The following is a 121,896-nucleotide window of genomic DNA, read 5'->3' on the forward strand; positions in this document are numbered from 1 at the left end:
CCAGGGCCTAACCGATGACTTTATTAATCAAAACAACAATCTTCAGATTAATTAATCGGCTAAGAAATGAATCTCTAGTTGCAGCCCTAGCTAGTAAATAACATGAAGTTTAAACGTAATCTGTTGCAGATTTGAAAATGTTCTACTTTTAAGATGTTTAAAAGTTGAGTGTTCAGTCTGGACCCAGACTTTGGTCTACGTGGACTCAGACCTGTTATTTATTTTGCTGAAGGCTTATAATTTAACATGCACAACATTTGTGGTATTTATTTATGGTATTTATGTTACTTTGGGCAGCTGCTTTTGTCAATTGTTTCTTTTTTTTGTTATTTGACCGCTTTATTTGCAAAAGCATGAAAATGTAACCAAATCACTTCATAAGACGTAGACGTCAGCATGGTCTTACAGCTGTGCCACAAGTGCACACAAAGGTGGATACATCGCAGTACAGCTCACATCTTAACAAAACCTTTGTCAAGCATTTGGCCTCCATTCAAATAGGCGCCTCTGTCAAATAAATGCCTGTTACTCTCTGCAGTTGAGTGAATAATAAATGTTGCCAACAACTCACCAACACCTTCCCTCTTGTGTCCTCAGCATGCAAGCGCAAGGAGCAGGACCACGGTCGCAGCGAGCGGGGCAACGTGACCAAGAAGCCCCGTCTGGTCTTCACAGACGTGCAGCGACGGACTCTGCACGCCATCTTCAAGGAGAACAAGCGTCCATCCAAAGAGCTGCAGCTGACCATTGCGCAGCAGCTGGGCCTGGAGCTGGCCACCGTCAGCAACTTTTTCATGAACGCGCGGCGCCGGAGCTTGGACAAGTGGGTCGACGACGGCTCCGGTCACCCCGGCGGGCCCAACGCCTGCACCAAAGCCTGAAAGACGGGAGCGCTTTGACCTTAACTCATGGACTTGACTCGGTGGAAAAGCTTTAAAACTTTAGAGAAACTTACAAAGACCTTGAATTTTTTTGCCCTTAAATCTGTACTATATTGATATTTATAGTATCCAAAGATGAGAAAAAAACAAACCAAAGACTTCTTGTTCGACCTGCTATGACGTGTTTGTGTAACACACCGCAAAAAGGCTACAGTTTGCCCCCTCCTGCCCTCCCAGTCCCCTTCTCAACACTTTCACTGGTCTCTAGCTTTACAGCCCCCCGCCCAGCATCCGTCTATCACACCCTTATCTTTCATCTCACTCCCAAAAATGGAGCTTCTCAATCAGTTTATCGTCTGCAACCTTGAGAAACAACCAGGAAGGTGGAGCTCTGGTGGGATTTGGCCAATCAACGTTCAAGAAAATTCAATCCCACAGGAGCGATTGTTGCTGGATTGTTGTTGTTCTTTTGGATCCATGGACTGTTCCGGGAGCCCATCAGCGTCGCCTGCTAGCCTAAAAGCAAACAAAACTCCACACACTGGACTGTGATGTAGTGCTTTCCTTCAGACGTGCTGAAACGTTGTTTTAAAACAGACAAACCAAAGCCAAACTCATGCGAGCTAAAAATAAGACAGCAGCAGTGCTTTGACCAAAGATGATGTTTTGTAGTTGATAACGTAGACACCGCTGCTGTATTGTCAATCATGCACACATCACTACATTCTCTTTAGCGCCGATCCCAACTCATTTAGGGGCAAATAGCATGAAAGTTCACGATGTGAACAGCTACACTCCCAGTGGCTCAGCATTTGAAATCATCCATCTATTTTCTTCACCATTCATCCTAGAGCTGGAGCCTATCCCAGCTGACCTATCGGGTGATTGCACAAAAGTCAGCTACACTACCAACGGTTCAACAATCTTAATTATTCACCCATCTGTGCATTTCTTTAGCAGTTATCCTGTTCAGGGGCACAGCATTGGCTGTAGCCTTTCCCACTTGACTTTCATGTGAACCACTACACTGCCAAAGTGGTTTTATTCTATAAATCATCCATTTGTCTTTAGTGTTTAGCTCGTGTTTAGCTCGTTCATCCTACCAAAGCTGGCTTCTAGGGCAGATATACGCCAACTATGTGAACCACTACACTACCAATGGTGAACATTGTTGTTTATCCAACTAGCCATGAAGTTTCCTGAGCATTTATCCTGTTCGGGGGGCACAACAGGAGATGTTGCCTATCCCAGCTCATCTATCTCATTATTGCATGAAAGTCAGCTATGTAAACCACTACACTAACAATGGCTACATATACTTAATCACGCATCCACTTTATTTAACTCTGATCTTCTTCAGGGTCACAGCCTGTCCTAGTGGACGTATAGCATGATTCTATCAAAGTCATCTATGTGAACCGCTATACTATCAAAGGCGCTTTATTCTACGAGCATACTTTATGTGTGGTGGTTATCCTGTCCGATCACAGCTGACCTGTAGGGTGTCACCAAAGTCAACTATGTTAACCACTACACTGCCTCAACCTACTAAATCATTCATCTGTTTTTGTCAGAATGTATCTTGTATCTTCAGGGTCCTATCCCGGTTGGCTTTTAGGGTGATTGCACAAAAGTCTACTATGTGAACCACTACGCACATTCTCAATCATCCATGAATCCATGATTGTTAGCATCCATCCTGTTTGGTGTCACTGCTTATCCCTGCTAACTTGGACAATTGCAACAAAGTCAGCAATCTGCTAAACCACTACACTGCTCAAAGTGTTTTGCCTTACGGATGCCTTGTGGAATGGCTTGTATCTCCCCAGTGAGTGGTGTGAATGTTGTTGGGGCTCACAGCGGAGGCCAATCAAAACACATGGTGTGTGTCGCCACTGTGAGCCAGCGACGCCGTTTGCGTTTATTTATTTTGTCTCATCAAACATGCCAAGCAGAGAGGATCCATAGCAGTGATCCATTCCCCTCCCCCACTAATCCAAAGCCTGGAAAGCTATGCATTTCAGCACAAGGAGGAAAGCACTACACAGGGAAGCGTAGCAGGTTTGATAAATTAGCCGGGCCCCCTTGTCATCCTCCTCCTCGCCCTCCTCTTCCTCAAGGCCACGGTTAGCAGCTCTACATTCATCAGAAGAAGCACCCAAAGAAAAAAAAAAAAACGCTTCTTCGGCCACCGAATCCGACCACAACAACAAATGTGTCACTTGCTGATGTTTTCTAGTGTGAAACCAAAGATGCTACCTCACTCAAGTTCCATACGTGATTTCTATCACTTTGATGATACCAAAGATAACCAAAGATGTTTTTCTTCTTGTTTGTTTATGTCACTGCACGGCCTCTGTGAGTGGAGTTCAGAAACAACGCTGTGTGTCCCCATTTTCACCCCCAATGCACCCCTGCTCTCGCTTCAGCTTAATCGATAGTCACGCTGATGTAGCTCTCATAAATGCAGATGATGATGATGATGATGATGATGATGCAGCCATGGATACACACATGCAGGGGCTGATGGGGTAGCCCGCAGGGGGGTTTGTCTCCAAATTTGGACCACTTTGATGGCACAAAAAATGCAAAACTCGACGGACAAAACAGTATAGATGGCTTCAAAAGTGGTTCTTTACTCATAATTTCTGTGTATAAGGAGTCATGGAAAGAGAAATAATCCGTTCCAGGGTACTTGCTTAGCTGTCAAACAAGTATTGACATCATGCATCGCACTTTTGAACATTCTCAACATGGCATGCAAGTGTAAAAGGAAGCTAACCACTGTTAAATGGCAAAGGCGGGTTCTGTGATGGATGCCCCTTGCACAGTTCATTTTTGTATGTGCTCATTTTATTTCATATTTTTTTAGGGTTGTCAAATGCTTAGAAATTGGAATCAAACCAATCAACTGTGTGGGAAATATGCCCATTTTTTCTGTACTTTATGAACAAAAAGATAAATAATCAAAACAATGAATGACAGGACACATTTGCATGTACACATTTGTAAATATTAACAGCTCCTAATGAACTGGAAATTGAAATCAAAGCTGGATTTGTTGGTTACATGTAAAGCCCTCCTCGTTGTCTGCAGCCACAGCCAAAGACAAAGCAAAACGCACATCCGGAGTTGATGCTTTTGATGCCTGTTGAACTGAGATCTTGCAAGAGATGACATTTTTGTCTCTTTCGAGGCATATTTTTACAGAAATTGTGACTTAACTGTCAATCCTGGCTGACCCCTGCCTCCCGCCCCCCCCGCCTTGTGTGTGCTCTAATGGTTTGCGCCATCATCACGTTTTACTTCCCAGGCAGCCACGTTCCTCGCAGTAGACCGTAGTTGCAATCTCCTCCTCCTGTCCAGTCAACTCCCCAGGACGAGTGCCTTGCTTGAACCAAAGTGTTGAACCGCTCTTGACCTCTGACCTTTTTGACTCTTGTGAATACCTCAAGGCTGTAGAAAGGCCGCAACTGAAGAAAATGCTTTTCGTTGAAATCACACTGTGGTGCTTTCGCCGGCTCAAACCATGCAATGACAAACATACCAAAGCGACTTGTCTTGATGAAACCAAAGGTCTTTTCCAACTCACTCACACCCACCTCACCCCACCCCACCCCACAAGATCCTTCTGACCCGCTCCCCTCTTCCCTCACCGTGGCCGTGCGTGACTTTTCCAGTTGTCTCTGAATACCTCATAGTAACTTTGAGTTCTGCATCTTCGTGCGACTTAAGCAGAACTCCACTCTTGCGTGTGCTAATTGTTGAATATATGATCTCTTTTTTTTTGGTAGGGGGGCAAAGACGTGCTCTGTTTCAGGGTTGATGTATATCAGAAGGAGGGAGAAGCATATTTTATAATGATGCTAGATTGCTTTTTACAGGGTAAAACCAACTGCTGTGATATTGTGTTCACACCTCCCCCCCATTTTTTCTTTATTTCTGTGTCGTGTTTTAATTTAAATTCTTTTTTTTTTATTTGTTATATAGTTTAACCACTATTTTAATTTAATTTATGCATTTGTAGAATCTATAGATTTGTACATAGTAGGATTTTTTGGAGGGGGAAAAAAACCAAAAGAAAAAAAAGACAGTTTTACGTTCAAGCCGTGTAGTTTGTTATTCTTCAGCTGTGTGTTTTAAACACTGCCAGAAACCTCTCCCCCCTCCCAAAAACAGGCGCTACTTTGTTGAAATGTTTGTATGTGTGTATGTGTTTTTCTATTGTTTCTGACTTTCTAAAAAAAAAAAAAAAAAAAAAAAGGGTAACATTAATGCACATCCAAAGATTTTTAAAACAAACCAAAAAAAATTGGGGGGCAAATATGTATATTGTTGAAAAGCACTGGCATTTGTGAAGTAGATTTTTTTTTTTATTTTCTATTCGCCATTGGCACAGGTATAGAATGTAGAAGGCGTAGTAGGACTTTCAAGCTCCTGGGGAACCTCCTGTCCACTGTACAATCTGCTGAAGCGAGGGCTACAAGCCCCCGCTCACTTTGCTGCCTTCATGTACACACAGTGGGAGCGACATGGAGTGGAGACCGGGCAGCCGGTCTGCCAGGGGGCGCTGTGCCGCGGAGCGAGCGCTTGTTTTTATTTGACATTTTGCTTTGTTTTCTGTTTTAAAAAGCCGTGGGACTGTCGCCTCACTCCATCTAGTATCTGTTCTTTAGGTACGTACTTGTGTCATGACGACCAGCAAAGTCTAATAAAACCGCTAAAAGAAGCTTATCCAGCAAATCAATGTGCAACTTTTACATTCTAATGGAACTCAAAATGAAAATTTACCTTGAAATCGGTGCTGATGTCGTACTATTGGTGCCACATCATCTTTTTTCATGCCAAAGACGCAAAGGTCATGGCTGAGGTTGCAAAATGCGGTGACTTCAAAGCTGGAAGCCTTCCATGGGACGTAACCTAAGTGTATGTCGCCATAATACTCACAATGACTCACTTTTTAGTATTCCCTATTTGAACTCCAGGACATGGATTCTCAAACTGAGGTATCAGCACCGCTGATGGTACGCAGGCTCCATCTCATGGTACGCAGGGACACCAGATTTTTTTGAAGACTTTATGGAATAATTGTACAAATAATATTTATCAACCAAAGATTTGCCACGATTGAATTCAAATCTTCCTGCTTGCTTAACTCACCTGCCGTAAGCCAATTACTCGTGAGTACAAGCCGTGTATTCAAAGCTTATCAGTGATGTAGCAAAAACTCTGGTACAATAATAATAATGGATTCCGTATGATATCGCTTTTCAAGGCACCCAAAGCGCTTCACAATAAAGTGAACCCATTATTCATTCACTCTTCAGTCACACAGGTGGTGGTAATCTATATCTGTATCCACAGCTGCCCTGGTGTAGTCTGACGAAAATGTGGCTTCCAGTTGGCGCCTACAGGCTCTCCGACCGCCACCAAACATTCATACACCAGTGTGGGCAGAACCGGTGCAGTACTTGCAAAGCAAAGTATTTAGGAACATCAAAAAAGTTCTTACAATTTTTTTATGTGAGTGAATTTTTTTTTTCAACTCTAACCCTACCAAAAGTAGGAAAACCAGTGGTACTACAGCCAAATATTTTGGGTTTTTTTTTTTCATTTTTTAAACATTTTCTTTATGTTTTTCAGTCCTACCAAAAGCAGCAAAAATGTGGTACTTGCAACGAAAAATATTTTGGAGGTTGTTTTAGTGTAAAAAGTCTGAAAACAAATGTCCTGGGAAACTAACTTTTTTACTTCAGTGAATTTTTTTTTCAAATTCAATTGAGTGTTTTTATTTTTTTGATGATTTTTTTAAAAGTTTCATTATATTTCTAATAATGATCTGCTGTAAGTATAATATACTGTACTTCCCTTTCATGCAATTGTAACATTTTCATTATGATCATCACTTATGTTTTCTTCTGCTTTATGGCTTTAAGCGTCTGTTTCAATTTGAATTCAAGTTACCAAAAATTGTTCCTGGCCATAAAATGAGCTGCGGTACAATTCGCAAAAAATAAAGCAGTAAAATTACATTTTTAAATGAATTAATTGATAGTGAATCAAAAATATTCAATGAATTATATTTTAAAATCATAATGGTGAATAGAATCAGATACATTCCAAAAACATATGTACAAAGCATCCAGTAACAGTTTAACAATTTCCCAATTAAACTTCCCATGGAAAGTTTCCTGAATTTACAACTTTCGTCATCACCAAATGGCCAACGCGTAAAAAAAAATTTAAAAAGTAAAAAATAAACATCCAGTTTGCTTCATATTTTAATGTCAACCAGTTTCATGCAATTATATTTTTGTACACTCCCAAACTACTTGAATTATTCATTTCTTGTCACACCACTGTATTATAGTAGTTCAACCATATTGTGTTGTGTGTTTGACTAAAATAATACAATTCTGTAACATGGAAGTAATAATTACTTTATAGAAATATTTTTGAATGATATTTGGATCAACTTCATATTGTTTATTAATTGCAAGGAGCAGGTTGACATATGCTTTTTCATTGTTTTGGTTATGCAGGGAAAATGTCACAAAGTAATGTTTTTTTAAGTGCAGGTTGCATTTTTATTATGTAAAAGAATTTGTGAAGGAATGACTGATGCAAGTGCACCTATTTATCCCCCCCGCCATGATCCCATGTTGCCCATATAAGGAGTTCCCATGTACAGGATGTGCTGGGTATAGCTTGGTTCCAAGTGTCACAACAAATACTACGGCGCCTAAGACAATCATCCGGCTCTCTAAACGCTGGGGAACGTAGTTTCTCACTCACAGAGGAGTGTCCTCCGGCAATTCACACGCAACGATGCTTGAAGGGTTTTGTAATAAACGAGCATCATTGTTTTCATCCACATTGAGTGAGGATTTAGGATTGCACTTGCTGAATGAAATCTCATTATTTTATATGCTTTTGCTTTGTTTTGACTCACAATGCTTCTTCAGTTTCCAGTGTGCGAGCGTGCGAGTGTGTGTGTGCGCGAGTGTGTGTGTGTGTGTGTCAGAGGTCATGCTGTTGTGTTACCCTCCCATATATAACTCCATGTTTCATGCCCTGATTTTTTTTTGTTTCGTTTTCCCGAGGTTTTGCTATACTGCTTTCTCAGTGCCGTGCAATATCATCTGTTGTGATTGCTAAGCAAGAAAAAAAAAAGACATTTGAGAGGCAAGTGATGATGTCATCCAGCTTTTTTCAGTGTTCAAATGTTTTTTCTGTAGTCACAAAAAGTAGAGAATAAACTGTTGCTATTTCCAGCTTCTAAGTCATGTCTCTTGTTATTATTATTATTATTATATTTAACATTATCATGCTAAATATTGTTGTGTGCTTTGTTCTTCCTTGAACAATCAACAACATCAAATCAGATAAAGTATAATTAAACTAGAAAAGCACTCAGAGAGCGCAGACCTCCGCCAAGCAACATAGTTCCCCCATATTGTGATGTTCTCCATAAATGTTAGTCCTAAAGTTACTTAATCTACATATTTAGATTCCTTGACCATGAAAGCATACCATTAGCGATCGGATTGATGATGGTAGTTACTCACAAAAATCGCATTTTCCGTAGTGGCGGTTTTGTTCTGGATCTAGATCCACTGCTTTTGAAGATACAACAAATTCGTTGGCACACTCCAGATTCCACAGTGTCTGGCGATATACAGTATAATGGTGTGATACTGGTGCTATACGGTTAGAATGGCGTTTGTTGCATGTTTATAGCTTCAGTTGTTGTCTCCCTTTGATGAAAACGCCAAAGGGCCCCTATTTGTCATATCGTGGATCATAGTAGCCGATATTATTCCATTATCTGGATCAGTCTTTGATATTTTGCAGAACCTGTTGGAAACTTGTCCTGTATTTTTTTTAAGTGCTCTCGCTATTTTTTGTGGAGTTATATGTACAAATGCCGAAAATTGTCCGATCTCGCAAAGTTAAAGAATCCTTAAAAAAAAACAACCTGGATCCAGACGGTGATCCAGATCAGCCCTAAACTTTAATCAGTTCTTCCGTATCCCATTTCCGACAATTCTTGAAAATTTCATCCAAATCCTTTCAAAACTTTTCTGCTGTTTTTTTCTTTTTTTTTTTTTTTTTATTTTCCAACTATTTCAACTTTCTTCTTGTACATTTTCTACTTGTAATTCTGACTTTATTCTCCTAACATTATAACTTTTCCTCTACCTAAATTCCTAAAAATTACAACTTCATTTGTTGTTTTGTTTGTTTCTCACAATATCACAACTTTAAAAACATAATGTCTTTTTTCTTTCATATTTCAACTTTATCTTACTTAAATTATGTTATTTTTTCCCCTAATATTATGACATTATTCTCTTCAAAATTAGGACTTTTTCTCGTTAGATTATTAAAATGAGTGCTGAGTTTCCCACTTTTGCTGTTGTTTTCTTGTTAAATTATATTTTTAAAATGTGTCAAAAAACAGCCACTATCCGTAAATGGCCCCTGGACCGCACTTTGGACACCCCTGCTATAAGGATAGTAAGTAGAATCATGTGACCATTCCCAGCCAATCAGCAAAGGTAAGTGATGACCGTAATGGAAAAAGTTACAATTTCATCAAAGAAAAACTATGCTATGTCAATATTAAATCATTGTTAAAGATATCATGAAAATAAAAAAATAAAAACATTACATTAAAATGAATATATATACTTTTTACTACGATTGGTAGGCACTTAAAACAAAAAAAAAATGAATCAAAAAAATTGTATTAAAATTTGGTGATTCTCAACTGGTGGGTCGCGACCCAAAAGTAAGTCGCACATCCATTCTGGGTGGGTAGCAGACACCTGGTTAAATATAAATATATTAAAATATATAATATACAACCCATGTTTGACTTGTTTGTTTTGAGCAATATTTGAGTCATTTTCCTCCTTGGTATATAATCATTGCACTGAATAAGTGATATCTGCTCTTATTTATTTATTGTTTTTAATTTGTATTTTTTAATGCATGCAGTTATCATGTTACTTGTTATTTCCTTCATAAAATTCCTTAATAAATTCCAGTAAAATGCTCTTTGGACATGTAATTATGTGTATTAATTTTTTTTAAAGCTGCCATAGTCTACTTTAGTTTATATTTGAACTGGTTAATACATTTGATTATCCATCCATCCATCTTCTATGCCGCTTATCCTCACTAGGGTCACGGGTATGCTGGAGCCTATCCCAGCTGACTTCGGGCGAGAGGCGGGGTGCACCCTGGACTGGTCGCCAGCCAATCACAGGGCACATATAGACAAACAACCATTCACACTCACATTCATACCTATGGACAATTTAGAGTCGCCAATTAACCTAACATGCATGTTTTTGGAATGTGGAAGGAAACCGGAGTACCCGGAGAAAACCCAAGCACGCACAGGGAGAACATGCAAACTCCACACAGAAATGCCCAACAGAGATTCAAACCCAGATGTTCCCGATCTCCTGACTGTGTGGCCAACATGCTAATGATTATAACACTTTGAAAATATATGTAATAGACGTACGCTAACGTGTCTTCCAAAGCATTTTGACCACAACCCGCTGGGGCCGTTTTGTGAAACAATTAGGGCACCTTTCCACATGATTGTATCGGGACAAACATGCTTCCACAACGGTGTGGGGACATCTCGTGTTGTGGAGACCAAAAATCAAGTCTCCCTAAGGGAAACCTTGTAATACATTGATTCTCAGACTGTGGAATGAGTACCACCGGTGGTATGTGGACACCATCTAGTGGTACACAGGAACATAGTTTGTTGGGTTTTTTAAATGAAAATACAAAATAATGTGTTATGCGTGTACTGTGGTATTCATCACTTAATGTGTGAACCCACAATCAGGTTCCCATATTAGGAAAACGCCATAATATAACTATAATCTTTTGAAGGTACCTGCGACGCTTTCAGTCAATGAAAAAGAATTGCATTTTTTGTATCATTCCACTAGATGACGCTATGACGTATGTTTTCAAAATATCACATCACCACTGTTGTACCTCGTCACCAAGACCCTATACTTGTATCAATATGAGATCATCAACTCCAATATCAATATGAGATCATCAACTCCAAAGTCATATGCAGAGTGTAGACCTCCACCAACGTCGAACAAGCCTACATTTTGATCATGGTCATGGTTTTGTTTTGGACATACTTTAAAAGTTATATTAAGGAAAGTCACATGTTTGCATATGTTCACACAAGTCAACATGTCCGAAAAGGACTCGGAAGAAGCAGAGCTTATTTAATTGTGCCCCATCTCCATGTTGTCAGCATTTACCGATAATTCCACACCCACTTCAATCTCCTGCATATGTTGGAATTTTGTCATGAGGATGGATGCAGTCTGAGAAATGATCCCAACAAAACAATTCTCTCAACAAGAAATCATGTTTAAAAATCCAAGATCCACATCAGAATTGAGTTCTTCATGCTTCGCCTTTTCACAAAGTTCACCCAGTTCACTTATGTAGTTGCTGCTTAGGCTACTTTGCTACAAAAATGAAAGCATTTCAGGTCATCTCCCCCCCAAATTGCTTATTTAGTATATTTTGCTTACTACTATTAGTTTTAATGTAATTCTGTTTACACATATAGAAGCAAACCCACATACAAGACCAACAACATGACTTCCTTGGTGGAGCCGACTTCAATTATTATGTGGTAGTAGATCACCCCATTGTTCAAATGTGAAGTGCATGTCTTCCCAGCAGTGTGAAAGCCATGATATAGCACGTGTCTGTTGTCAAGAGATGGAATGCTCACACAACAACAACACTGTAAAAAGAGTGCTTGTTTTTATAGACAACCATTTTCAACCAGTTTCTTATGTTTGCATTTTCAGGTTCCAAAATCACTTTGCCATGAATAAGAAAGTAATATGTAACTTACATGGTGATAACCTATCTATCCTATCCTATATCTTCTGTACACAAGACGTGATTTAGTCGGGGAGACATTTTTAGTTGAAATCAGTGATCGGAGGCTGTTTTGTTACACTTTGTTCCTTTGTTGGATAAAGACTCATTATTATCAACCGCTGTGTTGAACTTTGACACTGTGACCCTATGTTTTCTGTCTCCTGTGTCTCTGGTATCAAATAAAGCAATCAGTTCAGAATTCCAAAGAAAAAACTGCTGTTTCATCAGATAGACAACAGATGAAAATGTGAACCTTTTCATTTGATCCCGCATTCTACTTTTAGTGACTTTAAATGATAGTCAATGTAGCAAACAACAAGAACACAATGTGGCAGCTGTATTGTTCTCACTTTGGTCTTTCCCTGTGCACTTTTCCAAAGGATTTAGGCCGACAAAGGAGAGATTAAAAGAAAGAGCTCCCACTCTTAAGCTTCTAGTTCAAGATGATTTGCTGCCACAACTTCCTGTTTTACTAATTTTAAACTTGTCGAGTGAGTTATTTACTTTGTGCTTTGTTTGCCGTCATGTTTTTCACGTTTTAGTTTTAGTTAATATTTGAAATGACCACCTTGGTCTCAACGTGTGGAACAAAGTTAACTTTTTCTCGGATATACTGGATTTTTATGCCATTGGTGTGCACATGAAACTGTTTTGTTCAAGTGAAATTGCTCATAACCAGTCAACCCCTTTCTAAATGGCTGCGGTGGGAAAAAATGTGCATCGACAAGACAATATTAACTACTATAGTTGGTAGAAGCAGTAGTACTTCATTTAAATTTAAAAGTGGCATTAAAATAAGAAATAATAAAGTTAAGAAATGCAATGCAAAAAGTTAATCCTATTTACATGTGTATTTACATATATACCAGAGAATATGTCAATAATATTATAAATACATACATACATGGTCATTTTCATCTGATTCCAGCAGATCCCTGGAAACCTATGGGCCACCCCTGGGTTAAGAAGGATTACAAAAGATTTGTATTGACCTAAAAGTTACAAGAAAGCGCACATATTTTGCAAAAACGTTCATTTGTGTCAGAAAATTGCAACAAGTTTAACCAGCAACAAAAACAAAAACAAAACAACATCGTCCTATGAATAGACGATCTTTGTCTGCATACTGCCACAACCAACGCCGGAACAAAATGTTCACGACACGTGCGCACGTGAACAAGCTCCCAATTCAGCTGACCAATCAGCTTGCAGATAGGAGCCACGTCTTTGTTATGGTACTTGTAGCAAACGTCACAGGAAACAGTGTTACATACGCTATGGTACTTTTATTTTAAGTTTTTGACGGTTTCGTTGCCATGGCTGTGAGTCTGTGTTGATTTTTTTAGGAGGGAAGTGACGATCAGAGGGGGTTGTTGTTGGGACACGTGACAAGAGCTGTTTTGACAAGCCGTGGGGAGGAGGAAGAGCCCACGGAGGAGTGATGATGATGGTGGCGTTGGTGGTGAGGAGGTGTGGAAGAAGAAGAAGGAGGAGGAGGAGGGTCGGACTGTAAGCATCACGACGAGGAAGACTCACAGTTTCTTTCATCGGAGTTTACATCCAAAGAATCCCGCTTACTCTTTTATCTGTCGCTCGTTTAGCGTTTTAAGTTAGCTCTCGTGCCAGCGGACGTTAGCTTTGTTTTTGAGTGCGCGTCAAGTCGAGCTGTTGTGTTGTCGTGTTGGAGAAGAAAAGTTGTAATGACAACATGACAAAAGAAGGCAACACTTGTTAACTAAATGGCGACGACCAGAGTGTCTTGGAGGACAGCTCGATAAGGCGACAACATAGTCGTTTGTAGGCGAGCTAGTGCTAGCCAGTCATTGTTTGTGTTGTCAACACAGCTGACTTGCATGTATGCATGCATGTATGTAAAGCGACGTAAATATGGCTCCGGTGTTTAAAAGGGGCTGTCTTATGTATTATAGCCATCTTGCTAGTTAAATTAGTCGTGCTTCATAAAGCAATCACCACCTTCTCAGGTGTCTTTATTTTTTGAACAACCCACTGCGATGTAATCGTACAGTAGTAGCATGCTAACAAAGCGACGCTTTGTTGCGGGATAGGGGCAGTCAGGGCTGCACCGCACTGCCTAGCTAATAATAAGGCAGGTTCGGGCTCTAAAAAGGGCTCCTCCACTGTTGCTGTTGAAGACAAGAAGCAAGCGAGATATCCCCTGATGACACTGGACAACATGAAGGCCGAGCGAGGTAGGTTAACCCCCCCCCAAAAATCAGACACCTCACATCTCCAAAATGGACATGTTTTTCCTCACAGGGGATTCAGGGCAAAGAGTGATGTAACAGCTGGTGATCCTGGTCACCAGTTATGAAAATTAACAAAGGATGACCCACACAAATAAACAAATGAGGACACCGTTTTTTGCTGCTCCGCTTCTATGCCTCTTTTTCTTATTTTGGCGCACGCTGGCACGCTCTTGTTTTGACAGGCTCTGCTGCTAAAAAAAATGTTCCTGACAAGCCACCCCTGTTGTGGAAACTAGGCGCCCTTGCCTTATGCTCAGCAACCTGTTTACATGTCTGTAGCGGCAAGGAGGGGAAACCGGGACAGACGAGAGGGGGGGGGGGACACCCTCGTTTGTGTTACTTCTGCGTTCATTTGCAGAGGGTGCCCTAGCATTCGTGTCCTGCCCTGATCGACATTTTTACATAAGCTCTTGTGTGATTGATTGTACATGGTGGCTGTTGGTGACAACACCATTAAAAGCAGTGAAGCAGGTCCACTGTTCTCAGCTGTGATGAGATTAGCTGCAGTCAATCAAGGATAGCCTATGTTTTTGTGAGCAGGTTATGAAACTGCACTCAAGTCTGCTGACAGGCCGAGGGTATATTGGTAATGCCACCGTTCAACACAAACAGGGCATAAACATGCGCCTCCACTGTCACCCCTTTAATGTCATTACTTGCCTTTATATAGAAGCAGACATCTTCATGATGTGACTGACCAGAATATAAAGTGCATACTGACTGACTCTTGTGTAATTATAGCCTCCTAATGCAGCACAGCATCTGTGAATAATAGAACAGCAAAAGTGGCGGTCATGTGCTGTGGTGTTTGGTCACGACAGATTGTATGTTCTCTTTGTATGTTTTTTTTTGTTGTTGTATAACCTAATAACTGGTGGCCTCAGGCACAGCCTCCTAAAAATGGCTAGAACAACATTGTCAAAATGATCCCTTTTCACATAGCAATGTCACTTTGTGATGTAACACAACAAGCATGTGCACTAAGTTCTGGTTCTGCCCTTTGTTGGTGAATAAGATATGGATGAATGAATATTTTGGTAAGTGACGCCACAGGTGCAGTAAATCATGTGCCAAGTACCAAATGTTAGCAAAACGCTTCCATGTTTTTATTGTGCTTTTAATGTTTTGATTGTGACATACTTCTGCTTCTTGTCATTGTGGCCGAGTAGCTCAATCTTGGTCTAATCTGATCAGCAAACTTTTGTCCAGAAGACATTTGGCTTGTCCACATTGGCAGCTGAAAATGTAAATTGGGTACAAGCTTCTATCTTGGTTGGCATGTTCCCCGTTCATGACAATGTGAAAACTGGCTTCACTGGTGGACAGTGACATTGGTGTTCAGGAACTTTCCATCCAGTTCATGGCAGGCAGGAGCCTTGGTGGTTTCTGGGTTCTTCCTGAACACCTTAACCAATATCCTTAAGTAGTGACACATCCAAATAACTTGTCCTTATATACAGTTGTTAGAACTGATGATCTTGGAATCTACTTTTCTTTGGAAATTGCTCCAGAGGACTTTCCCAACCCGTGTAACTCTATAATTCTCCTTTTGATTTTACTGATTTCCTTGGACTTTCACAATGATCTGAGTATTGGTTCATCCAATGAATGTTGTCAGTGCTACCAAAGAGAAACTACAAACTGCAGTTAATCATGCAGAAGATTACTAAAAGTTAAAGGGATAGTTCGGATTTTTTGACATGAAGTTGTATGACATCCCCATCAGCAGTGGACTATTTCAACAGTGACTTACCCCTTCACATTATTCATGAATGGCTTTTAAGATAATTAGTTTGATAATGCTTCTCTCCTGAATTGTACACACATTACTCCCATAGTTCAAATCCTCACGAAAAATATATACGCCGACTAGATTATTAAAAGTCCGGGAAGTGCAAACAGTTAATGGGCATGGTACTGGCCCGGCAGTTAAATTACAGTGTATTAAGTTGTTTCCAGGTGAATCCGGATCGTATTGATAATGTTGTCATGTAAACGACACTGTTGTTCTCGGTCATAACTCTCTCAGTCTGCTCGTCACTCATGATGTACCATCACCGTGCCATCTTGGCTGTCTGTGCTCGGCTGCCATGTTCTAATTATGACAGCCTGTGCCAGTACTGTAGATGCTGGCAGTAAGTCTACTCCACGACCGGCAGCTATTGTTAATTGAGAACATACTATTCCTAGGGTGGGGGGTACTCGGGATCCACTTGACTGCTGTGTTGCTCAGAGAAAGCTACTATGTTGCTGAAAGAAGGCGTTTACTTGGTAGCCTTTGGGCCTATAGATGAGAACAGCAAGCATGTTCACTGTGGTTATGGTTTGAGGGACCTTAGGCTAGTTTTTGGTAGGAGGGGGACTTGTCCGGACATGTCTGTCTTGTTTGGCACTGATGTGCATTCATCTTCAGGTGGGTGTGGAAAAGAAATCCAGGGTTTCAGATTGCCGTTAAAGAGGTGATAGAATAGAATCAGGTATGACTACCATTATTAAATGATATAGTTCCGTGTTTCCCCCTTCCATTATAATGGGGGGTGTCCCCAGACAGTTAAGTTAATTTATTATCTACAGTATATAGCCACTGTGTACAACAGAAGCCATTTAGGATACATTTCTTATTGAACAGGTAAATACCTTGTTCTTTTATTAAACTAGCCTGAATTTATATTACTCTTTCATGGCATGCCATTTTGGTCTATGCGGTGGCATGTTTACAATTATCCTCTGCTCTCTGTATCGCACATGGCAGGAGCAATCGCATGAATTATATGACATGTCTTTATTTGACCGACCATACCATGTGTTTTGACTTGGTGGATTATTTCGGAATCTTTGTTAATTTATTTTATAAATAGTAACGGTTATCGTAAACAACTGGCAAATGGCAATCCCATTACGGTAGGACGGACGATATGGCCTAAAAATAGCATCACAGAATTTTTCAGAAAAAAATAGATTTGCGATTTTTTTTCCCTCAAATGTTTTACTACTTTTTAAAGAAAACAAAAAGTACAAATGACAGAGATAATTCCAAAAAAAAAGTTTTGCTTTTATTTTATCAACAATTTTATCACCGTAATAAAAATAACACCTATTTCTTTCATAGAATTAAAGTGCCAGTTCTTTTGTTTTAAAAAATATAGTTTGCAAGGAGTCAGACTTGTTTACATTCACATTGCAAGCTGCGCCATTTTCAAAAACATGAACAAGGAATCCCCTCATGACTGAATCTGAAGAAAAATGATATTTTTCGTTATCTCCAGTTTCAAATAATGCCACTCTTACGGAGATGCATCTGATTGTGTACCCCTGGCAATACTAGTCCTTTCTTGGGAACAAACTTTTCACTCTCTGTAGCCACAGCCATGCTGGTGTGTGTGTGCGTGTGTGTGTGGGTGTGTGTGTGCGCATCTTTGTTAAGGTATATGGGGGTCAGAGCTCCAGAAGCTCCTGGGGGCAGAAGTTGTGCTGTACATGAGGAGAAAAAAAACTCTTCATTTTCTTATTTTTTTCAAATTAAGTTTAAAAAAAAAATTAACAAAAAGCTTGAATTAATCAACAAAATCCATATATCGTCCAGGCCTACATGTGTTTTATGACTCACCTATGGCTTTACACGGCATAGTTTAATGTGATGCCATCCAAAAGCCACTTGCAAAGCCACTACTGAAAGGTATCTTAAATGAGAGATTCAGCTCTTTTATTCAGATATCATATTGTGCAGCTGTGTCTCGTGAAGTGGCAGCTGAGTGAACATCAATGTTGCCAGGCCGGTAGATCAAGAATTCTTAAAAGGAAGACTGTGTAATGATGACGCAAAAGTTCCGATCACAGGATCAGAATTGGCATTTAAGCAAAAACGCCTTATATTGTTTCCCGATTAAGAATTATATGGCATCCCTTTGTTGCATTTAGTAGGCCATGGTTGCATTATTCAAGGGAGAAGAGACGACCTTGTTCTCAGAGACCTAACCAGAGTCATCAGACTTCCCCTTGTTTTTTCCTGCGACTTGAGCGATTAGTCAGGTCAGTGTGGGAGTGGGTGTTCAACTGATTGCCCCCAATCACCACTGCGATGTTGAACCACTTTGCTCGTCTGACAGCTTTTTACTGATCCTATAAAGAACACCCTTGGCTTGCTTACACCAGTTGGAGAGAGATGGGGCTTGTCCTATCAGGTGTCAAATCCCCTTTTAGCCAGGGACGGGGGGCAAAAAAGCCAAAGTGTTAATATGTTCACAGAGCTCACGCTTCGATACTAGCAAAACTGAGATCTTGAGCGGTATGCGAAAGTCTTGCTTGATGTCTGTAACGCACGTTCAACTTTTGTCCCATATTTTGTTCAGTTTCCAAATTGTACAATCTTGAGGCCGTTGAAATGTTTATGTTCCACCATATCCTTAAAAGTTATTTGCTGGTATCAAAATGTAATTGGATTTCTCCTCACAACCTTAACTGCAAAGATTACATTCCAAACATATAAAGACTTTATTTCAGGGGTAGCATGAGGTCATGCGATGGAATCTCCCGAACAAAAGAGCCATGGTGATGGAGTTGTTGTTATGTTACACCCTCAACTGCCACTCTCACACCCACCCTTTTAGACTTGCTATTAGAAGCAGGGCTAAATTACCTCATAGCAGGTCATATTGGAGCGCCTTGCTGTACTGTTTGTTATGTTCGTATGGTAATGTGTTGTGCATCGGGCCGTTAGAAAGAGGAGTCAGTCCCTTTGCTTGCTGCCGACCTTCTGTCGTGTCCTCGGCCAGATTACAGCTGCCCGGAGATGTCCCAGACTCATGTGAGAGCGGATCAGCGGATCTATACACTCTCGCTGACAAAGAGCCCCAGATAACGCAGAGTGACGTATACCGTTGGGCCGCGCTGCACCTGTCTAGTCTCGTGTTGTCTTTACCAGTGATTTATCCCGCAGCAGGAGGCAACAACAGGTGCTCTCGCCTCTGTCACATAAGTCTAGCTCACCTTGAACCCATCTACATATTCCTTCATTCAGCTCTTCTGCAAATAATCAAGTTTCTTTTACCTTTAGGCAGCACAGGTGGTACTGTTGCGATTTTCCTACTGAGCTGCACCCAACAAAACATTTGACTGTGCACTGTAAAGTGTAGGGGTTGTTTACATGAAACTGGGAATTTGTGTTATTTCAGTCGTTTTTGCAGGAATATTCCACTTAGGACCGTAAACAGAAATACAGAAAAACATGCGGGACCACTTTGATATTCTTCACATTTAACTCACTCACACCAATTCCATTTTGGTCAAGATTTGCTTTGCAATTAAATTAATTTAAAGGAAAACATCCTACATCACACATTTGTTTTACAGGTGACAAAGCAAATAGTTATTATCGGTGCGCAAAATTTTAACATTGAAACTTTGTGCTTAAACTTTTGTTTGGAACGTTCTTGAAATTGCATTGCTTGTTCATTTTTTCTTTACTGCTATTATTTTAACAATTTCATCGCCTTTTAAGGGCTTCAACATACTCAAAAGCTAACTGAATCCTGCGAGCATATGGAGCTGGCCATTTTGGTTTGTAGGTTCTATCAAAAAGTAGCCTAGCCATGCGTTGTCGCTACATGGGATTAGGCTCCCTCCGGTCATCCCAGTGCAGTAATGCTCTTACATAGCGATAGAACATTTCATGTATGTAGTGTGGACATGCTTAGTGATGATGAAGTACATGCTCAGTGCTCCACACACAATTGAGGCTCATTGTTTAAAGTGTTAGTGGCGGACTGACTGACGCTGAAAGCAGGAGCACCTTTCTGCTGCCAGCTTGCCACACCCGTACATTGATGTCATTGCTCCTGTGTGTCCACGTAGCCAACCAGAAGCCAGCACTGCAGGACCAGGAAGAACCATCTGGACATGGTGGTTGGTCGAATATCTCTCTTAGGGTTTCTTTATTTAGGGTTGTCTTTGGCATGGTCATTCCATTATGCTGGTATCAAGTGGTTGCAATATAAATAATTGGTCTGTTTTTATTGGTAGTTGAAACAAGGATATTACAATGTTTTAATCATACTGTATTTCTGTGCAATCTAATATTAGGCCCTAATGTCAGATAGATGAATGCAGGGTTGAATTGCTGCCATTACTCTACCTTCTAACCCTATCCTTTTGTCTTGATTTTGTTTTCTCCAACTACTAACCTACGTGCATAAAATTACTGCCATTTTTGGCCTGCTTCAGCTAGTAAACAAAACTTCCAACCAGGCCCAACTCTGCGCTATAATAAGAGATGGCTGCTCTTCTTTTGGAAATTTGCCCAACACCCTTCATCACATCCTACTGCTTCGAGGTCTTCCCTTAGCATGTGGTATTTTAAGGGGGAAGGGTCAGAAGGTGATTGGGTCAGGAGGATCATGGAAGCCAATGGGGGTGTTTGCATGAGAGGGATCTGTGGTGAAGAAAAAGGTAGCAGCCCGGGAAAGACGCTTATCCTAATTAATTAGGCAAAATCCAAAACCGGCAGTTAATTATCCGGTTTTGTTTTCTCCCAATGCGACCATATAGTGGTTCTCTCACAGAAGATACATGGTTAGACACAGACTCTGTTAACAGAGAGCAACCTTGGGGACTCGTTGCGGAGGCGTCAAGCACATTGTTTATTAACAACAGTGTGAGGGTTCAGTAAATTTGAGACTACTATCCCCTTTTGTCCATTCACACGTATACATCTCGTCAAGCAACCTAACTGCCCTGAGTGTTTTTTTTGGGTGGGTAGTGATAATTGCCTTCGCTTTATCCTGTAGATTTTCATCTGCGTTCCATTCCAGTTGACAGTAAGTCTTGAGGTTAATGTTCTTTTTTTCCCCTTGTGCTCAGTTGATTTTTATTGGTAGTGCTTTTTTTCTCCCTTTTATCTTTGACAGGGCAGCACACTGGGAATGGGAGATGTAATTTGAAGTTTCTCAAGTCTCGATCGAAGAAGGCGTGTGCTGATATTCCCTAACGTATAATGTTTTAGGAAATAGCCTGAATGAACTTCCCAACCTTGTGATAATAGTGACCATTAATAACGCAGACCTGCCAACATGTAAATAGGGATTTCCACGTGAATGGAATTGCGGACGGAATCGTGGAATTTGCCAAAAAAAAAAATCTACTGTTAAATGCAGAATCTCTTGGAAACTATCTCTTTTACTTGTCACCGAGCGTGAGTGGAAGATGGCTGGGTTAGCTTACTTTAGCAGAGCATGCTATTGCAGCTGTGTGTGTGCGACTCAAGCTGTATGACTGTGTTTACCACATGTTAATAAAGTGTTTGGAATTGCATCGGTGACTAGGTCTTTCTTAACCAAAAGCGCGGGCTTTACAGTTTGTTGAGGATTTTATCGCAATGTGTGCAGGGGCTGACATCCCATTTCCCATTTGAAAAGTTAGCAAAGTACATCTGTTTATGAAATGCTGGGCAAAATTGTCCATGTGTTGCATCATTCAATGTAAGGATTTGTGCATTGAATTAACAGACATTTTAATCACTGACATAAAAAGCACACACTTTATGGTGGTAAAATAAGTGTAAAAATTAAAATGAAAACAGAAAAAAATGGAATTTGGGAAAGATACAACTGATTTCATAGGGCCCTATGCATGCATTTTTTTTTTTTGTACTCACTGCACATTTTAACCTTTAATTACGCTTGTATGCTCTGCTGCTTTCCAGGTACGCATTTTGCGCGTTCACTTTCAAGTTTCCACGTCAATCTGCACGTAGGTGGAGTGACAAGCTCTCTGGGAATCAGAGCGATCCCGTTTATAATTGCCTCCAGCAGCTGCCACTCGGAGCAAATGCTGTGCGTGTTCAATTCAGTTCAGTCAATGCCTCAAAGCAAACGTGAACCGACCACCACTGCTGCTGCTGCTATTTAAAATGTAAAATGAAGATGTTGACTTTACCCTACAGTATTGTTAGTAGGGTTGGGTGATAATGTTTATATACTGTTATACTGATAGAAAATGACTTATACCGGGATGAATGATAAACGGGAAAAAGCCGAGTTGATGACATGTTTTTCCTGTGACTGCGCACTACGGTGCATTCTATTGAAGCATTGCACATTGCACGCGTACGACAGCATGTAGGGCCCTATGATTTCCGTGTTAACGGAATTGCGGAATTGGCCAATAAAAACGGAATTTACTGATACACACGGAATCTCGCTGAAATTTCCGTAATGTGAATGAAATGCTGTGAGGAGAAGGAAGGAACATTCATGCGGGGAAGTATTTACGTGGCGGACCGCTCAATCGCGGCAGAATCACTGCAAACACTAAACCGCCTCCTCCGGAACTTAACATATTTTCACCGCTTTGTGTTTTACCACTTTAATGTAAGGAGCGTTTCACAATGTAACAATGTAACAATGTGTGTAGAGGCTGACATCCCATTCGAAAAGTTAGCAAGGTTACATCCATTTCTGAATTACTGGGCAAAATTGTCCATTGATGTATTGCACCAATAAATATGAAGCGGAGACTATAGAAATTGAAATATATTATATATTGAAATAATATATATATCAATGTGTACTCTCCCCAGTCCTGAAATTACTGAATCCCCTTTTACACAGGTGGCTTTTTGGATGGGTCTTTCTCACCATGCCAGACCAGCAGTCAAAAAGCCGGCCTCTACAGGCCATGTAAAAGAGGCTTAAGGCAATCACATACAGTCATCAAGCGCCGCCTCAATATGTCAATGCCACATCTGACACACTTTCCTCATGGCCCGTGGAGCCGCTTGAATTGCTTCACTGTGACTCCCCTTTCTAGAAGTTGGCATGAGCGCAGCGCAGGCAAGGTCAAAGGCCCGTGCGTTCACGTTTGAGGTTGGCTCTGGTTTCAGACGTGCATGTCCTACTGCCCTAGTGTGCTGGAGCCACCATTTGATGCGCTGCTTCAACCATGAACACAAACGGCAAAGAGGAGTCCCTCGTTATCAGACTGAACCTTGCTTTGGACGGTAAAACCTTTATCGATCCTGTCCATTCACCTGAATATTGAATCTGATGACGATTTTCTTAAATACGCTTATGCATGATTGTTGACGAGTGCAGTTTAGTAATCCTCATTCTGCACCCAGGCCTACTTCGCTTGCTACACTTCCATATTACATAAGATGCATTTAACAATGAGTTTGCAAAGGGCCTCTGTCACCTGATTAAGGGCTTTGGGGCTCTGGCTGTAATGTGTGCCTGCAGGGATGTCAGGGTCATGATGTCAGCTTCACCCGTTCACTCTTATATGCATAACACACACTCAGCAGTATTGAATAATCACTGTGGTTTATACTCAGTGGCAATAGTGTTTCAAGACATCTTTTGGGAGAAACAGTCTTTTAAAGATCAGCTAACCTGACCTTCATAAGAAAGACACTTGGGCCACTTTCAATAATTCTTTGGCATTTTCTGAACAATTATGGTTAGAGTTCATGAAAGCTTCTGAAAAATTAAATGTCACAGGAACATGGTGTTCACTTTATCTCTCTCCAGTTTACCTATGGCTACTCTAGAGTGAGAGTTGAGCTTTACAGCAATTTCACCTTATTATTTTCCCAAAATATTTTGTTAAACAGGCAGCACGGTGGGGTAGTGTTTAGCACGTCTGCCTCATAGTCAGAAAATCTGCATTCTCTGTGGAATTGGCATGTTCTCCCTGTGCTTTGCGTGATGTTTCACCAGGTATTCCGACTTCATCCCGCTTACCCAAAAACAGGTATGTTAAGTTCATTGCAGACTCTAAATTTTCTGTAGATGTGAATGTGAGTGTGAATGGTTGTTTGTCTATATGTAGGCCTGTCACGATAATCTATAAATCAATAAATCAATTAACCACACAATAAATAAATAAGTTGATAATTTTGCCGGCCTCGACATATTGACGTGCATGTGTTTGATTGTCTCCTCCCTCTCTCTCCCGAACGGGTCATTGTGACGAGAACGAACATTTGTGTGGGGAAGTATTTCCCTGACGGATCACTCAATCGAGGTGCAATGTCATTACAAACACTAATCTCCCTCCCGAACGAAACATGTTGATACCACATCCTGAAGCACCGGCGAAGGCTTGCGGAAAAACCCGTGAATGGAAGCCAGCTGGGTTAGCTTTGTTTCGCAGAGGATGCTAAGTGCGGTTTTGTGTCTTTTACGACGTGTTGTCTCTCTTGTTAATGTAAGCGAGCGTTTTGCGATGCCCACACACGTTTTCAGTGAAATAAGGCGAGGGGTATGTTTATTCTTGCTCCGATCTTGTCTTCCATTCTACATTCTCAACACACACAATACACTTCTGGCCTTCAAAATAAGAGCGCCACATCCTATCCAATTGTGCAAACCAAATAAGGGTGTCATAAAAATATCTTGCATTACAAGTGGAATTGCATCAGTGACTGTGTCTTCCTTAACCATAAGCACGGGCATTACAGTTTGTTGAGGATTTTGTAGAAATGTTTGCAGTGGCAGACATCCCATTAGAAAAGGTAGCCAAGCTCCATCCGCTTCTGAATTACTGGGCAAAATTGTCCAGTGATGTCTTGCATCAGTAAATGTAAGAATTTTTGCATTTAAATAATGGACTGAATTCTAAAAAATTACAACAGGAAAAAAAACATTTGAAATTACTTAATATCAAATGGATTTCATGGGCTGCAGTTGTTAATTTTGTACTTCAGCCAATAAGGAACTTTCATTTTCTAAAAAAACATTTTAGCTCTTCAAACAAAAGCGAAGCAGTTTCATGTTTTGCATTTTGTTCCCTTACTGTGCTGAAAATGAACCATACCGTGACCTTAAAACGGAGGAATGTACTGTGCCGTGATTGAGGCGTACCATTACACCCCTAGTTATAATTTTATTTGCTGCCTCATTGCTGCTGGTCTCATTGTAGGTTCTGAGCAGTTTATCTGAATAAATTTGGTTTTAAGTAGCTCACTGATGGCCATCAGTTGCTATGGCTGTTGATGACAGAGAGGCATACTGTGTCTTACCAACAAGGCAGTGTACTACAACAACATCACGAGCCTTTTTAGCCTCGTGTGTGTTTTGCCAAAATAGGCTAAATTCCTCACATCCCCACTGGATTGACTGGGACATAGAAGCCTTCTCAGGTTGAACTTTTGTCTTAGGTTACTATTCGGGAGAGTATTCATCAAACTTGCCAACCAGCTCATCCTGTTGGGGGAAATCAAGTCAGCTGGTGTATTGTTAGGGTAAAACCGTACACACACACACACCAATATGTTGCCAGCTTGTGTGTTAAAGCATCATACAATACTGTTTCTTCAGAATCTCAGAAAGTTGTTTAAGTAAATGCATTTTAATAAGGATTTTTCCCATTTATTGTGTTGATCTTAAACCAGAGTAGAAAACTGCCTGGGTCTGGGTGAGGTTTTGCGGAAAACTTTGCCTACAGCCGAGTTGTGTCTGTTGTCTCATGATGATAAACTTTTTTTCCCCCGAGTGGCTCGCAGCTTGTTTGCCATGTGACTTCAGTGGTGTGTGTTGTTGCTCCGCTGGCAAACAACAGCTGTTTGTGGTTAACAATCGCGGGTGTGAGAGAGGAGAAGGTGTTGTGACGTTGTGTGTTTGCAAGCATGAAGAACGACAATGGCAGCAGAGTTCACAAAACAGAGGAAGGGTTCTCCTCAGCTGGAACTGTACTCAGGCTCCTCAGCCAATCAGGGCTTGTTGCTATGTGCGCACTAAATCTGCCCCCTTTGTGTTGCAACGTGGGAGAGAGGGACACACACTCACACACTTGTGTCCTGAGTTCTTGGGTTTGAAGTACCTTTTGTGCAACTCAAGCTGGAGCAAACAAGACAAGTTTCAAGACTAATAGAAAGACTAAACGTTCTGCTACCAACTCGTCGTTGACAAAGTGTATCATTGAGCTGTGCTGGATGACAGCTTAATAGTTGCATTGAGTATGAAAGCCACCCACCCATCTGCTGTAGTTAAAAACAAATGGCAGCAGTTGAATGCAGGACATCGTGGTGTACACTAGCAATATAAAGTGTTTGTAAAAAGTGCACACAAAAAAATACCCTGTTTTTCAGCTTTTCGAATTCTGAAAGATGGACCACAATAAAACATTTCAAAACGTGTTTCATAACCTAGTGGAGTGACATATAACCAGTTCTATTCATTGGGAAAAGTTGTTGTTTTCTCATGGAAAGATAAGAAAATAAACAAATGCTTTGTTGGAGCGCCTACTCACCATGCCTATAAAAAGGTGGTAGTATCAGAGTTGTCATTGAGGCAACATCTCTCTTTTCTGTCACAGGTGACAAAATGTCAGATTGATGCTGCAATTTTGTTGGATTTTTGTGTAAAAGGCTTTGAATCACCACATATCTTAATTCTCTGCAATATATGTATTGGTCCAATTGTAAGGCCATCTCTTGTGCATGTGGTGACTGCACCGATGGGTGTAGGCAAACCCTTCTACTCTGAACCGCTACACACAAAAGGGAGGCATTTTTTCAAAACATGCACACCTACTGTGCTATTATTTTTCTGACAAATAAACCACGTCAGGGTTTCTGCTACATGTAATTGATCGTGGCGAACCGCCACAGCAGAATAAAAACTGCCACACCTGAAAACAATGTTAAGTAATAGATGAATGGATATACTGTATATGCTATATAGATACATATATAGATTATTACCTATGCACATATTGACCACAATTAGTTTGAAAACAATTTACAATATCATAAAAATGTTTCATGCTTTATTTTGATAAACATGCACTGGAATCGCCTGTCTGCCCCGTTGGCACTTCGGCATGTGCGACCAGAATAAAGTATGCGACCAGTTTGTTCCTTATTATTGTGAGAATGAAAAATAGTTCGTAAAAGGTGGAGTCAATTGACAACAGCTTGTCACAGGCTAAGCCTATCAATACCAGTGTATGGGGTGTAATGTTTTGTCTGAGTTTGGTCAAAGTACATGTTTTGAATGCAGCAAAATGCGTTTGGTGCACAATGAGGTGTTATATTTTGGGAATCACTGAAATGGAAATTCCACCGTTTTGTATTTATTTCATTAACTTTGTCAAAAGCTTTTTTATGTCACAAAATGACGATATGAAAATGGGCCGAAATTGACATCAGATCATGTTTTATACACAACAAGCATGAAGAAAGTATTCGATTGTGTGGCACACAACACACACAGCTAGCAAGTACTGTAGTCGCTAGCACATAGTGCACCTTTCCTCACAGGGACAAAGAGACTGAATGACTGACATGAGGGTTCACTCACTCCGTTCATTCCTCTATAGAACCAACGCGCCAAGGTGTTGAGACAGATGCATGGAGTGAACCCTCTTGTCATGCAGTCTGTTTGGTAGAGAAAGAGAGAGACGAGGAAAACAAACATGCATGCACATGTCAATATATTGAGGCCGGCAAAATTGAGTTTGTTTTTATTTATCGTGCGATTAACTGATCTACTGATTATCATGACAGGCCTATTATAAGTGTTCTATTCCAACATAACGTCTTTATTTAATGAAAAATGAGCACGCTGAGTGGAGATGTGCTTTGTAAATAAAGTGCAATTTATATGTTGGCGGTCACATAAAAATTGCTCGCCTCTCCTTTCACCTCCTAAATAGGTCAGGTAACAAAAGGAGGCTCGACATTTTAGACTCTGACTTTAAGTGCTCTCAGCAACTTTGCCATTAAATTAACAGTTTTGCAATGTTCTCGGTTCAGGTATTGCTTGTTGAAAAAAGTTAATAAATAAGTCATAAAAATTATTTGTCATAATGATTAAAAAAAAGACACAGCAGCGGCACGACACAGTGGCAACAGTCCACCCTCCCATGCAGCCCACCACCATAGCTTCAAAAAAATCCTTGGAGAAACTGTGCATGTGGTGGTGCAGTTATTAGACCCCGTATTTTGACCCCAAAAGTCAGATTACAGTTTAATGTGCTTAAAACACCCATTGTAACTTTAGGGTGTTTAACTGGATTGCCACAAAATCTGGTACACACTTGCATGTAAAATTTGAGCAAAATCGGATGAAAAATATGACTGCCACAAAACCAAACGTCTTTGAGGGGCACGGGCAGGACTTGGCAACTAATTGTCCATAAGTCATTGACCGTTCGTCTAATAATTGTAAAACTCACAGGATATCTGTATTACATGTATACTAGAATGCCTTCCAAAGCATTTTGAGGACAAACCATAGAGGGCGCCACCAATGTCATATACATATCTTTAATTGGATTTAAGTCTGGGCTCTGGCTGGCCTACAACAAAATCTTGTATTTTCTTCTGATAGTCGTTGTTTAGTTAATTCGGATGTATGCTCTCAATCCACTGTATATACAATGGGTCGCCTGAATTTTTAGGACTAATGGGACCATACCAGTAGTTGGTTCCCATTTAAAGGCTCCTCAGAATCAACTATTTGTTCAATAAGGCAGTTTTTACAAAATGGCTCGTCTTGGTACATGCCACTTTTTTCACTTCCAGCCTTTGAATTGCTTTGACACAAGGCAGACACAAACAGGAAAGGTGAGTATACTGCTGATTTCTTGTTACTACTGCATAAGGTTAGCAGGGCGTGCACGTTCTGCAGTCAAACCACAGAGAGAGAGAAGATACGCCTGTAATCACTTTAGCACAACACAAAACATATCAGACCATTTTTGAGCACAGTGCAATTACACAGTCCTTGGTCAAAACACAACACAAGCCTCAGTTCTTTTAAACATGATCAATATGCTGCTCATTCCATTCAGGTTCTTTAATCACCGTGATGGGAATGTTTAACACAATGTCCCTGTTGCCTTGGTAACATGGCAATTTTTCCCCCTGGTTATTAACTGTTGTACTCTCTGCTTGTGCTCCGACAAATCTGCCAGTGTCAGGCATCCTCTTCCTTTAGCAACGGCACTTTTCTTTTATGATGTGAAAGGGGAAACATGCTTTGCCACAGGGTAGCTCTGATAATTGTTTTTCTTAAACATGTCGCTTTTTTGAGGCTTTAGAGTAAATGGATATTAAAAACGCACCTCGCTTGTTTTTGCGAAAATGCATTATGTCTGGTCTGCAGACAGAATTGAGGCTAGATATGTGACCCAGTTACACAAGCCTGTAAGGAGTCTTTCTATCCATCCATCCGTCTATCTTCTATATCTTCTACCCTCACTAGGGTCGCGGATGCTGGAGCCTATCCCAGCTGACTTCGGGCGAGAGGCGGGGTACACCCCGGACTGGTCGCCAGCCAATCACAGGGCACATATAGACAAACAACCATTCACACTCACATTCATACATATGGACAATTTAGAGTCACCAATTAACCTAACATGCATGTTTTTGGAATGTGGGAGGAAACCGGAGTACCCGGAGAAAACCCACGCACGCACGGGGGGAACATGCAAACTCCACACAGAGATGCCCAAAGGAGAGTCAAACCCAGATCTTCCCGATCTCCTGATTGTGTGGCCAACATGCTAACCACTCTAACCGGAGTCTTTCTATTACTTTGGAATTCCAAATAATGCATACAATGATGATGCACTTGCAGCTACTCCCAAAGTTCATTGAGTCCGAGACGGTAATACTGCACCGTAGCATGCGTGCAAGTTGAATACACCAAGACAAACTTTAGGGGAGTGTAGGACAGAATGTTCTGCAGTTTAAGGGGTCAGTGCAATCAACATCCTTGAGTCAACATGTCGGGACAGAGTAACATTAGACGCTAAAGCTGTAGTGTGACACTACTAGCGTGTTATCAACCTTGGAAGGTATTGCGGCATCTTTGAGTAGTCCTAAAATGGAGAGTGATTGTTTTTCGTTCACACTGTGGGAGAGGTATTATTTTTATGTCATACAGACAGTTGTTTCTAATATTTTGGTTAACACATTTAGTTACAGAGTCAACAGTATATCCACAATAATAAACACAGCATAACGGGTTACTGCAATGGTCACCACGCAGAAATCAGTTGGATACAAAAGTTGATTGCACTGCCTGAATGCATGCATCGTCAAAGTGTTATCAAACAGTGCCATGTCGGAGCCTGCACATTGAAATCAGAGAGTTTATAGGGGGGAAAAAACTGAGAGCGTACCAAGTTGTCTATATTTATCTCACCGGGGGCTGCAGTAAGAAGATTTAGCATGGAAAGACTGTCAGGGTAATCTCCCACTCTGTTTCCCTATATTCATTTAAGAGACACAGCTCACTGTGTGTGTGTGTGTGTGTGTGTCAGTGATGTTGATAGGTGTGTGTCCCGCGTCCCTGACGCAATGAAATCTGAAAGAACAGAATAAGACAGGCACCTCATTTTTCCCTTGTAAAACAGTACATTGTGAATAACAACTTCAAAATAAAACTCGCAAAAAAATCTTTGTCAGCAGACTAGGCAAGCACTGTTTCAACCCTCTGCGCATCTGCTCGGTGCAGACGTGATCCACTGTACAATGTATTGCAACATGGTAGTTTAGCCGCTACCAAAACAACTAGCCAGTCGGATTTTTTTTCGACAATTAAAGATACAAACTTCATAGTAAATAAACCCACATTTCCACTACTCAATGCACTGCTCATTTGTGTTGATGATGTTTTAATGTTGAGGAGAATGGGCTCTCGTTGACCAAATGCTCATTTATTAGCTAATATATTGCACAACATATCCGCAACACAACCAATATTGCAGCCTGTGACTCCCAATGTTTTTTCATCTGGCACTAATTAGGAGACTCAGCGGGTTATTTGCTTTTCCCTGGCAACTATATGAGAGTGCAGTTAATTTGAATAGAGGTGTTAATTCCAGGATTTACTGTATGTCATGTCGCTCCACCAGTGTCATTTGGCCAAGTGTGAACACAGTCCACCAAACCCAGAACTCTCTAAGCCATCTCTAAGGTGGTCCTGAGTGAGGTTGGTGTGAACACTGACCACAACAATGCACTGAAACACCGGATATGATGTGACCACATGCAGCCATAACCAGGTGTTGCATAGCAACACACAACACAAAGTTGAGTGAAAATCAGCACAACATAAACAGTTAAATGCTCGTGTTACCAAAGCACATGTTAACCTTGCTATTGTTGACGTGAAAATTTTGCTTCTAAAAATGAGTAAACAAGTTTGCAGCCACACTATTTGCTTAAACATGACTGCTGTGTAGAAAGACTGCATATGTGCTCCACTAATCATCGTGCATGAGCACATACACCTGTAGATGTCCCACATAAGTTTATGCAACTAGGGGTTCCTGGAAAAAGACCCTAATGATGGTCTGGAACTATTCTTGCTGCTCAGGGAGCCTTGATACCCAGTTTTTTTTTTTTTGGTGGAAATGCAGGAGGGTATTTCAAAATATCAGGGAAAGAAAGTTCCTGAAAAGGTTCCTGTGGTGCAAAAAGGGCTAATGTTGTTAAGCCTCTTCGGGATTCTGATTACCGAAATCTTCCTTAAGGACGTATGGCGCCACCTGTTGCTTTGGAATTAGCTCGGCAGCCTGTGTTTTGATGTAGAAAGCGATTTATTCTTAATACCAATGGTGTGTATTGAGATCGGTTAGGGATGTTTTTTGGAGAAATACTGTTAAGAAATAGTCCTTAGATTTCTCTCCCAGCATGAGCTCCGACCTTTATTCTCCGTCTGCTTCCGATGTGTGCCTTGTCTTTCTCCCAGGCTGCATGTTATTATCAGTACTCTCCATATACAGCACCCAGCTCTTTGATAAGCGGTCGAGCAGATGCGGCAGTTAAGCTCGTCAGTGCTTTTGACTTTGATCGTGTGTGTGTCTTTGCAAACTGCTGGCGAGACTGAAGCTGCTGCTCTCAGTTGCATTTGAATGAGTCGTGCTCGTAAACAAATAGAGAGCTCGACATCATACAGAATAGGAATGGGATTGAACATGTTCTTCGGTTAAGTGGGTTATATTACCAGTATTCAAATTAGCTGGGTGTGTGCTATTGTGCAGCTTTTGCAGTGGAAAACAGGGAAGATCTAGCATTCAATGAATGTGTGTCTCCACACTGCATGGATTAATGGGTCAGATTATATCAAAGTGTGTGTGCGTGTGTGTATGTGTGTGTGTCTTCTATCGTCCCATCTGTCTTTATTAAAATAGAAACACTGTTGTGTTCAAAATGTTGAAATTGGATTATTTGCCTGGTTTTGTTTTCCACATGGGTGAAGAGAGTCTCAAAACGCATCCAAGCGCCGCTAGACTAATGACAGCCAAGAAAATGAGCGACACATTTGCCGTCAGTGATGACAAATTTTCCCGCAGTGTGTCCCGCCGCAGCCGTCTGTTTGTTCTAAATGACGCGTTAGCTACCAAAGCTGACCCCTTGCCCCTGTCCTGGAGGACATTTTCCATCCCACATAACTCCGCACTGATCTGCCTCTGGCCTGGGGGACATGAAGATAGCTGAGAGGTGCATGTCTGTGTGTGCTAGCATGTACTGGCCAAAGCAGCCCATCTGTGGGCGGGACTCCAGCTACACTTGGTGGCAGGCACTGGCAGCCTCCTAATAATAAGAACGCCTAATCTAAATCTGACCTGTTATGTAATTCACATTCGCCTCGTGGAAACAAACACAAGAGAGGTCATGGGCACGTGGGAAAGAGAGGGGATCAAGTCTTGCTTTGTGCCTGCGTAATAGTGCAAAGTGCATCAGCCAAGCCGCTTATTTCCACCAAGCAGTTCAGTTAAGTTCGCCATGGTACCATTTGGAACAATAAACCCTGATCTGGCTCGTGGCGATAGCTGCATTAGCCCACATTTGCTTCTTTCACATGGAGATCCTGAAAAATAGATGCATCGGATTCATAGATTCAGCATTTATTCACCTGTGCCCCTCCCACAGAACCCATGGAAAGTTTTTCATGCAACCAGCATAATATCTTTTCTGAGTACCAGCTAGTGTTATGCATCAAATAATACTACTAATACAGCGACGATTGCTTTCAACATAACAGGACAGGAGAAGTGAGTGTCAGGTGTCAAACTTCATACCCCGATTCCCAGCATTGCTCTGTTACGGCGCTGTTACAACCTCCAAAGACAGAAATGCCTCGGTTGTCTGTGTCCCTCTACATTCTGTTTCCACTGCTTATACAGGACAGACATGGCGTGAAAGGCAAGGAAGGGGTAACTTGAGAGCAAACGACTGGAAACATGAGATTAGGTACCCCAGCAAAAGGGTGATACCATTCTGAACTGTACCAAACTGTACTGCTTGGTGGAAATGGTGTTTTGACAGCTTTTCTTGGTTATCAATTGACGTCTAAATACTACTGTTTTTCACATTGAATAAAGGCAGTCAAAAGGCAACAGTAAATATGACTTAAGTACTTCAAAGGCCCTTTTGGAAGGCAGGTTACACATTATAGGAGACAAGTGTGCCAGTAGTGTTTTTGGTCACAGGCCAGTGAGTAAGAGGGGTGCAGGAAAAGGCAGCGCTGAACATTGACCTTGCACATAAGGCTTAATGATTGATAAATAATCTGCCTTATCACATAAATTGTATTGCCAAAACACGAGACATAACAAATAGATCTGATTTATAAATATTTGACTATATCTACTTTGTTTTCGTCTACTTCTATTGGTGTTTACCAGTCTATTAAATGTGCTACTGAGTGTTGAACACTTGCTCTTTTTTATGTCTAACTGGAGCTTTCCCGCCAATCTGTCTCTTTGTGTTGTCCTGCATCCTGATCACCTCCCAGCCAGCATCCCTTTAAGCTGTGCGTCTTTGTGTGTGTAGGCTTCGTAGGAATGCCCTATTCAAGCATGACGCCCTAACCCAAACCCTCCATCACTAGCTCTTTTGTCCAGCACTGCACGTGTGTGTGTGTGTATGTTTTCAAAGGGTGTGTTGGATGGCTTGGTGGGGCTGTGTGTACGTCACTGTGCCTGTGTTTGTTGGCATTTGTGTTTTTTTTCTTACCTACGCCTTCAGGGTGTTGATGTGTGTATGTGTATGCTCCAAGAATTCTCCCTCCTAGAAAACCGCAATCCGACACCGACCTGCGCCCATGCATTCGCGTGATTCGGGGTGTAGGCGGTGGTTACATGGTGGTTGTCCCCCCACCATCCCCACCCCATCGCCATTGATGACTTCCAGCCTCCCTCCATCCATCTAAGTTTCTCGCCGCCTTCACGGAACATCACCTTTAGCCCAAATCTCCCGAGTGCAGAGCCAAGTGGGGAGAGAATAAGAGCCCACTCCTTTCACTCGTGCAGCCAGCACATAAACATAGAGAAGGTGAAGGACTGTCACCTTCAGCTTTGCCCTTTTGTCATACATTACAACAGCTTGTTTTATTTATTTTTTTCATCATCGTGCTCTTGTTAAAGCCTTTTGAAAACGATCTACATGCTCCACCTCATTCAGCCCGTGTATTCAGCTTACAGCTGGTGAACAGAACCCACCCCCCTTCATGTTTTGTGTTGGACTGTGCCTCTCTCCACGTGCGGCAGCAACATGGAGGAGGGGTTCCCCCGCAGGAATGTGTGTGTGTGTGTCTGTGTGTGTGACTGGCTGGCGGACCGCACTAGACACACATAGCATTTGTGACGCCAGCTGTGAGAGACTTTCTGGTTCTAGCCAGACTACTGCTAATGTGGAGGGGTTCTCTAGATGTATGCAGATTTTGTTCAATTATCTCTGCTAAATAGGGTTTTATCGTTGTTTTTATTATAGCAACCTGGATGTTTTATAATTAGATGGATGTCACATTAACTTGTGGCATTCACACACCGGGAAGGTTCAGATTAAAATAAATCTTGTGCTCTTTAACCATGGATGCCCTAGTACATTGCATTCTGCAATACAGCGCCCACTGTATGAATAAATAGTCAACAGGAGTCTGTGTAGGCTCTCAGTCGTACAGGAGTTGTCCATCGAGGAAAAGGCTTCTTGAGACGTCATCTGTACTTCTGTGTAGAAGGTGTCGGACGTTTCGCTCCTCATCCGAAGAGCTTCGTCAGCAAACTAATAAGTGCTGGTAGCTTAGGCCTTAAATACAGTAAGAGTGGGCGGAATTGGTGTGCCAACACCCTCCTCCTATTGGTTCGTTACACTAAGCCTGCATTCCTCATCTTTACAGTGGTATAATCCTATCCTGTTATTCACACCTACGATAAAAGGGAAGTGTCGCTCCCTGAATTGGGTATGAACGACTCTGATACTGGCTTGTTAGCATCTATTGTTCTGGCTCGGCCCTGCCTTCACCTCATTTGCAAGACTAAGAGCTGTGGGTTTTGGTCTCAGTAACCTGCTGAACACAGGGTCCAAATTGAACCTCAAACCACCATTCCGATTCAATGATGGGTTCTGTTGTTTGACAAAAATAGCTTCCTTTACTCCTCTTTCAAACCATCTGTTTTCTTTGGCCAAAATCTTTACCTCGCTGTCCTGAAAAGAGTGATTGGTAGCTTTCAGGTGTAGATGTACTGCTGATTGAGGACCACTAGCATTGTCCCTGCGATGTTGATAAAGCCTTTTTTGGAGCATTTGCTTAGTTTCCCCAAAGAACAATAGATGCTAACAAGCCAGTATCAGAGTCGTTCATACCCAATTCAGGGAGCGACACTTCCCTTTTATCGTAGGTGTGAATAACAGGATAGGATTATACCACTGTAAAGATGAGGAATGCAGGCTTAGTGTAACGAACCAATAGGAGGAGGGTGTTGGCACACCAATTCCGCCCACTCTTACTGTATTTAAGGCCTAAGCTACCAGCACTTATTAGTTTGCTGACGAAGCTCTTCGGATGAGGAGCGAAACGTCCGACACCTTCTACACAGAAGTACAGATGACGTCTCAAGAAGCCTTTTCCTCGATAGTCAACAGGAGTTTAAAAATAAATAAGTAAACGCATCAAAGAACGGCCAAAAGTCTCCTCCTGGGAGGACTTCAAGCACAGGTCTCAAGGCCTGGGGGCCAGATTCGGCCCGACATATCGTTTTATGTGGCCTATGAAAGCATGGAAATAATACAATAAAGCACATTTTTTATTATTTGATTTTGCTATCTTTAATATTTTAAAAAACATGTTTTATATATTTAAATTTATCATTAATTATATTTGTTAATTTAAATGTTAAATATATTTATATTATATTAAATAAGAAATGATAAAAATATAATAGAGAATCTTTCTTGCTGAATGTGTTTGTTCTGTCAGTTTTTGAAAATTTGTATGTCATGCGGTTGGAGTTTTTGTTGCTGTTGCGAAACCCCATTCAAAATGACTTATACAATAGTTGTATACTCTAATTTCTACTTGGCACCTTGACTTCTGATTTCAATGTGCATTTGTTGGTAAAACAGTACAAAATGAATGTGCTAGTAATGAAATGTGTGATGGTATCATGGGGTGATGATACATTTATATGGTTTCCGAGTTATAGGTGGCCCTCTGAGGGTAAAAAAAAAACTCCAATGTGGCCCACGGTGAAAAGGCATTTTGCCCCTGATTTAAGGATGTGCAGCAACTTGATTTAAAAAATAATAATAATAATAATAATAAATTAAAATTAAAACAGAACAGTATTTTTTAACCTTGCAAACTAATTTTAGCAATGAGGCAAAATCAAGTGTGGAGTGAGCAGCAAACTCCCCAACATATGCTACATATGCAGTATTGGCATCAGGCTCAGATCCATTGTAATGTATGTTCCCAAATATTAGAAAAAGCCTGCCGTGTCATCATAATAAATAATCATAATTAAAAACAAATTATTCTTTGTAATGTAGGACATGATTGGGAGAGATGCTTTTTTTTTCGTCAAATCTTACCATATTCATAGGAATTGTGTGTATGCAGGATCTAGAGCAGTAATGTTGACTCCAGTTCTGAGCCACAACTGTATTTGATCGATCTTAAACTCATTTGAATTGTTCAGACACTTACTTTTCTGTTAATTTCATCAGCAAGTTGTTAGGGAGCACGCAAAAAATGTTCATCAGGTGCCAGCATTGTTTTGGCAGGTGACAAATGTATAATCCTTGGCAGGGGGCCGTACTTTTCTGAGTGCTCTTGTTTTAAATTAAAGCTGCAGACAGTCAAGCCAGAATTTTTAAGTACGCCTGGTACTGCTGCACCTAATGTAATGAGAAGTTCTGGAAGCTGGTCGTTAGCATTTATTTATTTTTTTTATATACAAAGTCGCCTCGGCTTGTGTAGCAAATTGATAAGCAGCAATGGAGACAGTGCTGTATTGATGTGCGCATAAATGGGACAGCTGGAAGGACGGAGCGACTCATTCAAAATGCAGATGCTGCTGACATGCCTTTGTCACTGAGCACCAGAACACTTCATACATTTTTTGGGATGGTGCTGGACTCTTTACAGAAGTGATCTCTGCGCTAAAGAGGCTGAATCCGTCGTTCTCAGAGCAGGATACTTGTAAGCTTCCTCCAAAATCACAGACGAGCTCATCAGCCTTCCTATAAAAATACAGCGCTGATGCTTGTGTAGTTAGGGAAAGTTATTTATAGTCATCTCAGTGATGACCAATTAAGCCAGGCTGTTGCAATTATGTTCAAATAATAGTCATTGTCTTGACTCATTTACCGTTCTTATTGCTCAACAGTAATGGCAGCTCTACCTCTGTACAACTCTTATAGGACTCTTATTTTGTGTGTGTGTGTGTGTGTGTGTGTGTGTGTGTGTGTGTGTGTGTGAGAGAGAGAGAATGGTGACATCACTCCTGCCACTGCACTCAGCTCACATGGAAGGTCTAAATATATTCCTTTTGAAGGAACCAAACTGGAAAAGTGTCACACACATCCTTTTTGAGAACTAGCCCTTCTTACGCCAAGTTAAAATGTCTGTGTTAACAAAATAAAAGAGCACATAAAGAGGACAAACCTTCACCAAGGCTTAAACTTTTGTTAGCCAGTCAATAAGTGAGCTGTCCGGATGTAGGATCCTGATTATTGTTTTGTGGACAATGCTTTATCTCTTTCCCATGTGTACTGAAGTTCTACATCAGGGGCGTCCACAGTGCAGCCAGGAGCCCATCTAAGGCCGGCGGCACATTCTAAAAATACAATTACACTATAATAAATACAGCAAATAATATAATATAACTATAACAACTAAAAATAAACCTACAACAGCAAACATGGAAAAAAGAGCAGTAATTTTACGAGAATAAAGACAAAATATTAGGAGAATAAAGTCATAATATTAAGGTGGGAAAAATAGCATAAAGTTTAAATATTAAACACTAGACATGTTATTTTTGTAGCACTTGTAATATGATAAGCAAACAAAAAAGAATACATTTGCTATTGTAGGAAATTTAGGCTGGGTAAAAGTCATAATATTTTGATCAAAAAGTGTGAGAACAAAGACAATATTGAGAGAAAAAATGTAGGAGATGAAAGTTGAAATATTTGTAAAAAAAAAAAAAATCTAAGAACAAAAATGGGAAAAACAAGCAAAAAAAAAAAACAAGACATGAGAAAAAGTTCATTCATACTAATAATGTCCTTGTCATCGATAACACAAAGCTGAGATGCAGGCTATTTTTCTTTAAATATATATGATTTCTTTGAATATCTACATGAGTTTAAAAAATGTGAAAGTGGCGTCCACATGTGGAAAAAGTTTGGACACCCCTGTTCTACATCAACACAACAAATTGCTATCTCTCTACAACATGTAAACATCTTATTAAAGGTCCATATTATACAACTTTTAAACCATTTTAAATACGTCTCAAAGGAATTTGAAATATCTTGGCCAAAATCTAGCCTTGATGCTGGGATTTAGACAGTTGAGAGTGCTTTTAGTAAGCCCTACTAGCCCTACACACCGTTTTGTGACAGATCGATATGTGCCTGTAGCTTTAATTCTAATGAGCTGTCTTTGTCCAGTGTTTGTCTCCATTAAGTGTTATTGTGCACATCAGCTTTGCACTTGTCCATTGTAATAGATGTCATATAACACAAACATTATGGATGACACAAACATTACCAACACTAGCTAGCATAGCTATGTGAAATACAGTGATAACAGCAATATCATGCTAGGTTAGCTAAAGCTCAAATTTGCTAAAGAAAACCAAAATGATCAAACTTACAGCTCTCACACAGAAAGGTGGCAGAACTTCAATTTTTAAGATGTGTAGTGAAGCCTGCTTTTATTTTTAACAAAGCTTTCCACTTTGAATGTGGTGGGTGTATACACGGGGTGCGCTCATCTCATTAGGGCCGGGTCAGAGGTGGTATCATTTTCCATGGGGAAGGAGGTGTTTCGGAACTGCAAAAGCCATTTTGAGTACCTCATCTCTCAAAAGTGGAGCAAACAAATGAGGCAGATGATAGATGTTTTCACGTTTGTGGTCATAAACAGGCTCTAGGGACATATACTACTGTCAGAACATCATTAAAAGTCCATTCTACAAAACAGGGGACTTTTAATTCCTCTGTATGCTCTTCCTCTGCTTCATCTAGATGCCACAGAGGAGTTTTTTGAGTATGACGCGGAGGAGTTCCTGGTGTTCCTGACTCTGCTCATCACAGAGGGACGGACGCCAGAGTATTCGGTGAAGGGCAGGACCGAGGGGCTGCATTGTCCGCCAGCCCAGTCGGCCATGCCGCCTCTTCACAAGCATGAATGCAGCGATAAACTGCCCCAGGTAAGACAAGTGCAGACCTAGTGTGATTACTCTTTTTGTATGTGTATGTGTATGTGTGTATGTGTATTTCAGAAGAGTTGATTTGTTTAGTGGAAGCCATTGTGTGAGTTTTTTCCTGTTGAGCACAACACTCAAAGGAACCTCATAAAAGTTCCCCTGCTGTTTCTTTATTGATTTTTTGAGAACCAGCACAATTCATCCACAGATAAGTGCGTCCCTGAACGAGGCTCTACAGAGTCTCGGGTCCCATCTGGTTTGCCCCACTAATTTCAGGTTTCCCCGTGTCGACAGTCACTAGTGATTACCAACACTCCACCTTTTGTCCGTGTCAAGTGTCGGCAGGCGCGGCGAACCCGTTCGGAGGTGATCCTCCTTTGGAGGAATAGCATCCCCATCATGATAGAGGTCATGCTCCTGCCAGACTGTTGCTATGGCGACGAGTGCCCACCCAGCGATCCCATCAGCGACCCGGTCATCAAACAGGACGCGCTGCTGCTGGAGAGATGGACATTGCAGCCCGTTCCAAGACAGTAAGCGCAAACGCACACGAGATCTCACTTCACGTGTACAACAGAGTTTCTCAACTGGTCTCACCCGGCTCGCTGCCTTTTCCAGTGGATATTATGTCGTGACCCACTTTGATTGAAGTCAAACGGAGCAAATACATGTTTTTAAACATAAATACACATAATTGCACATGCAATGTGCATTTCAGAGCTTGTTAATTAGATAATTAGAAAGAACATGATAATTGCATGCATAAAAGTAAGTAAGAGTGCACTAAAGAAGACTACAAATTTAGAAATTTAATTTACAGAATGTTGAGGTTACCTGCATTTAAATCAATGGGGGGAGTCAATGTAATGTAATGCATTTATATATTTCTGTTTACTTGTGTGCTATCGCTGAAACAGGGGTACATAAATGTGGGATATACGGAAACGCAATAAAAGGTACTGTACCAAATGAACCAAACCGTAGCACTTGGTGGAAAGGATGCTTCATAGTTATAGTATGTCTGTATATGTTGGATTAAATGAAACCTCACATAGTACACACTCATTTATTACATGATTTAAATAAAACATTAAATACGTGATAACTAGCTTGGTACCCACAGGGTCAATTAGCCTGGAAAACTGGCCCACTTTTCTGCTCACATTTGTTGAAGAAATAGTGAACACACATCCCTGAATGGGTTTTCATTAACCCTGACACATTTCCGCCTCTTTTTCTTTTTCAAAAAAATAGAAGCGGTGATCGTTTCATTGAGGAGAAGACGCTGCTGTTGGCCGTTCGCTCGTACGTTTTCTTCTCGCAGCTCAGCGCCTGGCTCAGTGCCTCCCATGGCATTGTACCCAGAAACATCCTGTACAGGTTAGACTCAGTACTTCCTCAAGATGCTGATAATGAAACGTGACTTCATTTGTTTATTTTTCTAATTTAAGATGAAGACTTACAAAGGTGCTCATTGTCATTTAAACAGAATCAGTGCTGCAGATGATGATTTGGTATGGCAGTTCTCTCAGCCTCCGTCCGAACACATTTTCCCCGTCCCCAATGTGTCCCACAGTGTCGCGCTGCAAGTCCGTGTGCAGTCGCTGCCCCGCCAGCCCACCTATCCCACCTTGGCCTGCAGCATCCACACCGGCCTGCCCCCGCTCTATAGCAAAACCCCCAGCCTCAACCCAAATCTCAACAGCCATGGTGGCCTGACCACCCTCCGAAAGAGCCAGGAGCCCAGCAAGGAGAACCTTCTTCACAGCTCCAATATGTACAGCAAGAGCTCCAGCTCCATGTCGGGGCTCCTCCTTAATGGAATGCCTATTCCTAATCTTCCCATTAACAGTATCCCCATAAACAGCCTTCCACACACCGCTGCACCGCTCCCCTACATCAAGAAGAGCCAAGAACCTGTCGAGAGCCGTGCTTATCAAAACGGAGAGCTCCCGCAGGTCAACATCCCTCAAAGTCAGGACTCCCCGCTGTTCCGCAGATCCTCCCACTCACCCACACCCACACCCTCCCGCTCCCATTCCCCCTCCCCGCTCACCGGGAGCAAACCCGGGAAATGGCTCTACTCTTCCCTCAATGGCTCATCCGACCCCCCACCGTTAGAGGATTACAGCAGCAACAGCAGTGAGAGGTCAAAGGCACCCATCCCCGAGCCGCTTCGAGCTTTTAAGAATTTGTCATTGGCCGAGCCGCCCCGCTGCCCCTCCCCGAGACCCTCGGCAAGTGAGACAAACCCCCTCATTGGCTCGCTGTTACAGGAGAGACAGGAAGTTATAGCCCGCATTGCACAGAGGCTCAACTTTTGCGACCCAACAGCGCCGCCACTCCCCCCGGCCCTTTTTGCCTCGGACACCCCTCCCAAAGCCACGTGGGGCAGTAACCATGATGACATAGCTGCCAGTAAGACCAAAGAGCCAGAGGTACCGCCCTATGAGTCGGTGGGACATGCTTGGTCCACCCCTTTCCACACCCCCTTGACCGCTACGTCTTTCCACAAACGGGAGACATGCTCTCCAAAACCCGCAGCCTGCAGGAAGCTGAAGCTAACCGAGAAGAGAGAACGACAAGAAGGGAGCTCGGAGAGAGAGAAGGACGGCGAGAAGGAGCGAGACAGCTCCCTCATTGCCCAAGCAGTACACGACATCACTAGACTCATCCAGGAGAGACTGTCCGTCCCTTCGCTGTCGCCCAGCCACAGCAGGAGCGGCAGCCCTCTGCACCACACGCACACAACAACAGTCACGCACACCATACGCACATACTCACGGCCTGCACACGCATCACACGCCACCAGTGAAGGGTACACCAATGGCCACATCCACAGCCATGAACCTAACAGAGGCCCGCACGCCGCCGCCGCCTCAGACACGCCCATTTGCACAAACAAGCTCCGAGTCGAGACGGGGATTGATTGCCATTCACCCCGAGCCCAAAATGGCGCTCACTTTACACTTGAAGAACCTTCATTCAGAGGCCAGTCACACACCCAGGCTGGTCCACGTTTACAAACTCTCACACCGGAAAAGCTCACTGTCCACACGACCATCAGACATAACGTCCCTACACCGGAGAACACGAGCGTTCAGCCCGCCGGTCGGAACGCCGTTATGAACTGTAACACAATCCAACACCACAGCAAGCCTCAGTCACCATCACGGGCTGACGCTTCAGCCCAGGACGAGAACCACACACCTAGACTGTCTCCAGACCTGACTCCCCCTCCTACTGTCCTGGTAAGAGTCCCCACATTTGAGCTTTTTCACTATGACCCCTAACGAATAGGGTGTTTTGGGAAATTTTCTTGCTGCCCTCATTCTCCTCGTGGATAAAATTGATCTCATTACCAACTCTTAAGGTGGAAACATGACAACTTGTACAAGTTATACAAAGGTATCAGCCACAATTTTTCCTTAGCAACGTGTCAAATTGGACAGTTTGTGGGGACGAAAGATACAAGGGTAAAGACGTGTTTATAAATATCAATACTTATATGTGGTGATAAAGGCCAATAAAAGAGGATGGCACGGTGCTTGAGTACATGGTTTCACAGATGTTGTGGGTTTACTACCATATGCTTTAACCTCATCCTCCTCCTTTGCTCTCTCTCTCGCTCGCTCTCTCTGTGTTTGTTCTCACTCCAGCGAACTCACAGCCCTGCCCCCTTGCGGCCCTGTAACGGCTGGAGGAAGCAGAATCGCCACTCCTTAGATGCCACAGCCACCAAGGCTTTCCACCCCTGCACTGGCCTGCCTCTGCTTTCCAGCCCTGTACGAACAGCACACTCTCGCACCCGCTCAAATTGCAAACTCTTGTGGGGTTTATGGCGAATGTTTGTTCTGCAGTGACTCAAGTTTGTAGGCTTGATGAATCGTCAGTGCTTCAAGTGTATCGGTGTCCCTAACAACACGCTAAGTAGCCATCTGTGATGTTGCTCACAATGCAGTCATCACGAAGGAGACTCTGAACTATCTATCTGGCACGACTACTGAGTAGTTAGCAGATGATTACACAGGCGCACACTATGGCAGCATGATTCACTCAAACTGAGGTACATTGTTGCCATGAGTCACATAGCAAGCCTAGATCTCACATACACCTCATCACTGAAATGCGCACTCATGTAGGTAACACATCAACATGTAAAAATAGTGAAATCCTATTAAGCGAGGTATTTTTGCAGAAACATTTGTATTACTCCAGATTTATGTTGTGTATCATATAACATGACTTGTGTGTCTGCTGCAGGTTCCTCAGAGGAAAAACCAAACTGGCTATTTTGACCTGGACACCTCCTTGGTTGGCTGTAAGGGTTTGCCTTGGGCCTCTGGGAAAAGGTACATCTTTGATCCCTTGCAATCTTTATTAGCACTGCTCCCGCCACTTTATTGTGCACACCTTTTTCTAGTGTTATGCAGCAGTTCAGTGCATTGATTCATTTAGACAGGGAAAAATGCACCAAAATGTGCCCTCAGCCAGTTGTAAAAGCTGTGCTGAACATCTGAGCTCTAGCGAGCGAAACCGCAACCAGAACAGAACTTTCCTAGCTTGGCAGCAACTGCCTACTCAGTGCACGTGTGGGCGGTTTGCTCAGTGCCACTTTTAATACAGCAGTTTCTAGCAAAATGTTTGTTCTGAGCTTTAATATCTTCATAAATGCTCTTCATGATGCTTGTACAGGTGTTATGGCATTGTTATTAGATTGAATTCAACACGTGGCGAGTGTTTGTACATGTACTGTACATGAACTTCAGTTATCTTCACCTCATCATCGTAACACAAACCTGTTGATCGAGTGTGTGTGTTGTTTCAACCCCTCAGGGTTTGCCCTAAGGGAGAGGAGGAGGACTCCCATCAGCTGTTCAGTGCGAGTGCTCCACCTGCCAGTCTCAGTCTGCTGGGGAACTTTGAGGTAAACCGCCAATGCTCATTTGTTTACATTAAGGATTATAGATGTGATATTGCTCCAGTAATGCAATAAATGCTGTACTTGTGGTTTTCCAGTACAGTCCGTCCCTTATCGCGATCGGGTCTGGAACCAATTAACCGCGATAAGTGAATTTCTGCAAGTAGAATTCAATATAAATAAATGAAATATTTTTGTAGTTACAGTGGTGTAAAAAAGTCTTTGCCCCCTTCCTGTTTTCTTATTTTGCATGTTTGTGACACTTAAATGTTGCAGATCATCAAACAAATTTAAATATTAGTCAAGGACAACACGACTGAAGACAAATTGCAGTTTTTAAATGAAACCTTTTATTATTAATGGAAAAAAAAAAACCTCCAAAACTATACATGGCCCTGTGTGAAAAACTGATTCCGCCCTCCCCCCGTTAAAACATAACTGAGATTAATTGAAATCTATCAGTCTGGAAAAGGTTATAAAGCCATTTCTAAAGTTTGGGACTCCAGCAAACCACAGTGAGAGCCATTATCCACAAATGGCGAAAACATGGTTTTCCAGGAGTGGCCAGCCAACCAAAATTACCCCAAGAGCGCAGCGACGAGAGGTCACAAAAGTCACTAGTAACACGCACAAGACTTGATCGCTGATGACAGTTCAAGATGACAAAATTAACAGAATAAAATAATATAAATAAATATCTTCATTAAATAGAGATCTGTCCTGCTTCACGTAAAACAGAATAAATGGAATGTCCAGGTTGCGGGGGTCTCCCAACTTTCAAGCTGTCAAATGCAATCCATGAGGGTTTACAGACTAGTTTTGATGCTCGTGGCAATATGGGACAAAGTACTTCCGTTGTCGGCTCAGTGTGGGTGTTGGCAACCCTGTGTGACACAGCACACGTGTAGTGTTTGTCACCACACGCCGATCATTTTTTGTGATCGGCTTTCATCTGCATTTATCAGCATATACCGATCACGTGTTTTTATATTGATTGGTGGCCGATCGATCGTAGCATCCCTAGTAAAAATGGTTGCTGAAATGTGAGGGATGTACTGAATTTTTGTATACACTGTAAAGAAACCTTCAAAAAACAGGTACAGGCACTAAATTTGACCATTGAGAAAATCCATGCTGTTTTTTTCAAGACTGAATAAAAGGTCTGTTGAAAAGTAACGAACGGTGTTTCCACATGAACTCACTTTGTCAGGAGTGCGTGTTGAACTACCGCCTGGAGCCTTTAGGGACGGTGGAGGGTTTCACGGCTGAGGTAGGAGCCAGCGGATCTTTCTGCCCAAGTCACCTGACCTTACCCGTGGACGTGTCCTTCTACAGCGTCTCTGATGACAACGCCCCCTCACCTTACATGGTAAGATCGCTGTTGTTCTCCGGTGTTGCCTCACACCAGCTGCTCATTCTTCAGCTCATATGTGACATAATGCTCGCAAACACGCATCACAAAAATCGTTTTTGCCCCCAAAGCCTGCGCCACACGAAAAGCTTGTATAACGTTCAATGCTGTATGGAATAACCTGTTTACCATGCAATATGTGTTGAAGGGTTTGTCTTAAAGGTCTGGGTACATAAGTGTTTGTTTAATATTTAGTTCATATTGAGAGTTTCTAGCGCCATTTTAAAATTTATATTAATATCAACCTACCCTAAAGGAATCTTGCGTTTTTCCCACAGGGTGTCATAAACCTGGAGTCCCTGGGGAAAAGGGGCTACCGAGTACCTCCATCAGGAACCATTCAAGTGGTAATGGCTCTGTTTAATTCCATGTTATGTATTTTTTAATAGCTTTTAATAAGATTACCAGTATTTCTTCTATTCAGCTTGGGAACAAAGCAATGTTCACTGCAAGTGAGGAAAGGGATGAGAGACCCCTAGTGGTCATGGTACAAACAGTCAAGCGTGTGCTTTTTATTACACACTAGCTGGACAAAAGTAGGGTGGCAGACAGGGGCAAAGTCGCTCCAACCTCCAAACGCTCGAAACACAGAAATGATACAAACACCATAAAACAAATGCAACAGGAAAATGCTGCGATTGCATAAACATTGCAAGATCAAAAACAAATGCAAAAGAAAAATGCTGCAAATGCCATAAACACACACAAACCCAAAAAGCAACTGCATGAGAGAAATGCTATTCGTTCACGGAACTAAACTGATGTTAGCCAGGCTACCTGAGGAGCCAGACCTGAGGGATGTCTTTAAAGGCATGAGCGGAATGCTCAGATGCAAGTTGGCTGACTTATGAGGAGGTGTGATGACGAGATCATTTTTAAAATGTTTGTTAAACACTTGGCCGTAATATTTTGCAGTGCTGTAGAGTAGCTGATTTACCCAACTAATATGGGCGTAGCATAGGTCCGGCCCCCCTGGCAAACTTACATTTTGTTCCATCAACGTACAGCATCTCTCTCATGTGGTTGTTTTTGGAATGTGTTGTGAATGTTCTTTTGCATTTATCTTTGATCTTGCGGCGTTGATGTGCTTGCAGAATTGTCCCATTGCATTTGTTGTATGGTGCTTAAGTGAGGGAGCTGAGGGATCATTTATGTGTTTGGAGTGTTTGACTCAGTCGGCCAAAGTACAAAAGTAAAAAGACATTTTAATGATCCATCCATGCATTTACCTCCTATTGTGTTAGGAAAGAATATTCAGGGGTTTTGGACATTGTGTGGGAGGCCCCAAAGCGAGGCACATAGTACATGCATGTTTGGATGAGTTTGGTGTGCAAGAAGCATCATCCTTGATCCATCCTGGATGACTTAAAATGGAGATAGTTTGCCAACATCAGTGACCTCACAAATAAACAACACTCCCCACAGACACATTTCAAAAGAATTTTCACTTGGCTTTTGGTGGAACGACTAGGTGTCCTTATACTTTTGGGCAAATAGTGCATAAAGAGTTTTTTTGTACTGCAGTAGTATGACATGACGTTATGAGATTTACGTTGCACACAATGTTCCCTGCTCGCACAGACCTTATTCAACCCGAACAAGACAGTGGTAAAGATGTTTGTGGTGATGTATGACCTGCGAGCCATGCCAGCTGGACACCAGACCTTCCTACGCCAGAGGACGTTCTCCGTCCCCGTCAGGCGGGACGGGAACCATCAGATCAGCAGGAAGCCCCTCATGCTGGGACAGGCACGCACTTTGCGCTACCTCGTTCATCTGAGGTGAGGCGGCTCTCTCACCATCTTTTGCTCATATTCACCCCACTACTTTTACTTTTTATACTTTAACATTGGTAAAGATTGATACTACCAAGTTCTACGCAATATAGTGAAGCTTCCAAACTCAAAAATAATCCTTTCCAGGAGACTACTTGACCAGTTCTAATTCCAAGTCAATTTACTCTTAGGAAATAATGGAAATAGAAATAACCTGGTTCGGCCTCAAACTATCCCCATCATAAAGCCCTTATTGACTCATATTTATTCTTACAACTTACAAGTCTTACAACTGTAAAGAGAAGTTAACATCTGTATAATCAAACTAAAATAAAGTACAACTATTCATTTTAATGCTACTCTTTAGCGCTTATGCCTTGTTCTTTGTGCTTGTTTGGTTGCATTGTCTTCTATTTCTTGAAATTTGTTCTGCTGAGCTTTTAGCTGATGTCCTGGTGGTCACATGGATATATAGCATGTGTCTCCTGAAAGCCCAAAAGCTTGACACAGCGAGCAAAACCTACATTTTCCGCTTTTACTTAAAACAGTCCTCATTCAACAACAAAGCAATGTTTCCTGAACATACAGTATATCACTGAATGAAAGCACAGTAGAATGCTATAAATGCTTTAAACTTACCTGAAAATGTCATAAACCTGCTCCAAAATGGCAACCCTCTATGTTGCACGTAACACAGAGCTAGTAGATGGACCCCGCTTCACAACCTTGGTGCGAGACCCAACACTGTTCCTGGACATTACGGCATATTTCTGATTTAGAATCAGTGCCGCTTTCGCTATTGTGTAAAAAAACTGAGAAATAACATGCAAATACTCTGAAGTTCACATTGTGTGTCAAGGCACGGGTCAGTTCATTTGCGTGTCGTTTTCCGCGATTCAATTGTTGTTATATTGCGTGCGGACCGTGTTAGTTACTATCGTGATGTGTACACATTTTGGTCAAAGTACATGTTTTGGGTGCAGCAAAATGCACAGTACTTGGGAAATCACAGCAGATGAAATGTAAGTTGCACAGTTTTGTATTATTTCTTTCATCGTCTTTTGTGACACACTGTTGCATGTCACAAAATTGTGATGCACAAACGGACTGAACTTGACATCAGATCCTAGGACGTGTTTATGCAATGTTTTTGCAGTATATTTTTATATGGTTGTAGAGACTGACCCATATTGATACATGCGTCACGTAGCAATTGCCATAGCAACACAAACACAACCCAGCCGCCTCAGTATTGAGATCCAGTAAGTTTTAGAAGGGAATTCGTATTGCTCATATTGTACCGGGCCAGAACCGTTCCTACACAGCAATAATTCCATTTCAGATTCTCTAGTTAGTACACACTTTTCCTCCTTGCCATCCCTTGTACCCTTTTGTGGCAGCATCACAAAAAAGTCAAAGAAAAATGAACTTGTGGAGTTCTTGAAAGGCTCACTGAACTGAGTTTGTGATTTGCATCATGCATGATGATGGTTTTGCAAAATGTACAACTTGTTGGGCCTGTTTGCGGTTCGGTTGAGCAAATTTGAGGTCACGCCTGCTAGTTTATCCTGTTACTGCGCATTTGGACATTGCAGTATTACTAGTTTACTCCACAATCTCCACTTTGCTGCAGCGGCCAATTTTCTTGCTGCCCTCAGTCTCTTCTTGGATAAAATGTGTCAATTTAGGAGACCCTCATTTTCCTCCAATATTGTCTGCGTGTCTCATTCCGACTGATGTGTTCAATGTGGCATGTTTTTTTGCATTTTCCAGAGTGGGAAAAAGCATGCCAGCCCACTTGTAAAAGTGGCACAAGTTGGTGTGTGGTTAACATGCAATGTGTGAATCATCTCCTCACATCTCCATCCCAGGTTCCAGAGCTCCAAGTCTGGGAAGATCTACCTCCACAGGGACATCCGTCTGCTGTTTTCTAGGAAGTCCATGGAGGTGGACAGCGGTGCTGCATACGAGCTCCAGTCCTTCACAGAGTCCCCCATTGACCCGCCGTTCTCTCCCCGCTGCTGACGCTTGACAACCTCACCCCCCCCCCCCCCCCCCCCCCCCCCCCAACCCCCCGCCCCACCCTTTTCTCCACCTGGTCAGCCATGAGTCATGATGTCAGTTTGTGTGACTTGTATTGGAAGACAGACTGAAGGACAGCAGATGATGGCGTGGGAGGCTTGGTAGTTGAAAACGACATGCATGAACTTTGATGAAAGAAGGTCACTCACCGTTGAAGTGAACTCCGAGTAGGGAAAAAAAGGCCTTACATGATTTAATGAGTGAATCCTCCAGCGTCTGGCAGGAGAGTAGAGACCAATGATTGTCCAAATGAATAGTCCACTTCTGCACACTTGTTTCCCGAATTTGGAATGTAAAATTGGGCCTCATAATGAATAAGTGTTACATTTTTTGACTAATGCAAATTCATGATACAAGAAGTTTTACATTGTTTAGACGGTAAATGATCTCTCATTTGGACTTGATGATTCTCAATGCATCTGGAAGAGGACAGCAGGTGGAGTGCCACCCCGTCAATATCATCCCTCCCTCAAAGGACAACTGAAGTCGACCATGCAATCGCACTGAATCCAAGTGAACTCATCACAGCAGAAAAAAAAAAAAACATCAGAAATGCACTGTGGATTACTTTTTTTCTTTCCTCCTCAAAACTGGAAAAAAAATAATAGTAATATTCTATACTTTTTTTGTACTGTTACAAAGAAAACCACTTTATTGGAAGTGTTGCAATAGAAAGATGTAACCATTTAGTTTTTAGTGTTTACACATTCACTTTTCCATTGACCTAACCATTCTGTTTTATTTAATATTTAAATTAATATTTCAGTTACTGTTTGTGATGTCTGTCATGCTAAGATGATTTAGTGTAAACTGTATATCATAGTATTTTTGACATTAATATTCAAATCTGAGGGAAAAAAAATTATATCTATCTTCTAAAGCAATCTTTAAACCTGCGTCCTGTCTGTGTGTTTTTTTCAAGTCAGGAAATGTGATTTCCCTTATAACTCCAATAGAAGTCATACATTCTAAAAATAAAGAATACAATAATGCTCGGAGCATAAATATTTCAATACATTTGCATTTTTTAAATGTATTGTTATCAGGTGTAATGAATAAAATCTATAAAAAATGAGCATTTGACAGAAGAAAACATTTAAGCATCCTAATGCAAGGGTTTTATTAACTATTTTTGATAAGACTCTTAAGAAAAAGACAATACCTGAAGACACATTTTCTGCAGCTGCACTCAAGCCATTTAGGTTCCCTTTTTGTCATTCCACCATCCTAAACAGATTATTTGCTTCAAGTGAGCTTGAAGAAAAGCAGTAAAAAAAATTTGGCACGATAATATACTAGACTTGAGTTATGTTATTAAATCACCTCCCTCTGATTATTTCAGGAAAATTCATTACACCCACACTGACCATAATGTTGGAAGGGAAACCTAAATAGACTAGCATATATTTCAATAGCAATCAATGAGAGAAGAGCTGCCATTAAAAACAGTTTGCGTTAATGTTTTAAATTTTTGTATTCAGAACTTTTTTTAAATAAAACAGTATTCATAAAATAAAGTAACATTCGGATGTATATTGTTTACTTTTGTTTAAATAACCATTTAAAATGGGCAAATTGAAAGAATTCTACAGATTTTTGTTGCTAAACATCACACGTGCCTAACAGCTGCTCGACAAGTTACGCAACTTTCACAATCTGCTTCCTAGCGGTGTGGGCGTTCACGATGACGACGTGAGCGCACACGTGATGACGTTCATGTGCGCGCGCATACCGCTCGAGCAACAGCAGGCCAAGGGATCTCGACGACGTCCAACATCAGTCACGCAGGAGAGGATCACTTGGCTACTATATCGTTACGAGAGACCGCTTTTTTTTTTGGACATGTCGGACGGAAACGAAGACGTTCAGACGTCCGAAGAGACGCTGGGGGAAGAGCAGGTATTCAAGCTGGTGGTTATTTCTGAGGAAAGAGGCGGGAGCGCGGTTGACTTTGTTGCGGCTATGAGTGCTAGCTTACCGCTAATGGTAGCCCTGTTTGCTTCGCGCTCGTTTATTGTTAACACATTGTCAGGTCATTGTGATAGTTCCTTATTATGCTAAATTAACAATGTCTGTTGGCTTGCAGGTACAATAGTCACCAAAGTTGATGTCAGGTTTGGTGGTAATTTCATGCCACAAGAGCAGGCAGGCTAATGTTAGCAAGCTAATCAACTGTCATGGTTAGCTTAACAGCTAACGTTGTCCCACCCAAACAGATCGCCATGGCCTACATTTTTAATGATTTACTTATCCTCAAGCCACCGTTGGTTTATTTACGAATATGTCCACTTCCAACGAACCGGCCCCAGTAAGCACACACCAGAGGGGCTTTTGGAAGCACTTATAGCGGTTCGAACAGTGCTAGCTAGCCAACCTTCTGCACGCTAGCATGGCTGATGACCGTAGTAACTTTAATGCTAATATCACACAAGTCAGTAACGGCATTCCTGCATTCAGACATGACATTTAATGTCAGATTTATCGCTGTATCGAGTGAATTATATTGCATACACAGCTGACGTCAATTACCTCATGCATTACTGCATAAAATTGTCATTCCAGCTGTTATTCTTAGTTAGGCATTAATCTTGCTTGTTTTTTTTGCAGGAGGTTCAGGACAAAATGATCAACCCAGAGAAAGCAGAGGAGGCCAAACTGAAGGCCAGATACCCAAACTTGGGGAATAAACCCGGAGGCTCCGATCTGCTCCGTAAACGCCTTCAGAAGGGGGTAAAATTTCCCATCTTGGTCACAACTTGCACTCACTCAATGTTGCTTTTAAATACATATCTCATTTGTAGTGTCTCTAACCGGGGCAGGTGTTAACCGAGGTACCACTCTATTATGTATTGCTATAAAAAAATATACCCCAGATGCTTAAAGAAGTAAATAGGTCAGTTTTTCTCATACCTACTGTTGCTGATTATCTGTTTGAGTAATACAGTCACCTCTCGTTTATCGCGGTTAATTGGTTCCAAGCCTGACCGTGATAGGTTAATTTCCGTGAAGCAGGATTCAATATTTAGTAATGGAATATTTTTGTAGTTGGAGCATGGAAAACATGTTTGACCTTGTAAAAAGGGTATTTAACATTATTAGAGCCCTGTAGACTTTAAATAACAACCCTGTAGTCACCTTTACACTCATATTAGCTCATATAGTAGACATGATAAGCAATAAGAAGACATAACTCACCGCTAGCATTGGGAAAGTTCCTTGTAGTACATCGAACATAATGTGGGTAAAAAAAAGCTCGACATCAGCCTACTATCCTCCCTATGACGTTTGTCACTTGATTGATATACGGGACCGCCAGCCTAACATTAATCTGCCATAGATAGACGTACGCGCCGACGCTACCGCTAGCTTCGTTTACACCACATGCTTACGTGCAGGCTACAGGATCTCTGAAATGACACAAGAAACGGCCGGTGCTTTAACAATAGCTATCTACCGAGCTAACGGGTTAGCCTCCAATTTGTTTATTCTAAACTTAGGAATAGGTTTGAAACTGAGTGGGGAAGAAGGACAAAGTGAGAAACCAAAAATGTACCACTGCCCCACGGAGTACGAGAGCTGTTTTTTTTGTTTTCCCACTGTCATGTTGGACTCTTCATCCATGGCTTACTTAATGTAGGGAATGTCTCATCAGTGTAACATGACTGACGCCTAGCAGTGTCCAGAATACTATATATGACTTGTCGTTCAATATTTTTGGACTAATAATAGGCCATAGTGCAGGGGCGCTCACACTTTTAAAATGACCAAGTCCCAAAGATCTACCTACTACTATAAATATAGAAAGTATATATATTTACTATATTTATTTAAAAAAAATATGAGTATGTATTAATGTAGGTTATACATGTACTGTATATCAGGAGTGCACGCACTTTCTCACTTTTAGCACTTTCTCTACTACTATAAATATAGAAAGTATATATTATATATATTTATTAAAATATGAGTATGTATTAATGTAGGTTATACATGTGCTGTATATCAGGAGTGCACGCACTTTCTCAGCATGCAGGTACAATTCAAAATGATCTACCTCTTTCTATAAAACATATAACATACATAAAATGTAACCAGTAAATATGAATGATTAGTATTTCACATTCACATTTTCAAAGTTTACAGGTAATCAAAGTAGTCGCTAACATGATTAACTTCAATGTGGAAATAAAGATAATTCCACATAACTCCTAAATAGTTGTGTACATAACCCGAGTACTGGTAATATGTCAGTCAAATTAGCTATGTGACGTTTGTTAGGGCACACAGTTCATGTATTACATCCAGTTAGCATTTGCTGTCAAACATTAGCGATATACAAGAATTTAAAATGATGATGCAAAAGACAATGCAGCCGAAGTCAAGACAACATATTGAAAAGGTTTCAGCAATGGGCACATTTTTAATTTCATCATGAAATAATAGTTTAAGAAGTGAACGTGTAGAAAACACTGCTTTCTGTAGTAGAGTTCATGACACGAAGCAAAGCCAGTAAACGATACACTTTTTTTCTACGTAACTAGCCGCTACAAGTGAACAGATAACTTTAGTTATAGATATAGACATCTTACCGCAGAGTTAGTTCATCCATAATCAGAATAATAAAGATGAAAGTTGCATCTTTGTGTGTAGCTTGAAACGCTGCGGGGGAGCAAGCGCAAATCAGGAGGGGAGCTGACTGATGTCATATGACAACTACAAAGTGACGTTTACACGATCGACCCAAACTATCTTGGCCATCTACTGGTAGCTCGCGATCGACGTAATGGCCGCCCGCCCCTGTCATAGTATCATTTTAGTACTTGTGACTTAAAGACAGAACCGCAATACTTGAAGCTTATTCTTTGAAGTCTCTGCAACTGGTACTTGAATTTTGTTGTAATTGAATGTATCTGCAACATTATGTTACATAATCGTAGTTTTGCACAATAAATGCTCAAATTACATTATAGCAAACATTTTAAAACATTTTAAATTTCTGTTTTACTTGGGGCCTATGAAATATGTTTTGATCTGCTTCAGTTATAATTAATATACAGTATACGGGCCTTGGGGGGTTCCTGTTCTTTACTGGAGGAAGTGTGGTGGTTGCAGACATGTAGCCTGAAATGGGAGCGGTAGAAGGAGCGGGAAGATTTGGTAAGCCAGTTAGCGGTGTTACATTATGTGCGGAAGTTGTTCATCTTGTGCAATTTGCTGTTTATTGCTTCGTTTATTAAACGTTTCAAGGTGCTTGCTCCAGTATCTGTCTTCTCCTTGAACAGCGGCGACTGCAGGCCCAAAACACAAGACTTGCTTTATCAAAGCTGTTTGCATGTCGAACAGTTGACATGAATGCACCCTGTTGTTCACCGAATGTGTGCATTCAAATTTAGTTAACAAAAAATGACAGTTTACCTAAAACAATTTTAAGTATTTATCCTTTTTTTGCCATAGTATAGTTTAAATGTTTCCATTTAGATGTCTCGAAAAATGTGCAGATACCCTGATATATATTATCGCACGAGGCCGTAATGTACATCCCATCCCTACTTGTCGGACAGCGCTAATTGCTTTCAACACAACAGAAAGGGAATTGTGAGGGTCCCAGCCTCAGAATTGTGGAATATCGTTACACACAAACAGCTCTGATACGACCCACGTTGCCTTTGCCAGTCCAGGTTTGCACTCGCTGCACAGCTGTCAGGCCATGCTGGTGTACGTTTTGTTAACCCAGTTTATTTAATTGTGCTATTATCCTCATCACAGCAATTCCCACTTTTTCCGACATTCTTATTTTTCCCACAATGCTGAATGCCTTAGAGCTAATTGATCTGATTAGATCAAAGGGGTTCAGGAAGTGCATTTCTCAACAGATTCCAACCGTTGCAACATCAACATGGACATCCAGTTCATCCAGTTCACGCATTGACACGCAGTGTTTCCTGACATTGCAATTATCTAGTTTTGATTGATTTTTTTTTTTACAGCACCAGATCACAACATTTATTTAAGAATACCTTTTATATAGAACAGCTTTATACATGAATCTAACTAAAAGGGGATTGAATAAGTATCTTATTTACATTTGTGTCTTTACATGGCCCCACGTTTCCGTTTTCTCATCTGCTCTCTATCATGTGCAGATGAGCGATTGTATTAATTAAATGATGCGTCTTGGTTTTGACTTTATGAATTAATTTGGATTTGAAAATTTGTCACCTCAGAGAAGTAATTTAAGGAGACCCTCGCTCTACTCCATTTTTGTTGTTTGCTAGCATGTCTCGTTTCAACTGATGGGTTCAATGCCAGCAGCACTATTATAGGCGGGAGGCGACATCGCCGCTACGCCATTCATTTTCAATGGAACCTGTGCTATAGGGCGATTATCACATGAAATTCATGCGTGTGAAAGTTTGTGCACACGCTGGCTTGCGACACGACCCCAGCAAGTTGGGAAAATGTTCAACTTTTCATTGCTATTGCCAAGACGAGGACCAATCAGTGGCAGTTTCATTGATCGACCAATGTGTGTGTGGCGCCCATTAGAGGAAATCCAGCATTTTGAGGTTTTCCTTTAGAGTTCACAGCTTTACTATGCAAGTCCTGTGTCTCTTTTCTTCTAGCAAAAGTACTTTGACTCGGGCGACTACAACATGGCCAAAGCCAAGATAAAGAACAAGCAGTTGCCGACGGCCGCACCGGAGAAGACTGAGATCACGGGTGACCACATCCCCACCCCCCAGGACCTGCCCCAGAGGAAACCCTCTCTGGTGGCCAGCAAACTAGCTGGCTGATGCACAGTGGGGCCTCCAGTGCTAAACACCTCCGCCCCCTTCCACCTCCAAGAGCTTGTAACATTACCTCTCCCACCCTCACAGGACCACCTGTTTATCAACTCAAGCCACCCGCCCCTACTAACCCAGACCCCGCCCGGCAGGAAATGCCTTGCTGATACCTTCAAACTGTCTTTATTTTACTCCACTGGCTGCTATCCCGGCTCTTGTATCCTCCCCTCTCTCCTCTTTGCATTTCTCTTTATTACTCTCATGTAAGATACACTGAAAGACAGGACATCAAGTGTTAATGAGCGTCTGAGAACCACAAGCTTCTAGAAGACAAAGAAGGCTTTTATTGTGGCGGAAGTGTGTATATAGTACATTTCATTTTGTTAGGCACATGGGGCACACATCAGCCTTTTAGCATTTTACATCAGATTTGTTATCATTCACTGTATTTCCTTCTCTGTGTATGTGACACTGTCAATATCCTCCAGTCTTCAAAAAGGGGTGGTGTTGTATGTAAGGACCACAGTGTTGAACTGTGATCCCCCCGACCCCCTAACCCCCACTCCCATATGCAGAGCTCCTTTTTTTAAACTCCTTACACAGCTTTACACAGAGGCTGCATGTAAGCACGGAGTCTGATGAGCGCTGCATTCAAAGACTTCTCGGGACCAGGAAAGTTGCCTTGAAAGGGGGAAAGTTTTTTTTTAAGCCTCAAAATAGCTCCAGTTGCCTGAATGTTTCAGCAGAGATGAGTATATATCCCTGCTATCATTCTATGGGCACTGCGATTAGACATTAATGGAGTGTGAACGTTGACCATCTAAATAGAATAATTACACCCTTTCCCCTGTTGTTATTGCTTTACCAGGGTTCTCCACAGACGTTTCAATCCAACCTAGCACATCTATCTATCTGAGCTGTGCATGTATATGGCTGCCCTCCTGTTAATTTGTGCCATTTTGTTTTGTAAATAAAATAGTTTTGCACAAATGTTTAACTGTCTTTTTTTTTTTTTCCGTTCCACTTCGATGCCTGACCTTAAGATCATTTCACATTACAAAGTACAGTAGATTATATGCCGTTACTGTCATCTATTCATGCCATTCATGTGACGTATGCTGTCCCACAAGGGTCAGTTGTGGGGGTTCTCTTATGTATCCTTTTCCTACACATTGGTGAGACTCCTCCAGTATTTTAACCCCTTCAACTAAATGACTAACTTGGTACATCAACTTATAGAACATAATATGATACACACGTTACTGCTTTCTCATTACCAAGCGGAAACACTGTGAGAACTCTGCAGCACATGAGTTGATAGGCGGCCATACAAAATATTGGAAAAAAAAACTTGGGAACTTTTTTTTTTTTAAAGTCCAAAAACATTACACTTAGCCAGAAGCTGTAAAGTCAAAGCTGTTTCAATCCAGATCTGATCCTGATTTACACTAGTATTTTGTGAAGCTTTTCCAAACCAAAATCTGGTATTTGTATGCAGGTCCTAAAGATTTCAACTCATACCAGTTTCAATCCAGATTTATGCACTTAACACTAGTATTGCGTGAAGATTTTAACTCAAACTGGTTTCAGTCCCGATTAATGTTTTGTTTTCTCTTCAGACCAAAACAAAATTAGCTATCTTTATGCAGTGCCATACAATTTCATTTGAAACCAGTTTCATTCCAGATTTATTTAGTATTTTGTGAGAATTTTCTCAGCCAAAAAACAAAATTTGCTATTTGTATACAGGGCCTGAGGCAATAAATTCAAACATGTTTCAATCCAGATCCGGTTGTGATTTATGCATTTACACTGTACTAGGATTTTGTTACACTCTTTTCTTAGCCCCAAAACTATAACATACTGGTGCATCTCAAAGTAGAATATCTTTAAAAAAGTACATGTAATTCACTATTTCAAGTGAAAATGGGGAACACTTCAATTCGATTGATTCACAACACACAGTGAAATATTTCAAGAATACATTTAATTTTGATTATAGCTTACAGCTAATAAAGTTCCAATTCAGTGTCTCGGTAAATTTGAAAATTTGTGAAAAAGTTGAATATTGTAAACTATTGGTTTGTGCTCAAAACTCCAAAGCCTTTAATTGGTCTATCAGACTGATTTTAACTCCTGAAATCAAATAACTTTAGCATGATATTCAAATTTATTCGGATGCACCATAACTAGATATAATGTATTTGACTTTTTTTCTCCTGTACTAATACAGATATGCTGTATTCAATACTGTACTGTACAGGTATATGTTTGTGCTTGTAGTTCACCTTCCCGCCACACGATGCCACTGTTTGTCCAGGGAGGTATCACTCTGCCTTTTTTTTTTTGGCTGAATCATTTCATCCATCATACCCAGAATGCAAAGTGAGATAGCCTTCCCTCACAAGTAGTAGCAGCGGCAGACTGCACTTTTCTGGCTTTCTTCACCTTTTATCATGGCAAGAAGGGCGATATCTTACCTCTGAGCCCCCACCTCCCAAACTGCGATACTGGAGATACAAGGACACAACGAGTCCCATGCGGAGCGGACCACCAGCCGACTTTTAGCCCAGATTGGCGTGAGCACATAGCGGGCGGCTGTCATGGCAGCGTCGGAGCTGTACACAAAGGTAAGACAAGTGCATGTTGACTTGTAGCCGCAAGCTAGCTGCACCTTTAATACGCTTTTATATGACATCGGTTCCATTGTAGCGAATGTATCCTAAAGAAAATATGCCTTTTAGAAAATGAATGAAAATGTCCCTAAAACCGCAGCAAAAAGCGATGCTTTATAAATTTAGCATCAAAGGCAGTGCTAATAGACATTAGCATAAATCGGTGTTTTCCTCCTCATATATATAACAATAAATTCGGCATTTTTATGTGTCACCTTGTTTGTTTACCCCCCCTGGGAAGTCATCCCTTTCTGGGCCTTCGTCGTCCTCTTTCACTCGAAGGGGCTGGGTGATGCAAAGGCGGTGCCTACCACCACGGAGGCGCAGGTTTCTTTTTAAATCATTAATATGACCGATTAACGCAATCCTCAGCGTTCATTTCATACTGTTTTCTAGTATACAATAGATGCGCGATGACAAGGGTTCTGTCAGTTTGGGTACCACGGCTGGTGATGCTGCGATAGAGCACAACATCCGGACACTTGAGCATCTGTTTGTTAGCGTCCTTCTCTTAGCGTCCTTTGGTATTGGACTTAAGAAAGAGGCCTTGAGGAAGGAATGTTATAGTCTCGCATCACAAGGTCGATTTATGTGAATGAGGGGGAAAAGGAAAGTGTGTGTGTGTGTGTGTAGATGAGTCACCCCCTCTACCCCACACACACAGCTGTTCAGCTCCAGTCTTGTTTTGTTGTGGATTTTTTTTTAAAGCAGCCAGTGCTCAAAAGCAGCACTGCGGCGTCCGCTTGTACCATATACGACCTTGGATAAATTCCCATAGGAAATACTTGAAATGGGTACAGTCAGTCTGTTCCAAAGTCAAACTGTGGCCGCAGGGCTGTATGATTCTGCAAAAAATGTGAATCGCGATTTTGTAGCATAGAATTGACATTCTGATTCTCTGAGACGATTTCTTGTAACTTTCACACGCTTTTATGTTATCGTTGTTAGATTCCTCGTGGTCTTTCTGCCGTTGTTCATGGGAGGTGTCGCGGAAGGACCGTTGAAGGCAGACTGTTTTTTGTGATCACTTCTCCTGTAACATGACGAATGATAGCCAGCCCCCAGCACGCTCTGGTCAGCGAGGCTCACCGGGGAATGGGGAGTGTGAGGAGGAAGTGTAGTGTGAGTCCTTGAGTATGATAGAAGCATGAGTTTGTGATGCAGTTCATTAACTCATTCAATACCAAAGACATATTTATGCATTTTTATAAACTTGAATGTCCGATCCCAAAGACGTATTTAGACGTCTTATATGTTTTTTTACACGATAGGCAAAAAGAGGGGATGACGCAACTGCCCGCTAATAGATGTCACTTTTAGAGCAGTTTTAAGCTATAAAAATGGCCACAAGGTGACAGAAGTGCATTTGATAAGAGCTCGGCATGGATCATTTGCATGTGAAAACACACTCGGCAGCAAGGAGGAAGTGGAAAAAGGTTTGCATTGTAGGGAAATTTTAACGCATGCACACACACGCACACTCACAGTTTACTTCCAAATGTGAAAATTGTAAAAAAAAAAAAAAAAATCATGGTGTTCTATTTGTAAATTGTTATTTTGATGTAAAGCAACCCTTTTGTGTTGTTTATGTTGTGGTGTTTAGATATTTGAGCTGTCACAAAAGCAAAAAAAAAATTAAAGTAAAAGTTACGCTTGAAATGTATCTTTTCACAAAAAGCATTTTTTTTCCCTTTTCTTGTTGGGAACTGATATTTTCCTGAAACTTACCTATGTTCTACTGCTGATTACTAAAGAACGGAAAAAGGTACAAACAAACCTTTTTTCCTGATGGAAGACAGGAGTCTAATCTTTTTTTTTTGGTGGGTTCCAAGTTTATATAGCCGTAGAACACAATATTCTGTGTGCCTTAAAGGGTCAGTCAAAATCGTCTAAAATGGCCGATGCTGAAGGGGTTGTCTTTTGAAAAATGGCGGGAATTGAATGAGTTACTGTAAGTAAAATTATCAGTTGCCTTTCTGTTCTTCCAGAATAGTCATGGAAGGCCAAAGAAAAGGCCGCTCATTGAGTTAAGTAGCACAGCTAATCACAGAACATCATCAGTATAGCAGTGGAGACCAACACCATACAATGCTAGCACGTGATGCAGCATATCATGCACTGTCATGACTCAAGAGTCTTATTCCTGTGGACTTTTATCTACTACTTTTTGTATACATTTTTGGTAGAAAAATTGCCACTTCCAGCCCAAGAGTGGAACCTATCTTTTTTCTTTTTTTTTAAGCCACAACTTGCGATTTCAAGTGCAACAACGATGACACTCAGCGGTTTAACAGCTTACATGTAAATTGATGATGTTGGTTTTCACTGGTACTGTATGTCGAAGTCAAAAAGGTCAGTGGTTTGATGATCTTTGACAAAAGATGCACCTTGGAGTGTTTTTGCAATTGGACGCCCTTTAACAATGTTCTGGAAAATCATGAGGGAATGTGGCTGTGCTAAAACGGGCCAATTTGGGGCCAGTTGTAAAATGTTGTATCATATTTCAACTAAAGCCAGAATAGCACAGTTTTACTTTGATGCTTGAAATGAAGGTGTTCATAAACTTTTGATTGTCATAAGTTGAGTTCATTTCAGTGTTATTTGTGATTGGATTCGTCAATAATCTCGTCAATAAGCATTAAAGTTAATGGACATATTTTAGAAATGGCGGAAAAAATGAGCCACAAATGTGCACACGCAATAGCAACAGCACGGGCCCTAGCACTTAACCCTGAGAGACTCCCTTATGGGATTACAATGAAATCTGTATTATCTAACTTTGAGTGATCACAAAGGACTGTAAATAACCACCTATTTATGGTTCAAGTATGGATAACTGTCGGATCCGTTTTTTAATTTGAGACTTAATTACATGCATTTTCATCTTTTGCTTACATTTTATACACCAAATCCTGTGGCTTGATTCAGACTGATGTTGTTTTATGAAGAGGTGGGTCTTCTTTTCACTACTCTTTGAGTAAAGAAGAAATTAGCTATGGTTACAATGCAAATAATACCGTCCTGTTTATTTCCCAGGGACCAAATTAGCTGCGGTTCGATGTTTTGAATGCAGGTAAATTGCTGCATCTGCGTGGTTGCAATGCAAACACACACCGTTCAGTGTTTGGAGGAGGGGACGTCTGAATGGTGTGGTCTGTTCAGAAGTCGGACTCCTGAAGTCAAACACCCCTCTTTGCCAACGGGGTGGGAAACACTCCGTTCGTTGTGTGTGTGACCTAATAGAGGCTTGCTGAGTGTGTATGTGTGTGTGTGTTAGCTGTGTGTTTAGCATGCATAAACTGATACTGACAGGATGAAGTAAGTTAAAGAACTGTCAGAGAGGCCAAATTTCTTGCCTCCCCGAATGTTCTGAACTCCTGTTTCTATGCCGGTGTTGCATCGAGCTGAGAATCAATGGCGCCTCTGCTTGTTGCAGCCAAGTAGTGCACTCCATTTTGCCTCCTTTGCTTAAAACATGCTTATCGTGCACACACATTTTCAGAATCCTCCATTTTGCCTTGTACATAGAGAAGAGTTAAAAGTTGGTCAAAATGAGGGTGCGGGTCTGTGTGAGGGAGCGGATAATCTTTACATTGAAGGAAGCCATGTTACGCTGCATTAAGATTACTCCGAGCTGCAAGCTCAGCGCCCAACACGAGCGTCTGTTTGTGTTTTATTCTTTCTTGAAGCATGACAAGAACGTCAGTCCATTTTTGTTTCGTTTCAATGGAACCAGTCAATTAATAAAATTATGTATTATTTGGACTATTGATTATGTGGCAGACATTAATGTTGTTTCCCTGAAAAAAGGTTCTAGGTTCAAGTTTGTATGTTAAAAATTCCAATTGCCCATGACTGATGTCATTTTAAGGGTCCCATAGGTTTTAATGGTGTTTTAGCAGTAACATGTATCTCCTGTTTATAAGCCTGTTTATAATGTGAGATAAATCTACCTCACTCTTTTGCGGCACTTTTGAGAGAAGAGGTGCTCAAACAGTCGCTTTTGAAGTTTCAGCTTTTCGTGATGGAGGAAAAACCTCTTTCCTCATGGACATGAGACCGCCCCTCATCTGCCCCTAGCTGGATGAGCCTGCCCCATGTGTACACCCACAGAGGACAGCATTGTAAAAAAAAAAAAGCAGAAAGAAGCAGGCTTCGCTACACATCTGAAAATACAGCTTTGCGCTCTGTCATCTATCCGCAGTCAGCTACAGACATGGATGCTCTAAGTGTGATCATTGTGTTTTTCTTCAGCGATTAGGCTGACTGTAAAGTGATGTAATGTTAGCACTGTAGCTCACATAGCTATGCTAGTGCTGCTAACATTTGTGTCCTCCAGGCCCACTCCTTAATATGTGGAGTATGGGCATTGAGTTGGGCATTGAGTCAGATTTAAAAAAAATTGCCCAATCTGCCGACCCGAAGAAATATCCTCCAACACCAACAAAGAAGAAGCGGCTACAACTTTTGGCTTAACTTCATGGAAAAAAAGAGCGCAAAGGAGGGTGCATGACGTAGATGATTAAACACCTCCAGATTCATGGTGTAGAAATAAGAGCGCCCCGTCTTTGATGCGCTACATCGGACTTCCCGTAAGCAGTCGGAATCAGGGAAGTCAAACAATGAACAAGATCTGTGTCATGCCAGTGTTACCGAGGGTTTTCAGAATGTCCACTGATGCGGAGGTTTGCTGTAAATAAAGGACGGGAACCACAGCTGCACGATGCAAGTTTATTCGTTTACACAGGGCGTCTCTTTTAGCAAAAGTCAAGAGACCTTCTCAACCCACACAACACGCTTCCTGCCTTCAAAATAAGAGCGATTGGCACTACATCCTGTTTACTTGTGGTGAAAGAGTATTCGGCTCATCCCTTGTGAGTACTTGTACATGTTATAATTTTTATTGCGTGTATAGGGACTGTTTACAGCTGGTTCAAGATTTTTCAAACCAAAATATATACACCACTGGCTAGCATATGTTGCCAATTTGTAATTGAAATGAACAGACCGTAAGGAAAAATGTCCTGGCTGTTCATGGCTGAATCTAATCTAATAACTACAACAGTCACTTTTATGGCAAACGATCAAAATTTGGAAAGCGTTTGGAGGGTGAGGAGGAAGTAGCGGGGATCCACTGTACTGTATTGTAACTTATCTAAAATGATTGGAAAAATAGCAAAATTCTGGGACCATTTAAGTTATGTTTTGAAATTCAGGAGTTTGTTGTTGTGTGACACATGTTACCAGTGGTCTATTTTCTTCACGCCATGACCTTTTTGAGAGCATGTGCATTAAATTACTGAGAAAACCTGGTTAAGTCGCAGCACAGTCATGTTGTATATGCTGTGGTATGTTGGCATCGCTGTCCTGACACAGCAAGAACAAATTCATGAGGACGTCTGCATGTTTGGGTGTTTTTACACAAAAAACTACAAGCTCCAATGTAATTGTCAGGGCATTTATGTAAAAATGATGTCAATTGTGAGTCCCATTGTCGTGAATGCACGGAATCAGGCTGTCTCATGTCTTTAGGCGGAGGTAGCGGTGGCAGTTTGTGGGAAAGCCTTGTTTCCCTCCCTCTGTCGCTGAGTCTCATGTGATCGAGAAGGAGGACGGGACGTTGTGATGATGGACAGCAGGGAGGACCACTTAAGTGTCACAGGACCTTTAAGCTTGTGGAGCGTCTGGGTTGTCTGCTCATGTTTGCCGATTGCCAATAGACTCAATGGGAAGGTTCCGGTAGTGCGTTCTTGAGATTGGTCATCGGTTGACTCGGACTCTTGAGGCTAAGAGACATCCTTTCCAGAGAAGCATGAGCTAGAAGCTTGGCCAACATGAACCGGGAACTGGAGTATATGTTTGTCGAAGTAAGTTTTGGATTGTTTTGTTTTTTTAATACGTTGCGCTATTATCATTGTAGAAGAAGCAAAGTTGTGGTTCTTAACTCATCCTGACTGTTGTGTCCTTGTGTTGGAGAACCCTCGTGGTGACACACCCTTTCTTCTGGTGTCCATACAGAAAAGTCTTTGATATCTTAAGCCTCTAAGTCCACTTATTCCCAAACATTTGTAAAAACTGCATAACCTTTGCAGCCTTTTGTCTTTGGCTATGTTCACACTGCAGGTCAATTACGATGTTTTTGCTCATATTTGCATATTTTTTGCTTCATATTTGCTCAAGACCTGTATCTGATTTTTTTTCTTGTCAATTTGAACAGTACAATTCCGATTTTTTTCAAATGCGACTCAGGCCTTGTTCGTATCTAGCTCTAAATCCGATATGTATCCGATGCTAGTGCAGTCTGAATGGTCAGGGCGTCGTTTGTCCGACATATACAGTACCTGTACGTCATCGAAAGGCGTGGTTTATCGTGCAAGACTTGGATAAAGGTACTCACTGTTGTAGGCAAAAGTTCTTCTTCTCATCTAAAATTTATTTTAAAAAGGTGTTGGTGAAGCAGCTCTCGTCAATTTTCTCACCACTTCTGCCTCCGACATTCACCCACGCGCTCCTTGAAGCAGACGTCGTAGCAAGTTTTCTACGAACTGCCATAGCCAAAATTCTTGCCGCCACAAACGCGTTGAGAAGAGCACGCTAGTGTTGTGCGGCTCGATACTGAAATATCAATACTTCCGATACCAGCTCGTCATGCTCTGAAGTTGATTCTGACGTCAAAGTATTGATACTTTTGATGCTTCAGATATATGATTTTGTCCTTTGTTTTTTCTGATGTTGTATATTAGCTTGACTATATTTTGTAAGTCACCCAGCTACCTCAATGTATTTCAGGGTTTAAAATAAATCAGTACATTACTTTGACGTCATGATTCTTTATGCTATGATTTGAAAATACTGTACACTACTTTTTAAAATGTACCAGTCACATTAGGTGTATTTGGACATAGTATCGGATCGGGATCGCCAATACGAGCCTGAAATTTACCCAGTATCGGATCGGAATGAAATCAGTGGTATGGCACATCACTAGAGCACGCACTGCAGCAATCTTTACTTCTGTAAACATGCGGAAATGCGTGCGACGTCGTGCTTTTGCGTATGTGTGTCACTTTCCGGACGCTTTGCGTTCACATTAACAAGTCACATTTTTTTTGGTAATTTAAATTTTTAAATTAAATTTTTTAATTTAAATTTGAACAAAAAATCCCAAATGGTCATCATACCCTGCAGTGTGAACGTAGCCTTTGAAGTACAAATAGTTGCGCATTGGCTTAAACATGCATTCTGGTATCACGTTATTGCTGGCAATACGTCCTTAATTGTTGTTATTCTTTTGCCTGTTTGTAGTCTTCAGGAGCTAAATTAAAAATCTAATAGACTTTATGTTTCATTGTCTTTGAGGGGACCAAATCCACTCTCTTTCTCCAAGGTAGCAAGCAGGACTTAACTCCACAGTCAGCATTGACCCACTTAATCTGATTAGACGCCGCACAGCTCTACAGCCTCTTAGCAGGATACTCCTGATCGGACCCTAGTTTGGCTGCACCTTCAGGGGCTTGGAGTGGACCTGGCCTCCCGAAAAGCCGTCGTCTTTCCACCCTATGCTAACGTTGAAGGTTTTTGCGGGCTCATGGCGTCATGCCGCGTGGGCCCAGCTGAGCAGAAAAACAGCCTCGGCCTCTCACATGAGTGGCATCATGTGACGGAGAGCCTCAGCAGTCAGTCAGGCACTCCTTAGATGAGTGCAAAACAGTTTTCACATTCCATCCTTCCATCCGTATCTGGATGCTGGGTGTATTGTTTTCAAGTGGTCTTCATGTTAAGGAGGCGGGCTATTGAGAACAGCAGCCTCGGTTGGGTGGCAGATCATCGACAGCTCCAATTTTTCATTGTTTGCGCGACTTGTTTTTCATTGAACAGTGATAACATACAAGTTTTTTTCAGTAGTGTGGCTTTATAGAGTTATGATGACCCCATCTTTATGTAAAGCTAATATGCTCTTAGCAGTAACCGCACCGCACCCTGGGGATTCAAATCAGCGGGCCATGGCGGGCCGCCTGGTGCAGGAGGATCCACTCGCAGACCTCTCCCCAGGTTCCGGCACGCCCCCACCGGGCGCATTTCCTCCGCGGCGGTGCGCCGCGACTAGCTCTGGGTCGGCTTGGAAAGGGTTGGGATGAAGGTGGCGCGCGGCCTCGGCCCAGCGGTCGCCCCGTTCCACCGGTGACCACCGCACGATTTACAGCGCTCCCCCGCCTGTTTTGAGTGTAGATGTATTTTTTGGAATTTCTGAGCATACTTAAATTGTAAACAGTACTTCCACTATAAGAGTCAGGATAAGAATAACCACTTACTGTTCTGTTTCCTTGTCCTAAAATTGTTTTCGACCACATAAACGCGCATAATAAAGACATTGTTGTGATTTTGGAGTGTCAGTAGATGCACCTCACAGTCGTCTAGTGACAATGAGGAAGTGTAGTTCCCAGGACAAGCTGACTAGAGCCGTGTTTGGAAGTTGGGGAGATACATAAATGGTGTTGGAATTGCACTGCTGTTGATGTATTTAGGTCAGAATGAAGTTATAAAAGAGTGGCAGACGGTGTGTGGATTCTATATTGGTCACTAGGTGCACCACTTGAACAACCGTCTTTTATTGCAGGTTTAAATGATCTCACATAATAATAATAATAATTATTATTATTATTATCATTATAATAATAATAATTATTATTATTATTATTATTATTATTATTATTATTATTAACAGGCTATTGTTTCGGCCATAACCCACAACAAGCTAAAACTCTGAACCTCCAACGTCACTTCCCTACAAGGTAAACTGTCTTAAATGGCTTATTTTCTCTGATTTGATATACAATATTGGGTAATGCGAATGTAAAGGTGACTATACTGGTGTTATTTCATGTCTACATGACTCTAATAATGTTAAAAAACTAATTTAGAAGATTGTAAACAGGTTTCTATGCCATAACGATGAAAATATTCCATTTATAAAGAATGAATCCTGCTATGCGGATTCACTTACAGTATTCACTTAAATTCACTTATCGCGGTTGAGTCTGGAACCAATTAACTTGAGATAAATGAAGGATTACTGTGTTTATATTTTAGTTCATTTAGCTGTTTGTATGCTTGAAAATGCTTAATTTAAAAAAATAAATAAAAAATACTTAAAATTTGCTTAAATATGCATTTTTTTTTTTTTTACTAATAGGTAAAAACCATGAAACCATGAAACATTGATATATTTTTTAAAAACCGTGATAGGGTGAAGCTGTGAAATTTGAACTGCGATGTAACGAGGGACGACTGTATACTCAATCGAGTAGAAGTACCGCCACTAAGGTCATATTATTCTAAACATTGCCATTTGAGTAAAACGAACCATGATGTTCCAGGTGATACGGTTTGACCCCAGTCCTCTTGGTGGCGGTAATGTGCTTTAACAAGTGAATATCAACTGAAACACATACCCAAGTGCCATCAACTGAATGTGGTGTGTCACAGGAGTCAACCCTGCACGGGTACAGAGGAGTCACATCAGTTCAACGGGATGAAGAGTGAAAGCTCAGCGCTCAGCGTATTAGCACGACGAAGGCTCTAATCTGCCAATGACTTTGCACAGACTTCTAAACACTTGGGACTGATGCCACGCCCCGTGGCTACAACTCACCTCCTCGGGCTAACATGCACAGGAACAACTCCGAAGTGCATGTGACGTACAAACTTTCTTCCTCGGCCTTCAGGATTAGGACGTTTGGTGACATTGTATTGCTACAACAAAATCCGACGGCATGATCCAACTCTATCAAGTTTTGCGGGAGAATCCGGAGAAGAGGAGGTTGGGGACGGCGTCTGAATTGGGCGCAGATCTGACTGGCAACATTACCGGGCTTAAAACCTTCAAGGTGATCTGATGTTCTCTCAATAGAATTGGAAACATTAACATTAACAAACAAATTTACCGCACACTTTTGAGGTATTCCAGGTATTTAACTTTAATCTTTGTTTTTGTGGTTGTGGTTTGCATTGGTGAAGAATTGCACTGCATCTTACTGACAAATGTTTTGGTTACCTTGTTAATCCAAAATATTAGAAACACCTCTCTGTATGATACAGTGCAGTTCTATATCACGCCAAACTACAAACATCAGACTTAGCATAGACTTTGTCTTTGCAAAACTCATAATTTGATTGGCGGTGTACCGAAAGAAGTGGCTTGCAAGAGTACATTGTTTTCTTTAGTTTTATTTTACATGCCAAAAGTGTTTATTTTATATGCCAAAACGGCTGCAGAATTAAAAAAAATGTAAATTGTTGTTGAAGTTCTATCACCTGTCTCCAGGTGAAAAAGAAAGTGATGGTAATTAAATCGCGGCGTGGCTGTGTGAAATAAGATTAGTCAACGTTAAATCCTTCGATAGCCTAATCAGCTTCTGATCCTTCGTCTGAGTTAAATCTGGATTAGCATCATGCTAGCCTCACCTTCCTAAGAGGGTAGAATGTACTGTAGCTGGCTTGTGGACTGATGTCAATTATTTCCAATCATAGAAAAGTTCAGTTCAGTTTTGATACACATTTTCATAATAATGGATTTTTTGTTGGAGATGGAGGCTGTTATTTACGGAATTTTAAAAAATTCTTATATATAACAAGTTCATTTTAAAACTTTAATTGTGATTTTTGGAGTGCCTGGCAAACAAGAAAGGAGACCACATGGTCATTTATGAAAAAATATATGAGAGCTGGAATAATCAAGCAATGAATCAATGATTACAGTAATCCCTCGTTTATCGTGATTGGTTCCAGACCCAACCATGACCATTCACCCAAGTGAATTTCTAGGAGGTAGGATTCCTTATTTAGACAGAGATAGAGAATAGAAAACCTGTTTATGACCTTCTAAATATGATTATTAACATTATTAGAGCCCTCTAGGCATGAACCAACACCCTATATAGTCACCTCTACACTCATAATACCCAATATAGTACACATAAAAAGAGTAAATAAGCCATTTATGACATAAATAAGACTCATGCAGAACATAGAAAACCAGTTTATGACCTTCCAATATGATTATTAACATTATTAGAGCCCCTTGGGCATGAACCAACACCCCTATAGTCACCTGTACACTCATAATACCCAATATAGTAGACCTAAAAAGAGTAAATAAGCCATTTACAACATAAATAAGACTTATGCTCATGTGTGTTGCTCTAAATGTGTTCCCTCGGGTAGCTGAGTGGCGGACAAACAGGACGTGACCTTGGGGTTTCAGCGTTTAATTCCAGTTTGGCGTGGGTTACGGCCAAAACTGTCGTCTGTGTTATTATTAGGGATTTTTGTTAGGGATTAGTGTCCCTGTTGTGAGACAATTGAAACCTGCAATAAAAGCTTGTTGTTCTGGCGACCAAGACGGGTGTGTGTGTCGCTCAACTGTACTGACCTCAAGTGAACAGCGTAGAATACCACATGTCATTCATAGCGTCTTTGATTGCATCTTCTGCATGCCTTTTAGTTCATTTAACCATTCTTGTGCTTGAAAATGCTTAATTTAGGCAAAAAATACCAACAATTTACTTCATGCATGTTTACTTCAATGCAGTGTGTGTAGGCTAGGGTTGTTGTGATTAATTGAATCGAAAGCTTTTGTCAGATCCATAAATACCGCAGCTGCACCCTTTCTGTGGGTTATAGCGTTGGTAATTTCCTCAGTAATTTTGATCAGTGCCATGAAGGTTGTAATGTTAGCTCTATATCCGTATTGGCTATCTCGATTATTTTAGACAATTGTGTTAATAAGGAAACTAGTCACTCGTCTGTATATTGATGTTTGTCTCCATTTTTGAAAATTGGAAATACTTTACCAGTTTGGAATGATGAATTACTAAATTGCGGGGCATTGTTGACACACTCCGTATTGCTTGTATCTTGTACTCTATAGAATTAAATTGGTAGGTATTTTTAATTTGCGCTGGCAAGACCACACCCAGTTATCACCCAGTGAAGGAAATGGAAAGCTTTCTGTGTGTGTGTGTGTGTGTATGTGTGTGTATAATTCAGAGGGTGTGTTTGGCGAGTGATTTATGATGTCACTAAAGCTCCTCCTGCTGAAGTACCCCAGCCCGCCACCATCCATCAGCCTGTTTCTGCCACCCGATACAAACCAGGCCTCTATTTGCTTTCTGTCCTTGTTAGCAACATTAACATCTACCGCCTCTAATTTCTAAATACCGTCCTCAGGATGTGTGCTGATATGCAGCACATTTCAGTGTTGCCTAATTCTTGATTGGGCTTGACGCCTACCCAATTTGTTGTGTGTGTGTGAGGGCGATAATAAGGATTGAGACGTGTGCTCACAAATGCAAACGATGATGCCTCTGTGAGGTGTGATGCTGCTTCAAACTTGCTCTTGCTATTTTTAGCCATCTCCTCCCCTTCCCACCGCCTGTCCATCCATCCTCCAGCCCAACCCCTCTCGTTGCTAGGCTGGCTGCTGCGCTGCTCCCGGTGGGAAATGAGAAAATGAAGCAGCAAAATGGTGTAGTGCACTGTGACGATGCTTTGTCTGCCTTCAGTGATGACACTGGTTGTCTGGTGGGAGGCCATTTGATGAAACGTCATGATGCATGATCACTTTGATTTTTGACTTTTTAAAAGCCACATTTTTACCGAGTGGTACCATTCAGCTCACCATGGTAATGTTTGGAACTTTAAACTTGGGTTTCTTTTCAATTAGGTTTCTTTTCCAAGCTTGTGCACTGAAGACACTATAGACCATAGCTGGTCCCCATGTTGCTCGATAATGACACTTGGGTTGAGCCTTTTTCCACCGAGGGACACAAACTGAAAAATACAAGAAATACGTGGCAATTTTTGCAGCTGTATTTTCACACGATGCCTACTACTACTAAAAGCCAGTCATACGGACAAGACAGAGGAAGTCGATGTGACCATGATGTCATGATTCAGATGACTGGTAGTGAAGCAGCAGATCAAATTATAAAAGTCTGCCTGTCATTGTGCTCTCATCCACAATAAGGCCTCTCTGTCTAGACTCCGAGATCATCGACATTTTATGTAACCAAGCCCGAAGACGCCGTGAAATCAACAGACGAGCCAGCAAGCGAGCCTCTAACTACATTCCTGTGTGTTCAAATTCTCTTCTTGTGTGCAGATTATTACGGAAAGGTTTTAGTGGTCTTAAATTCTGTCCATAGCAAAGACATGCAAACAGCATCCACAGTAGGGGTGGGAATCTCTGACCACCTCACGATTCGATGCGATTACGATTCAGAGGCCTGCGATGCAATGATAAAATGATTATCGGTGCATCTCGATGCATGTTTTTTTGTGATCAATAGTTTGTCAGTTTTTTAATGAATAATTTTTTTCTATATGTAATTTCTTTTTACTCACTGTGTACTACTAAAACTAAGCATATTTGCACTGATCCACAATTAAAATAAACATGGAACAGATGAATTTATTTCCATTATCTTTTAATAATTGGAAGGTTACAGCTACCAACATATTTCCCATTGCACAGAACCAGCAGGGAAAGTAAAGTGCACCAGTAGCACCATGAATAAAATTAACAAACTTCAGCATATTCTGAGTAACCAACATAAAAAAATCTGCCATTATTCACAAATAATAGACTTCTGAATTCAAACTAAAATCCTGAGCATAGTAGAATCTCTGACAAAATAATATTTTCGCTGTATCGCAAAGTCAAAAACAGCTTTCAAAATATATAGATTTTTGTACCAGCGGCTGTCATACAAGAATAATGCTTGCAGACGTCAGTATGTTATGAATAACCAAAAAAACTAGGCTGCCTTATTCACAATTGTAGTGTCAGTGACATAACGTTGCCCTGGGTTCCAAAGTGCGCAACAAACAGCCCTGCTTCTCAACAACTGAATACGGCCACAAATCCTTCGCAATAGGAGTGTTTCAAGCAAAAACACTTTTCCGAGTTGTGTGGAAAATGTAGTTATCTGCTTAATGGTTCTCTGGTTGGCAGCGACTTCAGCTGGCTGTTTTTCCTCCTGGTTCGGGTGGAAATGTGCTATGTGGTTTCTCACATTTGTCGTGTTCCCAAAAATATTTTAAGCTTGTACGACAAAGCTTGCATATTGCCTAGCTCTTGTCCAGCTCATTTTTACCTTCAACAACGAGCTTCCAGACGAGTTTACGCTCAGCCATTTTGGTAGCTTACACTTAGGTGCACCACCATAAATTGTCTGGGCGGCACTTCCTCTTTCTGTCTTTTTGTTCTGTTTTTTTTTTTTTTGTTCCGTCAACATCAATTATTGACATTATGAATCGATTAATAATCGTCAATGTCCGCATCGCATTGCATCTAAGAATCGATTATTCCCCCCACCCCTAAGCCACAGTGTCTTTAGGACTGCTCACGTTTTCCAGTGACACAGTTGTCATGTTGTCAAAGCCCAAGTGAGATTAAAAGGCGACTATCTACACCAAAACAAGTACTTATAAAAGGCAGATTAAATAGATGAAATTTGCTACTTGTGAGAATTTGTTTCGCTAAACCTCTTTAAAGTCATCATTTGTACTCTTTTCGCTTATGTAATGTTGTGCACAGTTCTTAAGGTCACGGTGGTGGTGGTGGTGCTTTACGCAATCATTGCCCTTATGTCATGACAAAGAAGACCTGTGTGCGCGTGCGTGCGTGCGTGCGTGCGTGCGTGCGTGCGTGCGAGCGTGCGTGCGTGCGTGTGTGTGTGTGTGCATGCATGCGTTTTCATATACCAGCCAAATTCCACCGCCATGTGACTGGCAGCATTCATTAGCTGTTTTTCCTCTGTCTGTGATCAGCTGATTACCTACAGTCTTGCTTCCGTGAGGCCTGAAACTGTTTTATAGTGAAGTGTGTGTGTGTGTGTGTGTGTGTGTGTGTGTGTGTGTGTGTGTGTGTGTGTTTGTGAGTAAAGAGTGGAACGATTGTGCGACCACACACAATCCACAACTGCTTGGTCTGAGTTAGCATTTGTTTAACTGCTTGTTTCCCACAAACGTCCTGAGCATTGTCAGTTACGCTTTCTCTGAGGTCATTCTGGTAATTAACGGTTTGTGGGGAAACTAGAAAAATCATCATCAGCAACCATTGTATTACAGGTGGTCCTCGAGTTACGTGCGAGTTCTGTTCCTAGACTGTAATTTAAGGCGAATCTAAACCTAAATTGAACCTAAATGAACTCCTGCGTATAGTGTGACTGACTTAGAACGCATGAGGGACATAAAATACAACAATAAAACAGTAAATACTGTAGAACAATTAAATGAAACCGTAATACAAAGATAACTTACTTTTATCCCTGTGCTTTATTGGGTAGAGGGAATCTTTCCATCTCAATAATAAGACCAATGTGTTGCTTAGTTATCACTGTCAATTTCATAGGCGCAGATCCTTTTATATGGCCAAGCGTGCAGCACATATTTGAAACAAATGAATCCCGGGTTTGCAGACCAAAATTAAGTAATTTATGAGGGTGCATACGTAACCAGAAAGAGGCAAAAGTCGGAGTGACGTCAGGAGGACCACCTGTGTATGTTCTCAAGGGACTACTATAGAAATTAAACTTGCATATACTTTAGAGTAGTCAGTGTACAGCTTGTATAGCAGTATAAATGTACTATTTTACTGTCTGAAAATGACTCAATACACACACATTGTGTGATACTGTATTTAGTATGAGCAATCTGTTATATAGTAACCCTCTTGGGCATGGACTTCCTCAGAGCTGCACAGGTTGTTACTGGAATCGTCTTCAACTCCTCCTGGTGGATGTTAGACACCTTGTACTCTCCCTTCACGACGCTTGAGGATGCCCCACAGGGGCTCAGTTGGGTTCAGGTCTTGATGAAACATACTGTACTTGGCCACTTCATCACCTTCAGCTTCAGCTTCCTCAGCAAGGCACTTCATCATCTTGGAGGCTTGTTATCATGTTGGAAAACTACAATGCAGGCCAGTTTCCCAAGGGACAGGCTCATGCTCTGCTTCACAAGTACATGTAGCAATTTGGTTTCCCCCAATGAACTGGAGCCCCCCAGTGCTGGCAGCAGTCATGCAACCCCAGACCATGGCACTACCACCACCATCATTCACTGTAGGGCTGCTTGACTCAATTATCTTGTCACTCACTTGTGTTGCCAGCTATTTAGACAATGTCTGTGTGAGTCATATTTACAGGATAGTAAATATATACTGCAATACAGGCTGTACACTGACTACTCTAAAGAATATCCAATTTTCATTTCTATGGTATTGTCCCTTGATAAAATGGTTGGTGAAATGCCAGATACCATACAAAAGTGGAAGTTAATCATGTTTTTTTTCTTTCCAGCTTGACTATATTTAATTTTTCTTGTGTTTCACAGTCCGCTCGGGTCTGGATCCCAGACGTGGAAGAGGTGTGGAAGTCTGCTGAGCTGACCAAGGACTACAAAAATGGCGACACATCTCTGCAGCTTTTGCTGGAGGATGGCTCGGTTAGTAGCAGCCTTCTTCTTCCTCCTCTTCGGCTTCACTTTTGTGGCTTTCCTTCCTCTTACTTCCTCTGAAGACACATCATTAGCGTTATTTGTTTTACAATTAGCTCTCATCATAAATGAGGTTTATGAAGATTCCCTCAGGAAGCAATTTAAACGTATAGCAGCATATTTAATTCCTCAAAACCACCAGCAGCACTCTGCCTCACCCCCTCTCACTCTTGGGCATATTTAGAAAGCACTGATGTTAATGTTGGTGGTACACAGTGTAATTAGGACTTCTCCATTACCTTTAGTGAGTGTGTTGAAATAAACGCATCAACTAGATAGAGTATGAGAGCCTCGTTTGTCCAGCAACAAAACAACATGCTTAAAGGGATAATTCAGATTTTTTGGCATGAAGTTGTATGGCAACCCCATCAGGAATGTAGTGTATCTCTGCGTTATTTCCTCTCTGTTCGTAACACTACGCGCTCTCGCATGTCCATTGTTGTTTGTGTGTGTGTTACATGCGTGGATGGAGACTGCTGCGACGGGAGACTCTCACGTCTCAGCAGTCTCCATCCGCGCATGTAAGCACTTTCTGTACACACAGTATCAACAGTTGGTGGTTGCTTAGTGGCTTACATTGTTTATCATTGTACAATCGCGCTCTTTTAAATGTATATATATAAATTTAGTCCATTTTACAAAGTATTTTTTTCGGTATATTCATGAATAATGTATGAATCATAATGAGATGGTGGAACACAATTCAGTGTAATAGTGAGTCTTTTGAATACACAGTCTTAACAAGATGCAGCTTTTGGATAAATTGTCTTTGATAGCGTATCTATTTATTTTTCCTACCTGTCTGTCCCGCCTTCAGAAACTCGAGCACAAGCTGGACCCCAAAACGAAGAACCTGCCCTACTTGCGTAACCCTGACATCCTGGTGGGCGAGAATGACCTCACGGCGCTCAGCTACCTCCACGAGCCGGCTGTGCTGCACAACCTTAAAGTCCGCTTCATCGACTCAAAGCTCATCTACACTTATTGTGGTGAGAAGCCTGTTGGCTACCATGCATTTCTTGTTTCTATTTCTGTCTCTATCTTTAACCCTTGTGTTATTTAACCAATGTGTTATTGTTTAGAGAGGAATGCAACATACATGGTTAGTCTGCTATCATCATTTGTTAGTATCACATACCTGAGCTCACGTTTTGTGTGGCAGGAATCGTTTTGGTGGCCATCAACCCATACGAGACGCTGCCCATCTACGGGACAGACATCATCAACGCTTACAGTGGCCAGAACATGGGAGACATGGACCCACACATCTTTGCTGTGGCAGAGGAGGCTTACAAACAAATGGCCAGGTTTGTTTACCACTTGATTCTTAAGGTTGAATTATGCGCCTACGCCAGGGGTGTCAAACTCGTGCCATGGAGGGTCGAGACACTGCAGGTTTTCTTTCCAGCCAGTCACTAAAGCAGGTGATTTTAATGATCAACACATTCAGTTTGAGGGAAGGAGCTCATCAATTAAATCACCTGCTGAAGAAACTGGTTGGAGAGAAAACCTGCAGTGTCTCGGCCCTCCAGGGCACAAGTTTGACACATGTGGCCTACGCAATACCGGCTGGCTCCGCCCCCTCCAAATCCTCCGGCAGAGCTTGACGTGCACCTCCAAAAAATTCTAAGTTCGCATTAACGGCGACATGGACTGCAGAGCTGGGTCAGCTTTTCTTTGTACATCATTTTTGGTTTTTCCCTCTTGCAGAAGCTTCAAAGAGTCCTCCATAACAAACGAAATGGCGCAAGTTCAACGGTACCTGAGCTTAAGTGTTTGCAAATATGAACACCTATATAATATTGTAGCATCCTGATAGTCTTGTTGCCAGAGTTTTATTGCCAACCTAAACAGCAACAGTGGTGCAGTTCCAACACAGTTTGTAAACACGTCTTAACATGTCCCTCCACACTCACAACAACCCAGCCAGGTGCCTTCATGAACATCAGAATTCAGAACACCAATGTTACAACACCAAGAGGTTGTAACGACGATGTGGATGTCGGCAGTCGCCATTGTTTACGACTATACTGGAAGCTAGTCAAAGAGAGTTGTGGTTGCTCACGCTTAGGAAAATGCTGCCCCTAGCGGTGTAGTGGAGAATTGCACATTAAATGCTCACCCTGGGCTAGAGAGCCATAATCAAGACACCATCAGAAGGGATGGCATAGTGACGTCACAGTAGCATGATTCAGCCTTTAGCCTCTCATATCTTACTTCTCACTGTATTCATAAAGTATTTTATTGGTATGTTTCTTCAATTTCCGTAAAGTCATGACATTTGTTGTACATTTAATGTCATTAATGGCTATGTCACTGAACAAATGTTATGGTAAATATACAAACATACATTTTATGTAATATTTTAACATTAACACTCATAAAAACATCAACAAAAACAAGTAATAGAAGTTAGGCACTGTTCATAGTATACTTAATACAAATTTAAACGCTCCCATTTTTTGAGAGCTGAACTCAAAAGATCTTGAGCTTTTTTTTTTTAAGAGATTGAGCATTTTTGTCAAATATTGTTCACAAATCTCTCTTAGTGAGCATTCATAATTCATCCACCTCACAGGTGGCATATTAAGATGCTGATTAGACAGCATGATTATTGAACAGATGTGCCTTGGCCACAATAAAAGGCCACTCCAAAATATGCAGTTTAACTGTACATGCTTGCTGAAATGTGAGGGGTGTACTCATTTTATGTTATCCAGAAGAGTACCAAGAAATAATTTGCCTTTAACAACATCCATGGATATGGGTATGTTTATGCCGGAGCCTATCCCAGCTAACTTTGGGCGAGAGGCAGGTTACACCCTGGACTGATCGCCAGCCAATCGCAGAGCACATATAGACAAACAACCATTCACACTCACATTCATACCTACGGATAATTTAGAGTCGAGAACATGCAAACAGAGATTCAGACCCAGATCTTCCCCATCTCCTGATTGTGTGGCCTACATGCTAACCACTCGGCCACCGTGTGGCATACAGCATATTGCTTGCATCATTGTGAGTTGCACATCTTCAGATCTTCCCAGCCCTCTGGCAGTGGGCATTCTCAGAAATGTCCTGTCCTCAAGAGAGGGTAGGGCGGGGCTTTAGGCTGAAAATGCCAAGTGTTGCAGCCTAGGTTTTTATCAAAGAAGGATTCTGTCTCAAGTCATTCCTCAGGGCACATTCCTGTTATCAAAGCAAACGAAGAGTGAGGTTAGAAGATGCGGTCACACCTGCTCACCCTGCAGCTAACTGAGCCCGCCTGCTGATAATAGCAGCTGACACTTCTCCTCCATCTGTAATTTGAGAGCCAGCATCCCTCATTTCCTTGAAACACACCAATCACAGTGTAAAATGTGCCACACAGATTAGGTCACCGTAACGTCTTCTTCTAGGGACGAGAGGAACCAGTCCATCATTGTAAGCGGAGAGTCCGGGGCAGGAAAGACTGTGTCGGCCAAGTACGCCATGAGATACTTTGCCACGGTCAGCGGCTCAGCGAGCGAGGCCAACGTAGAGGAGAAGGTGTTGGCTTCTAACCCCATCATGGAGGTGAGGGCACATTCTCTCGTTTCTTCCCCTCTCTCTGCTGCTAGAATCTCTCCCCTCCTCCCGTCAACTTTCACTCCGACAAATCAGAGACAAGCTGACTGGATGAATAGAAGGCTTTCTTGCGTCACAGTGATGTACAGTAAAATCAAAGCCTGGATGCATCAGCCTTTTGCCAAATTCAGAACCTGTGTGTGTGCGTGCGTGCAAGTGAGTGAGAAAGCGGGGGGGATTGTGTCAGGCTTTTAAATGGCTGACACAGACAGATTTAAATAGATACAGTATCTTGTATGGAGTGAGAGACAGCCCACTCTCTTAATGTTGAAGGCAATGCACTGCAAGGTGCGAGTTCACCTACAGTTTGTTCAGATTTTGAGGCAATATTTCCCATGTATAATAATGGAAATGTAAGTAGTCTGTTCCAGGGTCAAACTGTCGACGTCACAAAACCTTTCTTACTTTTTCGGGCAACGTTTTACATCACATTGGAACTTTCTTAACTGTCATACAAGTGTAAAAATAAGTGAACTATCTGAAGGTACCAATATCAGATATCACAAGAAAGACAAAGCTAAATCCTTTAGATGCTCACTGAGCTGAAGTCTCATGAGATTTTTCTGGAGTCATCCTCCGGAATTGTGTGCAACTTTAGAGGCTTACTGTCTTAGTGTAAGTGTGCGCAGCTGTCAAACTACCTTGGTTATACTTTAGAAGCATGAATGTTGTTTCATATCACACAAAACCTTCAGACTGAGCTGTCACAAAAAGGACAACAACGAAGATAATGCATGCTAAAAGTTTGTCTCCTCTGTCAGGCCATCGGAAATGCTAAGACAACTCGCAACGACAACAGCAGTCGCTTTGGGAAGTACATTGAGATTGGCTTCGACAACCGCTACAGAATCATCGGCGCTAACATGAGGACATATCTTTTGGAAAAATCCAGAGTGGTGTTTCAGGTGAGCGTAACAACATTTGCTGTACTGTTGGTTTGCTGTGATTTGTTGTTTTTCGACTACCTTGTGTGGATGTTTTTTTGTTTGTTTGCTTGTATTAAAAAAAAATACATCACAAATAACAACAATAATTAAATGTTAAATACATTTATTATATTGGTAAACTTAAAAAAATAACAAAAACGCTCACATCTCAATGCACGGTATAGCAAATCTTATCAGATTGAGTTGTATTTTTTTGGCGAGGAATACAACATAAGTGTTCATTAGAGTTCATTAACTTTCTGAACCAGAAAACCTGCATAAAATTGCTCTCAGCATTTATTACTGCAGAAGCACAGCACAATTTTATCAGATTTATAACTTTTTGATGTTGATAGAGAGACTAAAGTGTGATGCAGTGAGAAAATCTGACATCTCAGTGCTTTTTATGCTTATTTTCATTCTTTATGACTGAAGTCTGACAAGGGCTTGATTGAATCTGCATTTTTTTTACTTGTAAAATGATATGTAAAAAAACTGCAACTCCTGTGGCATTCCATGGTTGTCACTTCATATTCAGGGACAAGAGCAAAACAACAGAACAGTCCTTCACAAGGTTAAACGATCCTTGACATGCTTTCCATGCAGGATTCTTAGCTGCCGTCGGCCTTGCAAGAATGCAAAGCCTGTGACAATTATACATTACATAATAACACAACAAACGGATCCCTTTGGTATATGTTCACACTGTGGATGAGGTCACCACGAGTAGGAGGGATCCTTGACCTGACCTGAAAATTAAGCCCATTTGTCCCAATGCAGCCTATCATGGACATGTGGAGTATTCCTTGTGTACATTCTTAGCATCAGCTGATATGGGTTGAGATAAAGGACAAGGCTAACATAATGTCACATTTTTTAAAGGTTTGGCTATATGTACATACAGTGGTGTGAAAATGTGTTTGCCCCTTTTAACTTTGTGCTTTTTCTCTTAAAAATATTCCCAATGTGGGTCTCCAGAACCACGGGTTGTCTTATATGCGGGCCAGTTGGTATTTGTCATTTGCATTGCTGCCTTACTATTCACGTACAGTGGTGTGAAAAAGTGTTAGCCCCTTTCTGGATTTTTTTTTTTTTTGCATGTTTGTCACACTTAAATGTTTCAGATCATCAAACTAATTTTAATATTAGTCAATGACAGCACAACTGAACACAAAATGCATTTTTAAAATGAAATGGCCTTGCTCCAACATACTTGGCTGAACTTTTAGCTGTCCGTCACCACTCCAAGGCCCTGCGCTGTTCTTCTTATTATATCTTATTCAATCTGACCATGTTTGTTGTAACCTGTTTGTATTCTTGTGAAGCACCTTGGGAACTATTGGGAAGTTGTAAGGTGCTATATAAATAAACTTTGATTTCATTGTTCATGTGTGAAACAGTGATTGCCCACTAAACCTAATAACTGGTTGGGCCACCATTAGCAGCAACAACTGAAATCTAGCGTTTGCGATAACTTCTAATGAGTCTCTTACAGCGGTGTGGGGGAATTTTGGCCCACTCATCTTTGCAAAATTGTTGTAATTCAGCCACAGTGGAGGGTTTTCCAGCATGAAGCGCCTTTTTAAGGTCATGCCACAGCATCTCAATAGGATTCAGGTCAGGACTTTGACTAGGCTACTCCAAAGTCTTCATTTTGTTTTTCTTCAGCCATTCAGAGGTGGACTTGCTGGTGTGTTTTGGATCATTGTCCTGCTGCAGAACCCAAGTTGGTTTCAGGTTGAGGTAACGAACAGATGGCCGGACATTCTCCTTCAGGATTTTTTGGTTGACAGCAGAATTCATTGTTCCATTTATCACAGCAAGTCTTCCAGGCCCTGAAGCAGTAAAACAGCCCCAGACCATCACACTACCACTACCATATTTTACTGTTGGTATGATGTTCTTCTGAAATGCGGCGTTACTTTTATGCCACATGTATCGGGACACACACCTTCCAAAAAGTTAAACTTTTGTTTCATCAGACCACAGAGTATTTTCCCAAATATCTTGTGGATCATCAAGATGTTTTTCTGGCAAAATTGAGACGAGCGTTAATGTTATTTTTGTTCAGCAGTGCTTTTTGTCTTGGAACTCTGCCATGTAGGCTGTTTTTGCCCAGTGTTTTTCTTATGGTGGAGTCATGAACACTGACCTTAACTGAGGCAAGTGAGGCCTGCAGTTGTTTGGATGTTGTTGTGGGGTCTTTTGTGATCTCTTGAATGAGTCGTCGCTGCGCTTTTGGGGTAATTTTGGTTGGTTGGCCACTCCTGGGAAGGTTCACCACTGTTCCATGTTTTCGCCATTTGTGGATAATGGCTCTCACTGTGGTTTGCTGGAGTCTCAAAGCTTTAGAAATGTCTTTATAACGTCTTCCAGACTGATAATCTCAATTTCTTTCTCATTTGTTCCCGAATTTCTTTGGATCTCGGCTTGATGTCTAGCTTTCGAAGATCTTTTGGTGTACTTCACTTTGTCAGGCAGGTCCTATTTCAGTGATTTTGGGGTGGCAGTCACTTTTTCACACAGGGCCATGTAGGTTTGGATTTTTTTTTCTCCCTTAATAATAAAACGTTTCAAGCATTTTGTATTCAGTTGTGTTGTCATTGTCTAAAATTGAAGTTTGTTTGATAATCTGAAACCTTTAAGTGTGACAAACATGCAAAAAATAAGAACCAGGGAAGGGGACAAACACATTCTCACACCACTGTAAATGTTTTTTTTAATTTTTGAATAATGTTTCTTTGTGCAAGGAAACAATAGTAAAATGGCTTGAAGTTGTTTTTTTTTTTTTTTTAATTCCACCGTTCATTTTAATGGGGATCAACGCCACACTGCACCCATCTACAATATTTAGTCGAACAAGGTTTTGCCTCGTTGCTGATCTCAGTGTTTTGTTGCAGGCGGACGAGGAGAGGAATTATCATATATTTTATCAGCTCTGTGCGTCATCACATTTGCCGGAGTTCAAGAATCTCAAATTAAGTAAGTGTTCGTGGTTCACACACCTGCACACAGACAGTACACTTGAGCGGTCTAAAAGTGTGGTCAGTGGGCCACTGCTGGTCCCTGAGAAACCCCGAGTGTGGTTATGATGTCAGCAATCAGGTGGGAGCTGATAATTGCCAAAATACTGAAAAGCAATCATGTCAAGTCCTGGAGCTCCCACAGATATTCTCCCCACAGATATTCTCCAAACCAATCAAGACGAGGCGTTTAAATTCTCTGTCACGTCTCGTATCACAAGACTTTTATGATGATGTCACTGCTGTTCATGAAATACACACACAGGACTCTGTTGTCGAACAGGCTTTCATGCAGAGAGCTCCCACTGTGGATCTGCACCTGCTCATCTAAGTCACGGAACTAACACACACGCACGCACGCACACACACAGCTGCTGTCTTCCAATCCTGCTGACTTGCTGGCTCAGTAAATAGAGGGTGCTTGTAAAAGAGTCCGTACCCCTGTTGCCAGGCAACAGTTCATGCATTTAACATTTAAAAAGAATTTAGGAGTTAACTTTTGTCATATTTATTTGTGTTACAACCGACATTTCAGAAAGCGGAAAAAATTAAAGGCTTTTTTGTTTTTAGGCAAAAAAAATATTAAATTTGATTTAATCTAACTAGATTTTTTTAACCCTTAAGAGATCCTAAGGAATTTGTACCATTTTTTGTTTTTTTTTATTTTGAAGCCTTTGGCTGTGTTGAATGAATATTGATCAGATTTGCCAGAGGATAGTCATTAAAAAACTAAAAAATGTTGTCATCTTGTCCTGAAATTAGCCAAAAATGGCATAGCTACACAAAAAACGACAGATGACATCTCCAATTAAAGCCATTTATCATAATACATACTAATGTAAGCCTTAATGTTAAGATTTCAATATGGACTACTGGCTTTTAATTTAACGTTTGTTTGTTTTTTGTGCATTTCTATTTGCTTTTCCATTTAAACCATGCAACAAAATGTGTCACCTTTTAAAGTTTTCCATCAGGGTGCCTTGTTGCTGAAATGTTAAGTGCATGTCGCTATTGATGGTACTTCAGGCTGAAGTTTTTTTTAACTCATTCAATCCCAGCCATTTTTCAAAAGACAACCCTGATCTGATCTAACTGATCTTTCACGACACACAGTGTATTGTGTTCTATGGCTATATATTGTAAACATGTAACCTACCAAAAGAAACATGAGACCCCCGTCTTTCATCAGAAAAAAAAAAAAGTTTGTTTCTACCTTTTTCCGTTCTTCAGTAATCAGCAGTACAACATAGGTAAGTTTCAGGAAAATAGGGAGAACGGGAGAAAACCAGCTTTTTGGAAAAGATACATTTCAAGCATAACTTTCACTTTGACACATATTTTTAGCTTTTGTGACAGCTCAAATATCTAAACAACTATACCAACATAAACAACACAAAAAGGGGTTGTTTTATATCAAAATAACTATTTATTTACAAATATAACACCGTTAACCACTTACTGTACACTTTTCACCTTTGGAACTGAACTACGTGTGTGGACGTGTGTGTGTGTGTGTGTGTGTGTGTGTGTGTGTGAGAGAGTGTGTGTGCGCGCGTGTACATGCGTTAAAATTTCCATACAATGCGTAACCTTCTGCATGCTACGCTCCACGCTCTCTCACTTCCTCCTTCCTGTCACGTGTGAGTTTTCCTTTGCATGATCCCTGGCGAGCGCTTATCAAATGCACTTCTGCCACCTTGTGGACCGTTTTTATGGCTTAAAATTGCTCTGAAGTGAAATGCGTCAGTGGAACGTTGCATCCTCACCTCTTTTTGCCTCTCACGCAAAAAAACGTAACAGACAAAAAATATCGTCTTTGGTATTAAATGAGTTAAGAGTCGTTTATGGGCAAAAAAAAATATGAGTACAGTGTTGTATGTGATATTTTGGGAGCAGTTTTGGGGAAGCTGACTTTTTGTTTTTAGCGACATATGAATATTTTACTCTTAGTGATTTTCATCCATTGAGTAAACATTTCTTTTAATGTGCATTTTTTCCTCGTAGGCAACGCGAACAACTTCTTATACACTTGGCAGGGCCGCAGCCCTGTGATCGATGGGGTGGACGACACAAAGGAGCTCTGCACTACCCGCCATGCCTTCTCGTTGCTTGGTAAGGCCTAGCAGACTCCCATGTGGACAGCACTGTCGCTCCGAGTGGACATTTTACATGTTATCCATACCGTAGTAGCAATTAGCGAGGGGTGCATGGGCCAAGGATTAATTTATTCAGATGTTTGGGAGACTCTGGATAAAGGCACAGATACACAGATTTATTTTCACCATTTGTATTTCACTGTAGCATCAATGTTACTCAGGAAATAACATTTCTTTCCACTTTTTTCCTCCACATTTTGTCTTGAGTGAGTTCTGTGCTTTACTGAGTGACATCCTGCATGCCTGGTAGAAGAATAATAACGGTTAGATTACGTTTTGCCTTCTGCAGGTATCAATGAGTCCTATCAGATGGGATTGTTTCAGGTTCTGGCTGCTATTCTTCATCTTGGAAACGTGGAGATAAAAGACAGGGATTCAGATAGCAGCATCATCCCTGTGAGTACATCATATTGTTCCTTTACGGTCTTTACTTAATAGTATTATTTATTTATTTATTCGTAGTATTATGTAATCTCCATAATATGATTTTCTCCCAAATTTACCCAACAGGAATTGGACATTGAAAGTTTGCATGATTAAATAATAGATTACTGTAGCTTTGATATTCCCAAAAAGTAAACAGAAATATGTGGCAGAATCACATTAGCTTGCCCACAACTTCACGTTGTTAGAGCTGGGGGAGGGTATCATGGAGCTTGCATTGCAAATAGAAAGTGTCTTTTTCCTTTCTGTAGCCCAAGAATAATCACCTGACCGCGTTCTGCGATCTGGTGGGCGTCACCTACGAAGACATGGCTCAGTGGCTGTGCCACAGGAAGCTTAAGACGGCCACCGAGACTTACATCAAGACCCTCCCCCGCCTTCAGGCCACCAACGCCCGCGACGCGCTGTCCAAACATATCTACGCCAAACTTTTCAACTGGATTGTGGAGCACGTCAACAAGGCGCTAATCACCAATATCAAGCAGCACTCCTTCATCGGCGTCCTCGATATTTACGGGTAGGAGTGTTATGATACAACTTTTCCCACTTCCAATACAATTCCTATATTGCAGCTTTGAATCATCTCCATCATCATAATAATAACATGGGCTACTGTTGTGACCGTACCCCAGCTACAACTCAACTCTGAATCCCCTACGTAACTTCCTGTCCACATGTCCGGAAGACATTAATTGAAGCACACACGAGCACGAGTCTTATTTATGTCTTAAATGGCTTATTTTCTCTGATTATATCTTCTATATTGGCAAATATGAGTGTAAAGGTGATGATAGGGGTGTTATTTCATGTTTAGAGGGCTATAATAATGGTAAAAATTGTATTTAGAAAGTCATAAACATGTTGTCTGTGCTCTACCTACGAACATATTGCATTTTTTAATATCGAGTCCAACTTTGTGGAATTTGACTTATCATGGTCGGGTCTGGAACTACCGTAATTAACCGCCATAAACGAGAGATTACTGTATAGCCAGTGACTTTTTGCTGTCCCGTGGGATTTTCTCACACTTTGCAAATGCGTCAAACAACGGTGGATGTTTCAGAAAGCCATGGTGTTGCAAAAATCCTGCTTCAAATGCACGATGAGGCTGGTCGTATTAAACTTCCCCAGTTATGTGCCACCACAGGAAACTTGTACATGGCGAGTTTTGCACTCAGCTGCAAAGTCTTTTTTGGACTTTAGCGAAAATGCAGGCACACGGCCAACATCACTCCTACTCCTTGCTAAACACGCTAAGACATGTTGTTGTGATGACGTGGGTTCTGTATGATAAATACAAAGGTTGGTGTTGGACAGAAGTGCTGGCGCGGCCTTTGGAATGGAATGGACTGCCTGTATCGGAGTGCCAATATCAGATTTTAGATGAAGGCCGATATAACATTAATAAACAATGCTTTTGAGCCGCAGTGATCCTGAGTTCTCTGTATAAAAATCTAACTACAGTAATTACTAACAAAGCAGCCCATGTAACGATATGTCTACTTTCCTGTTTTTTGCTCTAGGTTTGAGACATTTGAAATCAACAGCTTTGAGCAGTTCTGCATTAACTACGCCAATGAGAAGCTCCAGCAGCAATTCAACATGGTGCTTTGTCAAATTTAAACTGGGTTTTTATGGTGTTGCAATGCAAGGCAAACATCTAAATGTCCATTCTGTGTTTGTGCTGAGCGCAGCATGTGTTCAAGCTGGAGCAGGAGGAGTACATGAAGGAGCAGATCCCCTGGACCCTCATCGATTTCTACGACAATCAGCCCTGCATCAACCTCATCGAAGCCAAGATGGGCGTCCTGGACCTGCTGGATGAGGAGTGCCGGGTATAACGTCTGGCTGAGTTTATAAAATTGGTGTATTTCTTTGGCTTCATTCATGTCTTGTCTTTCCTCAGATGCCTAAAGGCTCAGATGATTCATGGGCTCAGAAGCTGTACAACACCCATCTGAAGACATGTTCTCTTTTTGAGAAGCCACGCATGTCCAATCGCGCCTTCATCATCCAACACTTTGCTGATAAGGTGGGTGTACGGTATGTTTGCATAGGCCATTGTTCACCAACCCGTCGATCGTGAGCTACTAGTCAATCTTTGGGACTTTGCTGGTCGATCGAGAGAATATTAGGAAAAAAATTGCATTATTACAATAGTGCTCTCCCTTCCCGGAGAGCGACAACAGGCACACATTTTGACCACTGAACACGCCCGTACCACTGCCGCATTCCTCCAGGCACGCAACCCGCAAGCTCCAGCCTGGAGCCCAGTCCCCAAAACCCGGCCGGAAATAACAGCTCACGCACACCTGCTTGCCCCGCTCCACAACAACAAGCCTCAGGGACAAGCGAAAGAAAAAGAGAGAGCGTGACGGAGTGTAGCGATGTGCCTGAGCACTCAATAGTAATTATTGCACATTAATATGGCTCAATATGTGCCTTTGCTACTTCAAAATGAAGACACAAATATAACTCCATAGACATGCACCTCCAAAAAAATCTTTGCGCTGCAGTGACTATTGTAATGCATTGACCAGTCTCTCTTTCCTCAACTATCGATTGATCCCCATCTGTGGCCCATGGCTCATTGGTCAATGCATCACTGCAGAAACAAAATAAAATTACAAAAATATAAAAAATGGTAAAAATGAGAAAAGTCTGAAATGTTGATGCCAACAACCAACAATACAATATATATAACACCAATTACACAAAGCTTTGTATTTAAAGACAAAGCATTAAATGTTACTTTCTACAAAATAAATATATATATAAATATATATATATAATTATATTTAATATATAATTTAAATATATATTGTATGTATGTTTTTCTCGGCATATATTTATTTCTATATGTATTTGTCTGTGTGTGAGCGCAAACCCCAATGTTAGTGTTTGTTGTGTTCTATTGGTTTGAATTATTAGCATAGCTTTTTTTTAGCAAAGGTTCAGCTTCAAATTGGCCGCAGCGGAGCTATTTCTAGGATAGCCAGAAGACTTTTTATTGTTATCTCTTGTTCCCACGCAAAAAAAAGGCTCAGTGTTAAGAGTGTCTATTGAAATTCACTTCGGTGCAACTGCGGTGTTTTATTTCAAGTCCGCTTGCTATGAGGTTACAGATAAACGGGTCAAGGACTTACATGGCTTTTCTCGGGTGGTTACCTGATAAGGAAAATGGAGTCTCGAGGAAACATAGCCGATCAAATACAACCAGACGAATAAATATATTATTAAACATGGGATGGACATAATTGATGGTTGATTGAGCGCATCTTGAGTGCACTACTTGGCTGCAACCAGTAGCGGCGCTGCTGATTCCATCCATCATCCATTTTCTATACCGCTTGTCCTCACTAGGGTCGCAGGTATGCTGGAACCTATCCCAGCTGTCTTTGGGTGAGAGGCGGGGTCACCCTGGACTGGTCACCTGCCAATCACAAGGCACATATAGACAATCGTCATCGATGGATTGATTAATTTCCCCCTCAGTGAATCAGTTATTTGGTCAAATACCCATCCACATTCAAAACTGAACATTATCAGAAACCAGTGAGTGTTATTTGTATAATATTGTATTGACCCCACCTAGTGAGGATAAGTGGAATAGAAGATGGATGGATGGATCTATTGACCCCAATATAAGACAAGTGTATATAAGGCTGCCCCATTTTTTTAAGACAATATCAATTTCAGTGAAATAACTAGTAGACTGCAATAAATAAGCTATGTGAAGAGGAATAAAAGCTCTGAGGGAGAGTCTTTTGGTGCCACCTGTTGGTTTCCACATATGAATCTCTAGGCCCCCTCAAACATAAAACAACCTGTCTTTTTCAGACTTTTTTTTTAGGGACAAAAAGTGTTTTACATACAGTCAATGCAGTAATTTAAGGTCTGTTTGTCAGGTGTGTGACAAAAACCTACAGTATGTATTGTTTGTTGACATCCTCACATAAGCTGTTGTCTCTTGCTGTGGAGCAGGTTGAATACCAGTGTGAAGGTTTCCTGGAGAAGAACAAGGACACGGTGAATGAAGAACAGATCAAAGTGCTCAAGGCCAGCAAGGTGAGCTGTACACACAAACGCACGCACGTGTTGCAGTGTGTATCACGGGCATTAAAGGGAACCTGCAGTGTTCAGACGATAATGTTTTCCTTATAGAGAAGGCACCATCTTATTTATCACTGAGCTATAAATATTACTTATTTGTGGGCTGCCTTGTTGCATTGCAATGGCGTCATTAGTTGCACTGAGAGATGATGCTGCATCCCAGACAGCTGAGAAGTAGGTGGCAACGTCCCACTTAGCGCTTCCGAGGTCCTACCTTAGAGCGTTCTGGTTTAGTAAACAAAAACAAAACACTCTCGCAACTGTTGACATCACTGCAGTGCAACGCACCATGGATGTTTTCAAGGTTGTAACGTTAAAAAAAAAAAAAAAAAAAAATAGAAGGTACACTATACTGCCAGACATGCAGTGAGAGTGAGCAACTGTTTGCTGTCCAGCACAACCAGCATTGGCGTTGAAGAGGCAGCGCCCTCTACTGGCTTTGTTGACCACTTTATTCGGCCAGTTGGACAAAACTCTAGCACAGTGGTTCCCAAACTTTTTACAGTCATGTACCCCTTCAGACATTTGATTTGAAGCCATGTACCCCCTACTGCTGCACACCTAAAAAACAAACTATTTTTACATTTCATTAAATTGAAATATTAAACATGATTAACTGGTTAATTAATTTCATAGTAAGTAATTCTGGTTCAAAAATTTGTAGTGTGCATGGTCAAATTTTGGTGAAGGTTTTACGTGAGCAGTGTTAAATAGATAAGATGTGAATTTCTCTTGGAGATGAATAATGTATCTAAGTATTCCTCTGACATATCTTTTATTTCTTCCGGATATTGGAATCCTTCCCTTTGAATAGGTTGAACTTGAGCTTCACTTTTGTCCACTTGCAGTCGATTTAAATCTGCATATGAATTTGATACCAAATTGAAAGGGAAAGTTGAACAAACATGATAAAGCAGTATCCAAAGTACAAATATACATACAAGCAGCGATGAAACCTCATTTTCAGGGGAATCTCCACTCATACATTGACAGGTGTTCACAGTGCGGGGATTGGAACACCAATCTAAATTAAACCTTCAAGATTAAACACTCTTAATACACAACATAATCATCAACCTTACTTAACCATAAAACTCCCACAGAGCAATGAAGAATGTCATGCCAGTGCGCTCTGTGCTATGAGGCATTCAGGTGCACTCGTAATTGTGAGTGTTAGGTACTAATTGTTTTTCGTTTTTTATTCACGTACCCCCAGTGAAAATTGGCGTACCCCACTTTGGGAACCTAGGCTCTAGGATAAGGGATTAAGTCGGGATATCTTGGTTATCCTGGCTCAATTTATCCATAATCTGGTTGCACAAAAGTAAGATAGTGGAAAGTGGAATCTGGTCTGACATAAATTACCATAGAGATTTATTCTGTGGCGTTAGCCTGCTCCAGACAAGGATCTATTTAATCTCATCCCTTATCTCAGTCAGTAGTTACCATAAATGGAAAACCAATAATGAATCCACTGCCCACTACACTTTATCATATTCAACTACACTAAGTCCCCAACTAACGAACACAATTGGTTCCAGACGACCGTTCTTATGTCGAATTGTTCTTAAGTAGGGGAAAAGGTAATATTATCAATTATATAGGTACTACATGTACGTGTATACATATACAGTATACCTGTATGTGTATGTATGTAAATATGAGTTTGGATGCAGTAGTAATATTAAACGAGGATAATTAATGAAAAAAAACAATAATAAAAAGAATATAATGATACGTAATGATAAATGTTATTTACCTTTGAAGAGGAGTGGTCGGGCATACGTCGTTGTGGTGGAGGAGGAGGAGGAGTTATTGGAAAACAGGACAAGTCGTCATCGTCATTAGACTCTTCTAAAAGAGGTAGTGTTCTGTGGGTGGTGTAAAATTAAGCAGGCCTATTAACTCTTAATAAAGTTTAATCACACGCTCTGTCCGGGTTGTACAATTTAGCTTTTCATTTAGCTTTACACTGTATCTCCCCAGCGTCTAACTCTTCCTCTGTTGGTCCCATTAGCTCTCAGGCTGCCTGTTGGTCCCATTAGCAGTGTAACAGTGCCCTCTACTGGTCAAGCATGTACAGTAGCAGTATAAATACTGATTGAGCGACTACAAGGCAAAATAAAATAAAATATAGACCAGTCGGCTTGTGTTCGTATCCACGAGTGTTCGCTAGTCGGGTGTTCGTAAGTTGGGGACCTAGTGTACACCCACTGTCATTATTTCAACATTTGTTGTCATACATTTCAATCATTGTAGATAAATGATTTTAGATGAAGTTGCAATCATGAGATCTTTTATTAGATTATTTACAGTCTCCCACATACTACTGTGTATATATAAAATACACATCCCATATAAATACAAATACACATCTACAAGATAGAGTTCTGCAGTCTTGTGAACTTATATTTACACAATTTCACACACATCTGCAGTCAATTTCACCTACAATTTAAACGGATTCATAATCACAGTACAACTACATTTAATGTGTCAATGTGGCTCTGTACTACATTACCCAGAAGGCGTAGCACTCGAGGGGAACCCAGAATACACACGCTGTTGAAGCTCTGAGAGTGTAATGGTAATGTGCAAATAGAGTAACAAAGAGTTAACAGATATTACTGTACGCCGCTGTTCCTGATTTGTTAAACAAGCAACAAACAATGAACATTAATTTAAATTTCAATTATGATTGTTTTAGCAGAGCAGTGAATGTGTATTTGTGTACTACTTACGCACAACTTATTGCAGATCGCCTCTGCAATACTTTGCCAGGCTTTCTGTCTTTGTTTTATGACAGTGGCGGTCTTGCTTTTCTTTTTTTATTTGCTCTTTTGCCTCCTCGTAGGGCCTCTATGAGGATTTCTGCTTCCGTCGGAGGAAAGTACGTCGCTCTCGTTACCGTGGTGAATTGGTGACTCTGATCGATACCGGGGTCTTTTTAAGGAAGCCGCGTACGCGCACTGATCCGGGATTGTTTTTTCACCTGGCTTGATTAATCCGCGTCTAATAATCCCGGCGTGGGCTTTGTGTAACCAATGAAGCCTAGATGCTCTTGCTTTGGGTTGGTTGAGCTCAGCTCAGTCATTTATCCTGGATGTCTGAATCCTACTTTCATGCATCGGACCCCAGGCATACATGACCACAATGGTGAAATGTACTGAATGTACATTCAAAAAACAACATGAGGCCACACAACCACAAACAACAAACATTGTTTTCCTTCTTAGATCATGACTGGGATCAGTTTATAATAACCTTATTTGGTTTAAAGCTTTTAAATCCTGGCTGCTGTTTGGCCTACACACATGCGCGTATACACACACACACACACACACACACACACACACACACACACACACAAAACAATGCAGCCTGTTTATCCTACGGCTAACCCTTTCCACTGTTAGAGCCTCTTATCACCTTCAAACATCAACTGAAGTTGGTGTCACATACACAATCAGAGTCACACACGCAAACACGTGGACTTTGTCTGCATCAGTGAGACTTAAACAATTGGGATTAAACCTTAATGACACCTTAAAAAGGCTTTAGTTTAATTAGGATTTAAGGTTAAGCTTATGCCAACAATCTTACTGTGTGTTCATACTTTAGTGACTGTATTATATCATCATGAGGTACACCTGCACAGTACAAGAAGTGCATCAGAAGTTATATTATTTTCTATACAAAAATAACGATGCTAAGGTTAACGTTTTTATTTTGCATGAGCACACGTGCAGGTGCGCAGTCTGCTTGCTCCACCCCCCATTTACTAACGTTAACCGGCACCTCTCAGGAGAAAAATAAAAAACTAAAAAATAATCCACAAAGTCCCATGGTGTGCTTGCTTATTAGGGCTGGGAATCTCACGGTACCTCCCGTATGATTAGGGATACATGTGATACACATCTCCTGATTGAACAACACAGCATTTGAATAGAAAAATCAACATTTCTACTGAGTACAGTTTTCCACACACACGCACACACGCAAGCACTCGATCTGGACATACAGCACATACTCAGTGGATCACCCTTCCCACCAGTTATTAATGTTAACTGCCACCTTACATAAAATGAGCAAAACAACTCGAAAAAATCATCAAAGAAGTTGAAGACGATGGTGTGTTTCCTCGTGCATGTGCATGCACACACAGTCACGCAACATCAGACTGACACCTTGTACAACAAAAATAAACAATAATCCACAAATCTTGCTCATGCACAAGGACCAACATATATTGGCATACGATGTAGATGTGTTGCAGTATATGTTCAAGTACATTTTCAATGGGATTGCCACCACCTGCCGGTTATTAATGATAACTGCCCCCTTGCGCAACACAAATAAACAACGCAACTCCAACAAATAATGCACAAAGTCAAAGCCCGTGGTGTGGGTCATGCACGAGTACTCCCAAACGGGCACGTTGCATGATCTTCCCGCCAGTTATTAGCGATAGCCATCACCTTGGACAACGTCAACAAACAGAACTACTCGAAATAAACCACAAATTGCTGCGTGTTGTATCCGTGCCATTTGATACACATCAGGAAATGCAACAATGCCAGTCTTTGCTGCTCTTTTAGAAATGTGCCGTGACACACTGAATGTTGCAAGCGCATACAGCCCAGATGCTTTTGTATTTTTTCAAAAAGCATTTCTGTGCTGCTTATGCACCTGCGCCACACCACATGTGTGTGCATGTCTGTTCTTCACGACACATTCAACAAATGCCTGATAAAATAAAATACAAGGGACACATTTTATGGATGAATTCAGTGAAAATCATCATCCCTGTTGTCTTCATTATGAGTTTGCCTGCTTTTGTTTCACTCATATTTCAGTCATGAAGTTGTATTGTAATGTCATTGTGTCTCCATGTGTTGTCCATGTATGTTGTCTCCATCATGACAACCCCCCGCCCCGCCAGCAGAAGGTAAACGGAGGCAACGCTGGTCTGCCTCTAGCTTTCTTCATTCCCCTTTTCTTTCATTTCTCCTCTTTCATCACTCTGTGACGCTCTAACAGCAATGGGTCATTGAGTTTTTTGTGCCATTGTTTGCTGCATGCCAAGCACTAAAGGCACTGAGAGTTTAAAAATAAAGCATGATTGGACATAAAAAAATAAAAAATAAAAAAAACACTAGGCACCAGGGAGGAGGAGTTCTCTTTTTTCCCCAGAGTGATGCTGTGAGAGCCTGGGTGGTTTTCCTGCTTAATGATGCTGGCAAGAGAGAAACAGCATGGCAGCGCTCAGAGCAAAGAATCTGCATTCATAATTTATATTGCCTTCTAGTTTCATTTGTGCATGTTTTACTAAAAAGTTCATATATTATTCATGAAGATAATCATGTCATAATACCGTGTGTGCCATCCGTAACCTCCACATTGTGTTGTCATTGGCTTGTATAACCTAAATGGAACTTACTGAACTGATGATTTTTTTTTTTTTTAACAAACACTAATCCACAAATCTATCATTTGCGTTGAAAGTGAAATGCAAATATATTGATGAGAAACATATAAGCATTATAACTACAGTGGAACCTTTAAAGGACAAATGCAGTCTGATTTGTTCAAATCAGATTTCGGAACCGTGTTTCACATCGGAGGTAGTGGAAATAGAAATAGTCCGTTCCGGGGTCAGAATGTTTATTTACTACACTACCGGTCAAAAGTTTTAGAACACCCGAATTTTTTCAGTTTCTTACTGAAATTCAAGTCGTTCAAGTCCAATGAATAGCTTGAAATGGTACAAAGGTAAGTGGTGAAGTGCCAGAGGTGAAAAGAAAAAAAGGTAAGGTTACCCAACACTGTGTATAGAAATAATAATATCATATATAATATATAAATAATGTGTATTTCAGAATTATACAGAAAGGCCTGTTTCAGGGACCACAGAATGGGTCAACAATTTAAAGCTGTTCTGCAGAAATGGAGGTTGATCAAGCCTTGGCAGTTGGTGCAACCACCTGTAATTCTTACAGGTGTTCCAAGTTGTGGAATACTTTACTTACTACCTTCTCTGTCTGCATAAAAACAGTGTTCAGAACACACAGCACTGTACTGGCGCAAGTCATTTGTTGCTACAAAAATGACAAGAAAAAAGGAAATGAACAATGGGAAGACCGACAGACCATCTTAACACTTAAAAATGTAGATTTTTCCTCCAGAGGAACTGGAGTGTTCTAAAACTTTTGACCGGTAGTGTATATAGGCAATGTGTAAAGGTTACATTTTAACATTCTTAGCTGTTAAAGAAAAATAAAGTAAAAATAACCTCTTAGGCATTAAAGCAATAAACTTTGATAACAAAGGCGTAATGCAAAGGTTAAATTTTTTTTTTTTTTAGTTCAACTATAAAAGGAAGTTAACCACAAGTAATAAGAGTAAAAGAGCTGAAAAAAGTATGGTGACACTGGAGTTTTACTGCTTTGAATGTGGATAAATAAAAAAAATAAAGTTCAGTGTTGTGCGACTTTAAAGGCCTATTTATTATGATACATATGTAAACAAGTCAATTGCAGTATAATACAAATTAAATGATAGGTTAAAAAAACTATAGGAGTGGCGAGCTTTTGACTTTATACATTGTTTTTTAACATTCTTAACTATACAAGTGTAATAAGAAGTTAACGTGCCGTATATTACAACTTAAAGATTAAACACAGATGTCTTTGCAATGTACATTCGGTTCTATTATTATTGCCAACTTATTGTTGACTTGGCTATGTTGTACTGAGCGACCTGGACGGAAACGTGTGTATGCTGAGCTACTTTTTGTTTGCAATAAGTTTAATTTATTTTTATGGTCATTTTGACACACTTCACAATTGATAACCAATTGTGGTGGTATTACACACAAAAAAACTTTTGGTCCGAATTGTACAACCTAAGGGATAGTATGATATTATGTTAAGGTTCCACTGTACTTTTAACATGTTATCCAGCATGAACTTGCTCCTATACTGCAGTAGATGAGCATTGTGACTGTATTTGTGCTGCTCTTCCCAGTTCAACTTGTTGGTGGAGCTGTTCCAGGATGAGGAGAAAGCTACCAGTCCCATGGGTCCGCCCGCCGGAGCAGGAGGCAGGACCCGTCTCAGCATCAAACCTGACAAAAGCCGGGACACCAGCAGCAAGGAGCACAAGAAGACCGTTGGCTGTCAGGTTGATACGTGCCACTTCTCACTTTCTATCACTTATCCACACACTGCAGCTCTTTTTTTTCCAACACTGATGATGCAATTGGATGTTTTGGATGCTCTTTTTCTCATAGTTTCGCAACTCCCTTCAAATGCTCATGGAGACGTTGAACGCGACCACTCCACACTACGTCCGCTGCATCAAACCCAATGACTTCAAACAGGCATTCTCGTGAGTCTACAGTTTTACTCTTCCTTCTGCACATTTATTCTAAAGCAACATTTTTACTGGTGCCCTCTTGTGTATGTAATTACACAACCAAGTCTTTTTATGTCAGACTAGGAAAGCACTCGGAGAGCGCAGACCTCCACCAAGTGCCATAGTTCCCCCCATATTGCGATTTACACCATAATTATTAGTCATACATTTATTTTATCTACTTATTTAGATTCCTTGGCCTCGAACACTTACCATTAGCAATTTGATTCATAATTATATCAATATTAGTTCAGTAGTTATTCACAAAAATCGCATTTTCTGTTGCTTTTGAAGATACAACAAATCTGTTGGCACACTCCAGATTCCACAGTGTCTTGGCGATATATGATGGTGTTTGTTGCATGTTTATAGCTTCATTTGTTGTCTTTCTATGATGAAAATTCCAAAGATCCCCTATTTTTTTTTTCTTTTTTTTTTTCTGGATCATAAGATAAGATAACATATGCCTTTAAGGGGAAATTCCAGTATCCGGAGTTATTCCATTATCTGGATCAGTCTTAGATATTTTGTAGAACCTGTTGGAAACTTTTCCTGTCTTTTTTTTCCCAAGTGCTCTGACCATTTTTTGTGGAGGTACATGCCAAAATTGCGAAAATGGTCCTACCTCCTAATGTTAAAGAATCCTTTTTAAAAATTCCTGGATCCAGACGGTCATCTGGATCACCCCCAAAATTGCATCAGTTCTTCTATATCTCATTTCCGACAATTCCTGAAAATGTCATCCAAATCCATTTAGAATTTTTCAAGTTATTTTGAACACAAACAAACAAACAGATAAATGCCGGCAAAAACATGACCTCCTTGGTGGAGGTAAAAATGTGTGTTTCAACATGCCTGATTGTGATTTCACTCAATTACATAATTCACAAAAGACCCCCGTCATACCAAGTTTCTCCAGCGATGACTAGGAAAGATCTGCTATTGTTTTTTCTCCCAATCCTACATCGAACCACTATCATGTCAAAGCCGAAAGCTAAGCAGAGCTGAAGAATGTCACCTCCCAGCCACAGAGGACATCAGAGCAAAGTGGATTCATTTTATTTCTGATAGTTTATGTTACTGTTGGGGCTCCAGACCTTGGTGAGGTTGAGCAGTGGCTCACCTGCATGAGACAGGACAGTCCCCCCACAACTGGCTGCTATGGACACTGCTGTTGAGAGACAGTTTTAAGTGTTCTGTACTTCTAGACCTTTGACCAACACACTTGTGACATATATATTATTGAGACACCTAGGAACTGTGTTCATTCATGAAAAAAAATACATATGTCCAAACTGTCCTGTCTATGTGGATTGTGGTGATTGTCAGGTTTGATCCGAAACGTGCAGTGCAACAGCTCAGAGCCTGTGGCGTCCTGGAGACAATCCGCATCTCCGCAGCAGGTTTCCCATCCAGGTAGTAACACATGCATCTCGGCACAGCTCTCTAAAATGTAGCATCAGTCCAGTTTTCCACGCAGTCCTTGTGTGTGTGCACCCCAGATGGACATACCAGGAGTTCTTCAGCCGGTACAGAGTGCTGATGAAACAGAAAGATGTCCTCCCTGACAAAAAGTTGACCTGCAGGAATGTATTGGAGAAGCTCGTGCAGGTCAGATTATCAAACGTATCCTTTTCATCCGACTCCTTAGTGACGCCAACCTCTTAAGTTCTGTTCTCATGTTTTCATCCAGGATCAGGATAAGTACCAGTTTGGTAAGACGAAGATCTTCTTCAGGGCCGGGCAAGTGGCCTACCTGGAGAAGCTGAGAGCAGACAAGCTGCGCGCCGCCTGCATCCGCATTCAGAAAACCATCCGATGTTGGCTGGCTCGCAAGAAGTACCTGCGCATGCGCAATGCGGCCATCACCATCCAGAGGTTCACCAGAGGATACCAAGCTCGCTGGTCAGTCCCTTTTCCTGATCTTCTCAATTGGTTGAAACGAGCATTTTAACACATGTATTGTGTTTCTCTTCAGCCTGGCAAAGTTCATGCGTCGCACTCGAGCCGCGACCGTCATCCAGAAGTACCAGAAGATGTACGTGGCGAGGAAACGCTACAGGCAGAAGCAGGCCGCCGCTCTGGCCATACAGACCATCCTCAGAGCGTACATGGCCCGGCAGAAGTACCAGGCGGTAATGCAAACACACACATGATCATGCTTGTAGATGGAATGGAAATGTGACAGAAAAATTTGTTCATTTTCCCTGGGCTAATCATCTGTCACAGCACTGATACATACTGTATACTCGCATCCACATCTATTAGCAGTCTTTTAATTAACAGACACAAGTAGTAGCAGTCAAAAGTTTAGACCAACATGCCCAGGCTAGTCACTCACGTGTCTCCAAACTTTTGACGGTGCATGTTTTGGACTCTGGGAGGTTGCCAGAGAATCCACATAAGCACAAGTAAAAGTAAAAAAAACAAACCAAAAAGAACCAAAACGACTGCTCTGCTGCCCTCCAGCTTTATCTTGTCCAATCCAAATAAGTACCGTAACTTTTTAAAATTGTATTTAATCACCGTACTGACCTGAATATAAGGCTGCAAAAAACAAGTTGCCTATTATTCGAGGTCTAGAGATTTATACAGAACCAAATGACTTCTCCTCGAGCAAGTCCGAGCTGAGCTTTTCTTCCTGTCACTCACGCACACCAGTGACACGCAGAGATGCAGCTGCGACACAGAGCCCTGCTGGAAAACAGTATATTCAGTGTCTCGTATTCAGGGGCGTCTTATGCTTGGGTCATCACAGTGTTTGTTCATTTTATTTTATATAACACTATTTTTAAACATGTTAAATGTCAAAAGTAGAAATGGAAAACTTTTTTTTTTTATTTTACACAAATGTGATAAAAATTTAAATATGTTCTGTTCCTTTCTCTTTGCAACTGGCCTTAGCTCCTGCGAGAGCACAAGGTGGTGATCATCCAGAAGCACGCTCGCGGCTGGTTGGCTCGCCGCTGGTACAAGCGCTGCCTCCACTCCATCGTCTACCTGCAGTGCTGTATCCGCAGGATGAGGGCCAAACGCGAGCTGAAGAAGCTGAAGATCGAAGCCCGCTCCGTGGAGCACTTCAAGAAGCTCAACAAGGGCATGGAGAACAAGATCATGCAGCTCCAGAGGAAGATCGACGAGCAGGTTAGAGTCATCATCCCTCGTCAGTTCTTCTTCTGTGTTTTTGTCATTTCAAACTTCTGAATTTCTTTCCAGACCAAGGAAAACCGCACCATCAACGAGAAGCTCGTTGGTTTGGAGAGCTCATACACAACAGAGAGCGAGCGCCTGCGTGGTGAGCTGGGCCGGCTGCGTGGCGTGGAGGAGGATGCCAAGTGCAAAGGCAACCAGGTGAACTCTCTCCTGGAGGAGCTGGAGAAGCTGAAGAAGGAGCTGAGTACCACGCAGCAGGAGAAGAAGACCATCGAGGACTGGGCGCAAACATACAGGGACGAAATGGAGAAAGTACGTTAGAATTCATTCCAGTATTTATCAAATATTTTTGAAGGATGCCCGTGACGCCATATGACCTTCCATTTCTAGTCAGGCTGCAGGCTTCAAAACTGTCATTGAAAAGATTGTAGCTCCCCTACCTTAGTGTGAAGAGAAACTGTTAGCATCTTCCATTGAATCCCTTACAGTTACATAACATTCTTTGTAATATTTGACTAGTCGCATCAAAGGCAAACAGTTCTTCCCCCAATTTAGCAGGCTCAGAGAATCAAGGGGCTTTGGGCACATGGTGGGCACAGAGGCCACAGTTGCCCCAGCACAGGTGAGCACACAATATTGTGCTCATGTTTTAGCCTCCCATACTACAGTACAGTATGTGCGTGTTAGGTCTTAGTTCTCTTGTGTTTGTTTCTCGCCTTGTGATAATTAGCTCTAGTAGCATAGTGAATTAGGTTGCTAAGTCGGCCTTTTAGATGATTTTCCTGTTTATATGTTCATCTATTCAGATGAACCACAGAAAATAACAGACTTAAAATAAGTTTCTTTTTTTTGCCATGAGTCATCATTATTATTGTATTTATAATGCTGATATACCACTATAACATATTTTCCCATGACATTTTCATGTTTTTTCATTATTATTATTTTTCTTTGCTGATTGGCAGTTAGAAATCACATGATAGTGAAGTGGGACCAAAAAGTCAGCCTTAAATTCCTTTTTTTCCATTTTTGTATTGTTTTTGGATTACATTTATCAAATTATAATGAGAGTTTTACTCGAAAATGTGTGTAATATTCTGTCTCTATAGGGCACAGTATTAAAATTATATTAATATTATTAGTTATAAAATATATAATTAAATTAAATGGCTGTCAAAGTCAACACATTAACGGAAATACACTACTATTTTTTTTTAACACATCCTGTTTGACCCTCGGCCCACACCGTAGTCTGAGGAAACGCAGCGGTTTGGCAGTTGATGTGGAGCCAGAAGCGGGAACAAATATTGAGTAGAAATGGACAAATTAAAGGGTATTTTGAGTAGTAAGTGTAGCTTCAAAGTCCTGGCAGATGGCTCTGTTGACAAGACCAAAGTTATTTGTATCTACTGCCCCTGTGAGTTGAGTTGTCATGAAGTACGTCGACTGCCAGAGAGAAGAGAGCGCAGCAGGTATTTTTGTACTGTCATTTATACAGTGCTAGCTTGGCATACACGTGTCCCAACTAACAATTGTTTTTTAGATGCCAGCTGTCTCAAGGCTGATTTTTTTGCTTTTATTTTCAGAGCATGTGTCGATGTGACAAAGGCGGAACTCAATGAGAGAACTTACACACAGTGCTCAATTAGATGGCAGGAAAGGCTCGCGAGGGAATTTATTAGTGTTATTATTATTTATTAGCGTTATTATTATTTATTAGTGATGTATTAGCTATGTGCAAAATGCGGTTAATTACGGTTAAATATTTCAATCGATTGACAGCCCTAATATAAATATACAGCTTTCACGTAAAAATGTTAATTTGCATTGATTTTTTAAAAATCCACTACGTGTGCGTGTGTGTTAGATGGTGTCCGAACTGAAGGATCAGAACGGCTCGCTGAAGAAAGACAAGGACGACTTGAACAGGTTGATTCAGGAACAGAGTCAGCAGATGACAGGTGGGTTGAACGCCACACTCCACTGTGCACACTTTAAGGCCAAGGGTGTCCAAAATGTGGCACCGGGGGCCATTTACGGCCCGCAGCTATTCTTTGTTTGCGGCACCTGGTCTCATTGCACCTACAAGAAGTGGTGACGGCTGTCTACAATATTAATTAGTGTGCATATGACATCCAGCCATTTGAATAACATTGATGTGAATATTTGAATCTTGCAGAGAAAATGGCTCGTACTATTGCAGCGGAGACTCAGCAGCTGGAGAAGGATCTGAACGAGGAGCGCTCCCGCTACCAGAATCTCTTGACAGAACACCTTCGCCTCGAGGAGAAATACGACGACCTGAAAGAGGTCCACAGTACACTTAATTTCATTCATTTTCATTTGATTTTGTTGTCTTTTTTTTGTTCTCAACTCACTTACTTTGCTTTTAGCACATTTCCAAGCCTGGTCACAGGAGAACAGATTCCACCCACAGCAGCAACGAATCAGAGTACACGTACAACTCAGAGTTCGCCGAATCGGAAGAAGGTTCCCGTGCCGCAGAAGTACGCAAAGACACTTAAAAAGTGCGAAAGGTATAAAGCGGTATTGATTTAATATGTTTCTGCTTGCGTGTGGTGCAGGATCTGACACGAGGAATGGATACCTCACTCACACTCAAGCTGCAGAAGAGACTTACAGAGCTAGAGCAAGAAAAGCAGTCGCTGCGCAATGAGCTGGAAAACAAGGAGGAGCAGTTTCAGCGGGCTAGAGCCAGGGTATGACTGACACACACACACACACACACACAGCATCACTAGTGTTCCACTGCAATATACTGTACAGTACACTGCCTGGTCACAACATTAGGTACTACTGCACAGTTATTGAGTAGGGCTGGGCATCGTTTGACTTTGAACAATTCTGGTTCCGATACCGATTCCTTGTTTTGATTCCGGTTCCTAACGATTCCCAATTTCAATGCTTTTAAGAGGCAGGGTCGTTTGCATGGTTTAAATCAGTGCACTAAGCAGAATCAGTTTTAGATGAAATGTCTGAACTTTTCCATGAATTGTTTAATGATATGGACTTTTTATCAGCTTTACTATGAATTTGTTACAGGGCTATTTTCATCCAGTATATAAATATTAAACCACTCAATATATGAACATAAATGTTATAAAGTTTTGTTTTACAGGAGTGCACTTTCACAAAAGATGTTTACATTTGAAAAGTAGTATACCTTGTTTGCTGCCTCAATGTTGGTGTAAGCTATTTTTTGACACCCTTATTTTGTTAACAAAAGTAAACAGGATGTAGCCCAAAGCGCTCTTATTTCGAAGGCGAGAAGTGTGTTGTGTGATTTGAGAAGGTCCCTTTACTGATGCTAACCGAGACGGACCGTGCAAATGACTAAACTTGCCTAGCCGTAGCTTCCGTCCTTTATTTACACGGAACTTCCACATCAACTAGCATCCTGAAATCTTTGGTTACATTGGCATGAGACAGACGTTATTTATTGATGGACTTCCTTGATTCTGACTGCTTAGAGGAAGTCCGACGTAGCGCCTCAGAGACAGGGTACTTTGTTATTTCTACACCATGAATGTATGAACATTAATCATGTTGATCGTGCACCCTCCTTTGAATGGTATCATTGTGTTGTAAAGCTGATTTGAGATATGGTGTTTATTCAAGCGGAGACCACTATTTGCGGAAATGTGGTAGTTAGTGTTTTAAGGGTGATTTTAGTTATTAAGCTTTTCTCTTTCTCTCAGGATGAGACAGAGTTTAAAAAGGCTCGTGGGGCAGAGTTGGAGTATGAGTCCCTCAAGGTAAAAGTTTAAAGTTTTCAAATGCTTATTCATAGTTTATATTTGCATATATTATGACTGAAACACTCTCCAATCACAGCGTCAGGAGCTGGAGTCTGAGAACAAGAAGCTGAAACACGACCTGGCCGAGATGAGGAAAAGCCTACTGGGCGACGCGGCCGCAAGCGCCGGCGCCCCAGGCTCCCCTGCTTACAAGGTGCTCCTGGATCAGCTCAACGCCTCCTGCGAGGAGCTGGAGGTGCGCAAGGAGGAGGTGCTCATCCTGCGCTCGCAGCTGGTCAGCCAGAAGGAAGCCATGCAGCACAAGGTAAGGCGTAACGTTTGGTCTCGTACGTTTTGAAAAGATACAGTACATGAGCATCACTTGGAGATAAATTGATGCTACCATAATTGCTACCATAATGGCTAGGATCCACCCTTTGAATATGTCCTCACCCACTTCAGCTGTGTGTTTGTTCATTAGCAAGAAATGGACACCTGCACAATCAAATGACATCCGATGCATAAGCTGTAGCAAAAATATGTCATCGTTTTGAGAGATGACGTTTGATGCCACGATAATATATTCCTTGTTTTGTGTGACTTCTGTCATCATGCCACTATAATATATTCCTTGTCTTGAGTGTTTATGTTGTCAGTGTACTTTCTCATTAGCTTTCATTTAATGTCTTTTGTTGCACCTTCAGTGTCTAATACTCCTGTCTCTACCTTCTCTCCTCCATCCACGCTTTCCCACAGGATGAGAAGGTATTGTTAACGACCACGTCCTGCATGAATGTTGTTTCTGTTCTCTCCGTCTTGTCTTATGTCCATTTAACCCTTGAAAGGACATTCTTAAATGCTCTGAAATGTTAAAGTCTTATTACCTCTTAATAGGACACTCATTAGAAATACTTGTAAAACTTTTAACCCAGAAAGTTACTGTAGTACATCATAAAACCTGTGTTACTACTTTATTTAAGGGTGGGCAAAATGTGGCCCTTGGCCCATTTGCGTCACATAGCTTGTATCGCATTGGCCCGTAGCATATTCTAAAAGTAGGGTTTTTAAAAGTATTTAAAAGTAAGTATATAAAAGATAGTACATAGAAATTGCAAAAATAGAGGTCATTGAGGTTGTTGACTTTTACATAGGGCTGTGAAAAATAGCACGTTAACAGCGGTAAATAATTTATTTCATGAGTGACGTCTCTAGTCAGCTCGTCCTGGGAACGACACTTCCTCATTGTCAGGTGCATTCACTGACACGCCCAAAAGCACAACGTCTTTATCATGTGTGTAACTCTTACTGCGGAAGTACAATTTGCTGCATTTAAGTATCCTCGGCAATCCGAGAAAATACATCAACACTCAAAACATGTCAATTCAACTTAAATTATGTGGTGTCTTTGAACGCAACCCTTCATGGCTCATAATGACGTGGTTAAAGTGCGATTCAAATGTTCTGCTTCTATTATAGAGACTATTATCAGGCAAATAGATTTTCAGACGTGGTATCTTTTAGCTTGATTTACGTTTTCAGGTCATTTGGAGCTGTTAATACATACAAATATATATAATCCTGTCCTGTCATTTATTATTCTGTTCATAAAATACAGCAAAACAGGCATATTTCCCGCATAATGTCTAATGGTGATTAATCATGATTAATTAATTTGAAAACTGATTAATGTGATCATTTGACAGCCCTGCTTTTATGAGGACTTGAATTTTAGAGTTTTATTTTAAAAGGTATTACATTTAAGTTATTGGTTTCTGTATTTGTGACTTTTTCCCCAAAATATTCCTTAATTTACTCATTATTGTAACCCATACCTCTTGACATAAGACATAATTGCATTTGATGAGAGCAGTTATTTGTTATTTATTATGTCCCTGAGATAAACACCCTAATAAGGTGTCCAACAATCTGGGAGGACTGGCAGCATTGTTAAATGACGGTCTTCAATGATGCACCAGATGTTATTTTTTTGTAATTCTTCTTCTCTTATCCATTGTAGGAGACCATGACCGAGGTAGCTGTACATGTTGAGGATGTTTCCAAACTGAAGGATGCTGATGAACTCAAGCAAGCCTACATCGGCCTCAAAGACACCAACAGGTACTATGTTTTTTGTTTTTCATTGTTTTTTTTAATTTGGTAGCCTTCAAGGCTCTCCTCTTTGGTTCATGATGGGTTTTTTTGAATGCTGCCATGTCCGTGTGCAGATCTCACAGGCTTGCTTGTAAGCGGCTAGAAGTCAAAGATCTCCTGAGTAGGCTCAGGTAACACCATGATGTGGTGGTGGTGTATGCATTGTGTCGGCGAGCACGCATGGCCATGCCCTTCCACAGGAGACAAGTGACAGATGCTCACTGATTCCTCACCATGAAGGCTCTGTGTGGCCTCTTTACTGCTTTAACAGCATGTTCAAGTAGAATTTAGTTTGTATTTACTGAAGTTGTCCAGCCCAGTAAATCTGTATTTCCAGTGATGTATTTACAGAACGTGAAGGCACGTCTGGGCAATGACGTGACGTCTTAATATTTTTTCAGCTTCATCTTCATTCTAATGTTTTCTGCACGAAACCTGCATGGAATCCTTCTGGGTTCTGTCTTACGCATTAGTGGACAGCTCAGTTTCATTCATAAAAAAGATAGTCCGGTCATCCCTCGCTACATCGCTCTCTCTCACTCTATAAATGAATGAATTGACAAATAATCGCTGTGACAATGGCCTATTAGACAAGTCAGATGTAGTATTCTGGTGAATAGGAGTCAGTAATGTAATGTAATGTCAGTAATGTTACATTGATGAGTACGGGTGTCACGAGATCTTGCGAAATCATTTGGAGAAAAGCTGTTTTGTGAGAACAGGCCAGCCAGAAGCCAATCCGCCAATCAATAAAAGGAGTGTCAGTCGGCTTCTAATAATGGTTAAAAAAACATTTTTAGAGGTTAGGGTTAGGTTTTCTACGCTCTAACTACAAAAGTATTCAGTTTATTAATATTGAATCCTACGTTGCGGAAATTCACTTAGCGCGGTAGGGTCTGGAACCAATAAACCGCGATAAACGAGGGACGACTGTATTGTTAATACTGACCACATAAATACACAGCAGCCACAACATTAGGTACACCTGCACAATCCAATGAGATCCAATGTGCAAGAGTTGTGTGAGATCAGGTTAGTCCCCGTCAAAAGTGAACATTATTATCTTAATAAAGTCCGAATTGTTGATATAACGAACTCTTGGACTAGATATCAGGTGTACCTAATGTTGTGTCTGAGGAGTGTTTTGTCACCACCATGTTGTCCATACTTACTCTCACAACACTGTAGCCCCTATATAGAATCATGGAAAAAAATGATTAGACCACTCTTGTTTCTTCAGTTTCTTGTTCATTTTAATGCCTGATACAACTAAAGGTGCCTTTTGTTTGGACAAATATAACAATGACAACAATTGCTCATAAGAGTTCAATTTATTGTCAAGAAAAACATGGAAGTTGCTAGATATTCTTAGTTGCTTAAATTAAACTCTTATGAGCTATATTTGTTGTCATCATTATATATGTCCAAAAAAATGTACCTTTAGTTGTACCAGGCATTAAAATGGATCAATAAACTGAGGAAACAAGGTGGGTCTAATCATTTTTTCCATGACGGTGTGTTTGTGCTACACATATTTTTACACAGCGATCCTGTGAGAAATATGACATTTTGTTCATTTCTGCTCTCGTTTCATTGCGTTCCCTTTTTTTTTTGCTGGTTGTCATCCTCTTTATTCAACATGCCCAACATTTAAGTCCAATGCCAACAAACAACACACTACAGCTTATGTCAATTACCACCACAACAGAGAATACGGCATTTTCTGAAATAGTGGCGCTGCTCTAAGACAGCAAATAAATACCTCATCCCAAATAGACACCCACTGAGCTATGCATTGAGCTGGCATATGGAATGAGATGTGACAATGTGAATGCGTCACCGTGCATTCTGACTTAATTGTATAAATGCAATCAATGCAATCATACTGGTAAATTATCACAATATACCAGCTGTGGTGTGTGGTTTAATACTGTATAATAATATTTGATTATTTTATTCAAATTTATTAATATATGATTTTAGTGTGATTTGTAAAATAAAACAAAACATTAAAAAACAATAAATTATAGTGTAAGATATTTTAATTCTTCAATTATTTTTTTGAACAAATATTACTATTATATAATTAGACAATCATAAATAAATATTTATTAATGACATTTTACTTTTTTTTAAATGTTAAAAACATGTTCTGAAAATGGATTTGTACAAATAAAGCCCTCTAAAGCAGTGGTCCCTGACCTTTGTGGACCCACGGACCAGACAACATCAAATTAAAAGCACAAAATGACTCGCCTTCCATCAGTACAAGCTTGGAATTTGTTTTTCAGTGAGAGGATTATAACGTTGCTGTTTGATGTGTGATAACAGGCTAGCATGTGCTCACATGATGCACAATAGCACACAATAACGTCATCAAACGTTACCTTTATGCATTCCCACATAGTATCAGCATTTGGGACCAAAGAAAACAGGAAAAATGCAATATCTAGTCTATCTGTGCAGCATGGGAGACAGTTAAGATGTGGCGTTCAAGGACTGTCGACAATAGAGTAATTTGTACAATCCAATCCAATCCAATCCACTTTATTTATATAGCACATTTTATAAACACTGTTTCCAAAGTGCTGCACAGACTAGCAAAACCATAAATAATAAGTAAATAAGGGAATGTAAATGTAAATAATAAGTAAAAATTACGTCAATAAAAACTAAAAGAACAAATAGAAACAAAGAAACGTACAACAATAAAATATTTAAAACAAGAATTAGAAACAATAAAAGCCAAAAGTCCAAGAAGTAGGTAAAAAATAAATAAGTAAATTTAATTTAAAAACTAAAATAAATAGAACCAATAAAAACTAAAAAAATAATAAAAGACACAGAATACAAATACAGTATTTTATCCTCCCCGCATCATTGAACTAAACCACAGTTTAAGCGATAGTTGTATTTGTGTGTATAACGTAGTGTGCCCATAAAAGTCAGTAGTAAACCACTAAGTACCGCCCTAAAGGACACAACCAATGTAAAGCATCATACACGCATGCCTTCCCCCTCCTCCTATCACCCTCCCTGCATGCTGTTCATTTGTTATTGTGGTTTTCATGTTCCTTTTTGTGTTGTATGTTGGTCAGATCGGCTGCCCCAGACTTCCAAAAGCTGAATGAGGATGGAGAGCTGTGGCTGGTTAATCAGGGCTTAAAGGAGACCATCAGGTGTAACTGTGTGACCTTACAGCATCAATACTGAGTGCTTGATTGTAGTTAGGGACCTCATCGGCATCTCTTATGTATCACATCCGTATCTTCCTCCACGGCTTCTCTCCTGGCTTCTCTCTTAACACTTGGAGGCTAATTTATTATCTTCTCTCTTCCTCACATCCTCCACCCCACTCCTGCTTTCCAGACTGCTGGAGCACCAGCTGCAGACTCAGCGCAGGAGTTACGACAGCGAGGTGGAGTCTCTGCGCGGTGAGCTGCAGAATGTCAAGGAGGAGAACAACCGCCAGCAGCAGCTTCTGGCTCAGAACCTCCAGCTGCCCCCGGAGGCCCGCATCGAAGCCAGTCTGCAGCACGAGATCACCCGACTCACCAATGAGAATCTGGTATGCAAAAAAATTATTTTTTTTTTCTCTAAAAATAAGTCAATTTGCTGGTACATCATACCACATTATACTTCACAAAACGTCAGTTACAAGATTATCTGTAATTAAGCTGAATTATTTAGCAGCGACAACATGCAAAAATGTAAATACTGTAAACTACAAGAAGATCAACAGTATATATGTTTTTGCACTTTTTTACTTTTTAAACTCAACAAAGCCAAGTAATATTTTTTGACGAGGGCATATATTGTATTTTTGATTGGCCTCTAAATTTTAATTTAGTGGACTTTCTACCCAGCTGCGATGCAGTGGTGGAAATGTCATGTCTCATTGTCCTTGTTTTCCCCCTTATTACTTTTCACCTTCAACTTTTTATTACTGTAAAACATAAAATGCTCCCTCAACAACACATTAATATTACATACAAATACTTCAGGCAATCTAAATCTATTTTTGCTTAAGTAATCAATAAATGTTTTATTTGATCAAATAATGGTCTTGTCCTGTCACACTGGGGTTAGGCCTATTAGTGTCCCATTTTTTGTTAAATAACATTTTTATAAACAGCATAAGTATACTTAAGGCATACACACACACACTGACCTGTGTGGATGGTATCACCTGACAGGAGCTGGTGGCAGACGACCCCACAGCATCCAGAGAGGCGCGAGTCCTCATTTTACGGCGGATGGTTGTATGTAGAGTTTGTGTTTGTGTGTGTGTGTATGTGTGCTCTGCATGGGTGTTTCAACTAACAGGTTGTTTATAAAAGCTGAGTATCTCTTAACTCCGTTCTAGCACAATGACACTAACTCACAGGGGAGAAGCTGTGTACCGTTTTCCCGTCTTTTAACAGCCAACACTGAGCAAATCCTGCAAATCTCTGTTTTTTCAAGCAGCTCACTTGAAAGCAAACCACCTTCTGCTTTGTGTTTGTTTGTCTCCAAGGATTATTCTCTCTCTTCAGGACATATATTGTGTTGAATCTTTCCTTAAGTATACTAGAGCAATGTTTTGTTAATGTTTTGTTACAGTGGAACCTCTAAGGCTGGATTTGCAAACAATGTTTCCCGTAGGAAATAATGGGATCTGTTCCGGCGTCAAACTTTTACATCTGTACTTTTATGTTTTGAGTAAAGTTTTAACATTCCTAGCCATCATACAAGTGTAAAAATAAGTTAACCTCTGGTAACATTAAGATGTGAAAACAAAAGAGCCTTGAAATTAATGACACAGGCATAATCTTATGTGTGTCACACAAGTGTTAAAAAATAAGTCATCCGCAACATTCAAACAAAACACGAACTGATAACGAGTGACAGCATGTATTACTCCGTTTAATGCAAGTCAGCTTACTTCAGTGCCACAAAAAACAAAGAAAAAGCTAAAAACATGCAGGTGCTCATTTAACAGAGCCCTTTAAAAGACATGATTGTCGTGGTGATGTCTTTAATGACATCGAGCATGACGGTCATCAGACTTTTGGAATAAGTGTTGCCAAAAAAGGCAAAGAAAAAGCAAAAGGCACAGTCATGAAGTGTGCACATGCAGGACAATGTCAGAAATTTTAGAAGTTCCACTGTATCTTCAAGTTGAGTGCCTTAGAGAAAGTGCCGTTTGTGACCACTGGAGGGCAGCAGTGGACAGCTGTTTCAAAGGAACGCGTGTCATCTGTCCTCACGTTTTTTATGTCTCCACCATCACCATTTTAGGACCTCATGGAGCAGCTGGAGAAGCAGGACCGAACCATCCGCAAGCTCAAGAAGCAGCTGAAGGTTTACTCCAAGAGGATTGGAGAGATGGGAGGTAGGACACGTATTCACCAGGTAACCACAACTTGGTTTTCTGTCCTGAGACTGACGTTGATTTTGTGTGTGTGTGTGTGTGTGTGTGTGTGTGTGTGTGTGTGTGTGTGTGTGCGCGCGCGCGTGTGTATTCCAGCGGGTCAAGCTGAGGGTCAGACGTCCCCAGGACAAATGGTGGATGAGCCCATCCACCCAGTCAACATTCCTCGCCGGGAGAAAGACTTCCAAGGAATGCTGGAGTACAAGAAGGAGGATGAGCTCAAACTGGTCAAGAACTTGATCATTGGTAAGGACAATGTGGACAGTATTTACTCCCTGGTCATATGACCTCATTAATGTTTTCTCTTTATATGTCTACAGAGCTGAAGCCTCGCGGTGTAGCCGTCAACCTGATCCCTGGTCTGCCTGCCTACATCCTCTTCATGTGTCTAAGACATGCCGACTATGTCAATGACGATCAGAAGGTCCGCACACTCCTCACGTCCACCATCAACAGTATCAAGAAGATCCTCAAGGTTTGTACACACAACAACGTTCACTCTTACTAGGAGTGTAGTTTCTCTCCTTTCAAGATGTCCTATTATGTCCCTGTCAGAAACGAGGAGACGACTTCGAGACCGTGTCCTTCTGGCTGGCCAACACCTGCCGCTTTCTGCACTGTCTGAAGCAGTACAGTGGAGAGGAGGTAAACACTGGCCCGTGAATCAGCATAGACTTATGTTTCAAGTGTCAAAAACAGGTAAACTACTGTATTGTAACAGCTAAAACCCTTTGATGCGAGACATGTTGCAGGGAGTGCATGAGGACTTCAGACATCACACTCTTCTTAACTTCCCCGTCATGCACGTGCAAAAAGAAGTTAACGGCTAGAAATAAACCCAGAAACAATATAAATCATGTGCTAACCCATAACTTTGGTGATAAACACAGCTCATTTCTAACGAGTAGTCTGTTCTTTTATTTTGGATGTCAGGAGCAATTTTGCACTGCGCAGTCAGAACAGAGACACAGTTTTCGTTGACGGGATAAAGATGAATCCATGTATCCTTAAAGACACATCATAGATTCATAGTTTAAAGCATAAAAATAAGTTTACTGCTGTCTTCTAAACAACTAAAATAAAACCAAATTGCGAGTCATGCGCTGCTCTTTTTAACATTTCTGTCATGCATACTGTACTCATACATCATTTTTTTTAGGCGCTCCTTCTTTTGTTACTGATATTGACTTTTTGTCACCAGAAACTAGCAAATTTGTACTAAGCAGCCAGGACGCACACATTCTTGGGTTTCCTGGCTTGTGGGGTAGCAACATAAGCAGGACAGCGGCTGTGTTAAAGGGTGTTTCGCTACGCTGCAATAAGTGTAGTTTGACAAGAATGACTCACTACTCCTGCCCTGTTGTGTTGAAAGTAGGCTGTCAATCATTTAAAATATTGAATTGTGACTAATGACTTTGTCCATAGTTAACTCGTGATTAATCGCAATTAATCACCGATAGAAAAAAGTGGAGGTTTTTTCTATAATAAGTGTACCTTTTGAAAGAAGAAAGAACAACAGTCAGTAGTTGACAGAACTAGCACAGCGCTAATATACTGGAGTGCAGTCACTGGAGTACTTCACTCCCAAACACTCATTTACAAACACTTTCACTATTTTCTTTGTCTGGCCACTTCAGTGACGCGAGTCTCACTCATGTCTGCGTTTCTCACATTGACACCAAGCTCCCCAATAGATGTCCTCGGCTATGCCTGGTAGTAACTAGCAGCTCGTAACGCAAATTTTAGCTTGCAGTTCAAAGCAAAAATCATCCGAGAGAGGGCTCGCATGTAAAAAAAACACTTGGTAGTTGGGACACTCGTACGCCAAGGTATCACTGTAGCAATTAAAAAAATACCTGCAGACGCACTTCTCTCTGGCAGTCTCCGTGACAACTCAACTCACAGCGACAACAGTAGATACAAATACTGTAACTTTGGTCTTGTCAAGAGAGGCTTTGAAGCTAAACTTGCCAATCAAAAATACCCTTTTCTTTGTTGTTCCCGCTTATGGCTCCACATCAACTGCCACACCGCTGCGTTTCCTCAAACTACGGTGTGGGCCGAGGGTCAAAAAGGGTGTGTGCACGTTAATCATGCATCCAAAATTTAAGGTCAATTTCCGTTATGCGTTCACTTTGACGGCCCGAGTTGAAAGCGATTGTCACTGTCCCAACAAGTATTTTTTTATACGTTGCACTAGATGTCATCTGGGTTCTGTGTGAAAGAGAAATAAATCTAACATTAGCGTGTTCATTTTGCAGCATTTCTGTGTGAAAGAGGCCATTGTTATCACTGTAATAAGTTCAATTTTGTGTTCTGCGGTTATTACCATATTAGTCGGCTTTGCTTCTACCCTTGTGTGGTGGCATCATAAAGGGGGGAAAAAATCCCCAAAATATTACTTTATGGTGCCAAACCGAAACTACCATCTGCAGTGAGTCATGATCACCATCACAAAGTTAATAGCGATTGTTTGCTTTTTCAAAAAATGCAAAGAAACAATGCATGACGACAGTCTTGCAAGTTTTGTGCAACTTTTCGAGGCGTGTCCTTTTAGAAAATTTTCAAAATTTTTTGTGTACCAGTACTTGTCTGCAGTTTTTGATATATTACCCGAAAATGACCAAAATATAATAAGTAAAATGAATAAAAATCTCCTTATGTGTGCATGTAGGCCTTCATGAAGCACAACACCGCAAGGCAGAACGAGCACTGCCTGTCCAACTTTGACCTGGCCGAGTACAGACAAGTGATCAGTGACCTCGCCATCCAAATCTACCAGCAGCTCATCAAATGCATGGAGAACATCCTCCAACCCATGATAGGTATGTTCATAAAAACCTGCCCAGCTCTTTAAGAATGTGCCTCTGACATTATCACATGTGTGTTGTGTATGTCAAAGTGTCAGGAATGCTGGAGCACGAGACCATACAGGGCGTGTCGGGGGTGAAGCCGACCGGTCTCCGTAAGAGGACATCCAGCATCGCCGACGAGGGCACCTACACGCTGGACTCCATCCTGCGGCAGCTCAACGCCTTCCACTCCACCATGTGTCAGCATGGCACCGACCCTGAGCTCATCAAGCAGGTGGTCAAGCAGCAGTTCTACATCATCGGCGCCGTCACCCTCAACAACCTGCTGCTGCGCAAGGATATGTGCTCCTGGAGCAAAGGCATGCAGATCAGGTAGGAGAGCTTCCACTTCACTGTGTTAATATGTGTTAATATGAAACAAATATTTCTCCTCAGTGTGTACGGAGAGACTAAAAAATTTGGACTGCTACACGCTGCAATGTCTTAAACTAGCGTTCCCGATGCCAATTGTGTGGCAGGTACAACGTGAGCCAGCTGGAGGAGTGGCTCCGTGACAAAGGTCTGATGACCTGTGGGGCCAAGGAGACGCTGGAACCTCTCATCCAGGCCGCTCAGCTGCTGCAGGTCAAGAAGAAGACTGATGAGGACGCCGAAGCCATCTGCTCCATGTGCTTGGCTCTCACCACTGCACAGGTACACCACCACAACTCTTTCTCGCTCTGTTCTGTCAGTTTGTGCTGGACTCACCTGTGTGTGTTTCTCGCCCTAGATTGTGAAGGTCTTGAACCTCTACACTCCAGTCAACGAGTTTGAGGAGAGGGTGTCGGTCGCTTTCATCCGAACCATACAGGTGATGACAGGCTTTTGGACATGTTTTGGACATGTTACATGTTACTGTTTTTGTGTGTGTGTTTTGTGAGCTTCTGAACTTTGATGGATCAAAACTCAAGCTCACCATTACAACGTAAAAAATCATATTGTAACAAACCACATCAAGTCATACCTCAAATTAAAAGTCTAAATGAGGGATCTGTAAATATTTTGTCAATAGGCTCTATTATGATGACATCATCACCAAAACACATTGTTTGAAAAGGCCACCAATTTCCACTTATTTACACCCCACTCAGCACAAAGTTACTTGATATAAAATGGGGGAAAAAATGGGGAAAATGGGGAAAAAAAATGTTTTCCCATAATGCATTTCGTCTGAGCAAACCATTTCATTGGAGGACAAGCAGCATAGAAAATGGTGGATGATGCTGCAAAGCTGTCTCTGTCCACCAGATGGAGCCAGAGGAGCCCAGAGGGAGGCTGACATCATTGCAGCGCCCCAATGAATGCATTCCTCAGACGCAATGCATTATGGGAAAACTTTAAAATACTTTTTGGTTTTAACATGTTTGTATATATCTCATATATACCTTTGGAGTGTTAAGTTGCTGTGTGATGAGTTTAGTGTTATTTGTAAGATGACACCATGAGTCAGACAGTTATATTATTATACTGTTTTATATAATGACCTCCTGCGATTTCCAATGGGTTGACAAGCTTGTTGTGAGTGCACTGATAGTTTGTACTTGGCTCCTGCCAAAGAAAGAGGCACCCTTTCCTCACTGACTCGCGAGCGGCACAGTATTTAAACAATTAGTAGTAGTTCTGAAGTAAAGGAGATGTCACAAGATTAGAATTTAGCCATAAATTAGCCGCACCACTGTATAAGCCGCAGGGTTCAAAGTTTAAGAAAGAAGTAGCGTCTTATACACCGGAATTTACGGTAATTCTAACAAACTAGATGGAGTCATACCTCAAATTAAAGGTCTTGATGGGGTCATTCTCAATCTGTCATTTTTTCTCAGCCCACTCTGTTATGATCACATAATAACCAAAAACATGCTTTTTTTCCTCAAAGGTCACCAATTTCCACTGCTTTATAAAACCACAAAAATGATTTGCAACAAACCACTTAGTCATGCCTCAAATTAAAGGCCTTGATGAGGGCTTTCCAGATCTGTCATTATTTTGTCAATACACCCTAATCTGACGTAACAATCAAAAAACATGTCTTTATGACCTAACTTTCCTCTTCCTCTCTGCTCTTTAGACACGCTTACGAGACCGTTGCGAGAGTCCCCAGTTATTGATGGACACCAAGATGATCTACCCCATCACCTTCCCTTTTAGTCCTTCCTCCCTCGCCCTGGAGACCATCCAGATCCCCAGCTCGCTCAACCTGGGCTTCCTCACACGCGTCTAGGCAGATATCACACACACACAAACGCGCACACACACGCACGCACACACATTGCAGACCACTCGATGGTTCAAATGCATCAAGAGGGGGGTGGGAGGGCGTCATAACGTGCATGCTCCATGTGCACACGTTGTTTTATTCATGAAATGAGCTGATGCTGAAGCTGCAGTGTGTACATACAGAACCACCCCCTGCTTGTATAAAACGCCACAGAAGACAAACGCTTGCTTCTTCTTTTACGCTCTTAATCAACTAAGAGTCAAGACGACAACTCATCGTCTGTACCGTGTTATTTATGCACATATAGATGAAATATATATATAAATAGGAACAATATGTGTATTTATTGCATTGTCTTTCCCCTGCGCTGGAAGGTGCTTTTGGTTGCGTTGGTAGGCCGGTAGAGTAGAGCCACGTGTTTGTTGCACGTCTCAGTTCATCAAGTGTAGCACAGGTTGTCACTTCAGAGGCCATAACCTGCTGTTATTATTTATTAAAGTTGATTTTCTTATCAGTGAAGTATGAGGTTGTTTTTTTAGTGCCTCAATCAGCTTCGTTCTAAGTCTCCTATATTTTATCTCTGCCTTTATGACCAAAAAACACTTAACAATATCGCACTTGTACTCTTGTTTTGTTTTGTTTTGTTTTTTGTATTTCCTGTTGCTGGCACTTGATGATACCTCCAGGTGTGTTTGGCAGGACCGGCGTGGATAAATGTAAACTTAATTGGCCGTGCAGCGGGTTCCAGACTGCAGCGGCTGCTGCATTGCTCCGCTTTAAAAAGGCAGAAATGAACGTACTTGCTACTGCTTTTTATTTGTATTTGCTACCATTGACCTGCTGCCTTGTTGTATTTGGTTTGTTTACCCCTCTTTGTGCCATCAGTGTTAACCTCCTCCCTCAACTTGAATCTTATTTAGCCTAAAAACCTTAGAGCCGTTGGTACAGTATTCTTCTGAAAGCCATATGGTACCGATCATGTTTTTGGTACCCCTCACCGCTAGAATAGCACTCAGTTTCAAGCACAGACTTACACCAAGGCCCAATCGTCCAATAAATGCCTGTCTTGACATGCATCCGCCCCTGATGCAAGTAGACTGTAACAGCAAAAAAAACACTCCTCTATATGAGAAACTTTCATCAAAATACCCTGTGGCGTTTTTGCTTCATCCTGTTAACAAACAAAGAGTGATCAAAGCAATTGATGTCGTTCTGCTGTTGCACTTGCAGGAGGTAACGCATCTGAACCAAACTTTACCGTTGGGTGCAAACGGGTATGACGGGAAATACTTGGTGATGTTGCTTTACTGATTTACACTCCATATAAGGAATTTCAGCAGCGGTCGTTGCAAAGTGGACCACATTCTTACTGACCCAACGTGCAGATGTACAAAAGAGTATGAGAGCCACACGGAGATGTCCAATAGTCAAAGAACAAGAAGTCACAAAATTCTGAGGGGGGGAGAAAAGAATACAGTTATAAAGTGACGAGAATGACATCTTTTTGGTAGTTTAACAAGAATCAAACTGATAAATATGAAGTTGTCATCATGGGGGGGAAAAAGTTGGAAGGTTACATGAAAACAAGCGTGAATAAAATCTTTACTTTTCTAGTAAAATGACACCTTTTTTTGGAAGATGATTTGGTCATAAAATCAAAACTCATATTACAACATTATTCTCTTTTAATACAAAACTTTATTCTCATAATACAATCCCGTTGTTCACTTAAAATGATTTTTTTCCTCATAAAACGCTGACGTTTTTTCATGTAAAATCGCAACTTCTTTCTATACTTTTTTTCATTAAAGTATAACTCTTTGTTTTCATAATATTAGGACTTCTTGCTTCTTAAATACTACCTTTTTGGGGGGAATTTTACCCATCATCCACAATCCTCATGTGAAACATGAGCACATGAGTCTTTCCCTTTTCTTTGCATTCTAAAAAGAGAGAAACGGTGAGCACGAGGGAGCTAACAATGCACGTCATGGGACACACCTATTTCGACTGTAAAGCCCTCTAAAAAAACCTCCAACCCACATTTTATGGTTTTATATCCATGCTGTGACCATGCACTAACAGGTAGATTCATGATAACATGTAATACTTACACTATTTTGCCCTATTTTGATCATTTTAAACATTACTGGAACTTCTGTCCTGGGCGCATTGATTTCCTATTTTGTGCTGCTCCCATCAACAACAGCAGCGTGTCTGTTTCCTACTACTAATCATGGCAGAATTTGTGAGAGCCGCCGCCGATGAACACGTTTGGACAAATGAGGATCCAGAAACCTTATCTTTTTGATCCTGAATATACGGCGGATGAGCTACAGGTTTTAGAAGCTGAGCCTGCAAGAAGAGAGAGTGAAACTTTGTAGCAGATGGGGGGCAAGTCATTACACCGGCATGACGTGGTGTAAATGTGGAGCTTCCCAAGCCATGCCGACAGAAATGGAGTGTTTCTGCTGCGCTGAGCAACATACCTCTCAGTGACATGAGACGCTGCGTCTTTACACCAGAAACGAGTTATTTGTTTTCGCTGCTACAATAACAGTGTCACGGTAGTTTGGTTTATATCAGTCACTTATGTAAATAGAACATTGTTGGTGTTTTTTGGAGGGTTTTTTTAGGGCTTTCTGGTTGAAATAGGTGTATCTCGTGCGGCTTCCACATGCTAGCTGTTTTTTTTAAGCTTTTTTTCTGTCTTTAAAAAGCACAGTAAAGAGAAAGATGTGTGGTCTTGTTTCACATAAGCATTGTGGATGATGGGCAAAATTCCCCCCAAAAAACGGTGCAGTTTTCCTTTTAAAAGGAAGACTTTTTTTTGTCATTAAATGATGCCTTTTTTATTGGAAAATTGCAACTTTGATCACATAAAATTACAACTTTTTGTCATAATTGCAACTTTTTTTGCCCAATTTTCTTTTTTTCATTTATAGTATTACAACTTCATTCACATGAAATTTGGAATTTAATTTAATTTAATTTAATTTAATTTAATTTAATTTAATTTAATTTAATTTATGATTGTTCTCATAACATTACAACTTTTTTCTAAAAAAAAATTACAAATTTATTGTTATTTTACGACCTTTTCTTCTTGTAAAATTCTTTGAAATTTCTTCTTGTAAACATTTTTTCGACTTTATTCTCGTAATCATACCTTAAATCTGGTAATGGTATGACTTTATTCTTGTATTCTTGCCCTCAATGACTCCTGGCTACAGATAACAGAAAGAGTGATGGATGAAAAGAGTGTTATTTGGATCGCTGAAGTATGTGTGAGGAGAATGACACCTGTGGGTTGGATTAACGAGAGAAATAAATGAAGGACTTTGCCTCATGAATGTTTATGAATTGCAATGTTTTTAGCGGACAAAGCCTTACATGTGACATAGTCAGCAATGTTTTTGTTCTCAGTGCGGTGTCTCTTTATTTCATGTAAAAATGAATAGGAAATGTTAAATGTCCTCATTTTTGTTTGAGACCAGGTGTGTTTTTGTCGTCACAGATGGGTTGCATTGCACACAGTCAAATGCACTTTTTTTAAAAAAGAGAAAAAGAAACCGTAAGGACAGTAAAAAGTGGCAGGAAATGAAGGCTGGCCTACTTTCAGCGGAGGAAGAACACATTCATTGTTGAGCAGAGCCTTGCTCCCCTTCCCCCCTCACTTAGGACATCACCCTTCACTTGGTGTCAGTGTGCCGTTTTTCAAAAGATGTGTCCACTGACAAGATGGAGGAGACACCAGCTGCTGTGATTGTGGACACGTCTCTGACCCCCGACGTGTACGTTTTGACAAACTTGGACTGTTTGTAGTTTCTGGTAGCTGTGCTTTAGTGGACATGTTCACTGTTGAAGAAACTTGGAATAAATTGTCAAATCTGTAAAAGTTGAAAAAAAGAAATAATAAAAGAATTCAAGCACTGTCGTATTGGGTGGGACTATTTTCCTTTTAAATACAGTCAACCGTGCGATGTCAAACACAAGCTTTAAAATTGTTCCAATTGTGTTCCATGTTTATCTTAATGTGTATACAATGGGGATGCTCCAATACATCAGCCACCGATTGGTATCGGCCGATTTCCTTAAAAAAAAACACTTTGATCGACGTGTGCAGATACAGTGCAGCGGCACGCTAACAATTGACGGCATGACAACATGAAAACCACTGCTCAACTAAACATTAAGGCTCGTCTAAATTCTGCCAGAAAACATCTTGATGGTCCCCAAGACCTTTGAGAAAATACTCTGGTCTGACAAGACAATAATAGACAATAATAACTTTTTGGAAGGTGTGTGTTCCATTACATCTGGCGTAAAAGGAATGCTGCATTTCAGAAAAAGAACATCATCCATTTTCTATGCCGTGGTCAAGAGGCGGGGTACACCATGGACTGGTCACCAGCCAATCACAGGGCCCATATAGACAAACAACCATTGACACACACATTCATATGTAGGTGTAACTCGAACTGTTTCGCACCACCTGCACTGGGGCTCGAACACAAGACCTTCGTAATGGGAGGCGCGAGCGCTGACCACATGGCCAAAAGCCCGGACTGTCGACCGTGTGTTCAGCGCAGCTCTTAAGGCAGAGGGAGTGAGGCTTACCAACGTCCACTTGCACAGCTTCACAGGCTGGCATCCGTTACATAGGGACAATTTACATTC

The 121,896-nt window shown here is 41.1% G+C and overlaps 4 protein-coding genes across 8 annotated transcripts in view; all 4 read left to right on the forward strand.

Annotated features, from left to right (window-relative positions):
• Positions 1 to 8,131, forward strand: part of onecut1 (one cut homeobox 1) — a 13,183-nt gene extending 5,052 nt beyond the window's left edge. For both annotated transcript variants that reach the window (XM_054771759.1, XM_054771760.1), the window contains exon 2: positions 598 to 8,131. In XM_054771759.1, coding sequence (XP_054627734.1) covers positions 598 to 881 — 284 coding nt within the window. In that variant the 3' untranslated portion in view covers positions 882 to 8,131. The remainder of the gene's footprint in view (positions 1 to 597) is intronic.
• Positions 8,132 to 13,036: 4,905 nt separating this feature from the next.
• Positions 13,037 to 51,438, forward strand: atosa (atos homolog A). The gene is made up of 12 exons (XM_054770127.1): positions 13,037 to 14,044; positions 39,597 to 39,781; positions 40,115 to 40,311; positions 41,033 to 41,158; positions 41,268 to 43,029; positions 43,438 to 43,563; positions 44,042 to 44,130; positions 44,615 to 44,705; positions 45,910 to 46,068; positions 46,389 to 46,457; positions 47,692 to 47,891; positions 49,757 to 51,438. The coding sequence occupies exons 1-12, from the start codon at positions 14,014 to 14,016 to the stop codon at positions 49,908 to 49,910; spliced, it is 3,189 nt and encodes a 1,062-aa protein (XP_054626102.1). The 5' UTR covers positions 13,037 to 14,013; the 3' UTR covers positions 49,911 to 51,438.
• A 251-nt stretch (positions 51,439 to 51,689) lies between these two features.
• arpp19a (cAMP-regulated phosphoprotein 19a) lies at positions 51,690 to 57,737 on the forward strand. The gene is made up of 3 exons (XM_054770128.1): positions 51,690 to 51,866; positions 52,575 to 52,697; positions 56,591 to 57,737. Exons 1-3 carry the CDS (start codon positions 51,810 to 51,812, stop codon positions 56,759 to 56,761), a joined length of 351 nt encoding a protein of 116 aa, XP_054626103.1. The 5' UTR covers positions 51,690 to 51,809; the 3' UTR covers positions 56,762 to 57,737.
• A 1,390-nt stretch (positions 57,738 to 59,127) lies between these two features.
• On the forward strand, positions 59,128 to 121,153 carry myo5aa (myosin VAa). 4 transcript variants are annotated; one of them, XM_054770233.1, is made up of 40 exons: positions 59,128 to 59,382; positions 75,826 to 75,936; positions 76,805 to 76,976; positions 77,150 to 77,294; positions 79,389 to 79,545; positions 80,358 to 80,501; positions 83,423 to 83,504; positions 85,550 to 85,657; positions 85,991 to 86,097; positions 86,397 to 86,662; positions 87,669 to 87,750; positions 87,840 to 87,980; positions 88,052 to 88,177; positions 90,130 to 90,213; positions 97,285 to 97,440; positions 97,550 to 97,647; positions 99,004 to 99,090; positions 99,177 to 99,285; positions 99,368 to 99,579; positions 99,653 to 99,809; positions 100,579 to 100,818; positions 100,891 to 101,139; positions 102,695 to 102,788; positions 103,007 to 103,137; positions 103,221 to 103,334; positions 103,413 to 103,547; positions 104,547 to 104,603; positions 104,683 to 104,910; positions 106,603 to 106,703; positions 110,106 to 110,304; positions 110,933 to 110,998; positions 112,017 to 112,110; positions 112,246 to 112,395; positions 112,470 to 112,624; positions 112,705 to 112,794; positions 114,824 to 114,974; positions 115,052 to 115,334; positions 115,481 to 115,655; positions 115,732 to 115,812; positions 117,067 to 121,153. In XM_054770233.1, exons 1-40 carry the CDS (start codon positions 59,356 to 59,358, stop codon positions 117,217 to 117,219), a joined length of 5,517 nt encoding a protein of 1,838 aa, XP_054626208.1. In that variant the 5' UTR covers positions 59,128 to 59,355; the 3' UTR covers positions 117,220 to 121,153. The 4 variants fall into 4 exon arrangements, with proteins under 4 accessions (XP_054626208.1, XP_054626207.1, XP_054626205.1 ...); XM_054770232.1 differs by lacking the exon at positions 59,128 to 59,382 and adding an exon at positions 65,143 to 65,294; XM_054770230.1 differs by lacking the exon at positions 59,128 to 59,382 and adding an exon at positions 69,058 to 69,314.
• Positions 121,154 to 121,896: the final 743 nt, after the last annotated feature.

Source organism: Dunckerocampus dactyliophorus, chromosome 3, assembly GCF_027744805.1.
Source record: "Dunckerocampus dactyliophorus isolate RoL2022-P2 chromosome 3, RoL_Ddac_1.1, whole genome shotgun sequence".
In the NCBI taxonomy this organism is placed as follows: domain Eukaryota; kingdom Metazoa; phylum Chordata; class Actinopteri; order Syngnathiformes; family Syngnathidae; genus Dunckerocampus; species Dunckerocampus dactyliophorus.

Excerpts from the sequence above, each read along its gene's own strand:
- atosa (XM_054770127.1), top strand. The coding sequence starts at position 14,014 with ATGACACTGGACAACATGAAGGCCGAGCGAG. Across the intron at positions 44,131-44,614 it reads CCTTGGGCCTCTGGGAAAAG|GGTTTGCCCTAAGGGAGAGG; the intron begins GTACATCTTTGA and ends TCAACCCCTCAG. Across the intron at positions 47,892-49,756 it reads CGCTACCTCGTTCATCTGAG|GTTCCAGAGCTCCAAGTCTG; the intron begins GTGAGGCGGCTC and ends TCTCCATCCCAG.
- myo5aa (XM_054770230.1), top strand. The coding sequence starts at position 69,201 with ATGATCCAACTCTATCAAGTTTTGCGGGAGAATCCGGAGAAGAGGAGG. Across the intron at positions 90,214-97,284 it reads AAGTGCTCAAGGCCAGCAAG|TTCAACTTGTTGGTGGAGCT; the intron begins GTGAGCTGTACA and ends TGCTCTTCCCAG. Across the intron at positions 103,138-103,220 it reads AATACGACGACCTGAAAGAG|CACATTTCCAAGCCTGGTCA; the intron begins GTCCACAGTACA and ends CTTTGCTTTTAG.
- arpp19a (XM_054770128.1), top strand. The coding sequence starts at position 51,810 with ATGTCGGACGGAAACGAAGACGTTCAGACGTCCGAAGAGACGCTGGGG. Across the intron at positions 51,867-52,574 it reads AGACGCTGGGGGAAGAGCAG|GAGGTTCAGGACAAAATGAT; the intron begins GTATTCAAGCTG and ends TTTTTTTTGCAG. Across the intron at positions 52,698-56,590 it reads GTAAACGCCTTCAGAAGGGG|CAAAAGTACTTTGACTCGGG; the intron begins GTAAAATTTCCC and ends CTTTTCTTCTAG.